The sequence below is a fragment of the Notolepis coatsorum genome (genome assembly GCF_963971535.1).
Source record: "Notolepis coatsorum genome assembly, chromosome: 11".
NCBI lineage: Eukaryota > Metazoa > Chordata > Actinopteri > Aulopiformes > Paralepididae > Notolepis > Notolepis coatsorum.
In genome coordinates, this window is record NC_140175.1 from 50,213,994 (window position 1) to 50,352,675 (window position 138,682).

Below are 138,682 nucleotides of genomic sequence, written 5' to 3' on the forward strand. Positions count from 1 at the left end.
GATGACTGAATAAACTACTACTACTACTACTACTACTACTACTACTACTACTACTACTACTACTACTACTACTACTACTACTACTACTACTACTACTACTACTACTACCAGTGTCTAGAATTGATAGATTTACCAGACACACTCCTTCCTTCTCTATTAAAGGCTAATTACATGATGATTAATCTAATAATTAAAGGTGCTAAAGATAACATTAAACTACTACATGTCACATTAGAGCATCAGCATGTCATTTATCCAATCAGATGCATTCAACGTGGGGAAATGGGAAGTAGGGAAGGGTTACAGTGGGTGACAATATTGTCACAAGGAAAGATGAAATTACATACCTAGGTTCCATCCTAGAGGCAAATCTTTCCTGTGACAAAATGGCATCCAATGTCATCAAAAAAGTCAACCAACTAACTAGATTCTTGTACCGGATCTCCTCTCTGGTAAACAAGAATACCCTGAAGACGCAGGAGCACTCATTCAAGGGTACTACGACTATGCTTGCACCTCATGGTACCAAAGCACCTCAAAGGCGCTAAAAACAAGATTACAAACATCACAAAACAAACTGGTCAGACTACTACTTGACCTTACTCCTAGAACCCACCTCACCCCTGCCCACTTTGACTACCTAGGATGGCTTAGAGTAGACGACAGAGTACTACAGAGCAACTTGCAATGGGCCTGGTCTACAAGATACACTACACGACTAAGGTACCCATGTACATGTACATGTACTTGTTCACCCTCTACACGGCAGACTTCAATTACAACTCTGAGTCTTGCCACGTCCAAAAATATTCGGACGACACAGCGATTGTGGCGTGTGTGAGGAAGGGACAGGAGGGAGAGTACAGGGACCAGGTGGGAGCCTTCAGCGACTGGAGCGAACGGAACGGCCTTCTTCTGAACGCAAAAAAGACCAAGGAGATGGTACTGGACTTCCGCAGGTCGAAACCACCTCTGCAACCAGTCAGCATACGGGGAAACAACATTGAGACGGTGCAATCATACAAATATTTAGGAGTGCACCTAGATGATAAGCTGGCCTGGGCTGCTAATGCGGAAGCACTTTACAAGAAAGGACAGAGCAGGCTGTTCTTCCTTAGGAGGCTCAGGTCTTTTAATGTGTGTGGGGAAATGTTGTACATGTTTTATCAGGCAGTGGTGTCAAGTGTGCTCCTCTACGCCGCTGTCTGTTGGGGTGGTAATACCACGGCCAGGGATACCAGACGGCTGGATAAGCTGGTCAAGAAGGCTGGCTCAGTGGTAGGGAGGAGACTGGACCCACTGGGGACCGTGGTGGAGAGCCGCACTCAGAGCAAGCTGCTGGCCATCATGGGCAATATCAACCACCCTCTCCACCACACCCTGGTGGGGCAGAGCAGCAGTCGCAGCGGACGGCTCATCTCCCTGCACTCACGGACTGAGCGGCACAGGAGGTCCTTTGTCCCCACAGCCATCAGACTGTACAACAGCGTATTATAGTTACACCTGTTTTTACACCTGTTTTTACACCTGTTTTTACATCTGTTTTTACACCTGTTTTTATACACCTGCTTTTATCTAATCACGCTCCTATTTTAATTTTAATTTTAATATTGATGGGTATGATTTGATGTATCTATCTACATGTCAAAATACTTCCCAAAGGTCAGTGAATACCACGACCACAACACCAGAGGGAGCTCCACAAATCATGTTAAACCCAGATTCGGCTCAAACAAGGGACTAAACACGTTTCGCAATTATGCCACATCAATGTGGAACGCACTACCCAAAGCTGTAAAGGAATGTGAATCACTACCCACTTTCAAAACCACTCTCAAAGAGCACCTACGGGAGACTGCAATTCGAAACTGGCCCCTGTAAATGTCCTAACCCAACCCCCTCCAATGTACAGTAAATGTCCTAACCCAATAATACACGAGACCCTCTTCTTGGAACCAAGTATGGTTTTCGTCAATTTCCAATGTACAGTTTTGCCCCCCCGCAATCTGTTAATAAAGTTTTCAATCAATCAATCAATCAATCAATCAATCAATTACATGCCTGCAACATGCATACAATAACATTCATTTTGGACCAATTATTTTTTATGAAAAGCAATCATTTTATTCCGTACCTTTCTGTGGATCTATTATTTAATTGTATTGTACTGGTCCAGACAAGAGTGAGAAACTAGAGAACTGTTTAACAGGCTGCTGTTGTCTGGAGAAATAATTCAGAGCAAGCAAGTGGGCGTGTTGGTGACGTTTCTGTCATGCGACTGGCGCGAAACCGGAAGAATACAAACATTCCGACGGCGAAGAAGAAGACATGTATTTTTTTACATGAAAACTTCAACGAAGATGAAGAACTGGAGACACAATGAGATTCGGGAACTTCTGTCGTTAAGGGCCGACGCCGAAATTGCCAGACAAATCCACGGGACGGCAAGCGATTCGCTTGTTTACGACCAAATTACGAGCCTGCTACGTGACCGTGGTGTGATCCGAGCAAAGGCGCAGGTTGTCAACAAACTAAAGGCACTCAAAAAGCAGTACTTTGAGGTCGTTGACCGCAATTGCCGGAGTGGTAACGACCGCAAAACATGGCCCCATTTTATTTTGTGCAAAACTATATGGGGGAGTGACTCTGCGAACCCTGTGGCTTTGGTCGAGAGCACGGAGACGCCATCTAGGCCTACCTCGAGTTGCCCCGAGACGCCACACAGCGACGTTAAGACTCCAGTCCACGAAACTGATGTGGCGATCAACGCTTCCGTTTTAAGTACAGGTAAGATTATATTTGAAATTTGTATTGCTCATGTTTTATTCTGTTGCATGATACAGAGCACTACAGAAAGAAACATAACCTTCGTACTGTCGTTACTAACGTTCTGTCTATACTACTATTTACTATACTACGACCTACTATGCTAACATGTTTATACTCTGAGTGTACCATTCAAATTCGACACTGCTAGACAAACAATACTATGTATAACTAATATTAAAACGTACCCGTGGCTGCCTGAGTTGTACCCTTCCTGCTGACTTGTTGCTTACAATTTGTAAGACATGTGTGCAGGTGTTGTGCCGAATTCGGACTCCCTGCCAGAATCCCACTCCCCTCGGGTGAGCGCGCATACACTCTACCAGCCTGATTGATTGATTTAAAACGTTATTAACATATTGCAGAATGGGTACAGTACAGCTCAATACATACAATTGTTAAGGGGATGCAGACCAGAGAAAGACTTTCGTCTAGTTTACATCAGGGTCCCCCATTTTCAATTCATCATAACAATGCCTACCCAGCATATAATACGTTCTTTGTTAGAACTCAACTCGTTATTATTGGTGCATAGAATGAAGAAATACGGCAACGTTTTGACTATATTTAAAAGACTTTGACATTGTAAAACGAAATAAGTGTGGAGTTTCGAAGCTGTAAGCAGAATACAAGTCACAGGAACACCCCCTTCCTACTGTATAAGAAAGAATTAAAAACGCATTGCAAGGAGAACAGCGGTTATTTGTTGAGTTTATGTGTATACAAAACCCTTGCAATAAATGTGTCTTAAATGAATGAAAAGTATACATGGCACCTGCATGCTGCTCTGGATACAGGTAGCAGCTAGCCCCTTTCATGACTGCGGTTTGCAAGCCTGGGGCTTTTGTGACCGCAGTCACTTGTTTATGGGACGTGACCACTTTAGAAAATACCAACCAAGCGTGAATGCGTGGATGACGTTGTGTCAAAAATATATCAGATATGAATTTCAAAGATACCCAGCGTATGGGTTTAACACAGCTTTACGGTGGGGTCTGGTTTGATTGAATTGATTGAAAACTTTATTAACAGATTGCAGAATGGGTACAGTATACAGTACAGCTCAATACATACAATTGTTAAGGGGATGAGAGACTTTCGTCTTGTTTACATCAGGGTCCCCCATTTTCAATTCATCGTAACATATATGACATTGACATACATGACATACAGATAGACCGTACTGCTACATCTATATATTTATGACATACCATATTTGTAAATACAGTACTGTTTGTGATACAAAGAGAGCCCAGAAAAAAAAAAGTATATACATTTGCCGTAGAAACTGTACATTGGATTGGGTAGGTGGGGGGGGGGGGGGGACGCACTGTACAACTATACAAACAAAACTGTACATTGGAATATTGACAAGACCATACTTGGTAATTTACTGTACATTGGAGGGGGTTGTGTTAGGACATTTACAGGGGCCAGTTTCGAATTGCAGTCTCCCGTAGGTGTTTTTTTGAGTGTTTTTGAAAGTGGGTAGTGATTCACATTCCTTTACAGCTTTGGGTAGGGCGTTCCACATTGATGTGGCATAATTGCGAAATGTGTTTACCGTACTTTTCGGACTATAAGCCGCTGCTTTTCCCCCCATTTTTCGACCCTGCGGCTTATATAACGGTGCGGCTTATATGTGACTCGACGTGACCAAACCCGAAAATGTAAAAATCAAAATATAGCTTTTTTGACTGCATTGAAATGTTATTTATCTGTTCCCTTATTTGCTAAACTTAATACAACTTGTAAATTAGTTAATTCTTGTTATTTGTCCGACAGTATTGTGTCCCAATGCTAATTACATATGGTAATTAAACATTAAAACACCTGCGGCTTATAGTCCAGTGCGGCTTATATTATGTACACATCATTCAATTTAGCTGCTGCGACTTATAGTCAGGTGCGGCTTATAGTGCGAAAAGTACGGTAGTCCCTTGTTTGAGCCGAATCTGGGTTTAACATGATTTGTGGAGCTCCCTCTGGTGTTGTGATCGTGGTATTCACTGACCTTTGGGAAGTATTTTGACATGTACATGGGTACCTTGGTCGTGTAGTGTATCTTGTAGACCAGGCCCATTGCAAGTTGCTGTACTCTGTCGTCTACTCAAAGCCATCCTAAGTTTTCAAAGTGGGCAGGGGTGAGGTGGGTTCTAGGAGTAAGGTCAAGCAGTAGTCTGACCAGTTTGTTTTGAGATGTTTGTAATTTTGTTTTTAGCGCCTTTGAGGTGCTTTGGTACCATGAGGTGCAAGCATAGTCGTAGTACCCTTGAATGAGTGCTCCTGCCAGAGTCTTCAGGGTATTCTTGTTTACCAGTGAGGAGATCCGGTACAAGAATCGAGTTCGTTGGTTGACTTTTTTTATTACATTGGATGCCATTTTGTCACAGGAAAGATTTGCCTCTAGGATGGAACCCAGGTAGGTAATATCTTCTTTCCTCGTGACAATATTGTCACCCACTGTAACTGAGAAGCCGTCGGTCTTGCTGTGGTGCTGTGGTGTTCCACAAGGAAGCATACTAGGACCGCTACTATTCCTAATTTATGCAAATGACATGTCGTCAGCTTGTGACTGCAACTTGTTCCTGTTTGCGGACGACTCAGCCCTGCTGGTCTCTGACAAAAACAAGTTACAGGTTGAAAAAGCCCTCAGCTCGGAACTAGGCAAAATCTGCATATGGCTCGCCGACAACAAACTATCATTACACATGGGCAAAACAGAGTCCATTCTCTTCGGTTCAAATAACAAACTCAGCAAGACCGACGGCTTCTCGGTTACAGTGGGTGACAATATTATCACAAGGAAAGATGAAATTACCTACCTGGGTTCCATCCTAGAGGCTAATCTTTCCTGTGACAAAATGGCATCCAATGTAATAAAAAAAAGTCAACCAACGAACGCGATTCTTGTACCGGATCTCCTCTCTGGTAAACAAGAATACCCTGAAGACTCTAGCAGGAGCACTCATTCAAGGGTACTACGACTATGCTTGCACCTCATGGTACCAAAGCACCTCAAAGGCACTAAAAAACAAATTACAAACATCTCAAAACAAGCTAGTCAGACTACTGCTTGACCTGACTCCTAGAACCCACCTCACCCCTGCCCACTTTGACAACCTAGGATGGCTTAGAGTAGACGACAGAGTACAGCAACTTGCAATGGGCCTGGTCTACAAGATACACTACGCGACCAAGGTACCCATGTACATGTCAAAATACTTCCCAAAGGTCAGTGAATACCACGATCACAACACCAGAGGGAGCTCCACAAATCATGTAAAACCCAGATTCGGCTCAAACAAGGGACTAAACACATTTCGCAATTATGCCACATCAATGTGGAACGCCCTACCTAAAGCTGTAAAGGAATGTGAATCACTACCCAGTACCCACTTTCAAAAACACTCTCAAAAAACACCTACGTGAGACTGCAATTTGAAACTGGCCCCTACAAATGTCCTAACCTAGTTGTACAGTAAATGACCAAGTAAGGCTTTGTCAGTATTCCAATGTACAGTGTAAAATGTGTGTCCCCTACCCAACCCCCCCCCCCCACCTCCAATGTACAGCCCTCACTAGGCCTGCCACGATAACACATTTTGCTGGGCGATTAATTGCCCCCGAAAATATCGCGATAAGCGATATTATTGCGACCGGTTAGAGAATTTTTTTTGAGAAATTTATTTCCCAAAACTTTTATTTTGAAGCCCACCGCTCCGTCTTTTCCGGTTTTAGACTTTTATTTTGAAGCCCACCGACCGGACCGGAAGTATTGTTGTGATTATCCTAAGCAGAACATATGAGCCGACAACTTGTCTCGTCCGGTTGTTTTTGAGCTAATAACAAATGTTGAGATTGTTGGTGAACAACTAACTTTAGGTTAGTTTTAACGTTAGCTACTAACGTTAGATGCAGCTACTACAGGCAATCAACGATGAGGAGGAAGCGTCAAAGCAGTATATAATAGAATAGCTGTGGTGCGTAAGCACTGCAGCACGACTCGAAACTACCGGAGTGTTATAATAAATTAATTCATGTTTAACTTGTCCCCGTGTCCAGTCCTTTGACTAGCCCCACCCGTTCATTGTAAACAATGATGCATGTAATTGTATTAACGTTATTCTGTGTTGTACTTGTAGCTATGCTATACGTTGTATTTCGTTTGTTAGTTATTTAGCTAATGTTGTTAGCATGGAATGAGAATCAACGCTCTATCTTTCATCTTTATTTAGCAGTCCAGTTTCTCCGGGCAGTAGCGAGTAACTACTTGGGTCTAAAAATAGCTAACGTTACACTACAAATAATGCTACTTGGTTAAAAGGAGCAACACTATTGAGAAATGTAGTTAAGCTGTGGCGTTGCCCCACGGAGCTCCCGTGCTGTACTCTAGTAACGTCAGCGGCCCGCCTCCCAACACGGACAGTGACTGACAAGCGGCACTGGTTCCGCCTCATTAAAACAAACGCGCAAATAGCAATTAATCGCGCCCGTCAAAATCATTGCATTCATTTTAATTATCGCAGCAATTAATCGATTTATTGCTTATCGCGGCAGGCCTAGCTCTCACCCACCCACCCAACCCCACCCCACCCACCCAACCTCCTCCAATGTACAGTTTCTATGCCAAATGTATATACACTCTTTTTCTGGACACTTTTGTATCACAAACAGTACTGTATTTGCAAATCTGATATGTCATAAATGTATAGATGTAGCAGTACTGTCTATCTGTATGTCATGTATGTCATATATGTTATGATGAATTGAAAATGGGGGACCCTGATGTAAACAAGACGAAAGTCTTTCTCTGGTCTGCATCCCCTTAACAATTGTATGTACTGAGCTGTACTGTACTGTACCCATTCTGCAATCTGTTAATAAACTTTTCAATCAATCAATCAATCTGAGTTTGTTATTTGAACCGAAGAGAATGGACTCTGTTTTGCCCATGTGTAATTAGGGCTGGGCGATAAAACGATAACGATAACTATCGCGATAAATTATTTCCTCAAAATAAACATGAAACGTGGTCGCAAAGTTTCGATATATCGATTTTCCAAGCTTGGATATGAGCACGCACTAACAACCAATCGGTGAAGGAGATGGCCGAGAGCGAAGGAGACCAGGAAGGAGACCCAGAGGTAGCACTCACTCAACAACAAGGCTTGCTAGGCTAACTAGCTTGCACGGCGATGTTTTATATATTTACGTGCCGAGTATGTGTGCGGCGTGAATTCTGAGGCCACGTTCATAGTAGTGTGTGGTATACAGTGGACGTCGTTTCAATATATTGTGGCGGAAGAGAGTATTTTAGTATCATATTGAGCACATTGTCATGGAATACACCGCTTAGGAACAACAGGCTGGCTAGGCTAACTAGCTTGCACGGCGATGTTTTATATATTTACGTGCAGAGTATGTGTGCGGCGTGAATTCTGAGGCCACGTTCATAGTAGTGTGTGGTATACAGTGGACGTCGTTTCAATATATTGTGGCGGAAGAGAGTATTTTAGTGTCATATTTATTACATTGCCATGAGATATTCCGCTCGTTGGCTAACTTCTAACGTGCGCGGACTGATGCTGACATCAACTCGACTCGAGACATTCGCAGCAGCATAATAAGACAACAGGCTGGCTAGGCTAACTAGCTTGCACGGCGATGTTTTATATATTTACGTGCAGAGTATGTGTGCGGCGTGAATTCTGAGGCCACGTTCATAGTAGTGTGTGGTATACAGTGGACGTTGTTTCAATATATTGTGGCGGAAGAGAGTATTTTAGTGTCATATTTATTACATTGCCATGAGATATTCCGCTTGTCGGCTAACTTCTAACGTGCGCGGACTGATGACGACATCAACTCGACTCGAGACATTCGCAGCAGCATAATAAGTTAATTAAACTTGACATACATTATATCGACGATAATTATCGATATTGAATTATATGAAAATAATTTTATAATTTTATCGCGATAACGTTTTTGGTCATATCGCCCAGCCCTATGTGTAATGATAGTTTGTTATCAGCGAGCCATATGCAGATTTTGCCTAGTTCCGAGCTGAGGGTTTTTTCAACCTGTAACTTGTTCTTGTCAGAGACCAGCAGGGCTGAGTCGTCCGCAAACAGGAACAAGTTGCAGTCACAAGCTGACGACATGTCATTTGCATAAATTAGGAACAGTAGCGGACCTAGTATGCTTCCTTGTGGAACACCACAGCTTACTGTGAGGGGGGGGGGGATAGGGTACCGTTTACCTCCACCATCTGCTCTCTCCCCTCCAGGTAGGATTGCATCCAGCTCACTGATTGACAAGCTAAAACCAATTGCTTTTAGCTTGTCAATCAGAATGGTGTGATTGACAGTGTCGAAGGCCTTTTGTAGGTCCAGCATGACCATGCCGCAGTATTTGCCCGCGTCCACCTCTTGTTTGATGTGGTCGTTTAAATAGAGAAGACATGTGTCAGTGGAGTGGGATGTTCTGAAGCCAGATTGGAATTCGTAGATTAGATTTTTTTCCGCAAGGTATTTTTCGACCTGTTCGTATACAATTTTTTCCATGACTTTCGAGATGGAGGTAAGGATAGAAACAGCTTGGAAGCTTGGAGTTGCTAATAAACAGTTTAAAACATTGTTAGGAAAAAAAAGTGGTACTCACAACGAACTCTGGCAAGATGGCGTCTTCTTCTTCTGCAACTTTTTTTGCGCAGTGATTTCTGGACGCACCAGGCATGCGACAAAAAAAGTTGCAGAAGAAGAAGACGCCATCTTGCCAGAGTTCGTTGTGACTTGTGAGTACCACTTTTTTTTCCTAACAATGTTTTAAACTGTTTATTAGCAACTCCGAGCTTCCAGACCCCACCGTAAAGCTGTGTTAAACCCATATTGTACCCTGGGTATCTTTGAAATTCATATCTGATATATTTTTGACACAACGTCATCCACGCATTCACGCTTGGTTGGTATTTTCTAAAGTGGTCGCGTCCCATAAACAAATTACTGCGGTCACAAAAGCCCCAGGCTTGCAAACCGCAGTCACGAAAGGGGCTAGGTAGCAGCATATTATCGTGTGGGTGTTCCTATGACTTGTATTCTGCTTACAGCTTCGAAACTCCACTTATTTCGTTTTACAATGTCAAAGCCTTTTAAATATAATAAAAACATTCCCGTATTTCTCTCTGCTTTATCGTTTTATGACAGACATCTGATGAGTGTATGCGCCCGCCGCCAATAATAACGAGTTGAGTTCTAACGTATTACATGCTTGGTAGTAGCCCCTTACGTGACTGCCAGCGAGCCTGGGTCTCTACGGCAGTCACTCTCACCTATACTGCGACCATTTGCAACTTATGGTACCGAGCGTGATCACATGGAGCGTGCTGGGTCAAAAATATATCATATATGAATTTCAAAGATACCCAGTGTACAATATGGGTTTAACACAGCTTTACAGTGGGGTCTGGATTGGAAGCTCGGAGTTGCTAATAAACAGTTTAAAATATTGTTACTCGACGAGTGGTACTTACAGACCGAACGTCCATTTCCGCCGTTGGTGTCACAGCGCATGCGCACCAGGCAGCCTAATAGCGGCAGAAGAAGAAGACGCCATCTTGGCAAAGTACGTTATGCGAGTACCACTCGTCGAGTAACAATATTTTAAACTGTTTATTAGCAACTCTGAGCTTCCAGACCCCACTGTAAAGCTGTGTTAAACCCATATTGTACGCTGGGTATCTTTGAAATTCATATATGATATATTTTTGACCCAGCGCGCTCCATGTGATCACGCTCGGTACCATAAGTCGCAAATGGTCGCAGTATAGGTGAGAGTGACTGCCGTAGAGACCCAGGCTCGCTGGCAGTCACGTAAGGGGCTAGCTGGGTAGGCTGATAGAGTAAATGAGTGTCCAAGCGAGGGGGAGTCGGATTCTGGCAGGGAGTCCGAATTCGGCACAACACCTGTTCCTTAGAACCAATTAATCTCAATCCACAGTCACTTAATAGTTAATACACATGTGCCACTCAGAATCATTCAATCAAGTAAACTATTCATAGGTGTTGTTTCTCATTAAGGCTTACCTAATACCTATTATAAGGCTACTAAATGAGATCTCTTTTCTTTTGGACAAAAATGGAAACCGTTTTAGTGACACTAAAGGACAGTCAAGGAGCGATCACATTAACAGCTACCAAAGACACAGTGGAAAGACTAAAACATGGTGAGTAAACAAGTAAAGTGTAAATCAAATGTCATGTAACAATTATTACTGTAGGAATGGACTTTGTTATTTGATACATCTGCTTTTTCAGATAGAACGTTTGTGGCTCACATACTGAAGCAAGCCAGAGGTGTGGGAAAGCAAGGTAATCTCTTATCATTTTAAAGGCAAATAAATGACTCATTCAGATGTTTATATTAATAACACTTGTACTGTGTTTCTCCATTCATGTAATAATTTGCAGCTACAACCCCACCGGCACTCACCCAGTGCCCTCCAGTAGCCAGGCCACCTTCAGGCAACACTCGGGGCCCTCCAGTGGCCAGGCCACCTTCAGCAAACACCCAGTGCTCTCCCCCAAACATCCACATTCCATGGCTCAAACCCGCATCTCCACAAAAGCAGTTAGGTCTGTACAAACAAGGTACATTAACTAAAATTACAACTAGGGATGTTCGATATTGGCTTTTTTACCGATATTGTCCAACTCTTAATTTCCGATACCGATATCAACCGATACCGATATATGCAGGGTCCCCCCCCCCCCCCCCCAAACGGAATAATTTCAGGTAATTAACATTACATATCTCTTGTCGTGGAATTAACACAACATTATGCATACTTTTGACTATAAATAAAATCAGAATTTGTTCTTACTTGCTTGCCTGGGTAAATAAAGGGTAAATAAATGTAAAAAAGATAATTGAAAACCGATACGATATTTTCCGATATCACATTTTAATGCCAATATCGGACATCCCTAATTACAACCTAAATAAAGCAAAAGAAATGTTGTTGTGTCAATAACACTTGTGTCTTTACAGACTTCACACACAACACCATCATGCTGCTCCTGGAACTGACCAAGACCCACCAACACCTCTACTACCTCAATAAAAGGGCCTTCTACAGGAAACTGGAGGAAGAGTTCCGAAACCATGGCTACCACTTTTCTAATGAGAAACTGCGCAAGAAACTGGGTAACATGCTTATCACCTATAAGAGGGCTAAAGACCGGAGTCAGACGACAGGAGAGGGGACCAGAACATGGGAATATTATGTGGTAAGTGCAGTTTGTTAATGCATTTCCAGTTGTAGCTTATTTTCCAGTTGGAGCTTCTTTTTCTTAACTGTGCTCTTCCACAGATAATGGATGACCTATTTGGACCCTGTGGGGTCTGGAAGGCACCACCAGGCACCATTGTGTCAACCCCTTTATTCCCCAAGAAGGAAAGTTCGAGTGCCACATCCTCTGGGCAACTCCCCAGCTTCCCTGAGGAGACGCCTGGTCCTGGTGCTCCAGAGGTCCCTGAGGAGCAGCCTGGTTGCACCACGACCCTGCCCAGCACGGTCGACACAGCATCGATGCATCGGAGAGGACGCATCAGTCGTCCGTCTTTTGATGAGAGTTACGAGGTTCATGCGGAGAGACGGACTGCTGCGTTGGAGGCCATGGTGCGGCCAGAACAGGACAGACGGAGAAGACTAAAGGAGAGAAGGAGAAGAGCATTTGAAACACAGCTTTTAACTAGTCTCAACCAAAACACTAACCAGCTTTTAACTAGTCTCAGCCAAAACACTAACCAGCTTTTAACCGGTTTCAACCAAATCGCTAACCAACTCCAAGAGATCAGTAGCCAGCAGAAAACAATAATAACACTCTTGTCATCACAGTCACCAGATAAATAACATTTAATTCATGCCACTTTTGAGTATTTATTTAAAAAACAAATTGGTTGTCACGGTTCCTGCCTGGCTGTGCTCTCTCTCTCTCTCGTCCTTCCCCCACAGCCTGCCTGGCGTGTCACCCTGAACTCTGGCTTTCAAACAAGGACCTGCTTCGACTCTAGCCTGCCTGACTATTCTCTGTGCTCTACTCCTGGAACGTATGATGACCTGCACCCGTCTTGACCCCTGCCTGGCTGACTTAGGGGTGGGAATCACCAGAGGCCTCACAATACGATACTATCACGATACTTGAGTCACGATACGATAGTATTGCGATGCTAAATATATTGCGATATGCTGAGTATTGCGATATTAACACTTTGAGTGCCACGGGTCCGGTGCCCCGGAACCCCGTTGCGTGCCACCACCCACTTCAATGACTGAGCTCTCATATTTGCGAACGCATAAACTATATCTTAAATTATGGCTATGTGTCTAATATGGCCGTCGCTTATCAATGACTTGTTTGCAGTCAACATTGTCGAAACGGATTGTTTTTTAATCCGTTCATTTCCGTTTATACCGTTTCTTGAAAGTTTCAGAAATGTTCAGAAGATTCTGTGATAGTCGCCCTTTACTGGAATACACAAAACACGTTGTCATTTTTCGGCCTATTTATGAATCGTTTTCAAATAAACGCTAGATTATCGATAGTATATGTGTACTTATGCACGCTATAGAAGCGGGGTGAAAAATCTATCTTATTTCCTGATCACACACACATACACACATATGGCACACGCTGATATATAGGTGAAAATAGCTCGGATTATCCCAAGACTGGTAAAATAGATTCCTTACCTCAGATCAGATGTTCTCCAAAAAGATTATTCCAATTCCTGATCGCCATTCCAAATATCGATCGTGTTTATTGATCCAACGCTGGGTACTGGAAACACACATTGTCCGCTGTTCTGGTGGTGGGCGATTACTTGGATTGTCTCCGGTTACTTGTCTGACAAGTAAAATGTGGAAGCAGGACCTTTTTTTTTCTCCATGCGTTTCATTCAATCCAATCCAAAGGGGTCCGGAGACGATAGGGGGCGGTATTTTCCCTGTTCGAGTTCAGACAGATCCCCACTGGTAACGTGAGGCTAGATTGATGAAAAATGAATGGAAATCGATAATTTTAAAAATAACGATCAAAAACTAGATCTCTCGTCTCTCTGGCACTCAACGGTTGGCATGAACTAACGAGAAATCTCGTCGTTGGCGCTCAAACTGTTAATATTGCGATATATTGCGATTTATTACCTTTTTTTCTTTTTATCCACTTTTTCAATTTTTCTCCCATCCCAATTCCACTGTGCCAATTCTTCCCTCACCTGTCTTGAATGTTGCTCGCATATGCCCCCCACTGGCCGGTTGTAGGGAGGATAGAAGTGTCCCCTCCGATACACAAGGAGGCAGCCTTACATCTTTTCACCTGCCAGCGTGGACTCTCATTGGCGAGGTGTAACGTGTGGGAGGCTCACACTACCCCCGCCATTTCCTGTCTCTGCTGTGCAGGCGTCCCCAACCGACATGTAGGAGTCGCTGTCCACAATGTCCAGATTACCACCCATCGACTTCCACCCGCTAACTCTGCCAATTGAGTTAGTATGACGTAGGGCTGGGCGATATGGCAAAAAAATCATATCGCGATATGATATCATATCGCGATATGATATCATATCACTCGATATCGATAATTATCGAAATAGTTATAAGTTAAAAAAAAAAAAAAAAATTTATTTGCAGCAATTCTTTGTCGTTGCCGCCATCTTTAGTGTTACATCCCGTCACACTCCAGTTCTCAGGCTGCAGCTGGTTTAAAAGCGAAAGTAAACCGGCTTCTCTGCTGGCTGTGGCTCCAGGGGAGTTGAACAGTTCTGGCTCTACTAGTTTATTTTCTATCTTTTGGCGCTTTTTTGGTGGACAAACCACTGCACATATGCACCGTGACTCGTGACTGGAGTCTAGCTCTGCTAGCACACATAGCCTACTGTGTACAGACTGTTTCAAACTGTATTTTAAATTAGAAAGCAAACAAAATAAATGGACAAGAGAAAAAGAAATCTCAATTTGGTCAGTATTGTCATTTGGACAAGCAAAGCCATTACTTTAAGTTGCAGGCAAGAAAGACAAGTCTGTCCACTGTCTCTGGTTTTAAAACTGCCCTGTTGCAGGTCACACATTTTTTTTTTCTGCTTTTTTCTTTCGATATCGATTATTAAAATATATCACGATATTTATCGTTATCGCCCAGCCCTAACGGCTGGCCCAAGCCAGAGGCAACGCCAACAGCCGGAGTCGAACCCAGTGTCTCTTGCATTGGTGACGAGCGCAATGTCCGCTGCGCCACCCAGCCGCCCTCGTTTATTACCTTTTTTCAACTGCAAAGTAAACTTTCAACATGTTTTATCTAATAAAATAAAGTTCAGTTTGTTCATCTCACTTCAATCATTTTTATTGCAGAACATGGTATTTTCTCAAGCAGACGGATGTACACACTGTAATCTGTGTTGCATGTACCTGACAAACTGAACTGTTTGTAGTCATATTCCAACTTAACTGAATGCACATGTGTGTGTGTGGACTACTGTACTATTACAGGTATTGAAATAAACAATTTAAATATTAAATATCGATACTTGGCATCCCTGTATCGATACAGTATCGCCACGCAAAGTATCGCGATACTACCACGTATCGATTTTTTCCCCTACCGACTATCCTGTACCCGCTGACCCCTGCCTGTCCGACACTCTCGCCCCCGGACTGACTGTAAGAGCGCTTCCCCCGTGTATCGACCCCTGCCTGGACACTTGACCATTCTATATTAAATATACCCATATTGGGTTTGAACAAGACCTGTCTGCATATTGGGTTCAGTACACAGTGATAGTTGTAGTATCTGTGTCGAAGCATTTTTTATTTCCTTCTAGCCAGGGAATTCTAAAACAAAATGTTGTCCCACAACATATGGCAGTGGTTGGTTGGCCACAGGAGTCTTGATGATGAAATGCACTGTTCAAAGTCAATGCATGTAAATGTAATCCATGTCTGGTGACATACTCAATATCTGCATCACATCACCCTGTGGGATATGGCCCACCAGCTCACAAAAAAAATCAAGTGTAGAAGTCAATCAATCAATCAATTTCTTTAATGACCACCCAGCCAGGCTGGTGGAATTTGGTTTCAGTGCATAGCATAGCAGTTCCAACATAAAACATAGAACATATAACATCACTTACAGCGTACATAAAAGAAAACACAATTACATAGATACAGTTCAGAGTTGTCCATGTCCATGTCAGCAGAGGTAAGTAAGTAAGTAGAAAGCTTGATTGTGATTGCACAATACAGCACGAGATTGGTTCGTGCAGCACCTAAAATAACGATACCTACATACCCACTCTACCACACAACACATCCATGATGTACCTATAGACATACTAGGGGTGTAACAGTACACAAAAACCACGGTACGTTATGTACCTCGGTTTTGAAGTCAAGGTTGTTGTTCCACTCAGGGGTGATGTAGTGTGCAGTAACTAATTGTACTTGTAGGGCTGTCAACGAATATTCTATATTGAAATTAATAATCGACTTGTAAAAAAAAAAAAAAATTATAATAATTATTATATTAGATTGTGAAAAAAACAGCCCCCGGTGGGCGGACGTTAGTGGTTAACATACCGTTGTATTCGTTCGGTACACTACACAGCCGTTCGGTACGGCACACACTGAAACTTGTTCGGTATGGATACGTGTACCTTTACACCCCTAATACATACATTTGTTGTACCCATACTCACTGACACACCATGACCACCCATTCATGTACCCACTCATATCCCCTGCTACATATGCACTTATTCACAGGAACATTAAAAAGGTTTAAAAAAGCATTGCAAAATCAGTAGAAAAAAATATTGCACATTAACAAATACCATTATTGCTCATGTCCCAACATCCGTCATATTGCACATACAAGTATATATTATAGTGAGGTAGATGTAGAGGCAATAGGGGGGGGGGGGTGATTGTTCAGTGATGGCTCTCGGGAAGAAGCTGTTCTGAATCCTGTGTGTGGCATTGGCAGAGAGGTGATGTTTCCAAACTGAAACAAATGATATCCCTATGGTGATTTGCACCTATGTTCTGGTGTACTGCTGGTGGCTCATCATCGGCTTCTACCTGATCTTCATCCTCTTCAGCTTGGTCAGTGGGCTCTATGCATATGTTGTGAAGGATGCAACAGGCAGAGACTGCTGTGCTGATGTTCCTGGTTTCCTTCATATGCAAACATCTAAGCCTCCTGAACTTGCTTTTGAGGATGCCGAAGGAATGTTTTATCGCCACATGAGCAGCATTCAACCGTTTGTTGAAGTGCCTTTGCCTTGCAGTTAAATGCCCGTTGTCCCTGTAGGGCTTCATAAGCTGGGGCATTAGTGGGTACGCAGAGTCCCCAATGATGTGCATTCCATCAGGCACCAGGGACTGGGGATCTGCTTCTAGCAGCCGGCCAACCTCTGACACCCGAAATGATCGTGCATCACGCCAGCTACCAGGGTCGCCCACACAGACATGACAGAACCGCCGCTGGCTGTCACAGTACCCAGTTAGTATTACTGAATAGAACTGCTTTCTATTCAGGTACGCCACTGGGTTCTCACAGTGTGGTCTCACAATGGGAATGTGGCATCCATCGACAGCACATACTGTGTTCGGGAATCCTGCTGCCCTAAATCCTACCTCTGAGGAATGCAGGGCTTGCCCTGTGGGCCAGGAAATGTGGTGTGACAGGTGTGCATTTACTAGTGCACAGAATTCGTGCAGATGTTTGGACACAGTGGATTTGGTGGTGTTAAACCTGTCTGCAACACCCCTGTAGGACTCTTGGTTTGAAAGAGTCCACAGACAGGCAAGGACACTGTGAGTAAGTGGCAACTTGGTGTGCAGTTTGTTGTTGTAAACGGGGCCAAGAGCCGTCATCAGCTCCTGAATGGTTGAGAAAAGAGCAAAGGGGAGTGAATGGTGTAACAGCATTGGCTTTAATACTGTAATAGCATACATAGAATGTCTGCTGATTGTATACATACCTCCACGTGCCCACGGGAGAGTCTAAAGTGACTTTTAAAGTCTGAAGGGCTATAGTTTGGGACCACTTCTTCCACAAATTGTTTGATCTTGGGAACCGATCTAGAACAGAAGGCAGACACATAGCAACTTCGGCATAATGATTACTTTAAGGACAACTATCTAGTGTAGGCTAATACAAATGACAACAATGTAATGGACTTGCATTGGCGACATTTTAAGTAGCCTGGACCTTGTTGAAAATGTATTTACAAGTATGGCATGCACCATTTGATTGATCTGTAAAGTGCATCATTTAGGAAATGTGTCGTGATTATACTGTGTAAATACACCACTATCTTGTCGATAGGGCAAACAAAATAATATGAGGGGGGCAAATGTGTAGGAGCTGACTATATTTATTAATTTGATAGAGTAAGAGCAAGATTGCCCCCCATTTCGCAAGAGGGGTGATTGATTACATGATGTAGAATCGACCTATTACTAGAAATGCTTTGTACAACCACAACACTAGATTGAACGCTTTTTTTTTTTATTGCAAAATCACTGAAATAACACTTGAACCGCTACAGTGCTACAGCGAATTACCTCCACGGACGACGTCCGTCTTCAGTTTCTTCACGCAACATTTGTCGGACTTCGATTGCATCCAATTCGTCGGCAACGAAGAACGCAAACGCGATATCTTCTGCCATTACGAGACCAGCAGAATAGTCCACAGTCCATGAAGTGGCCACCTCGTTTGTTTTCGAGGCGAGCTGTGTGATTTTTTTTCGTAGCCGCAGTTTGAGAAGACGCTCTCTGATTGGCTAGCCCGCATACAGTGAAGACCCTCTCTGATTGGTTTAGCTCCGAAGGGCTCTTCCGCCTTGTACATCCATAGAATACTAGATAGCTTGCCCGCGCTGCCGGCCAATGGAGAGCGACGTCACTGAACCGCCGCCATCTTGCTCCAGTTAGCCTTGAGTGAGAGTGAGTGAGCTGCACAGACAAAAATACTCATAACTTGCTGAAATATTGACGGATTTACAAACGGTTTGGTTTATTACAAGCATTATTAACGTGGCTATGATTCAAGCGGTTTGTAAAAAAAAAAAACATCTTTAATTATTTTTTTTATAAGTATGCAGTATCATAACTACATCTTTGATGTCTATAGCAAACCAACCCGTTTGTAAATCCGTCAATATTTCAGCGAGTTATGAGTATTTTTGTCTGTGCAGCTCACTCACTCTCACTCAAGGCTAACTGGAGCAAGATGGCGGCGGTTCAGTGACGCTGGTGACTCCGCCTTAAGCTATCTAGTGTTCTATATATATCTGCTTCGAACTGGTTATGCTTTGGCCAATTGGCCCTCTTCTTTCGAAGTGGGTTATGCTTAGTTAGAGTTTATCTTTAGAGCAGGGCGATGGACCACCAGCCCTGATTCCAAACTCTAAGCATAACCTACTTCGAAAGAGGGCCAAAGCATAACCACTTCTTCTTCTTCTTCTTCTTTAGAATTTCCGGCAGTGTAGACTCATCGTGGCGTATTACTGCCCTCCGCAGTTCTTTTGATTGAGCTCTTCTTCTTCTTCTTCCTCTTCTTTCTTCTTTTGAATTTCCCGCAGTGTAGATGCAACATGGCGTATTACTGCCCTCCTCAGTTCTTATACTACGCTAGTAGTATGGTTTCCATATTATGGTCTCTGGTAAATCAACTTTTTATTGTTTACACTCTTCTTCTTCTTCTCATCTTCAAAACACATTACTATCGTCTCTGTCTCCTTCTTCTCTGCTCCTCTTGTCTGTCTCCTTCTTCTCTGCTCTTGTCATACAATATTGTCAACACCCAAAAAAAAAAATCACCCCCTCAGGCTCCGAAGCAGACCCAAACACGGAACAAAAAACACCCGACAGCCCACAAGTGTGGCCTCCACCCACAGCCGACCGCTCCAAAACAGCACCCAACCAGAACAAAGCAAAAACCAATGAACAAGAAAACATCTACAAAATGCAAACAAATGCACATCAAACGCCGAACAAAAACCACTCGGAGCACACCCGCCACCAGGCATGAGAAACAACAAGAAGCGACAGAGAGCCCCGGTGGGGAGATCAGGGGCCCCCCCGCCACCTCCCACCGCCCCCCATGTTCGGCCACATGCCCTCCGGCGACAAATGTGCCGTGAACAGCCTCCACCCAACATCCACCACACGCCCATTCACATTCCACAAACACCGCGACACCCATCCATCTCCACCCCATTCCAGCTGAACACCACTCCAAAGCAATCAACTGCAAGCAAAAGCCACACCCGGCAAGCCACCAAATGTCCACATCCACTTCAGAGCCAGAGAAAACCTGAGTCCCGATCTTGATCCACCTCCACCTCTCCAATCACAATCACGCTCTCAACATGGCGTATTACTGCCCTCCGCAGTTCTTATGCTTCGCCCACACTTGAGAAAGTTTACACTCTTCTTCTTCTTCTCATCTTCAAAACACATTACTATTGTCTCTGTCTCCTTCTTCTCTGCTCCTCTTGTCTGTCTCCTTCTTCTCTGCTCCTCTTGTCATACATCACAATACAAACATCATCTCCTCTCTTGAAGGGCCCCCCCAAGAGGGGGAACCCTCCATCTCCGTTCGAAGCAGAAAATATATACAAGGCGGACATTTCTATCCCAGAGCCCTTCGGAGCTAAACCAATCAGAGAGGGTCTTCGCTGTACGCGGGCTAGCCAATCAGAGAGCGTCTTCTCAAACTGCGGCTCGCCTCAAAAACAAGCGAGAGTGGACGATTGCAGCCGGGGGAGGAGTCAGGAAGTCGAACACTTCGTCTTCAGTTAACGAAAGCCTGCTCGCTTAGTCTCGCTTGATTGATTGATTGATTGGTTGAAAATGGTAACAGATTGCAGAATGGGTACAATACAGTACAGCTCAATACACAATTGTTAAGGGGATGCAGACCAGAGAAAAACTTTCGTCTTGTTTACATCAGGGTCCCCCATTTTCAATTCATACAGATAGACAGTAGGCCTACTGCTACATCTATACCATTAAAATTATGACATACCAGATTTACAACTACAGTACTGTTTGTGATACAAAAAGAGTATATACATTTGACATAGAAACTGTACATTGGAGGAGGTTGGGGAGGGGGGGGGGTTGGGTGGGGTGCGGGAAACTACGACTGTACAAGCAAAACTGTACATTGAAATATCGACGAAACCTTACTTGGACCCAAGAAGAGGGTCTCGTGTATGTACATTGGAGAGGGTTGGGTTAGGACATTTTACAGTTAAGTGGCCAGTTTTGAATTGCAGTCTCCCGTAGGTGCTCTTTGAGAGTGGTTTTGAAAGTGGGTAGTGATTCACATTGCTTTACAGCTTTGGGTAGGGCGTTCCACATTGATGTGGCATAATTGCGAAACGTGTTTAGTCCCTTGTTTGAGCCGAATCTGGGTTTAACATGATTTGTGGAGCTCCCTCTGGTGTTGTGGTATTCACTGACCTTTGGGAATTATTTTGACATGTACATGGGTACCTTAGTCGTGTAGTGTATCTTGTAGACCAGGCCCATTGCAAGTTGCTGTACTCTGTCGTCTACTCTAAGCCATCCTAGGTAGTCAAAGTGGGCAGGGGTGAGGTGGGTTCTAGGAGTAAGGTCAAGTAGTAGTCTGACCAGTTTGTTTTGTGATGTTTGTAATCTTGTTTTTAGTGCCTTTGAGGTGCTTTGGTACCATGAGGTGCAAGCATAGTATATATATACCCTTGAATGAGTGCTCCTGCCAGAGCTACTCCGCATGGCATCGTGTTCACGTTCCCACACATACACACGCACGCGCACACACACACACACACACACACACTGCTGAATAATTCAGTTTGCATATATACTCTATATTGAGGCAAAACAGAATTACATATATTGAGGCAAAACAGAATTATATATACAGTATATATTGAGGCAAAACAGAATTATTCGGCAGACGTTTTATCATGTAAGATGTGTGCAATGAGATATAGCCGATAATAATTTCGGCTAATTATAATTTCGAGAGTGCACTGATAATGTTTGACCAGCTAATTATCCTTTGGATTTTATGTGGGGGGTATAATGAGAACAGGTAGAAATACTATAACACTCACTCATTCACACAAATTGATGTGAATCAAGTCTTCATTTATTATTCTATTATTATTATTATCATCTGGAGTCTCAAATCGCTGTAGTGCGCGTCTGTGTAGGATAAAGTTGCTGCTGCATCGTTAATGAACTATAAATTTATATGGAATTCGTTAATCTATTCTATCTATTTCAATATATCACGCGATTGGGTTAACTGTGAGCCAGAAGGCTTAGTGAAGTACTGTACATACGAGCGGTAATGCTCAGATTGCTCATTGAGTCATGACTATAAATGCAAAACGTAATTGACAGTTCATGAAGTTTATCTTGGAATAATGATGGATAAGATAACATTATTTGAAGAAGCTCTTGGTACTGATAGACGGGACCCTGATGTAAACAAGACCAATGTATTTTTCTGGTCTGCATCCCCTTAACACTTGTTTGTATTGAGCCGTACTCTGTATTGTACCCATTCTGCAATCTGTTAATAACGGTTTCAATCAAACGTCTCATAACTTCCTTGTGGGTGGTGACAATTTTTCTGAGCCAATGGGCGCTTTGCACAGACGATAGCAAGTCGTTTCCCATCATGCATTTGCGTCGAGCAGTCACTGGTGAGGTACTGTGGCGCCTAGCTCTGAAGACTGCACGTGGCTCGCTCCCGTGAGATTTCCGCGGCTCGCCTAGTCAGATTTCCAGAGCAAGTCGAACCGTCATGCAACACGCTTGGCATGGCGATAATAAAAACTGCGCAGACCTGCGCAGGCCTCGCCAATTTCGAACAAGCCTACTGCCTTCCACCTGACCTGCGAAAGGACCCAGGTGCAGCGACGTGGGAAGGGGGGGTGCTGAGGGTGCTGCAGCACCCCAACCTGTTGGCAGGGAGTTGTAACTGCAACGGCAAAATGTTAACACATCAATAAAAAACGTTTCTTTTTTGAGTTAGGATTTTACTGTAAGCAAAAACATGGTTGTTTTTAAAATGGTTGAAATCCACCCCTGTTTTTTTTTTAAATGATATTTTCTGTGTATCTGATTCTGACCTGACGCACAAATGCAGCGCACAGTCACACACACACATCGCATGACGTGGATTGGGCGCGAAGGATCACGGTTGAGGTTGAACACAACAGTAATGGGTAACTTACTACTTGCGTCTAAAACATTTCTAAAAAAAGATTATGATTTCTTTAACACTATGGTCGCCAAAAACGCCTTACCACGTCATTCCTCGCCATGCTCATTCTGCCAAAGACGCCGTACCACGTCTTTGATATCAATATTTCAAAAATCTGTGATCGCAATCATATTTCTCCCCCGGAGACATGAGATCTACTGTTGATCCCCTCTCAACTCTCCAACGGTTCAAGAGCGCCATCTGGTGGCCGATCGGCGGATCGCCCAGACAGGAAACAGGAAATGGAAGCTGGTGCTCATTCCAATTCGGTCCGATCACTCGCTAATAGTCCCAGGACTCGAGCTAGACGCAATGGATAGCAATCCGTTACCAATAACTCGATAAACAACATGATTTGGACGTATATACTATTATACAACCTGGAGATGGATTGCATATTTCTACATCCCATAATAGGAATATTTCTGCTCCGAGGAGACTGGGGTAAGATTCAGCGTTATTTTTTAACGTGTTCGATATAAACTGCTCTGATGATCATATCACCCACACTAGATGAATCATCTAACGTTGGCCACGGAATTATAAACGACCCCCCCCCCCATCCGGTCGACATCAGATGATAAGTAGTAACTTCTAGAAGCACGTCCATTTGAAATGTTTTATCTCGCGCCGATTGCTATCAAACTGTATACAATCATCAATATAATGCATTTAGGGCTATAAATAACGTTCTGGAGAAAGCTGCAGAAAACGATAAAAACATACTTATACTTTAGACCGTATTTTAGTATGAATATGTGAATGAAAAAGTATAACGTTGCTACACCCTGAACAATAGATACTTGATGTTGAATGGGCCATAGTAATGTCAATTTAGCAATACAATTTAAAAAGTTATAGCCCTGCAAAGAAGGGGAACTTCTCCATAGACCAATAGAGCTGGCGTGGGATGGTTTATTAAGAATATAAGCCTGGCGACCAAAGTGTTAATGACCCCAAACAAAGCAAAATGGATATACGGTATTTTTCCAAGGCATATAAACAAAGTAATTTAGAAGCTGCACCGGGCTGCCCCTGGGCATAACTACGGCAGGGGCGTCATTTTGGTATGGCACTCGCCATACCTTGGCAAATATAAATGTAAAAAAAAAAAAATTTTTGATTTAGAATTCGAATGTCAACATTATGAACGAAGCTTCGAACTATTCGGTACAGCCCTATAGCATGTTTTGATATTGTCAATTATCTCACTTTTACTAGGTGACTTTTACTGTTACTAACTGAAATATGCCCAAAAAAAAGGAAAATGGACATGGGGAATTTTTTTAATCAAAGGGCAGCAGAGACGAGTGATACAGGGACACAGGTAAGGTCTGGCTTAGTGATTATAATAGTGCAGTTCAGCATTCAGTAACCCATACTTTTTGTGAATGTGTTTTTGATACTACATTCTGTTGAACACACACCTCAAAACCGTACCTAAGGAAAATTGGCTCAATTGCAAGAAAAGTAATAGACAGTTATGATATTACATTCTGCATAATTCGTATGCAAAATATTGTGGTTCCCTGCTTTAGTCTGTTGACACATTTCTATACTAAAAATGCTTGTGTAGTCCTGTGTCATACCTAAATGTCATATAACTGAATTGTATAGAAACAACCCACCAAAAGTGACTATTGCACAACTGATTTGACAAAAAGAAATCCACCTTCAAGCCCCCCCCCCTCCTCGCCATACCTTGCCTTTTACTGAAATGACGCCACTGAACTACGGATCACCTGAGGCTGTATGTTGCTTTATCTTGCCATACAAGGGCTTGCTCTAAGTCTAAGAGGACATGATGAGAGTCAGAGTTCATCAAATCGTGGAAACTTTTTAGAGCTACTGTATGTACAATGAGGCACATCACATCCAAAACTGGCTAAGAACAACAATGCGCCAGGAGAGTCTGCTTCACATTGAAAGTGATCTCACACGGCTGGATTCGCCTGTTCGAATCCAGCTCACAGCTCCGGGGTTGTCACCAGCTTGGCTGGCCATTCACACTAATACAATTGGCAGTATTAGAGGGTGGGAGAAGCTGGCGGGGTGGGTCCGGGTCGTTGTAAACAGCGACTCCTACAGTTCGTTTGGGGCGCCTGCTAAGCGCGGATAGGATCTAAGTGGGATAGTGTGATCCTTCCTCACGCTACGCCCTCAGTGAGAATCCGCGCTGCCAGGTGAAAAGAAGTGGTTGATTGGCTGGACGTGTGTCGGAGGAAGCACGTGGTAGCCTCCATGCACTCTCCCAGACCGACTGTGGGGGGTAAGTGCGCAGCGACCAGGAAGGGGATTGGGAATTGGCATAACGACTAACATTGGGATGGGAGAAAATCGGAGGAAAAAGGAGGGGGAAAAAGATAAAAAAAATAAAAAAAAGTGATCTCACAGACAAAGTTAAAGCAGAAAAGTTCATTGATGCCAAGAGGAAACGTCGCATTTTGCTGCATTTGCGCGCTGCGTGCGATATTGACTCCCCTCCGCCTATGACGTTATTATGACTTATCTCCGCACCCCCAACTCTGACTGACTTCCCGCGTCCCTGCCCAGGTGTGATTTTGAGTTATTTTACAATTAGAAGCGCGTGGTCACGAAAACGCAGAGCTGAACAAATGATTCATGGTCTAAAAACTCGACTATTTTGTGGCTTTCAAGTTATGCTTTATTTGTCACACACATAAGGTACATACATTACAGTGAAATGTTTGGTTCTGTATGACCCCCCTGATTGATTGATTGAAAATTTTATTAACAGATTGCAGATTGCACCAGTTTCGAATTGCGGCCTCCCGTAGGTGCTCTTTTAAAGATTGCATTTTGTTTTTTACTGTATGAAGCACAAACAATGTATAAAATCCAATGCTTTGGACTGTCCGTTATGAGTTTTTGGAAACCATTGGAATAGATTGAGTGCCTCCAGGCGGGTCTCTCCAGTTTTTTGATTGAATCGGTTTCTGACTTTGTCTACAGTTCCTGTCGCACATAGTACAGCTGTGTACAGTTCCTGTAGCACAGAGTCGGGTTCACATGGCTAGCTTTGTGACTACTGTTCAACTTCTCGTTGCTATTGTTAGCGTCGTCATGTCGTTCTCCGCCAAAGAAGAGGAGGAGGGAAGATACAACAACGGAAAGGCTCTCAAGTTTCTTTATTAGTTGTCATAAAAAAATACAGAATACTTTTCTATGAAATGCTTTTTTATGTTATGGGAGTGTGCTAGATAAAAAGTATAAAATAGAAAGTCAAAAGTACGTAAGCAAAAAGTGTTCAGTCAATATACATATGTACAATATACAATACAGAGTAAAAAAGAGTAACAGTGAGTTACAGTACAATACAGTATACAGTACAATGCAGAAATGGGATGAGGTACATCTTAGGTAAGGTGCAATGAGGTATGAATTGTAGTGCAAATCTCTTTACCAATAAATATAAAGTGGGTGCTACAGTGAGTGTTTATTTAAAGTGAGTGTGCGTGTGGATGTGTGTGCTGTGAGTGTAGTTGATGGTTTGTTACATAGTGTTATTGTCGTTGAGCATCCTGATGGCCTGCGTGAGGATAGAAGCTCCTTTTGAGTATCTCTGTACTGGCCATGCGATTCCGGTATCGCTTGCCTGACCGCAGCAGTTCAAAGAGGCAGTTGTTTGGGTGACTAGAGTCTTTGATTATTCTCTTAGCCTTTCCCCTGCAACACTTGTTGTAAATGTCCTGGAGAGTGGGAAGCCCACCTCCAATTGTGCGTTTGGCTGAACGGGCCACTCTCTGTAGTCTGCTACGGTCTTGTGCGTTGCTATTCCCAAACCATGCAAATTGTGCATGAGTAGAAGTTTTTTTTTTTTTTTTTTTACTTACATTTTTATTTTCAGTTTTGAAACAACTGAGACAATACACTTCAACATACAAAACTATAAAGACATAATATCAAAAATAAATAAAAAACAAATAGACAAAAATGAGAAGAAAAAAGGGTGACATGGGTCCTTCGGTCCATTCTATCTTTACAATGTTTATTTACATTTCCATTTATTTTCTTGTTTCCTTTTCATTCTTCTGTGATGTCGTTTCTTTTTCTTCCTATATTCCTCCCACTTTTCCCATTTTGACTCAAATTTCTCCTCTTGCAGCCTCAGCATATGCGTGATTCTCTCCATTTACTGTATCCCCTCTATTATCTCTGTCCATTGTTCCTTCGTCTGTGCTTCTACCCTGTACCACAGTTTAGTCAATGCTTTCTTGGCTGCTACTAATAGTATCTTAATCAAATATTTGTCTTCTCCCTGAAGTTCCCTAGGTATAGCACTAGACCTGTCTGGGGTATTTCATATCCTACTATTTCATTTATTATCTCTCCTATCTCTTCCCAATAGTTTCTTATTTTCTGACATTCCCAGAATATGTGTGTGTGGTTCGCTACTTCTTGCCCACATTTTCTCCAACATGGCTTTTGTGTTGGCATGTAATTGCCCTGTATTTCTGGTGTTATAAAGAATCTAATTATGTTTTTCCACCCAAACTCCATCCATATCCTTGGATATGCCATTCCTCCTTTCTCCTTTGGTAGTTGTAGAGTCACATATCTGATCCTTGGTCTTTCCCCCCCCAAATGAATCATGATATCTGTCTATCCCATTCCCTGAATTGTTTTTGTGGTATTAATATAGGTAAAGACTGAAATGGGTATAATAACCTTGGTAATATGTTCATCTTAATGATTTCGATCCTTGAGCTGAAATCTAGGGGCATTACTGTCCATCTTTCTAGGTCTCTTGATTTTCTGATTAATCTGTGTATAGTTTGCCTCGTATAACCCCTCCACCCCTCTTGTAATGTTCACCCCTAAGTACTTGATCCTGTCCATGTCCCATTTAATTTTGTATTTTTCTTTGATCTCTATCGTTGGAGTGTAGTTCAGTGCTAAAGTATGTGTCTTCGTCACGTTGAGTCTATACCCTGAGTAATATCCCTATTCTGTCAGTAAATCCATCAGTGTCGGAAAGCTTGTGTCTGGTTGTCTCATATATACTATCACGTCGTCTGCGAACAGTCCCAATTTATGTTCTGTTCCCCTTATCTCCACCCCTTCGATGTCTTTGGTCTGTCTAATTAGTTGAGCCAGTGGTTCGATTAATACATCGAAGAGCGTCGGCGAAAGACAACAACCCTGTCTGGTAGCTCTCTCTAGTTTAATCCTGTCCATCAGACTGCCATTTATCTTAATCCTTGCTGTCGGTTCTCTATATAATGCCCTAATTGTTTTCATAGCTTTTTTGTCTAATCCAAATTTCTCCAATACTTTATATAGAAATAGCCAGCTTACACTGTCTAATGCTTTTTCTGCATCTAGGCTAAATAATACTGCACTTCCTCCTTCCTTTTGTATCTCCTCTACTATCTACACCGTAGTGTTGTCAAAAATATTGAAGTATCGATACATATCGATACTGAATATTTAAAACGGCTTCGATACTCATTTCCCGAAATACCGATACTTTCTGCAGTATATGTACCAGCTGGCGAGTGTTCTACAGCAAGTTGTTGACGCGCTGTTCCGCCTGCTCCGAGTCCAGCCCTCCCCCTCACAGAGCAGTCTTCAGTTTGTATTTGTAAACAAGAGCTTTTAGCTGAAAATTATGGCAAATGCAGAGCCTCCGCAACTTGTGCTTGTGGATAAAGAAAACAGCAGAAGTGCTGTTTGGAGGTACTTCGGGTTTGAAGTAAACAACGAAGGACAAGCTAAAGCTTCCCCAATGCTATTTGCAAGCGGTGTTAGAGCAGTGCCAGCGCGGATCTCCATAAAGAAATGAAAGAGGTTCGTGACAGCTGCTCTTTCAACGTCACTGTGACTGAAGCATTAAACCATTAACTCTAGTTTAATACATGATACGTTGTCTACTGATGGCGCATAATATCAACAGCTGATTCGTTGTAACGTTACAGCTACCAGCTAACGTTAGCTACTGCTAGCAGTTAGCTCCCTTAGCTTAGCTGGCCACCGTTATAATTACTGCATGGAAACGGAGTAACGTTAACGTGTAAACGTTATGTCGAGGTCATACAATACTACAGTCGACATAAGGTTAACGTTACCCCGTTTCCATCAAGTGTTTAAATAGCAGCAATCTTGTTGAAAATGTAACGTTACTAAAATGCTCCGAGCATAGCCTCTCTCTCTGTCTCTCTCTCTATCTACCGCTACCTCTCTCTCTCTCTCTCTATCTACCGCTACCTCTCTCTCTCTCTCTCTCTCTCTCTCTCTCTCTCTCTCTCTCTCTCTCTCTCTCTCTCTCTCTCTCTCTCTCTCTCTCTCTCTCTCTCTCTCTCTCTCTCTCTCTCTCACTATCTTTAAATAAAAATCGAAACTGTTACTAACTGTTCAGTTTGTGAGCTACATGCAACACAGATTAGTGTTTACATCTGTCTGCTTGAGAAAATACCATGTTCTGCATTTGCAATAAAAATGATTGAAGTGAGATGAACAGTTATTTTTAAATGTGTGATCTAAAGATAAACAAAGGGTTTTAAAAGTGTTATATTTATCTTCTCTTATAGTACCAGACTCGAAGCTGAGGAGAATCAACCAGCAACAAAATCTAAATTTGTTTATATAAAAAAAAAAATATATATATATATATATATATATATTTTTTTTTTTGGGTATCGAAATGGTATCGAAGTATCGTTACTTTTCAAGGTATCGTATCGAAGTCGAAATCCCAGTATCGTGACAACACTACTGCACCGTCTTCCTTATGTTATCCTGTGTCTGTCTTCCTTTAATGAATCCTGTCTGGTCTTCTATAATTAAGCATTACATCACGCGCAGGAGTGGTTTGTGACCAATAAACCATGCCTAGGGGTGGTCGTTAGGCCCGAGGCGCAGCCGAGGGTCGTTAGACCCCCCTAGGCATGGTTTATTGGTCACAAATCACGACTACAAGTGGTGTAAAGCTTTTATACAACTGCCAGATTCATCCAACCTTATTTCTATACAATAAACACACATTAATCGAAGATTTATTGAAAAAACCATCCGCCAGAAAAAGTAGTTCCCACAACTACAAAAAAGACAAGTTGCCTCCATGTGGAAGCAGCTTGAAGTGCATCCAACCAAACTAACACATCCAACTGTGTATTATTGGAATGATTGAGAGAAGTTGCCTCATGTGGAAGCAGCTTGAAGTGCATCCAACCAACTAACGCATCCAACTGTGTATTATTGGAATGATTGATTGAACATTTTATTACCAGATGCAGAATGGGTACAATACAGTACGGCTCAATACACACAATTGTTAAGGGAATGCAGACCTACTTTCCATAGAACTTCATTCTTAGATGCTTCTATATAAAGTAGGTAAAACAAATTAAAACGTTTTCTTTGCCCTATAGGAAAAAAACGTTTTCTTCGCCCTATTTTTTTTTAATTTCTTTTAGCCTAAACTTAACCAGTTGGAAACCAGGGGTACAGTAATAAAATTAGCAATCAACCAATCAATCAATTCAATAGACCATGCTCACTTAAAACAGCGCTGCTTCTCTCTCAGTCTGACTCCCCCGCTGTTGCAGACAGGAGTGTGTGTGTGTGCGTGTGTGTGTGTGTGTGTGTCACAGTGTGTGTGTGTGTGTATGTGTGTGTGTGTATGTGTGTGTGTGTGTGTTTGTGGGTACGCCAGCGTCGGACAGTGTGAGAGTGAACGCTGCAGTCAGTGGGAAGGAAGTAGAAATTTAAATCAATCAATTAATCAATCAATCAATCCGCGATTTTTCTTTTGTTCTAGATTGACTCAAGACCCATCAATTACATCATCCAACATTGTTTAAAGGACTAACACATTCCCCTTGACAGAATCGCTTCATATTTAGTCGTTATGGTGCTATCAACATATCCATTTGTTGTCCGCGATCTTGTTTTCTCCCGGAGTGAGCCGGGGAGTGATATGTGATTCGGTTGTGGGCGGGTCCTGAGCCCAGGACCGTGGATTGTTGCCAATAAAGACGTGTAAATGGCCAATCAGAATCGAGAAATTTGCATGCCGTTGTATAATATGTCATAAATGTCTAAAATCTTTTGGATATTATTGATGTATACATCTTGTAATGTACATTAAGTATGGACACTGGTCTGAAACGGCTACATAGTTCTTTTGGAATTGTAGTAATTATGGCTTCTTTCCATGAAGGTGGCATTGTGCCTTTCATCGTGTGTCTGAATGCTGCTTCTAATATGGGGCTCAGTTCTTGTCTAAAAGTTTTGTAGAATTCAGAGGGGAATCCGTCGCTACCTGGTGACTTACTGTTCTTTGCTTTACTGATCGCATTCCCCACTTCCTGTTCTGTAATCTCTGCGTTTAATATTTCGTTCTGTTCCTTCCCTATCGATGGTAGATCTAATTTTTCAAAAAATTTCTCTATCTCCTCTTCTCCTGCCGCTATCTGTTGTGTGTATAGTTTCTTATAGTATTCTTCAAATGTCTTCTCTATTTCAGCTGGTTCTCTTAGTATTTTGTTTGTGTTCCTGTCCCTTATTGTGTTCAGTTTTTGTTGTGTCCTGATTCGTCTAGCTAAAAGTCTGGTCGCTCTCGGTCCTCCTTCATAGTATGTCTGCTTCATGTATCTAGCTTTCTTCTCTATTTCTGTCGGCAGTTCTTTCTTTATCTTTCCTCTAACTTCCTTTACCTCTCTAAGTGTCTTTTGGTTCTTTGAGCTTTGGTGTTCTTTCTCTAATTATTTCAGTTTCTTTATCAAGTTCTGGTATGTCTCTATTCTGGCCTTCTTGAGTAATGCCGTCTTTGCTATCAATTTTCCACGTATTACTACCTTTAGTGCATCCCATAAAATGTTTGGGTCTACCTCTCCATTATCATTTTCTTCTCTGTATCTAATTATGTCTCCTTTTACTTCTTTAACCAAACCTTTGTTATTTAATAGTCCTACGCTCAGTCTCCAAACTGTATTTCTCCGCCTACTTTTAAGATTCACTGTCAGATATATTGCGCTATGGTCTGATATGTTCGTTACCCCTATCCTGCAGTCTTCTACCCTGTATCTGTCCCCTGTTGTCATGAGAAAATAGTCTATCCTTGAATATGTTGTGTGTGGATGCGAATAATGTGTGTATTCTCTGTCTAGTGTGTGCATTTCTCTCCATATATCCATGATTCCTAATTCTGCCATTTGTATATTCATATTGTTAAATGCAAGTAATAATATGATTGAATATAACTGCACTTTAACTGTTCCACAAGAGGGCGCTATATGCGTAAGGAGACGCAGCTATAGCAGCTGACGTCAGGTAGCAGGTATAAGAGGGAATGTTCCCTCCCCCTCTGTCGCTCTCACTCTAGCTCTCAAGGAGAGCAGGTCTCGTGGTGGAAATGTACATATGAAATAAACCACGGCAGTTAGGGCTAAAGAGGACCTCGTTGTCATGACCAGTTATTTTGCTCCCCAGGTGACTCTGTCAACCGGTTATGGGCCCAGATCACGGAAGAGCAAAAATAACGATAGCTAGTTAGCTGAAAAAGTTTAGGCTAGTTTAGCAGCGGGAGAACCGTGTGACGCTAAAGCTAAGCTACCGGGCAGCTAAGCTAAGCTACCATCAAAAGATGGCGACAAGAGGCAGGAGCAAGTGGCCCACGTTTAACGGAAGGGCAGAAGAATACGAGCTCTGGGAAGAGCGGATGTTGTGCTGTATGCACGAGTGAGGCTGAAAAAGACAATCTTGACGGGCCTCACAGGAGAAAAAACGGAGGCCGCGCAAGCCCTGGATACAAAGCTGAATGCTGACGCATACTGCGAGCTAGCACCACTCCTAGACAACACGAGCTTGGGGCTGATATTCCGGGACACAAAGGACAAAGGCAGAGAGAGTCTAAAAGTGTTAAGAGAACACTACATCGGCAGAGGTAGGCCCCGGATTGTATCCCTGTATATAACTTTGACCGCGCTGAAGAAAGCTAACAGAGACTGTGACTGAATACATCATCAGGGCGGAACAGATCATCACAGTGCTCAAGAGTGCAGGAGAAGCACAGAGCGATGGACTAATGATGGCGATGGTTATCAGGGGACTACCGGAGATGTATAAACCATTCACACTGTTGGTGACACACAGTTCAGCGGACATGGGGGAGTTCAAGGCCAAGCTGCGGAACTTCGAGGCCTCAGAAGACCCAGACCCGGTCGCCGAAGAGGCGGGAGAAAGGGTAATGAAGGCCCGGGCAGCGCCAAAGAAAAAGGCCGGACCCCTGACGGAGATGGCGTGTTGGCGATGTGGAGAAAAGGGTCACCGAAAAGATAAGTGCATAAAAACCGTTTGGTGTAGTTTCTGTGGAACTTCGGGACACACGGACAGAGTGTGTAGAAAGAAGCGCGAACAGAGCGCTCGGTACGCGCACGTGCAAGATGGTGGCTGTGTGCAAGATGGCTGCAGCGGTGGACGTGAGGCAAGTCGAGACAACGCCCGGAGAGCAGCGGGAAGAGAGGATTTCACCTTCGGGGTGCAGACAGCATACGTCACCCAGTCAACGCAGCAGCAGCAGGTCCAAAGGAAGGGACTGATCGTGGACACAGGTGCGTCGTCCCACATTATCAACGAAAGGAACCTATTCAAGAACTTTGACGGCACCTTCGAGCCGGAGAGACACAGCATGGAGCTGGCAGACGGGAAGCGCACATTCGGGTTGGCGCAGGGGAGAGGAGACGCACAGGTATGCCTCATAGACAGTGAGGGGCGCCGGTGTTCAGTGACGTTGAAGAACGCCCTCTACATACCCTCGTTCCCACAAGAACTATTCTCTGTAAAATCTGCTACTGCAAACTGTGCCAAAGTGTTCTTCAATGAAGGTAAAGATGTTCTTGTAGAAGAGCCTGACGGTACGAGGTTTAACATTGAGGTGTACAAGAGAATGCCTACTGTCACCGCAGCTTCAGTATATCCTCGTAATTACAATGACCCATGATCTCATGCCATGTCTGAATATCATGACTGACATTACACATATCATTTTCGTTACATTCTGTTTGTAGATAATACATGCACATTAACGGTGAAAAGCATAGACCTAACAAAGAATGTGATGTGTGTATAAAGGGAAAGTTCACTCAAACAAGGAACAGAGGTCCCACGGAAAAGGTAAAGACACCACTTGAGCTAGTTAACACAGATCTAGCCGGTCCAGTAAATAATGAGTCCATAGGTGGTTTTAAATATGTGCAGTCTTTCACAGATGTGTGTACAGGGGCAGTGTTTGTTTACTTTCTCAGAGCAAAGAGTGACACACTCCAGGCCACAGAAAAATTCCTTGCAGATGTAGCTCCGTATGGCAGCATAAAATGCTTAAGGTCCGATAACGGAACAGAGTTCACAAATAGAGAGTTCCAATCACTGCTGAGAAGGAACAAGATCAGACACGAGACGTCCTGTCCTTACTCCCCGCACCAGAACGGGATAGCAGAGAGGGAAGGACGCACTCTTTTTGAAATGGCTAGGTGTAAGCTAATATATGGTAACTTATCTAAGTCTATGGCATTATGCGGTACAAGAAGCCGCTTACACCAGAAATCTGTGTTTTAACAAGCACACAGGCACTGACAGGAAAAAGGTGTGATCTAGCCAGGATGCATAAGTTTGGGTCAGTGTGTTATGCTTACCAACAGGACAGAGGAAAGCTTGAGTCCAGGTGTGAAAAAGGACTTTTTGTAGGGCATGACAAGGGCAGCCCCGCTTTTCTAGTCTATTATCCCGGTAAAGGGAAAGTGCAAAAGCACAGGTTAGTAAAGTTTGTCACAAAGACAACATGTGAGAACGAGACACAGACACAGGAGCCAGAGCTGGACTCCAGAGTAGGGTGTGAGGAAAGAGAGACACCACAGCCTACTGAGCACAGACATGCAGACAGACGGTCAACAACCCCCAGAGGATGATGACGGGAAGCACCCTAGGGTGACGTCACGTCAGGGGCGTAACTCCCACGGTGGACATTGGAATGTGTCCCCCGCATTTTTTCAGAATGCAGTTATGTCCCCCCCCCTTCTGACTACCTGTCCTATTATTATGCAAAGAGGAGTAGATGGGGGTCGCATTCTTGCCCTTATCTAGAGCTAAACCAGCAGCAGTGACGACACCAGCAGTGTGTGTGTGTGTGTGCAGTGAGTGGTGCGTTCCTGAAATCAACTGGGATTGCACTCGCTATTTGCATATCAATAGCGCCGGTCGTCAGGTGTGTTAAATACGACCGGCGCTATTGATATGCAAATAGCGAGTACTTATCTGGGCTTGCACTTAGTGCACCCCCGTCCCATGAAGAACGCATGCCTACAGTGTGTGTGTGACATAGAAGAAGAAAATTATACTTAAAAGAATAATGTTTACCGATTACTCATCAGATATTCTAGACTCCAAACGTTTCATGATCGCAAATTGTTTTAATTGTTCTTCATTCTGTTCCCCCCGTTTTGTTGATAGATTATATGAAGACCAGAAGTCAAATGTATTCTGATGCCGGCAATGTTCATTCCACTAAAAGATAAAATAGGTTTTCTTGGTGTGAGAAACTCTTTTAACTGGATTGGAGATAAACATCACATTTCATTTTCTGCAGATGAAGTGGCAATTAGAAATGCTTGAAAGTGCTCTTTAGTTCACAGATGAGTTGGACCCTGTTTTTTTGGCACGTTCCTCTGGTTATTGCAGTGATCTCATGTTGAAAGAAGAATTTCAGCATGAGTTCATTTACTGCAGTGTTGTGTTTTGGGGGAATCAGGAGTAAGGATTTTGATTTGCTTCTTTAGAATTCTATGCTGTAGCTTTGTCACAACAATCCCACATTTGATTCACATGCTGTACACTTTAACAAGTTTGCTTGACTCCCATTTCTAAGAGCAATTTGCCATAGCAAAGACCATTACGTTACAAACTGCAGTATAACTCTGGTTAAAAAGATAAAAACCCAAAATATTTACATGAGGGGAAGACTATGAATAATTTGACCAATAATAAACATAACTTCTATTGATTGATTGATTGATTGAAAAGTTTATTAACAGATTGCAGAATGGGTACAGTACAGTACAGCTCAATACATACTGTAACTGAGGGGTACAATTCCCTGACTGTATTACTAGATATGATACTTACTACCACTACCTTTGTACTTAATATTCGGCCACCCAGTACACGGCATAAATATATTATCATAAACACTCTCACGTAGATGAAACGGATCCAACACAAATGTACGAAGTCGAAACAGGTCTTTATTTCTACACAGCGATGGTGTGTAGAACAAGCACTTAATCACTTAATTACATTTATGAATTGAAATAGTATGCACTTTTATGGCAAAGAGTATTCGTCGGTATATCAATAGAGAATGTCCAATCTCTGAAGGCGCAGGTGGTAAATATACGACCTGGAATAGTTAAGGAATAACAGCAATGATACTTTAATGATTATATACTAGATACACTAGAGGGGGTTAATCCGGTCGCTTGTAAGCCGACAGGAGTAGGAGGGGGGGGGGGGTAGAATCCGGCTGCCTCGTCCGGCCAAGGGTATCCCAGGTGAACCCACTGTAGTGCCGTTCAATGCGCCGGCGATCCTTGGACCACAGATGAAAGCAGGTGGACTCTTTGTGGGCCGGCTCTCTCCGGTCCACGGGGGAGAGACGTGAATCGACCTCGTCTTGCAGAGCGTCTCCTCACCTTGCGTCCTCTCCAGGGGGGGGGGTTCCAACACACGGCAGTGTCGGGGGTCTTTATCCATGGAATAATCAAAGTATACAAAGCATAATCCGTGCCTGGGAAGGCGGGCTGTCGTCGGTGGAATAATCCGGTATACAGGTCCACTCGCTCGTCGGCTCTGGGGCTCCTCGGGTGCAGCTTCACATGGGGTAAACCACCCTGGGTAAGCAGCCAGTTCTCTGCCCGAAACGATGGGGTACTGACTACGGTAGTATTCTCACCGCACGAAGCACTATATATTAACAGACTATTATTAGCTTAATAGACTACGTCCAACTCGACGATATAGTGCCAAATATGACTATTCAAATATTAATATACACGATGTCTCAATACCGATGGTAGGCGAACTTGGCCTTACTCCCACACGTGGCGTCGCAGGGAGGCTTTACGTCTGTGACTCTATTGGAGGGTAAGAAACTGGACTGAAAAGAAAGTCCTACTTTAGTAGCGCATTATATATACGCACTATGAACAAATAGTCCCATTAGTGGTGCGGTAGCCAGATTCCTACGCGGAACTAGGACTTGTTCGTACATGTGGAGCGGTACGTTTGAACTGGGTCTGAGGGGTATGGCAGCCTGGCACCAAGGTCTCGACCAATAGTAGAATGGAGACTATTATGGGATGTTCAGTAGGCTAGAATGGATATTCAATGCATATTGTACAAGGAATATACAAGGGATATCAGGGAATATTAGAGAATATACAAATACAATTAAATATATATATATAAATAAATATATATATTCGGTTTAATCTGGCCCTTCACAACACATACAATTGTTAAGAGGATGCAGACCTGAGAAAGACTTTCGTCTTGTTTCCATCAGGGTCCCCCATTTTCAATTCATCATATGACACACATGACATACAGATAGACAGTACTGCTACATCTATACATTTATGACATACCATAGCTTTTGTTGTTGTTTGATTGATTGATTGAAAACTTTATTAACAGATTGCAGAATGGGTACAATACAGTACAGCTCAATACACACAATTGTTAAGGGGATGCAGACCAGAGAAAGACTTTCGTCTTGTTTACATCAGGGTCCCCCATTTTCAATTCATCAGGATTTGTTGTTGTCATATTCAATGGAAGTATTGTAACATCCTTGTATTGTAAATACATTTCACAATGGGAGCCATCAGAGATGAAAGGCGTTCCTACTGGTTTAGAGGAGGATAATTGTTTTTTGGTTGTTTGAACCCTGGAGATCTCTGAATGCAATGGAAATTCTGTATGTATGAGCTCAGTGTGTCGTTTACATGGAGAAATGGCGCCACCGCCTGGGAAAATGCGGTATTGCACCCCTGGTATTAAAAAAAAATCAAGATAGAGGGGGGGGGGGGGGGGGGGGGGGCCTAACCCCCCCCAGCGACGTCACTCGCCACGCCCACAAATCTGTCCCCGGCACACCTGGAGAGAGAGTTACGCCACTGCGTCACGTGCCTCATGCAGTGGGAGATATCCCTCCCGGGAACATAATCCCCCAAAGTATCTGAAAGACTATGCCCAGAGAGAAAGTGACGAGGATGACAGTACACTTACCAGCATAGATTACTGACCTTTAAAGAGGCCATGATATCCCCTGAGTCAGGAAAATGGGAGAGAGCAATGGATGAGGAGATGAGGTCCCTAGAGGACAATCATACCTTTACTCTAACAAGTTACCAGAGGGTAGACAGACAGTGGGAGGCAAATGGGTGTACTCAATCAAGGAGGGTATTGAAGGGCACGACAAGTACAAGGCCAGGTTTGTAGCTAAAGGCTACAGTCAGAGGGAAGGAATAGACTACGGTGAGACATTCTCCCCTACAGCCAATCTGACCAATGTACGGGTAGTGATGCAGAAGGCAGCTGAAGACAACTTGATTTTACACCAGATGGATGTGAAGACAGCCTACCTGCACGCACCCATTGATAGAGATATATATATGGAACAACCTGAAGGTTACGAGAAGAAAGGAGAGAAGCTAGTGTGTAAGCTAGAAAAATCAATTTACGGCCTGAAACAGTCTGGGCGAAATTGGAACGAGATGCTTCATACACGTCTAATTGAAGATCACTTCATACAGAACCCAGTAGACCCCTGTGTTTACACAAAGGAGTCAAAAGAGTCAGGAAAAGTGATAATTGTGTTTTGGGTGGATGATTTAATCATCGCAGCAGACAACACTAGAAACCTAGAGCAGGTGAAAGGTATGCTCTCCACCAGATTCAAAATGAAAGACCTAGGTAGGTTAAAACATTTTCTAGGCATGGACTTCGAACAGTCTGCCAGTTGTGTAAAAAATATCCCAGAAGAGATATGTGGAAAAGATCCTGAATAGTTTTGACATGCAAGAATGTAGAACTAGGGAAACACCATGTGATCAAAAGCTAGACTACCAAGAGGATGCTCAGAAATTGACAGATGTAAAAATGTACAGAGAAGCTGTAGGTAGCCTCATTTATTTGACAACATGTAATCGCCCTGACCTATGTTTTGTAGTGAGTAAATTATCACACCATTTTGCTGATCCCACAGAAGAGCACTGGATTACAGCAAAACATGTTTTTCGTTATCTCAAAGGCACAGCAGATAAACAGCTTTGTTTCAGAAAGAGCAGCAAAGGCTTAGGGCTTCAAGCCTATAGTGATGCAGATTGGGTGGCACAGACAGGAGGAGTACCACAGGGTATTGTGAGTATGGGTACAGACAGCTCACTGGTTTCATGGAAAACAAATAAACAGCCCACAGTGGCACTATCAACTTGTGAAGCCGAATATATGGCTCTAGCTTTGACAATACAGGAATGTATTTATCTAGAACAACTGCTCGAAGTAATGGATACCTATGTATATAAGAAAACTGTTGTTTATGAAGACAACCTGGGAACCATTGCACTTGCTAGAAACCCTGTGTGCCGACAGAGGTGTAAACATGTGGATATAAAATATCACTTCATTAGATCTGTCATCAGAGAAGAAAGGATGACACTTGTTTACTGTCCTACAGACGACATGGTTGCAGACGCTATGACCAAGCCTGTCTCATAATTGAAAAGATTTGCAGGGGTCATGTTTGGTGTGTAAAATATTGCCTGTTATGTAATATTGACTGCCATGTTCTTTTGATGTTTTGAACTGTATTTTTCTTGGAAAAGTTGTACAGTATACACGTCATTCATAAGTGGGAGTGTTAAATGTAAGTAATAATATGATTGAATATAACTGCACTTTAACTGTTCCACAAGAGGGCGCTATAGGCGTAAGGAGACGCAGCTATAGCATCTGACGTCAGGTAGCAGGTATAAGAGAGAATGTTCCCTCCCCCTCTGTCTCTCTCACTCTAGCTCTCAATGAGAGCAGGTCTCGTGGTGGAAATGTACATATGAAATAAACCACGCCAGTTAAGGCTAAAGAGGACCTCGTTGTCATGACCAGTTATTTTGCTCCCCAGGTGACTCTGTCAACACATATATTTGCTAATGTTTGTCCTCCATTTCTTTGTGCTTGTCGTGTCTATGTCATAGTTCAGTACTACATTAAAATCACCTGTACAGATTAGGACCCCTTCCCCTTCCATCGCTATGATATCAAAGATTGTTTCAAATAGATATTTCCCACTTTCTGGTGGAGCATACACATTCACTAGTGTTACCATTTGACCTTCCATTTTCCCCTTGGCCATTACATACCTCCCCTCTTCATCCCTTATTTCCCTGATCATTTCAAACTTCACTGTGTTCGTAATTAGTATAGCTACTCCTCTTCTAAGGTTCTGTTTAAAAGAACTATAAAACAAATTCTCATACCCGAATCTCTTCAGCTTTTCATGTTCTTGTGATATTAGATGTGTTTCTTGTAAAAAGATAACCTGCACCTCTTCTTTCTTAAGTTTCGTCATCACCTTACTCCTTTTGATCGGATTATTCATACCATTAACATTCAACAACATCATTTTGATACCCTTAACTCATATTTCTTTTCCAAATGTTCTCCCGTTCTACCCATGTCACATAAAATAATATTTGTGGTTGTAGCCTCTGCTATCCCTGTCTGATTTACATACATATAACCATAATAAACATTAATATCAACATTAACACTTGGTACTTCCATGGTAGTCGTATCCCTCTTTCCCCCACTGGCGGGTGGGGAGTAGTGGCTCTCCTAGTGAGAGGGCTCCCCCTAGTGGCTAAAAGATGCACACTATACATGTCCAACTTGTTCTGTGTGCGACCTCCGAGCTCCCGGTCAAAAGCTCTACATTAGTCACTTTCATGTTCCCGTCTATTTGTATTATGTGTCACGTGTAATCCTGTGGTTCTTTCATGTCTGTCTCAATATATCTCTTGAATCTCCATGTCCTTTTTTTTTATAACTTTTGGTATAATTATCTCGTATGTACTTTACCATCTTCTCATTGCATAAGTCATTTTCATGTTTACATTTACTTGTATTGTGTGTGTCACATGTATACCAGTCTAATGTGTATTGTACTTATCCTTCCTTGGATCACCGTGTCCCCTCTCGTCTCCTCTCTGCTCCCCTTCCCCGTGTCTTTTCGTCGTTCTTCTCAGTTGATCCGCTTTGAATCGGTTCAGATCTCCTTCACCTTCCCCTCCTCTCCTCGTCCTCGTCCCTCGACCCTGGTCCATCTTCTCGCCTTCTCCAACCTCTGCATCAGCGTCGGTCTCTCTTCTTCTCCTCCCGGCACCTTCCATCCTCTCCTGTTCATGTCCCTCGTCGCTTCCCGCACGTCGTTGTACACCTTTATGCCTTCTTTCCAATGGACCTTCAGCGTGGTCATTGGTGATTGAAATCTGATTCCTTTCTCTTTCAGAGTCTTTTTTATCTGAACATAGCTCCAACGTTTTTACAGCCACCTCTGTTGAATAGTCATGGTCGAAGGTTATCCTCTGCCCCTCCACCTCCATCTTCGTCTGCCAGGCTGCTCTGAGAATGTTTTCTTTGACTTCGAATTTCAAGAAATTAACTATAACTGCTCTCGTGGTCTGTTTATCTGTGGCTTCGGCGCTAGGGTCCTGTGTGCCCTTTGAATCTCTATCTCGTCGAGGTCTGACATTTCCAATTCTCCTCGGATTAGGTTGTCTACATATTTGGTCATCGAGTCTCCTTCTATCTCTTCTCTCAGTCCCCATATTCGTATATTATTTCTCCTTGACCTCCCCTCCGTTTGCTTTTCTCTCAACATGTTTTGTTGTTCGAGCGTCGCCATTATAATTCCTTGTATTTCTGTATTCCATTCCTCCGTTTCAGCTGTCCTGTCTTCTAACATCCTTATGTCTTTCTCTTGTTCCTGTAGTTTTCCATCAATTGTCTCGAGTCTCTTATTTATTTCTTCTCTGAGCTCGTCCTGACCCTTATTTAATTCTTCCCTGAGTCTGTCGATATTGTTCTGGATATTCTGCGTGTTAGCTTGGATGCTAGTCTGTATGCTAGCTTGTAGCTCCACTACCCAAGTGGGTACCTCTGCTCTGTCGCCCTGCGTCATGCTAGCTTGAATTACCTCCTGCGTCACCTCCTTGTGTCAATAACTTTCCTCCGTGTTTGTACTTCTTCTGGGGTCGCCTTTCTTTCGCTTTTTCTCGTGTTCATCCTTCCTTTTCTCTTATATCCTTGAATTGTCACTTTTTATTTTGTTTTAGATATTTTAACTTCCTTTTTCGTTGTTCTTTGACCGGGAGCTCTTTACAATGGCCGCCTACCCAAACAGCTCAAACCGGATGTCCGAGTAGAAGTTCTTAAGGATCTTCTGACTCACTTTGAACTTCCTTGGGCGCCTAAGGAAGTAGAGGCGTTGCCGTGCCTTTTTCACTACACTGTCAATGTGTGTGGTCCATGTAAGTCCTTGCATATGTGGACTCCAACCACTGCACTTTCACAGTCTTATTGTTGTCTCACTGTTCTGTCCCGTCTTGCACTTCACTTATAATTATTTATTTACTGTTGTATTGTTCTTAATTTGTGAAAAAAGCATGCACTGTAATGTCAAATCACGTTCCATTTTGTACCTGTATAAAATGGCAAATAAAGTAATCTGAATCTGAATCCGAGGTACTTAAAGTTATTCACTCTCTCAACCGGTGCCCCGTCGATGCTGAGGGGGCTGTAGTCCCTGGCCCCGTCCTCCTAAAGTCCACAATCATCTCTTTTGTTTTGCTGACGTTCAGGGAGAGGCCGTTCTCCTGACACCACCGTGCCAGATCCTCTACCTCATAGGTGTCAAACTCATGGCCCGCGGGCCAAATGTGGCCTGCCACGTCATTTGATGTGGCCCCCCAAGAGCTCTGGTAAATTTTTTTTTTTTTTTTTTTAAACATTAATCTTGGGTTAAAAAATTGCGGCGTTAAAATAATTGTGGGTTAATGCGTTAATAAAGCTTTAACTTTGACAGCCTTAGTTATTACACATTCTTACACATACATGTATGTTGAACATCTGAGGTATTGATGAAGTAACAAAGGAAAAAAGCCAAAAGCACTTACTCCTCAGACATTATTTGACAATTTTACAGCCCAAAATACAAAAAAGATCCAGGCGGAATAGGTAACAAAGGGTTGAAGAAATATTGTCTGAACTGTCCGATGCAAACTGGCTGTGTGACATAACCGAGCATCTCGCTCAATTGAATAAGAAGCTGTAGGGACGCAAACAAGTCCCACCCAAAACTTGACCAATATAGTTGTGAACTGAGACAACCCTTATTTTGTTATTTTTGAGTACAGTTACAGTTGTGTGTTCATGCAGACACATAATAGCAATTTCATTACGAATTGAAAATGGTGGACCCTGATGTAAACAAGTCGAAAGTCTTTCTCTGGTCTGCATCCCCTTAACAATTGTGTGTATTGAGCTGTACTGTACTGTACCCATTCTGCAATCTGTTAATTAAAGTTAATTAATTAAACTATCTTCCATTAGTTGGATGTATGGCTTCTGCAAGGTTGTGTGCAGCCATTTGTTTTTGTAACATCTGCTACATCTGTCCCACGTGTTCTTTGCAGCTCAGTTGTTAGTTCTGCCCCTCTTGACTGTGACAAAAAGGTTTTGAACAAACTTAATGTCATAGCTTGTATTTGATGATCTTCTTCTTTGTTATTTACTTGAATGGTTTGATCATTGATTAATTGAGTAATATGGGGTTCTGATAAACTAAAATTATTTGTTAAAATAACATAAGCTAACATATATTTTTACATCTATGCAAATGCATATGCAATATGTATAACTTGAATAAGTAATAAATACAGAAACAACATGTTTAACAATATGTAAATGAGTAGCTACATTTATTTTACATTACATTAACATTTATACGGTCTTTGGCCCTTTGAGGGCAACCATAATGCTGATGTGGCCCTCTGTGAAAATGAGTTTGACACCCCTGCTCTACCTGTTCCAGGTAGGCCCTCTCGTCGTTTGCAGAGATCAGGCCCACCACTACTGTGTCGTCAGCAAACTTGATGATTGTGTTGTTGTTCCGCTGTGCCACAGTCATGTGTGTACAGTGAGTAGAGGAGGGGACTCAGAAGTCAGAACACAGCCCTGGGGGGCCCCTGTGTTGAGGGTGATGGATGAGGAGGTGCAGTTGCCTGCAGGGATGAGGGACCTGTTCAGTGAGATGGACAAGGATTTCAAAGAGCGAGAGCCCATTCGGCTGTGTGAGCAGCGGGAGTACGAGGAGCGGCTGCGGAGAGATGCGTGAGAGGAGAGGGCGCAGGAAATGGCCGTTCTTCAGGACATGACTTCTCTACTCAGAGAAATGGCTCGACAGACGCTTGCCGGACAGCCTCAAATACCTACTCGGCACACACCTCCTACTGCTCATCAGTAATGAGTAAAGGAAAACAGTTACAGGATATAAATAATTTACTCAAAAGTAGGACACATTTCTAGTGAACTATGGCCACGACACCTTGATGCATTCAAAAAAAAAAGTACTACTTGTTTTAGGTGAAGCAAACTAAAACCAATGCGGAAAAGAAATCGATTTAATTTTTTATACATAGGCCTATATACTGTATCAGTACAATACTTAATTTGAAGCAATAAATAATGTTACTAAACTACCTTACTGTCTGTAATGTGGCAGAACAATACAAATTATTTAAACCCTAGCCCTCTTTCTTACTTACCAATGATGATGTTGATTGGTAGAGTCCTTCCTCAGCACAATCCATGGTGTTCCTCATACTAGCCCCGACTAGTTAGTTGGACACAAACCAACACAAAGTCAATGTTCAAGTTTTAAGTTTTGTTTGATTTGTCACATATAAGGTACATGTACATTATAGTGAAATGCTTGGTTCTGTATGAGCCTCCTGACAGTGTGCTTCATTCAGTAAAATATGACAACACTATACAAAATATACAATATAAAAAAACTAAAATGTACAAAATGCTAAAATTAGGTATTGCAAATCTTTTTAGGAATAAATAGATAAAATATGGTGTAGTGTTAAAAGGTGAATGTTTAAAGTGAGTTGTATGCAATGAATGTAGAATGGATGGGGGTTAGTGTTGCATACTGTGGAGTCTACATTGAGCATCCTGATGGCCTGGGGATACAAGCTCCTTTTGAGTCTCTCTGTACTGGCCATGAGACTCCGGTAGCCTGACTCTTGCCTGACCGCAGCAGTGCAAAGAGGCAGTTGTTTGGGTAACTAGTCTTTTTTTTTTTGATCCACTTTTTCTCCCATTTTCTATGTTTTTCTCCCATCCCAATTTCGTTTGGTTATCATCCAATTCAACCCTCCCCTGTCACGAACGCTGTTTCTTGCCTCCCACAAGCCGGCTGCAATGTGGACTAAGTCATACATAGCACAAGTCCCCTCCGGTACTTGAGGTAACAGCAGTCGCATCTTTTCACCTGCGCAGCTCGATCTCTCAGTGGCGAGGAGTAACGCGTGGGAGGCTCACGCTGCCCCCGACACTTCCTGATTCTACTGCGCAGGCGCACCAACCGACCTGTAGGAGTCGCTGTCCACAACGCCCGATCCCCACCCATCAGTTTCCCACCCCCTAATACGGCCAATGTGTATTAGTATGAACGACCAGCTAAACTGAAAGCAATGTGGAGCAGCGAGCCCAGCGTCTCCGCATTTGTGGCGAGCGCCTTGCCCACTACACCATGTAGCCGCCCGGGTAACTAGTCTTATTATGACTATTCTCTTAGCCTTGGCCCTGCAACGCTTGGTGTAAACGTCCTGGAGAGTGGGAAGCCCAACTCCATGGTGCGTTCAGCTGATCGAGACACTCTCTGCAGTCTGCTGCGGTCGTGTGCAGTTCTTTTCCCAAACCAGGAGGTGATGATACCAGTCAGGATGTTCTCTATTGTGCATGAGTAGAAGTTCTTTAAGATCTTCTGACTCCCTTTGAACTTCCTTAGACGCCTAAGGAAGTAGAGGCGCTGCTGTGCCTTCTTCACTACATTGTATGTGTGGTCCATGTCAAGTCCTCTGATATCAAATCAAATCTATTTGTATAGCCCGAAATCACATGGAATTGCCTCCATGGGCTTTACAGGTCAAGAAAAAACTAAAAATATGTCTGTGAATACCGGGGCCAGTTGGTCAGCACAGACTTTTAGGATGCATCCGGGGATGTCGTCCGGTCCTGCTGCTTTCCTGGTATTCACTTTCTTGAAGGGCCTCCTCACATCGTGCTGTTATCCTGAACACAGAGTCTCCGTCGGCAGTGGCTCTACTTTCTCTTGTAGTGTGGCCTGTAGGCTATTGTTGGAACTTATAGCCTCAAAGCATGCATATAAGTATTGAGGTAATTTGCCAAGGAGACATCAGTGTTCACCTTGGGGGGGACAAGTTCCTGTCTGTACAAGCTGACCAAATGTCACTAAAATCTACTTTGTGTGCACTGTGGAGTACATTTCAGTGAGCTTCAATCAGCTTGTACAGACAGGAACTTGTTCGCATTGACTTTGCTTTGGCTTGTGGCTAACTATCAGATTACCAATCGACATCATTAGTAAGTAAGATATGTGGCTTGGGGTAAAACATTTTTTTTTTTTTAAGTTTTATCTATCTCTTTATGCCACTGGGCTACTAATATGTTGATCATTTATTTCTAAAACACAACATTGGTGCAATCTGATCATTTGACATTCATTCTCCATAAAACATTTGACCACACAGCTCATAAAAACGTGATTTTAGTTACATGTCAAAACTATTTTGATTAGATTCAAATGTATTGTCATTATACAGCACAAGTAAGTACAGTACAAAAAAGAAAACCGAATCCAACCAGAGTGCAAATGTAACGGTAAAGTGCAATAGCGATATACAATGTACAGGTGATTAAACTGGAGTGTATAAATGAGTACTACTGAGTAATAGTGTTAATCAGATGTATGTATGTACAGGTACAGTGTACATGTATATATATCGTATATATATATATGTAAAAAGGATTATATGCAGGTATATTCAGATGGATATGGATAAATATACAGTATATATATATAGCATTATTGTACTCCCTTTGCTGTCGCAGCCCCTGAACTGTGGAACAGCATCCCCCACCTCCATTAGGCTTGCCCCCTCGACAGATGCCTTCAAGTCTAGACTCAAAACCCACTTCTACTTATTAGCGTTTCCCGATGTACGCTGACTCATGCCCTGTTTGCCTATGTGTTTGCTTGTGTGTCCTCCCGTAAAACTAAGATGTGATTGTAGATGTATCTACCCTCTGTACAGCACTTTGGTTGACATGTGTCATGTTTAAATGTGCTCTATAAATAAATCTGATTGATTGATTGTACATGCTATCATACAAAGTTATACGGGTTATATGCAAGTAAAAAAGGATATAAAAAGGATTATATGCAGGTATATTAAGACAGATGTGGATAAATATATATACGCTAAATATATATACTGTATATACAGCATTATTGTACATGATATACAGAGTTATATGGGTAGACTATAGTTTATAAGCTGATTAAACATAAATGGTTAATAATTTAAAATGGCATATCAAATTTAATACACTATACTCGCTACTGAATGTGTATTTATGTTGCAAATGTGTTTTTTCAAATTTCGCCAAGCCTAAATGTGCCATAGCTTTCTATTTTGTTCGAACCCCCTCTTATCAATGAAGACCACGACTAGCTCCAGGATCCATTCAGCTCTCTCTCTCTCCACAGCATCAGCTGCTAGTTTGGCCGCCAAAGCCCGAGATCAACTAGCAGAATTATTGACAAATGGACCGCCGAACCATTTGCTGTGCCAGCACACAAATACAAGTCAAGTCAAGTCAAGAGTTTTAATTGTCACGGCATACAAGTATACAATGAAATGCGGGTGGTCTTGCCCGCGACGATGTGCAATACAGTGGTACAACATATAATAGAATCCAATAAAAAAAAAACATTGTGCAATAAACAGGTAACAGGTAACATGGTGTGACATCTCGGTATCTGTACATAGTATTTACAGAGCATATAGGACATGCTAGGTAGCTTTAGTAGTGCAATACACTGTTCCTGGTGTTATACTAATTTAAAGTGGCCTTTCCTCTAGTCTTGGCCATGTGTGTGCGGCGTGAGTGTGTGCTCGCTCGTGTTAAAGTGGCTGCTAGTGTGTGAGCGTGCACAGCGTGCGTGTCGTGTGTGTGCTTGTGTGTGGATAGTTCAGTGTTCTGTGGCACTCAATGTTCATTGTTCAAGGCTCTGATGGCCTGGGGGAAGAAGCTGAGCCTAAGCCTCTCCGTCCTAGTAGCTGGGGTTCGCAGGCGTCTGCCTGACCTCAGCAGCTGGAACAGGCTGTTATTGGGGTGGTGGGGGTCTTTCATTATTCTGCAGGCTCTGGATTTGCACCTCTTGTTGTATAGAACCTGCAGGGGAGGTAGCGCAATACCCGTGGTACGCTCGGCTGAGCGCACCACTCTCTGTAGGGCCTTCTTGTCCTGTGCCGTGCTGTTTCCATACCAGGCAGTGATGTTTCCGGTCAAGATGCTCTCTACAGCTCCTGAGTAGAAGGACTGGAGTATCTTCCCCGATACTCTGAACTTCCTTAACTGTCTCAGGTGGTAGAGGCGCTGCTTCACTTTCTTTACTACTGTGTCTATGTGTGTTGACCTGAACAGAGTCTGGACAGGTTTTGCCTTCTGGAGATGATTATCCCTCACTCTCAAAGAGTTAGGTCAATGTATATGTCAAGAGAGCGAGAGGGAGATATTGATTGAAAGTATGTCATTACAAGTCTTGTTTCACAATATCTCTGTTTGTTCTCATAAGCAGGTGCAAGTTATTGTTTTTAAATATTGTCATAGCCTATCCCTGTGTTTTTACCTCTGCTAAATGAGAATTAAATATTTATAATAGTTGATCTAGAAATAATTTTCATTGAAATTGTGTTTTTATGGTTTCATTCTTTGCTCATAAGGACCAGGAGTGGAATTTTATTCAGAAAATAGTTTGACTCATTTATGTTTTAAATATGCTAGAAACAAAATTATGGTGTATTTCTTTCTTTGAGGAGTTAGGGTGCAATGGGGGAAAATATTTTCAGGGGTGCCTTGGTCAAAAAAAGGTTTGAGAACCACTGCTCTAGGCTACACAGTAGATATCCATCATTTAAATGAGTGGTCACTGAAGGCCAATAGGCCTGCTATAGCCACGACTACAGCTGGCAGTAGAGGGTAGCAGAGGGCTGTTATGGTTTCAATCTGGTAGCTAGGTAGGCTAGTAGTATATAGCCAAAGTCTCAATAACGAGAAGTCGTTTCACTCCACCGACATCTTGATAATGAGGACTAACAAGACCTGGCCCCTATCTCTTTGAATGGGGAATCAAAAGGATTTTGAAAGCTGTCGTGCATATCATAGTTTTCCTTTCATATTTTAAGTACTGACAAATTACTGATGACACAGAATAGTTCATTTCCACTTAGACAGCTTCTATGCATGCACCATCCAGTGGTTTCTGCCACAGTCCTTAGTTACCATGGCAATCACTAACTGCTGATTCCCAGCCTTTTGGCAGAAATTGTGATTAATCTTAAACTTTTTTAATCATCCCATGAAAGCACAAATGTGTTTTCCTCCATTTTACCCCTTTGCACCTAGTTTTAATATGTGCCCAAATGTTCCTTCTTATTGTTGTATAAAAAATCCATTGTTTTCTCTTCCTCGAAATCACACCTCTGAGTGACATTATGTCTGCACACATGGCTTAGAATTATTGTTTCAGACAAAAAAATCCGATGTTTCAAAAGTATACATTTTATTGAAATAAAATAAAGTAAATGTGTTTCCATAATTAATAAATTATATTCCATTAAAAAAATGCTCGGAACATAAATTCATTGTATTTTTGGTTATTTACCAACCACTTTTCAGTACTGTTTGGTCTCACCACCAAGAGTGACTTGAAACTTCCTCTCTTAAAGGTGTATGACATAACTTAAGTACCATTTAATCAATATAGAAACAAATAATATGGAAAATAATTAAATATTAAACTTAAATAATCGAATACATTTATAGAACCATGCAAATTAGATTTTGGCTACTTTTTGTATACTGTGTGACTGTTTTTGTAATGCCTATTTCTTATTTAAAAAAATATATGAGGGCCGACAGGTATTCACCGCCTACTCAACACATGAAAATTCCTCCACACTGGAAAGCCGTAAATCAACTTGCCGGCTCTTTCCACAGCAAAACGGTAGGCAAGGCACCAATCTATGTTGTTTAGTCTATCTGTTCAGTACTGCTCAGCACGGTTTCAAGATGCAGTTCTGAGAGAATTGTTGAGTAGATACACAAATGTTCTAGAATGTCCTATATAGGTTTAAGAGGGGAGGTCGCTTATAAGCCCTTGGGTTTTTTGACCTTTCCTGCACATTTTAACTGTTCTTCTATTTACTTATTTTATCCCAGAATGTATGTTTGTAAGTGCGAATAACAATAAACAAATAAACATCACAAATGTTCTAGAATGTTTGGTTATGACATCAACACAAATGTTATAGATGTTTGATTATGACATCATACTGTGAATGTTCTAGAATGTTTGATTATGACATACTGTGACATCACAAATGTTCTAGAATGTTCTATTATGACAAATAAGATGGTTCAATGACTTATCTAAATCCAATCAATATTCCTAATGTCGTTTCAATGTAAGGTTATATAAAAAATAAACATATAAACATGCATATAATACAATAACCTAAATATATAGCTTTGGCTCCTACAAAATATATAATAGTTTCATTGGTGCTGCCATCTTTGGTGTTATGGGCTGGCTTATGGGTTTGCTCAGTGGTCCGTCTCATTCTGAAACTGTCTCTGGTACAGCAACGTCTATACCAAAGGTAACCGTATTTCTGGCAGACGTTTCTGGTCATGTGACATGTGCGCCCAATAGCGTGACGAGTTGTGTCTTTGCCCAATTCCACGTCAAACAGCCTGCAAACTACCTGGCGTTCTATCGCCATGCTCTAAGTCTTAGACAAACTCTAACCTTAACCAACTTCGAAAGAGTGCCTAAGCTTAACCGTCGAAAGAACTTGCCTAACCTTAACCAACTTCGAAGATTGCCTAAGCTTAATCAGTGTAGAAACTGGCGTCGGCCAATCAGAGAGCGTCTGCCAGAAATGCGGTACAGCAGTCTACTTTGCTGACAGCAGAGATTGGAGAGTCAGCTGACAGCTGTGTGATGCTAGCAGCTTAGCCTGTACTACCTACATACTCGTTAGTTATTCAGCGTAATTGAAGTAACGTTAGCTGCTTTGCTTTCTTTTGGGATTGTAACTACTGAAAATACTGGATTTTTTTTTCATTATGATGAATGCGAACATTTTGGCAATGGTGAAAGTAGCTAGTCAGATAGCCTAACGTTACTAGCATTAGCTAGCAGGCAAAGCCGATGTTCTGTCTGTCAGGCAGGTTGCTACAGAGTACAGAAATACATTTTTTAATGGATATTGGTTGCTAAAGTTGACCAGTGGACGTCGTCTCAGGCGTGTTAATGGATGTGTTTTTAACGAGAGTAAAAAGCTTTATTAGTTGACCCAGTGTCTGGGAGGTTTTGAGATTTTGCTGCAAGCTATATTAATGTGAGCTAACGTATTGAAATGGCTAAAATCGAGCCAGGGAATGGGCTCCATCCAGCAGAGTCCAGCCGGAGTCTCGGGGCCAACCTCACAGATGAAGGGGAAGACAACTCCGCCGGGTCGGACCGTGAAATGAACGGCTACGGGGAGCCAGAGGAGATCCAGACAGACAAGTATGGCTTCATAGGAGGAGCCCAGCAACACTCTGGAGACAAGTAAGTCGATTTTCATTGAACACACAAACTGTCAATGTGGCAGGGATTGATGGATGGGCTGAATTAATCTAGTGTTGTTACATAGACCTGTTTGTGACTTGTTTTGCACAAACTACAACCTCTCTCTCTGATTGATTGTGCGGCACGGTGGTGTAGTGGTCAAACACTGTCGCCTCACAGCAAGAAGGTCCAGGGTTCGATTCCCGCTTGGGACCAGGTTTCCATGATGCCAGTTACCCAGGTGGGGTATTTCCCAGGCCTTTCTGTGTGGAGTTTGCATGTTCTCCCCGTGCTCGCAAGGGTTCCCCCCCCCCATAAGATAAACCCAATGGAAAAACATGCACAACAACAAGATCGCTAATGCTGTGGCGTCCTTGACGAAGACGGACAGGAGCACTTGGATTGGTCCCCTGGCGCGGCTCACGTTGCGCCTGTCTGCTCCCGGCTGCCCTTGGGGGGAAGGACGATGGGATGGGTTATGCCGACTTCACGTTACGTGGGAAGAAGCGGAAGAACCAGCTTCCGACTGGGAAAAACCATTCACGTCAGCCTCCTAGTGGTAATTCCTACTAGGACATATGGGATTTTTTTTATAGACCCCGATATCTCCCACTTCACGTCACGAATTGCGGAAGTATGGATGTGGGCGTTTCATCGAGTCAACGCGTGAAGGCTTCCTAGTTGTAGCAACGATATGTCCTCTGGTTCTTCCGCTTCTTCCCACGTAACGTGAACGCGGCATTAATCGCAGAGACTAACCGCATTCATGCATCTGCATGCGTGCCGATTGATGACCTCTGAGCAGGTCCTAAATTATAATTATTATGATTGATTGATTGAAAACTTTATTAACAGGGGTGGGTGGGGGACACTGTACAAGCAAAACTGTACATTGGAATATTGACAACCATACTTGGTCATTTACTGTACATTGGAGGGGGTTGGGTTAGGACATTTACAGGGGCCAGTTTCGAATTGCAGTCTCCCGTAGGTGTTCTTTGAGAGTGGTTTTGAAAGTGGGTAGTGATTCACATTCCTTTACAGCTTTGGGTAGGGCGTTCCACATTGATGTGGCATAATTGCGAAACGTCCCTTGTTTGAGCCAAATCTCTCTCTCTCTCCTCTCCTCTCTCTTTCTCACACACACACACGCACGCACGCACGCACGCACACGCACACACACAATGTCCATATACTGACTGGACTGGATGAGCAGGAAGGCCGGTTATCGGCTCCAGTCATCAGTAGATTGGCAGCAGTGGCTGTTTTCCTTTGAATGCTGGGATGAATTGCCTGTCTTATTTACACAAGTACTTTTTACTTTACTTTACACTGTACATCCCTAGCGAGGTCTAAGTTGTAGAACCTGGCAGCTGAGCAGGACGGCATCATTGGCCTGGTTTAAAATCTATCCGTTTGTATCATCCCTCATCATTTTATTATTTATTATGGGAGGCTGTTTCTTTTTATTGCCTATGTACATTCTATTCTCTTCAACCACTGTGCTGTTTACAATGACGCAGGTTCCCCCGCGTAGGATAGTAAAGTTTTCTTATCTTAAACCTAGTTTGCTCAGGGTTGTCAGTTGTCTCAGGTTTTAAAGATTGTAGGATACAGGTAGACTTGAGGTTGTTGCTGATCTCACACACTGGGCAGCACTCTCAACAACAGGCAACACAGCGATTCAGGGTTGAAATCTATTCACATTTCCTGACATCAAGACGTCCCTTTGTGACTAAAACAAGCATAATCAAATTCATTTTATTTTTTGTTATATTACAAATTTTAAACCATTAAGGGAATAGCTGTGATGCAGGCTATTTTCTTTCCTTAAGCTGAGCTATTCAATTACCAAGCATATCTTGCCTACATTGGACTGGTTTTACTAACTTTAATATACCTGATATGTGGACTGTGCAGCTGTATTATCTAGGAAAAGTAAAATATTTGATCCGGACTTGGTATTGGCAGATATATTAAATGACCTGAATCGGGATCAGGTGCAAAAAAAAACGGATTGGGACATCCATATAGTCATTATTGTGAGAGGTGAATCGGCCTGTACACCTGCATAAAGCCTTGACTTTCCTGGTTGTCTGTGATGAAGGAGGGGTTTGTTTAGACAACAGTCAGGTGGGGCATTGTTAGTGACCCCAGTCCCAAGTCTTTTCACACACGCATTTGTAAACTACACAAAGGCTACACGTTAAAGGAAAAATCCACCCACGAGATACTTTTACAGTCGACAATTGTTAATGTTCAACACGTTCCGGATTGAAAGTTGTAATGTACCATTTTGGTTTTCTCACTTTCTCTCATCCTGCCGAGTGAGTCCACCTCAGAGAGGGATCCTACATCAGTTAGTGAATAACTACATTTCCCAGAATTAGTACTTTTGGCAAGCCCAAAATAACTAAATAAATAAAGTGATTTGTAGCTAATAGCTGACTAACCACAGGGGCGGAGAATGCTTCCTGCAGTACCTATCATATTCTCTTGACACCAGTTTGCCTGCCCTGTTGGCAGAGTGTGTTTTACCACTAGATGAAAATGTAACCATTATGCTACATTTTGTATAATTTATTTTCTATACTAGACATGAGGACAGTTTAAAAGCGATATTCGACTATTAAAAATGACGTAGATATTTGACTATAGCTGATGGGTTTGTTTGTGTCAACTAGGGCTGTCTTAAATACTTCGAAGCTTCGTTCGATGGCACGAGCTTCGAACATAAAAAAGAATTATTATTATTTTTTTTTGCCTCAAATCTTGCGCCTCCATTCCAATGAAACGAAAGTAAGCGGCGCCTCGACTCCACCTCTCTACAACAAGCACATGGAGATTATCTGTGTTGAAAACAACAAGGACATGTGCAGCAGACATGTCGACGAAGAAGTCATCAGACGTGTGGTTACACTTTAAAATATGCAAAGACAATGCCCAAAAAGCTGAGTGCCAGATATGCCAGAAGAAAATGGCATATCACAACTCTACAACAACTTTGTCAAATCGCCTAAAAAACGTAAGTATCGTTGTACACGACGGCGACGCCACACAAAACATTAATAAGGCTATGCCTATGCCTATGCTGCTATGACTAATGTGTTACCAAGTTGGCTAATTTAATTGTAATCATCTGCTTTTGTAGGTGCATTGTCTGATATAATTATAAATTATAAATGAAATATAATATAATTGTTTGCTTGATAGACGAAGGTTGCAACATAATTATGTAATGTCATGTTGTTGGCTGTGAGAGCAGCCCCACTGCACCCAGGCAGCGCAGCCGAGTGAAACCTTGTTGGCTGCGTCACAGTCACGAAAGGGGCTACTTAATTAATCCAATCCACTTTATTTATAGAGCACATTTAGAAACAACAAAGTTTACCAAAGTGCTGTACAAGTCCCACAACATAAGATAAAAAAATATATATATATATATCTTTTTAATATATTTTTTTCTCGAAGCTTCGAATTAAAATCGAAGCTCGGCCCCGAAGCTTCGATTGCCAAAAAAAGCTTCGAAGGTCAGCCCTAGTGTCAACTGCACTGATTCAGCCACTGATTTAGAATTTTCTTTTCTTATATGTTCAATAAATTGAACAAATTGGATTTTGCTTCCTTATTTATTTGACTATTAATAGAAGCCCTTCATTAGGAGTGCACTGCACACCATATTTATCTATTTGGGTAGTTTGGTAACCAATTAACCAAATCTTTTTCTAATATTGATACACCTTCAGATTGCCATCCCTATTCTATACACCAAGCTTATAAATCTTCATCCACCAGCAGCTGTGATGTTTTCATAAAGCCAGGGAAACCACTGTGTCCAGACCCCAGAGATGTTTTCTAATATTATTATTTATTATGTATCTCTGGTTCAGGCCTCTAGTGAGATATCCCAGATATCCCGACCCCTACCCACTACAGGCTCAAACTATTCTGGTGTCACTCTTAAGTTTCACTGGATGCGTAAATTAGGCAGTGGTCTTTGTCTGTTGTGTCCTCTGGTCGCAGCCCATCCTAGTATTGCGTAATGGGTCTGTTTCGGGCCTGTGGGTAGATTAGTAGTGTGTAGGAGTCTGTAGAGACTGAAGTAGGGGAAAGTTCTCTCCTAGTTTCCTGTTTTCCCTCATGTCCACCGGCCACGGCCAGTGATGCTCCGGCTGGGCTGAGGATGGACTTCCTGTACGGAGGAGGAAGTGACGTAAGCCAGCCAGGCCCCGCCCCCCGTGACAAGCCTCTCTCATCATGAATACCAGGAAGTGAGGAGAATTGTGCTCTATTCAGGCTCCCCTCTGTCTGCCTGTCTAACTATCTGCCTTTCTGTCTAACTGTATCCGTCTATCTCTTTTGTATTATTGTATATTTAATTATTTATATGCGTCCACATGTTTATATGCTGGTAATACTATCATTAGTTCCTGCTAATGTAGTTTTTTTTTATCCACTTTTTCTCCCATTTTCTATTTTTCTCTCATCCCAATTTTCATATCGTCCAATTCAACCCTCCCCTGTCTTCGAACGTTGTTTCTTGCCTCCCACAAGCCGGCTGCAATGTGGACTAAGTCATACATAGCACGAGTCCCCTCCGATACTCGAGGTAACAGCCATCGCATCTTTTCACCTGCGCGGCTCGATCTTTCAGCGTCGGGGGTCTGGACTTTGGAGGGGCCCCGCCCCCGTCGCTTCTTGATTCTACTGCACAGGCGCACCAACCGACCTGTAGGAGTCGCTGTCCACAACGCCCGATCCCCGTAATACGGCCAATGTGTATTACTGTGGACGACCAGCTAAACTGAAAGCAATGTGGAGAGTGGGGCTCGAACAGGAGGCATCCTGTTCGAGCCTAGTCTCCAGCATTCGTCGCGAGCGCCTTGCCCACTGCGCCACGTAGCCGCCCTAGTTCCTGCTAATGTAGTTAATCTCCTAGTTAAGGTCGTATTCAAGAACGCACCATGAAAATGGATGCAACAAAGCCTGTCAAGCCGCACCACTAAACAGGAGAATGGAGGTAACGCAGCCTGTCGAGCCCCACCACTAAACAGGAGAATGGAGGTAACACAGCCTGTCGAGCCCCACCTCTAAACAGAGAATGGAGGTAACACAGCTCGGCTATAACATGTTCAGGTTTCTCATAGTCGGAATATGATCTTATCCCCTTTGTAAAATAAAAATAATTCAGGATAAGCATACAATATATATTATATATATTAGGCTTGGGCGGTATCACTTTTTTCATACCGTTATACCTTGATTATATAATACCGCTGTGTACGGTATTGAACGGTATGGGGGGGGGGGGGGGGGGGTCAACCCGTGGCAACCCGTGTTACCAAGTAAACAAGTCGCGGAGATGGCCAGTTAGCCCGCAGCATCCGAGTGCTACTATCATTAGCTCTCAGAATTGAGCCACTAGCCAGAAGCCCGCAGCATCCTAGTAATACTAACGTTAACTCTCAGAATGGTAGCCAGGAGCCCCGCAACACCCTAGTACTAGTAACGCTAGTATTGTGTATTCAAAAACACACCGGACTGCGACGTAACGTTTTACAGTTTATTTGCTTGTTCCACCAGTCCACAACAACACACACTCGTTACCACAACGTTTTACGGTATTTTCACAGCACTGTCGCAACATTACCGTAAAAGCGTGACCACCGTTGTGATACACATACACAACAGTTAGCTCTCAGAACAGCCAGTTAGCCCGCAGCAACGGTAAGCGTGTCTCGACTCTCCCTCCTGTGTACTCCTCCTGTGTATAGAGAACCAGCTCTGCGGCTCGCTGCCTCGCTCTACTAGTGACTCGAGGACTGGTCTCGCCCTCTGCTGGCGCGTGTGTGCAGTGCACTACAACCAACCACTGTTAAAACAACGTTTCACTGTAATATAAACTGAAATGGATCTGTGATTTTGACGGTATTGATTTTCAATACCGTCGGTATCTCTAAATACCCCGGTATAACTTAATACCGTCATACCGCCCATGCCTAATATATATATACAACAAGCAATATAGCAGTGAGAGGGGCACCATGACAGGCAGGTTGGGGATGTTACTGGGCTGAGAAACAGTTGCAGGAATCAGTAAGAATGTTCATAAGAGTGCTTGAATTAGGGCTGCACGATTTTGGGAAATAATCGAATTGCGATTTTTCTGACAGATATTGCGATTGCGATTATATGTGCACATTATTATGTGCGATTATAATAAAAAAATATTTAAGCAGCCCCACAGATGCGGCTTGCATCTGGCCTACGCGGTGGGTCTGTTCGGGACACCGAGCCTGAAAATGTTTATTTTTACCTGCATGGGAATCGATACTGGTACCCAACGGTACCTTTTTTTTCTGTACTTTACTCTCCCTCTCTGAAGTCTAAACTTCACAACACGCAATCTAAAACCCCTTACCTCCCTCTCCCAAATTGACTACAACAATAACAACAACTTGCAAAGGAGATCTTGTATCTCAATGGGACTTGCTGGTTAAATAAAAAATATAATAATAATAATAATAATAATAATAATAATAATAATAATAATAATAATAATAATAATAAAAAATTCTATGTTTTTAGCGATTTGCTAATTGCATCATTTCAAATCACGATTTCGATTTAAAATCGATTAATCGTTCAGCCCTAGCTTGAATGCTGATTTAGGCATAAAGGTGACTAGTATGAGTGTTTTCTGTAGGTTGTTCCAGTCACTGGCAGCAGCAGCCCTGAATGAAGTTTGACCAAGTACAGTGTATGTTTTAGGGCTGACCTTCGAAGCTTTTTTGGCAATCGAAGCTTCGGGGCCGAGCTTCGATTTTAATTCGAAGCTTTGAGAAAAAAAAATAAAAAACTATTATATATATATTTTTTTTTCGTGTTTTATTTTTTAATAATTTTTTAAACATAACATACAATTAGATATACAAGCATTAATTAACAGTACACATCCAATGAAATCACGATTTAAAAAAATTTAGCATACGAGATATACACCTAATACTTGCTATCTAATACCCTACATACATATGCTCTCGCTCACTCCCCCCCCCCCGGACCCCCACTTGGATAATCCATCCATTATCATTCACTCCTAACCAGGCACTACTATTCATATGCTAGCTTTTATTCTCTCCACCACTTCTAACCACATTGCAATTTTGGTTTCACTGACACCTAGAGTTCTTGCTGTAGATATTTCTAGATAAATCACGTCGAGATATGTAAGAACCCAAACCTTCCGACACATTTTTTCCGGTTGAAACCATCTTGATGCTATCAGCTTTTTAGCCGCTGTGATACCAGATATATATATTTTTTTATCATTTCTTTTTATAATTTTATTTTTATTTTTTTATCTTATGTTGTGGGACTTGTACAGCACTTTGGTAAACGTTGTTGTTTTTAAATGTGCTCTATAAATAAAGTGGATTGGATTAATGAATTAAGTAGCCCCTTTCGTGACTGTGACGCAGCCAACAAGGTTTCACTCGGCTGTGTGATTTAATTCAAGGTGGATCGCTGTTGTCGTTTGAACAACTTCAGATTTCATGGGAACTACCAATCCCCCAAATCAAGAATGTTTAAGATGAATGAAGTAAGATTTTGATTATTTGAAATATGGCCTGTGTCGACTAAACTATGCACAGAATTATGTCAGTCTACAAGGTCCGGATTCTACATGGTCATACTGGACCTACAATACTGCGGCATGGTCATGCTGGACCTACAAAAGGCCTTCGACACTGTCAATCACTCCATTCTAATGGACAAGCTAAAGGCAATTGGTTTTGATAGCTTATCAGTGAGCTGGATGCAATCCTACCTGGAGGGGAGAGAACAGATGGTAGAGGTAAACGGTACTCTATCCCCCCCCCCCCTCACAGTGAGCTGTGGTGTTCCACAAGGAAGCATACTAGGACCGTTACTCTTCCTAATTTATGCAAATGACATGTCGTCAGCCTGTGACTGCAACTTGTTCCTGTTTGCGGACGACTCAGCCCTGCTGGTCTCTGACAAGAACAAGTTACAGGTTGAAAAAACCCTCAGCTCAGAACTAGGCAAAATCTGCATATGGCTCGCTGATAACAAACTATCATTACACATGGGCAAAACAGAGTCCATTCTCTTCGGTTCAAATAACAAACTCAGCAAGACCGACGGCTTCTCAGTTACAGTGGGTGACAATATTGTCACAAGGAAAGACGAAATTACCTACCTGGGTTCCATCCTAGAGGCAAATCTTTCCTGTGACAAAATGGCATCCAATGTAATAAAAAAAGTCAACCAACGAACTAGATTCTTGTACCGGATCTCCTCACTGGTAAACAAGAATACCCTGAAGACTCTAGCAGGAGCACTCATTCAAGGGTACTACGACTATGCTTGCACCTCATGGTACCAAAGCACCTCAAAGGCGCTAAAAACAAAATTACAAACATCTCAAAACAAACTGGTCAGACTACTGCTTGACCTTACTCCTAGAACCCACCTCACCCCTGCCCACTTTGACAACCTAGGATGGCTTAGAGTAGACGACAGAGTACAGCAACTTGCAATGGGCCTGGTCTACAAGATACACTACACGACCAAGGTACCCATGTACATGACAAAATACTTCCCAAAGGTCAGTGAATACCACGATCACAACACCAGAGGGAGCTCCACAAATCATGTTAAACCCAGATTCGGCTCAAACAAGGGACTAAACACGTTTCGCAATTATGCCACATCAATGTGGAACGCCCTACCCAAAGCTGTAAAGGAATGTGAATCACTACCCACTTTCAAAAACACTCTCAAAAAACACCTAAGGGAGACTGCAACTCGAAACTGGCCCCTGTAAATGTCCGAACACAACCCCCTCCAATGTACAGTAAATTACCAAGTATGGTCTTGTCAATAATCCAATGTACAGTGTTGTTTGTACAGTTGTACAGTGTCCCCCACCCACCCCTCCTACCCACCCCCCCCCCCCCCCACTCCTACCCAACCCCCCCCCCCCCACTCCTACCCAACCCCCCCCCCACCCACCCAACCACCTCCAATGTACAGTCCCCACCCACCCCTCCTACCCCCCCCCCCCCCCCCCCACCCACCTCCAATGTACAGTCCCCCCCCACCCTACCCAATCCAATGTACAGTTTCAACGCCTAATGTATATACTCTTTTCTTTCTGGACTCTTTGTATCACAAACGGTACTGTAATTGCAAATCTGGTATGTCATAAATGTATAGATGTAGCAGTACTGTCTATCTGTATGTCATGTATGTCATATATGTTACGATGAATTGAAAATGGGGGACCCTGATGTAAACAAGACGAAAGTCTTTCTCTGGTCTGCATCCCCTTAACAATTGTATGTATTGAGCTGTACTGTACTGTACCCATTCTGCAATCTGTTAATAAAGTTTTCATTCATTCATTCATTCAGGTTGAAAAAACCCTCAGCACGGAACTAGGCAAAATCTGCATATGGCTCGCTGATAACAAACTATCATTACACATGGGCAAAACAGAGTCCATTCTCTTCGGTTCAAATAACAAACTCAGCAAGACCGACGGCTTCTCAGTTACAGTGGGTGACAATATTGTCACAAGGAAAGACGAAATTACCTACCTGGGTTCCATCCTAGAGGCAAATCTTTCCTGTGACAAAATGGCATCCAATGTAATAAAAAAAGTCAACCAACGAACTAGATTCTTGTACCGGATCTCCTCTCTGGTAAACAAGAATACCCTGAAGACTCTGGCAGGAGCACTCATTCAAGGGTACTATGACTATGCGTGCACCTCATGGTACCAAAGCACCTCAAAGGCGCTTAAAACAAAATTACAAACATCACAAAACAAACTGGTCAGACTACTACTTGACCTGAACCCCAGAACCCACCTCACCCCTGCCCACTTTGACAACCTAGGATGGCTTAGAGTAGACGACAGAGTACAGCAACTTGCAATGGGCCTGGTCTTCAAGATACACTATACGACCGGGGTGCCCATGTACATGTCAAAATACTTCCCAAAGGTCAGTGAATACCACAACCACTACACCAGAGGAAGCTCAACAAATCATGTTAAACCCAGATTCGGCTCAAACAAGGGACTAAACACGTTTCGCAATTATGCCACAACAATGTGGAACGCCCTACCCAAAGCTGTAAAGGAATGTGAATCCCTGCCCACATTCAAAACCGCTCTTAAAGAGCACCTACGGGAGGCTGCAATTCGAAACTGGCCACCGTAAATGCCCAAAACCCCCACCACCTCCTAATAGACAGTCTCCTCCCCACCGCATGTATATATTCCCTCCCCGCCGTATGTATATTTCCCTCCCACCCACCCCCTCCTAATGTACAGTCCCCTCCCCATCATATGTATATACTCTGTCAGGATCTAGGGGTAACAGTACTGTATATTTGAATACCGCTTATGTCACAAATGTATCAGTACTAAATACCTATATGTTTCTATGCCATAAATGTCATGTATGTTGTGTATGTCATAAATGTCTATATGAAATGAAAATGGGGGACCCTGATGGAAACAAGACAAACGTCTTTCTCAGGTCTGCATCCCCTTAACAATTGTATGTATTGAGCCGTACTGTATTGTACCCATTCTGCAATCTGTTAAATAAAGTTTTCATTCATTCATTCATGGTCCGGCAATGTAGACCTTGTAGACTCCACTACAGACCAATTATCAGTGAATGTTCATGCATTTTTAAGAAGGGCTACTTCCACAAAAAAACAAAGAACTCACCAAAATATCTCAGTAGCACCTTATCTAAATGTTCTATTTCATATAATATATGAAATAGAACATATAATATGTAGAAATGTAGAACAAAATAGGAAATAAAATGTAGAAATGCATGCAATAAATAAATATGAATCTCCATATTATGGAGATTCATATTTATTTATTGCATGCATTTCTACATTTTATTTCCTATTTTGTTTATTCATCCCAGTATCTTTCTTTCTTATGTGTGGAATTCTACAAGGCATGTAGGTGTATATGTATTTGAGGATGATATCCCTCAAACAGGCAATAGTGATGATATAATTTGGGAAGTGCTGAGCTGGGTTACTTTCCTCCAGTGTATTTGTCCCCCGGCCCCACCCAATGGCCACGCACGCACGCACACACGCACGCACGCACACACACACACATGTTCGAAGCTTGTGCCATCGAACGAAGCTTCGAAGTATTTAAGACAGCCCTAGTATGTTTTTGGAATCTTTAGGAGAATGTGTTGAGCAGAACGAGTGTTGTATGTGGCAGATGTAATTTGCAACGGGTGACGGGTGACAACCCAAGGAGGGTTTTGTAAATGAGCATGAACATGAACTGAAGATCTGCAACCAGGCTCTGACAGAAAACATCAAGCCCGATGTATGGTCCCTCTCCAACATCATCCCGGTGCCCAAGTCTGGAGATCTGTCTAAGCCAGACAATTATCGTGGCATTAGCCTGACCTGTCATATAAAAAATGTACAACGGTATGATACTCAACCGACTTCGGGACGCCATTGACCTTCACCTGAGGGACAACCAAAATGGCTTTAGGCAGGGAAGGTCCACCGTAGCCCAGATCTTGGCCTTAACTCATTCAGCGCCAGGGATTAGTCGGGTCCTTGTGGCTAACGTGCCACATTTCCATAACATATTTTCACTGTGCGTCACTATGTTTGGAGAGCTATATCTATATTCTATATTATAGCTATTGAGTCAATACTATAGTCATTTGACAGTGACTTTCTTCCGTCGAACATGCAAAGCGATAAGCTTTTCATGCATACATTCGCGCGTTATCCCATGGTGAATATAAGGTCGCTTTCACATATAGTTTTGGTGGACTCGGTGCGGTTCTGGGGGTGAAGTTGCAACATTGTTGCATTCTTCATTTGGTTCGCCTGCGTTCACATAGAAATCTGTGAGGCGCACCGAACCTTCTGAACAATGTCACGCGGTCGAAAAGGGCGCTTGTCTATTGGACAGTGGAAATGTGTGTGTGGCTGTGAGCCCGTGTGTGCACGCGCGCGCGCGTGTGTGTGTGTGTCTGACAGTGTGTGGACTGCGAGTCCCAGCGGAGGCGAGTTTTGACATGGCATTGATCCATTGTTCTATTGAAGCACATTACCACCATCCTCTCAATAATAATCACTTCCTATATTTGGTTCGCGTTTGGTCCGATGAAGCCGAACCGAGACCGACGTTTTCAGGCGGACCAGAGTTCGCCTGTTTGGTCCGCGAACCGAGTTCGACACGCATTCACACAAACCCGAAAAACCGGACTATCGAATTCTGGTCCGAAAGTCCGGACCAAACAGCCCCTGTGTGAAAGCGACCTAAGTATAGTTTAGGAGTGATCCGGGATAATTCATGAAACGCTGAGTTATAGGGTGCTACGTGTATTCTACTATAAGCATTGGCGTTTCTTGCCTGGACACGCTACTATTTATATTATATATTGAAATTCTTTATTAGGAATAACCCCTTGAGATGAACCATCTCGTTTTCAAGGAGGTCCCACTGGGATTACAAAATAATCATACATTTATGACAAGATATTTTACAGACCGTTCAGACAACATCAATCAGACAAACGAAAAAAAAAAAAAAACTAAACAAAACAAACAAAGAAAACACAATAGTAACAACTACAATAACTACAACAGTACACATAACACATTATTTATCATTGCGTCAATTAACTGTGATAATGATGAATGGTCAAAACATGATTAGTCAAAACATGAACAGGTAATCTCAAAGTGAGAGGAAAGAGCAGTTTTAAATAAGTGAAAAGATGTTATTGAACGGATATGAACAGGTAAGATTGTTCCAGTCAGAAGGAGCCTTAATAAGAGTTTACCCAAATCAAAAGCCCTGGGTAGATAAATCCATCCGTGAGGCTCTGAAAGCGCGCACCTCAGCCTACAACGCCGGGCTTGTGACAGGCAACATGAATGAACACAAGGCGGCGAGATAGAACGTCAGGAGAGCAGTAATGGAGGCAAAACAGGCTGACTCTAGCGGTATGTGGCAGGGCTTCAGAATGATGACAGATTACAAAGGCACCTCCCTCAAACTGAACAGTGACATCTCCTTAGCAAATGATCTCAATACCTTCTATGCGAGGTTTGAGGCTGTGAATAACAACACCAGCCTACAAACCACTGCAATGGAGGGGGGGGGGGGTGGGGGGTCTGCTGATGGAGACTCAGTGTTCAGAATAACAACATGAGGTGAGGAGGACCTTTATGAAAGTGAATATCAGGAAGGCAGCAGGACCGGACGGCATCCCCGGCCGCGTCCTAAAAGTCTGTGCCGACCAACTGGCCCCGGTATTCACTAACATATTTAACCTGTCCTTAGAACAGGCTGTCATCCCCACCTGTCTGAAGAAGTCCACCATCATCCCTGTACTCAAAAAATCTACGCCCGCTTGCCTCAACGACTACCGCCCTGTAGCTCTCACCTCCATAGCCATTAAGTGCTTTGAGAAGCTAGTGAAGGGCTATATCTGTTCCTCCCTCCCCATCAACCTGGACCCCCTGCAATTTTCATATCGCCCCAACAGGTCCACGGAGGACGCCATAGCCCATGTGCTGCACACAGCAGCATCACACCTGGATAAGAGGCAGGGGAACTATGTGAGAATGCTGTTTATCAACTACAGCTCAGCATTCAATACCATAGTCTCCTCCAAACTCATAGCCAAGCTCAGGGACCTGGGCTTGAACTATGACCTCTGCCAGTGGGTCTTGGACTTCCTGACGGATAGACCCCAGGTGGTAAGAGCAGGCAACTGCACCTCCTCATCCATCACGCTCAACATAGGGGCCCCCCAGGGCTGTGTTCTGAGTCCCCTCCTCTACTCCCTGTACACACATGACTGTGTGGCACAGCGGAACAACAACACAATCATCAAATTTGCTGATGACACAGTAGTGGTGGGCCTGATCTCTGCCAACGACGAGAGGGCCTACCTGGAAGAGGTAGAGAATCTGTCGCAGTGGTGTCAGGAGAACTGCCTCTCCCTGAACGTCAGCAAAACAAAAGAGATGATTGTGGACTTCAGGAGGTCGGGGGTCAGGGACTACAGCCCCCTCAGCATCGACGGGGCACCGGTTGAGAGAGTGAACAGTTTCAAGTACCTCGGAGTCCACATATCCGAGGACTTGACATGGACCACACACATTGACAGTGTTGTGAAGAAGGCACGGCAACGCCTCTACTTCCTCAGGCGCCTAAGGAAGTTCCAAGTCAGTCAGAAGATCCTTAAGAACTTCTACTCATGCACAATAGAGAGCATCCTGACTGGCAATATCACCTCCTGGTTTGGGAATAGCACTGCACAAGACCGTAGCAGACTACAGAGCGTGGCACGTTCAGCCGAACGCACAATTGGAGGGGGGCTTCCCACTCTCCAGAACATTTACAACAAGCGGTGCATGGTATTGGGTAAGGCTAAGAGAATTATCAAAGACTCCAGCCACCCAAACAACTGCCTCTTTGAACTGCTGTGGTCAGGCAAGCGATACCGGAGTCTCATGGCAAGCACAGAAAGACTCAGAAGAAGCTTCTATCCCCAGGCCATCAGGATGCTCAACGAACAATAACACTATGTAACAACCATCAAATGCACTCACAGCACACACATCCACACGCACACACTCACTTTAAACAAACCACTCACTGCAGCACCCACTTTACACACTTTAGAGCACCTAAACACACTATATTTATTGGTAAAGAATTTGCACTACAACCCATACCTCATTACACCTTACTGTAAATTGTACCTCATCCCATTTCTGCTTTGCACTATATAGTATATTGTATATTAGTATATTGTATGGTAACTCAGTTACTTCTACTCTGCATTGAACATTGTACATATGTACATACTGAACACTTGTGTCCACGTACGTGACTTCTATTTTTACTTGCTATACTTATTTTATTTTATACTTATCTATTTTTGTCTAGCACAGTCTCTGGAGCGTAATAGAAAGAAGCATTTTGTATAAGTATTCTGTACTTCTGTATGACGACTAATAAAGAAACTTGAGAAACTTGAAACTTAAACTTAAATGATTTTTTGCCAACTGATGTAGACACAGTTGGAACTTCAAAATAAACCTGGGAGCAATGTCGTAGTCGATGTATGGAAGTGTAAGGTTCCAAATACTGTTTAAGATACTGTGGGTACTGAAATGAATACATTTGAAAATAAATTTAATAAAATTAAATAAAATTCCAAATCAAATGTATATAATATAGGTATTATGTTTCATCATGAATGCATGAAATGGGGGGGGGGTCGCAGGGCTCGAGACTAACGATGTCCCGTTGTCAAGTCAAGTCAGTTTTATTTGTATAGCACATTTCCAGGCAGCGGCAGCTGACACCAAAGTGCTTCACAAGCAAGTTGATAAAAACAAATTAGTGTGAGGCAAGGTATAAGATTAAAAGAAAGAAAAAAAACATAGCAAAGCAATGAAAGCAACAAAAACAAACAGTATGGTGCAAGATATAGGATTAAAAACATAATAAAGCAATGAAAGTAATAAAAACTGGTAGGACACAGTAAAACAAAGAGGATAGAAGGGCCAGGGGTCTAGTGGTGGTTAAGTAGGGGGGAAGGCCAAGGAGAACAGGTAGGTTTTCAAGAGTGATTTAAAAGCCTGTACGGTCTGGGCAGTCCGTACGCTGAGGGGGAGGCTGTTCCACAGTCTAGGCGCTGCGGTGGAGAAAGCTCTGTCTCCCCTAGTTTTGAGCCTGGTTCTGGGTACCACCAATAGCATCTGGTCAGCTGATCTGAGGGATCGGTGAGGGGTGTGGCGGTGCAGGAGCTCGGACAGATAGGAGGGAGCCGTGCCATTTAATGATTTAAAAACATTTAGTGCTAATTTAAAATCGATCCTGAAGCTAATAGGCAGCCAGTGGAGCGAGGCCAAAACTGGGCTGATGTGTTCGTATTTTCTTGTTTTGGTGAGGAGGCGCGCGGCTGCGTTCTGCACCAGTTGTAGGCGGCGGAGGAGGGACTTGTCAATGCCCGTGTACAGAGCATTGCAGTCAGGGAGCGAAATTAGACCCCGCCGCCCGCCATTGGCGGGCAGTTTTTACCTTTGGCGCCTCCCACTGAGGGGGGGGAGCGCCGTGCGGCGGGCAGCGCTGGCACCTTATAATCATGTAAAAAAATAAAAATCTGCTGTGTGTTTTGGTTTTGCGACAGTCGCAGTTTTTGGCAACCCCGTCTCTCACGTTGCGTCATCTCGTTTGCTTGTTTACCCATGTGACATCAGCTGCACGCTGTTCTTCTGCACTGTAGGGAGCTCAGCTAACGTTACGCCCACCTAGCTAACGCGAAATGTGATAACGTTAAATAACGTTACTCACTGATACAGTATGTGGAACCATATTAAAGGAGTAAGCCGGCCGGTAAAAGCACAACCCACCGCGGAAGAAGTGGCAGCGAGAGCGGGACCGTCTAATAAAAGAAAGTTTAGAGACTAGTGGACATTTGGAGATACCGTTACTGGTGCCTCAAGAGACTGGCTCCAGTATGATGCTGGGGCTGGAGTGATGACTTGTTCGGTGTGCCGCAAGTATGCAAAAAACAAAAACAGAAACAACACTTTTGTTATTGGGACCACATCTATGAAGCTAGAAGCAATTCGTGACCATGAACAGAGCCAGTGTCACATTGGCTCCATGTCTGCGTCGCAGATTGCATCGAAGCCTCTCCTTTCAAGACCCTCTGTGGCCAGGCTAACAGCCATGTCAGAACAGACCAGCACAAAAATGAAGATTATGTTTCGGACTGTACATGCCATTGGAAAGAATGCAAGACCCTTTACAGACTTCGAGTGGATGTGCAAGTAAGTGAACATGTTTATTCTCTTAAATTATTAGTATCACTAGTATCATGACTACTATGAAACCTGTTAATGAAGCACAAATGCATGTAGAGTATTCTTTTTGTAATAACGTGAGACTCACAACTGTGAACTGATCTGGTCATTTATTTCAATAAAATAACTCATTATACAGTATACTGTTATTATGTACTGAAATGTTTGAGAAGTTCCAGGCAGCTATATATTAGATAACCTTATTCATTGTATTGAATTAATTTATTTGTTTGTTGGATTTTTGCAGTTTGGATGAAAAGAAAGGCATTGCTGTGGGCTCAACATATAGGAATGAGAAGCAGGCCAGAGAGTTCATGCACCATGTTACAGAGGCTGAGAGAAACCTAGCCAGAGAGAATTTAAAAAACATAAAATTTCTCTCCATCTTGTCAGACGGCTCCACAGACAGTTCTGTGAAAGAGGAGGAATTAGTGTATGTCAGATACTGTCACAACGGCAAGATTGAGACAACATTTGTTGGCATCAAGTCAGTGGAGAAGGCAGACGCGGCACACATAACCAATGCCATCACTGTCATCATGGATGGAGTGTGTGAGGAGTGGGGGAGCAAGTTGGTTGCTCTGGCAACAGATGGAGCGGCTGTGATGACCGGAGCCAAGAACGGTGTGGTCAGCCGGCTGAAGGGGGACAAGGCCTACATCATCGGGATCCACTGTATGGCACACCGCCTTGAACTGGCCTTTGCCGATTCCATCCGCTCCAATGTGATGTTCCAGAAAGTAGAAGACCTCATCAGTGGGCTCTACACCTTCTACCACACCAGTCCACTGAACAGGGCCAACCTGCTAAACAGCTTCCAGGCTCTTGGGCACACAGCACTGGTCCCCACCAGAATTGGCGGGACCCGATGGGTAGGACACCTACTGCGTGCCCTGGACCATTTCCTGCGTGGTTACCAGGGGCTTGTCCAGCACTTGGAACAGGTATAGTGGCTCTAGATTTCTATGCTAAGTAGTACTCCAAAAGTTAACATATGTAATGTAGTAGTAGTAGTTTATTTAGTCATCTCACACAATGCAATATACACCATCATTTAACAATATTTGATTTTACAGTGACTGAAAAGGTACAGACTGAAGCATAATGCTTATATATGCCAGCCTGTCCTATATTCACCCAACTCCTCGTCCAATCAACAGTCATCTCCCGCCTCGACTACTGCAACGCACTGCTAGCTGGCCTCCCGGCCACTGCCACCAAGCCTCTTCAACTCATTCAAAATGCAGCGGCCCGCCTGATCTCAAACCTACCGAAGTCAGCCCATGTCACCCCACTTCTTAGGGACCTGCACTGGCTCCCCATTGCTGCACGTATCCGCTTCAAGGCCCTCGACCTAGCATACCGTGCGGCAAAGGGAACTGCTCCCGCCTACCTCCGGTCAATGGTCTCTAACTACACACCCTCACATTTACATTTACATTTACATTTAGTCATTTAGCTGACGCTTTTATCCAAAGCGACTTACAAGTTCTGTGCGACAAGACAGCAAGAAGGGTATAACTCTATCAGCTGAGTAACAATGTTCATCAAAGTGTTGCGTGTTACAGTGTAGGTTAGTTTATTAGGACAAGTGCATGACATTAAGGTTAGTCAGGGTTAGATTTTTTTTTTTTTTTTTATCATTTCAGATAATGGTTGAAGAAGTGAGTCTTTAGTCGACGGCGAAAGATTGGACGGGATTCGGCTGTCCTAACTGGGATGGGTAGTTCATTCCACCATTGTGGGGCAAGGACTGAGAATAGGCGGCTTCTCTTTGATGACCCTCCGGGAGCTTGGATAGGAGTAGATCTGAGGCGGCCAGAAGACGCAGAGCGTAGGGGTCTTGAGGGTGTGTAGTTAGAGACCATTGACCGGAGGTAGGCGGGAGCGGTTCCCTTTGCCGCACGGTATGCTAGGTCGAGGGCCTTGAAGCGGATACGTGCAGCAATGGGGAGCCAGTGCAGGTCCCTAAGAAGTGGGGTGACATGGGCTGACTTCGGTAGGTTTGAGATCAGGCGGGCCGCTGCATTTTGAATGAGTTGAAGAGGCTTGGTGGCAGTGGCCGGGAGGCCAGCTAGCAGTGCGTTGCAGTAGTCGAGGCGGGAGATGACTGTTGATTGGACGAGGAGTTGGGTGGCTTCTTTTGTCAGGAAGGGGCGTATCCTTCTGACGTTGCTCAGGAGGAATCTGCAGGTTCTGGTTGTCGCTGCGATGTGAGCAGAGAAGTTCAACTGGTCGTCGAGGACAACACCAAGGTTCTTGGCGGTCGGCGACGCGGTCACAGCTGCATTCTCGACTGTGATGGAGAGGTCGGTCAGGGGGGAGGATTTGGCCGGCAGGTGGAGCAATTCTGTTTTGCTTAGGTTCAGTTTGAGGTGGTTGGTCGTCATCCAGGCGGAGATGTCGGACAGACAGGCCGAGATCCGCTCAGAGACGTGGATATCTGAGGGAGGGAAGGAGAGGAAGAGTTGAGTATCATCGGCATAACAATGGAACCCCAACGCTCTGCGTCTTCTGGCCGCCTCAGATCTACTCCTATCCAAGCTCCCGGAGGGTCATCAAAGAGAAGCCGCCTATTCTCAGTCCTTGCCCCACAATGGTGGAATGAACTACCCATCCCAGTTAGGACAGCCGAATCCCGTCCAATCTTTCGCCGTCGACTAAAGACTCACTTCTTCAACCATTATCTGAAATGATAAAAAAAAAAAAAAAAAAAAAAAAAATCTAACCCCGACTAACCTTAATGTCATGCACTTGTCCTAATAAACTAACCTACACTGTAACACGCAACACTTTGATGAACATTGTTACTCAGCTGATAGAGTTATACCCTTCTTGCTGTCTTGTCGCACAGAACTTGTAAGTCGCTTTGGATAAAAGCGTCAGCTAAATGACTAAATGTAAATGTAAATGTATATTCTTAACAAAAATTAATACTCAAACAGTATTCTAAAATAAATATAAATAAAGTAAATAACAACAAACATGCTTAGAATTAGTAACATGTTTCAATGTTTTATGCATTGATCAAATCTGCCCCCCCCCCCCCCCCCCCCACAGCAATTAATTGTTTATTTGTTTGTCTTTGTTCTTAATGTATTTCAGATTCAATCTCCTGATGCCCAAAATGTTAGAGGTGCCCAGCAGGCCAAGGCCAGAGGCTACTACAGTATTGCCAGGGATGCTGCTGTTGTCCGCTTCTGTGGCTTCCTGCATGACACACTCACACACCTGAGCAACCTGTCTGCCTGTCTGCAGAGGTCCACTGTCACCATAGCGGAGGCACACGGCTCCTTGTGCTCAACACAGGCAGTACTTAAGAAGTACAAAACCAGGTATGTTTATTTAAGCTGCAAAAGAAATGTGTACCTTAAGATAATTAAGAGAAATGATTGTGTGAGTGAAAGGTGAATTCAGAAATGTAAATAGTAGATAGTAAAATTAGTATTTTATCTTCAGACAAGGGCCCATGATGAAAGCCACAATGGCCAACAGCTATGAGGGAATTCCACTGACCAGAAGTGACAGCAAGTGGAGCAAGACCATCGTCACCTCACAGGAGAAAATGCTTGACAAGCTACAGGAGAGTCTGACCAACAGGTTCCAGGACATCAGTGACGGGTTGCTGTGTGCCACCAAGGTGGTCAGCTTCACCAACTGGCCAGAGTCAGCAGACGTAGCAGCAGGTAGGTTGCTTTCTTTATGTTTAATACAGGGCAGTGCAGTCAGCCTGGTTCATGATCATATTATTATAGTTTGAATATTTGAGAATTAAAACTATGCTTTCTGTAATATTTATACAATTCTAGATTTTGGAGAAACTGAAATCGAAACACTGGTGGACCACTTCAAGCCAGTCCTGGAGACCTCTGGAATTTTTGCAGAAAGGATCCCTGACCAGTGGACTGTCCTGAAGGCACTGCTGTATCAGGAGGCCCAGTCCCTGCAGAATATGTCCTGGCTCAGGGTCAACAGGAGCCATCTATATTCCTGCCCTGATTTGCTGGCATTGGTCGACCTGGTCCTGTCCTTCCCTGCATCCACAGCTGAATGTGAGAGAGGTTTCAGTATAATGAAACAGGTAAAAACAGACTGGCGGTCCAACCTAAAGTCTGACACACTGTCAGATCTCCTGATGGTCCAGCTGTCCTCTCCAGAGATCAGTGAGTATGACCCCACAAAAGCTGTTAATCTGTGGCACCAGGACTGCGTCAGGAGTAGGAGACCGGACTTTATGGCCGGACGTGACCAGGCAAAGAGGGTGGAGATTGTGGACTCTGATTAGGACATGATTGAGAAATGAGGTGGTTTAAGTTTTATTTATTTTTTATTTATTTTACACATTTTATTATGTTTTTTTTTTTTTTTATAACGACCAGGACCCACCCCTAACACTGCCAATTGTGTTAGTATGAACGACCAGCCAGGCTGGTAGCAATGCCGAGAGCTGGGCTCGAACCCAGCATCTCCTGCACTAGTGGCGAGCACTTTGCCCACTGTGCCACTTTATTATGTATAAATAATGTTCTGTTATGTTTGAGAACCCAGCATCTCCTGCACTAGTGGCGAGCACCTTGCCCACTGTGCCACTTTATTATGTATAAATAATGTTCTGTTATGTTTGAGAACCCAGCATCTCCTGCACTAGTGGCGAGCACCTTGCCCACTGTGCCACTTTATTATGTATAAATAATGTTCTGTTATGTTTGAGAACCCAGCATCTCCTGCACTAGTGGCGAGCACCTTGCCCATTGTGCCACTTTATTATGTATAAATAATGTTCTGTTATGTTTGAGAACCCAGCATCTCCTGCACTAGTGGCGAGCACCTTGCCCACTGTGCCACTTTATTATGTATAATGTTCTGTTATGTTTGAGAACCCAGCATCTCCTGCACTAGTGGCGAGCACCTTGCCCACTGCGCCACTTTATTATGTTCCGTTATGTTTGATGTTAACATTAGGTTACAATTTAAGTTTAAGATTGACATCTTGTATTGATTAAGTAATCAATCAATATATTAAAATAATTTGCTTCAAATTTTACTCTGGCCTCTTATTTAAGTGTATTCTTCAACATAATACCTTATCTACTTGAAATGTACTGATTTTTTTTTTATATGTGACACAAAAATGCGTTTTTTTTGGCGGGTAAGAAATATGCTTGGCGGGTAGATTTTTACCATCTACCAGCCACTGGCCGGTGAGTCAAAAAGTTAATTTCGCTCCCTGATTGCAGTAGTCGAGGCGGGTGGTGACAAAGGCATGTATCACCGTCTCTAGGTTACTTTGGGAGAGGTATTTTCTTGTCAAAGGTATGCCTTTGTTGTCCCGGGGACGATCAAATGTTGATTTGGGACTAACAGAAATCTTTGCTGGGACGCAAACGGGACGGAGAGGATTTATTTTTTCACAGGAAATGTCAATTGGCCGACTGTCAGTGCGCGCATATATTGCTGTCAAATGGTGAATGTCTCGTGCTGACTAAATTGACAGAGTTCACTGAAGTCTAAACGTAGCGTGATTTGCCAAATCCAATGACTATTTCCGCCTCCCAATGCAGCCATACGCTAATCCAGCATCAAGCTCCTACCCACCTCATCAGCCAGTTGCGTTGCAGCAGCGTCGCACCCCAAATGAATCTTGCATCAAAAAAGAAAAACGTGTTAACAGGTGAGGGAAATCTCTCTTACCTAGGCTTTCTCCACTGGTATTTAACCCTGGTTGACACAGTGAATGACAGCTGGTAATGACAGTCGCACGGCACGAGACCACTGTACAAGAACCGCGAAAAGATCAGAATGTTATAAAAATAAAAATAAACGCGCTATACTGTGGCATCCTCTCACTGAAGAGATCACCGCAAACATGCTGCGCTATTTGAAGAGGATAAACACAGACCCAAAATGACCAACAGGGAACTGCATCCAGCAATACTACCCCTGAGTCTAAGGTAAGGACACATTTAAATCACAGAAATGTAATGTTAGTCTATTGGAACTGTATACAGTTATCGACGCGTTCTAGTTATAGCTGCTTATTGCTAGCTAACGTTACTGATTAACGTATCAGACTGCCACTGATTAATCCATAGTTCACTATTTTATTCTTATTTTTAATATTATTATATTGTTATTCCTATTTTAGTCCTATTGACCTAAATGTTTATTGTTGTTCAATGTGAGCGATACATAGTCTGCTCTGCAGTGCCGAATTTCCCTCTGGATTATTAAAGGATTTCTATTCGATTCTATACTAACACGTAATGTTACTACCATTGCGAGTTAATTGGCATAACGTTACATTTATCGAAACGAACGCGGAGAAATAGACGACAGGCTATAGGCAAACTTCACTTCAGCTACACAATGAATCCATATTCAGTGAGGAGGGCCCGCTGGAATTTAGCAGCAGTTATCAATATCGACCAGGAGGACAGCGCGATCTAAGGGACATGTTTCATTACTAGTCAAGTGTCATTACTTTAGTTATCAAAGGTGGAATCTCTGGACGCAATGACATTATATAGTTTAAAGCTAAACTACGTTTTTCTTTCTTGTTAGAAGAGGGATAACTTATTCAGTTAGATTTGATTTGATCTTTATTTATCTAACATTTTCAACCATAAACACACATTTGTAATAACAAAAAAAACAAACGAAATAAAATACAAATACATTTAAATATGTCAAGTCAAGTCAAGAGTTTTATTTGTCACGGCATACGAGTATACAATGAAATGCGGGTGGTCTTGCCTGCAACGATGTGCAATACAGTGGGTACAACATATAATAGAATCCAATACAAAAAATTTGTGCAATAACAGGTAACAGGTAACATGGTGTGACATCAAAATCGGTATCTGTACATAGTTATTTACAGAGCATATAGGACATGCTAGGTAGCTTTGGTAGTGCAATACACTGTTACTGTTGCTAATACTGATTTAAAGTGGCCTTTCCTTTTGGCAATACGTGTGAGTGTGTGCCCGCTCATGTTGAAGTGTTAAAGTGGCTGCTAGTGTGTGAGCGTGCACAGCGTGCGTGTCGTGTGTGTGCTCATGTGTGCTTATGTGTGGATAGTTCAGTGTTCTGTGGTACTCAATGTTCATTGTTCAGGACTCTGATGGCCTGGGGGAAGAAGCTAAGCCTCTCTGTCCTAGTAGCTGGGGTTCTCAGGCGTCTGGCTGACCTCAGCAGCTGAAACAGGCTGTTATTGGGGTGGTGGGGGTCTTTCATTATTCTGCAGGCTCTGGATTTGCACCTCTTGTTGTATAGAACCTGCAGGGGAGGTAGTGCAATACCCGTGGTATATATTTTCCTATGGAAGGAATAATCAACATGGCTCCAATTGGTTTACTATAACAGCACCGTGACCAAATATCCCTATACTAGCACCTTGTTAAACACTTTTTTTTATATATATATATATATATATATATATATATATATATATATATATATATATATATATATATATATTTATTTTTAATTATTCTTGTGAAATCTTTCCACCTGGGAGCCTTTTGACTAAATCAATTTATTCTCCCCTTCTCTGAATGGTGTTTCTTATGGCAATAACAACTATAGACGACACAACCAAAGTAAAGAAACGACATTTGATTTTTGGGACGGTTACATTCACTTTGGGACGGTTAAAATTGTATTTCGGGACGGTTCTCGGACGGTGGTGAAAAAAGTTAGTCTGGAGCCCTGGGGGGTCGTTCTTTTATGCTTTGATGGCCATTGGCCACTACAGAAGCTGATCAGCTGGATGGATATGAAAACATTATTGGATCAAGCTGAAATTGATGTCAGATAGTCCTTACCTGTGGTCGGGGGTATTCCAAAAAGAATATTCCAATTGTCTGATCGCTATTTCCAGTATTGGTGTCCATCTGGTCCTGGACATAATTTGGCACAACTTATGGATCGAGTGTGCCAGATGTGTTTTGAAGTGAAGCATCGGATGAAGCGACTTACTCGGCTCTGTCTAAATATAACGCCCGGAGACATTCGAGTGTAACACTGGTTTGAAAGGGTGGGCGACACTGCCATCTGGCAGGATGCAGCCGGTATTGCACTTTGGCGATCTCAAAATCCTTTCCTATGGCAACACCGAGGTCAGTGGATGAATAATGAATACAAATATCGAATAAAAGAAAAAACGACAAACCCGAGATATCTCGGGTCTGGAGTCCAATGCATGGTGAGTTAACGCGACTTATCTCGGGGTTGGCGCCGAATGTGTTTCAAGTTTCAAGTTTCTTTAATAGTTGTCGTACAGAATACTTTTATACAAAATGCTTCTTACTGTTACGCTCCAGAGACTGTGCAAGACAAGATAAGTATGAAATAAAATAACATAGTATAGCATGTAAATTAGAAGTAAAAAATGTGGTCAGTGTTCAGTATAGACATATGTACAATGTTCGATGCATAATAGACGTAACTGAGTTACCATAACAATATACTATGCAGTGTACTAATATACAATACTATATAGTGCAAAGCAGAAATGGGATGAGGTACAATTTACAGTAGGTGTACGAGTTGTAGTGCAAATCCTTTATCAATAAATATAAAGTGTGTTTGTGTGATCTAAAGTGTGGAGAGTGGGTGCTGCAGTGTGTTGTTTGTTTAAGTGAGTGTGTGCGTGTGGGTGTGTGTGCTATGTGCAATTGATGGTTGTTGCATAGTGTTTATTGTTCGTTGACCAGCCTGATGGCCTGGGGATAGAAGCTTCTTCTGAGTCTTTCTGTGCTCGCCTTAAGACTCCGGTATCGCTTGCCTGACCGCAGCAGTTCAAAGAGGCAGTTGTTCGGGTGGCTGGAGTCCTTGATGATTCTCTTCGCCTTCCCCCTGCACCGCTTGTTGTAAATGTTCTGGAGGGTGGGAAGCCCCCCTCCAATTGTGCGTTCGGCTGAACGTGTCACTCTTTGTAGTCTGCTACGGTCTTGTGCAGTGCTATTCCCAAACCAGGAGGTGATGTTGCCAGTCAGGATGCTCTCTATTGTACATGAGTAGAAGTTCCTAAGGATCTTCTGACTGACTTGGAACTTCCTTAGGCGCCTGAGGAAGTAGAGGCGTTGTCGTGCCTTCTTCACAACACTGTCAATGTGTGTGGTCCATGTCAAGTCCTCGGATATGTGGGCTGTGTTAAGGAGGATTATCGACGAGGTGAAGAACAACAACCTGTCAGCGGTCCTATGTTTTATTGATTTCAAGAAGGCATTTGACTCAATACACAGATGCAATATGATAAGAATTAGGAATGCACTGAATGGGAAATTATTGGCCGAAACCGATACCGAAAATAGGAAACAGTTGGCCGAAAACCGAATGCCGAAAGGCCGAAAATGATTAATATAAATATATAATGTATTTTTTTTATTTATTTTTTTTAGCTACCTGATTATGGCAAAAGCCATGATTATGGCTAAACTTAACTTAAATAATATTAATAATTACTATTATGGGCCCATAAAACATTTATTCTGAACTTTTGAATGCATACATTAATTCCAGACTGACTGCTGAAAGATTGTACAATTTAAACTTTCTCTTTGCATACAACAAAATGTGCATTAAAGTCAAGTGCATTTTCTTTTCTCTGTAGGATAACTACAACAAAGTGCATTCAGAACAAAGCCAAGGTGCTTTAAAACTGCATAAAGATCTGCATAAAGACACACGAGACGGATAATAGCTTATAGCAGACTTAATGATGTTACTGTAGTGGCTACTGTCATAATTCATGGGATTATGGAAGGACTGTTGTATTTACTACATCTCCCGTGACTCTTAGCGGGGGATGACGTAGTTTACGAGAGACGAGTGAAAGAGGACCGGAAGCGTTGTTAGCTAGCTTAACGCTAACGTTAGTTTAAAAGGTTTTAACCGCGACGGGCATATAGTAATGGCGAGGATATAAAGCATGTTAAAGACGCATTTATTGGATGCGTTGCTTGCAGAGTTTACATAGAAACAGCGCGACTCCCAAGAGGAGTTAGTTATGACGGAACGCTGCAGAACGCAGGAAGAGCTGCCAAGCTGCTCACGTTATACGCAGTGGTGCAGTCGTAATATGGGAACTGGTTACACGCCACGTGCACGCGCGCTCCCGCGCACGCGCATACATGTTCCCTCAGGCCATGGTTAGACTAGTGTATTCCTGGTGTTTTTTTATACGTTTTTGACGACGTTTGATGTCCCTATTACACAGAAATGCGTTTTTTGGCGTTTTTTTGTGGATACGGCTGAAACGCAAAATTGTGTTTGCGTTTGGAGATACGCAAAAAAAACGAATCGACAACAGCGTGTAGTCAGCACGGAGCCGTTGTTGCGAAAACGCCCATGCGCAGTAAGGCTGAGCCCGAACGTTCGAACGTTCGTTCGTTACGCTGACATTCGGACTTTAATTAATAGGTTTGAACGTTCGGTGAAAAAAAAATAAAGGATGCGCACGGGGTTGAGGTGATGTGAATGCGAGGCGCTCGGCTCAACCAGTATGGTCTGCCGGGCTGCAGCGGGATACTATTTCTCAACCAGAGCTCTATTTTGATTGACAGGCGATTCTGCCAATTACGTCACACCGCTTGCACCCGCCTCTGCTGTTACCACCAATCGGCAAGCCTCAACAGACTTACCGTAGCTACCGGGGAGCCGTAGTTAGCTCCCCGCCGAGGAAGTAATCGGTAACAAGGTTTCCGTAGGTGAACCTGCAGAAGGATCATTAATGAATACCATCCTTTTTCGGCCACGGAGCGCGAGCTTCATGGCGGGAGGTGGTTGCGTTGGAAACAACAGCAGGCACACGCCTCGGCTCCTCAACAGACCCGTCCACCGTCTACCTCGGAACGGTGGTAGGGCGGATGGGCGGCAGGCGTGTTGGGAGCCCGGCCGTTCCGAGGTAGACGGTGGACGGGTCTGTTGAGCCGAGGCGTGCGCCTCTCCTCCCGGCTCCCCTCCCCGTCGACCAAGAGTGAATACCTGTTATTGAACGTGTAACACTAACTATATGACGTTAATGCCACAAAACTAATGCATTTGTTTATCTAGCCCCTTACGTGACTGCAAGGGCTATTGTTTATCATACTTTGATTCAGTAGCTTGTTTATTTTCTTCTGAGTGCTTTGTTTAATTACATGTTTACATGAACAGCCACCACTGTAAACAACATGTTTTTCACCAATAGACTATGCAATGCCGCCCTCCGTAGGATCTATAATAATACAATAAAAAAAAATTATTATTAAAAAAATGAAAAAAGAAAATGTATTAAAAAAAAATGTATTAAAAAATTTAAAAAATCGAACATTCGTTCGATAAACCCTGGCGAATGTTCGAACCCTAAAAACAGGGTTCGGGCTCAGCCTTAATGCGCAGTAGATACCATCTGCGTGCCCTTCCGGTGACAACAGTGTGTGTGTTTGGGACATAGCTCCGTGTCCCAAATAGCTTCAGCTACCATGTGTTGTCAAGTTATTGTTATAAGGACCCCAGTCCAAGCTACAACAGTCTGCATTCCCTTAACAATTGTTTGTATTGAGCCGTATTGTATTGTACCCATATGCAATATGTTAAATAAAGTTTACATCCATTCATTCTGCTAGCATTACCGATTTCATGAGCAGCTGGCTAACGTGAGCTATCAGGATTCAGACCCTGTTAGCTCAGAGCTCCTCTTTCAACTTAACAAGCATTAAACAAAATGGCCCAGTCATCTATTCACCTTTGTTTAATACACAGTGTTGTCTCTAATGTTATCTAACTACTGATAGCTCGCGATATCATCAGTTTTGGTGCTGGCTAAGTAGCGTGAGCTAACGTTAGCTTCTAGCCACAATGCTATATTGTTATAATGGCATACTCCATTGACGTTAGCATGCAGCTAACAATGCTACCGATCGTTTTTTAGACTAAACTATCCGCTCTTGGTGGTCACTTGTGTTGATGTTAGTTTTGTTTCATCAACAAATGACAGGCAGAACACACAGTGAATGTATCTGTTTTGTTTATTGCACTTTTATTAGGCTTTGCTGAAAAAGAATTGCTGCATTGAGTAAATAGGCAAGATGGTGGCGCGGCATAGGCGCCTGCCTTATTGACATTTTCTTTGCTGGAGCTTCCAGGAAGTGTATTGGCACATTCGTTCTGATTGGTTGAAATTGCCTTCATGTTTGCCACCTACTGCCACCTACTGCTTTGGCAGTGTACTACATCAGTGTGCTCGGGTGACAAAAACTAAAAAAAAACGAAAGTGTGACTCGAGGCGCACGACGTCGCGGCGATACGCATATGACGACGATACGAAAATTATACGAAAGGTGTAACCGACGCCTCAGTTGCGCACAGAACAGATGATTATTATGCATAACAATGGAGATCAAGCAGCCCCCCACCTTCTCGTAGGTTCCTATTATTATGCAAAGTCTAGGTGAGAAGTGCCGGCCGCCGGCCGGGTAGCTTTCTACAACGGCCGGGTACTTATCATTGCGCGCACTTCTGCCCTGAGTGACCTACTAATAACACGCTGTGTAACCGCGTGTGTGCACGACTGCACCCCTGGTTATACGTTGCGCAAAGTCTGTAGCCGCGTTTTGATTACGTCATCACAACACTTTAGGTTACGAACGTTACGTAACCCTGTTCTTTGACATTCTGTGATATATTTTCGGTGCTAAAACCCTTTCGGCCGAAAATGACTTTTTAACCATTTTCGGCCGATATTTTTCGGTGGCAGAATATTCGGTGCATCCCTAATAAGAATCCTTAAGGCCTACGGGGTCCGTCCCAACCTACTCCGGGCCATAGAGGCAATGTACACGGGCACAAGAGCCAAGGTGGTAACCCCGGATGGCAACAATGAGGAGTTTGCCATCCAAACTGGGGTACTACACACAGGGACACTCTTGCCCCCTTTCTCTTCATAGTCATACTAGATTACGCACATAGGAAAGCCATCAACGGGCGGGACTGGGAGCAGGAGCTTGGCTTCACAGTTGCACCCAGGAAGTCCAGAAGAAACTCTGCTGTAGTCCTGACAGACCTGGACTACGCGAATGACATCTGCTTGATGTCTGACTGCGTGGAACAGGCACAGGAGCTCCTGAGAGGAGTGGAGGCGGAATGTGCCAGGGTTGGCCTTAGGCTCGATGCGGAAAAAGACTGAGGTATTACCTACTACTACTCCGTGAGGTAATCACCTATAACATCCCCCTGGACCATCCGCCTCTCAAGACAGCTGGAGGTGGTGCTCTCCCACTGGTCAGTGACTTTAAATACCTGGGTTCATGGGTAAACACATCAGAACAGGACTTCAAAGGGCGGTTAGGTGGCCGAGCGGAGATTGCGTTCGTCACCAACCCCGGAGCTGTGAGCTCGATTCGCCTGTTCGAATCCAGCTCACAGCTCCGGGGTTGTCACCAGCTTGGCTGGCCGTCTGCACTAATACAATTGGCTGTATTAGAGGGTGGGAGAAGCTGGCGGGGTGGGTCCGGGTCGTTGTAAACAGCGACTCCTACAGTTCGGTCGGGGCGCCTGCTAAGCGCGGATAGGACTTGAGGGGGATAGTGTGGTCCTCCCACACGCTACGCCCTCTCGATGAGAATCCGCGCTGCCAGGTGAAAAGAAGCGGTGATTGGCTGGACGTGTGTCGGAGGAAGCACGTGGTAGCCTCCACTCTCCCAGATGATCTGACTGTGGGGGGTAAGTGCGCAGCGACCAGGAAGGGACTGGGAATTGGCATACGACTAACATTGGGATGGGAGAAAATCGGAGGAAAATGGAGGGGGAAAAAAGATCAATAAAAAAAAAAAAAAAGAACAGGACTTCAAGGTGAGGAAAGCGCTGGCAGGGAGGGCCCTGAATGGCATGGCTAGTGTGTGGAACTCCAATCTCCCCCGACACATCAAGCTGAACTTCTTCCATGCGACTGTGGAGTCGGTCCTCCTATATGGCTGTGAAAGCTGGACCCTGAAGCCCACCCTGCAGACGTCTCTGGATGGGTGCTACACCAGAATGCTGCGTGCAGTGCTAAACATCGACCACAGCAAGCATGTTACCAACAAGCAGCTGTATGGGGGGCTGAGTGAGAAAGTGGCGGCCAGGAGGATGAAACTTGCCGGGCCATTGCCACAGACATAGAGAGCTTCCAGCTAGCAGGATGGTGCTGTGGGATCCATCACACGGGCGTCGATCACGAGGACGTCCCACGCCGACATATGTGGACGTGCTTAGGAGAGATGCAGGAGTGGAGAATTATGTGGAGCTTGCCGTATGTATGGACGACCGAGAAGACTGGAGACTCCATTGTCAAACTCGTCTGAGGACGACCAAAAAATTATGAACCAGTGCATATTGCGACGGGTATGCAGGGATGGCCAGTTAACGGAGGAGTAAAGGGTGCAGTGGTGAGTTTTGAAAGGGGCACTGGTGGCAAACAGAGTGGTAGAGGACATCAAGTGTGTGGAGAGAGGTCTTACATGCAGGTCTATAAAGAGCTATATATACTGTCACGTGTCACCATAATCAAACATGGGGAGTATTGTCATTTAAATCGGAGTGAGTTTAGCAGAGGAAGTGAAGGTGGAGCACATTTTGTACAAGAAGCCGAGTTTGGATTTGACCTTAGACTAATCTGGTGATGTGGTGAGAGAAAGACAGAGTGCTGTCTAGCCAGATCCCCAAGTATTTATACTCGGTGTATATCAGGGTTCGAAATTAACGGGGGCTTGGGGCATAATGCCCTTGAAAATGGACAACATGCCCTCGAAAATCAGTTAAGGGGGGCACAAAATGCCCCAGACCGTTTACTAATTATATATATATATTTATCCGGTAATGGAGCGTCTGTGTATCACGCGTACGGCGTAGATGACGCACAAATAAAAAAAAAATCATTTGGCGGAGCCAGGTGCTAGTCAGTTTGTGTACAAATGGCAAGCACAATCTAAATCAATCTTCATTACGACTTTAAAAACATAGCCATTAACATTACATAGGCATACACACATCTTGCCATAGCGTTAGCAGTTTGTACAATACAACGCACGTTTTAACTATGGTAGCACTAGCCCCAGCTAATACAGTCAATGAAATGTTATCGTAGCTACAAGCTAGCATAGGAGGGAATGAGAGTCTGAGAGGCGGGGTGTTTAAAGACAATGATATGTGTTTATTCAACATCCAAGAAGGCTAACATACAACTGTGTTTTACTAACTCCAACCGGGACTATTGCCGCTTTCGTGCTGCTTGTTGATGTTATGATCTCCTCCTAACGTTACCGGAGCTGAAGGTGCCACACGCTAAAATGTCCGTGGGGACCCGGCGCCAACCCATAGATGGTTCCAACTCAACGAATTATGTAATCCACCACAGTTGCACTCAATATTTAAATAATGTTAGTCTAAATAAATGTAGAGATACATAATAATTTCAAGCAGAAAACTAATCTTTCCATTAAGACCTGACAATCAGGGAATTTAAACATGGTTGACATTGTTTTTTTGTGTTTATATTATAGAAAGGAAAGTCTAGTGCTGGCTGAGCATATTGTTTGTTTGCACTAAGTTAATACTTTGACAAATGTAGCCTATATTTTTCAGTCAGTTCGGTCTTTGTGTGCCAAACATTATTTAAGGCTGTAAACACTGTAACACTGTAAACCTTTTTTTATATATAAATTTTTATGATAAACGGTAGGTGTGTATATATATATACACCTACCGTTTATCATAAAAATTCAGTGCCCCCGAAATACAAAAAAAGCCCCCGAAAATCAATTAAGGGGGGCAAAAAAAGCCCTTGAAAAAAAATGTTAATTTCTAACCCTGGTGTATATGTAGGTCTATTCCATCTGTAATCTGACAGTCTGCTCTAATCCATATGATCTGGTGGCAATGAGTGCATGTTCTTTGTGTTTGTTCTGGCAGGTCTAACTTGGGCCTACTATCTGTGTTGTAGAGTAACCCATGGTGACTGGTATGAACTCTGTTCAGCACATACTCCACCGGCTACATTGATCCCTTATGCCTGGCTGGCTATGTCTGTTTTTAATAGTTTTTCCATGAGGAGTATCTATTTTATCAGACGGGGCTCATTATGAGTCCGTCGCCCAACAGATTTGTATCTGTTTTGACGGACAGAAAAGTTCAGAGAGGATGAACCTTGGGGCGGCTGGGTAGCGCAGCGGACTAAGCGCCTGCCTACCACCGCAGAGACACTGGTATCGAATCCAGCTGTCAGCGGTACCTCCGGCTTGGTCGGTCGTCCATACTAACCAATTGGCAGTGTTAGCGGGTGGGAAGCCGGCGGGGTGTGTATCCTGGTTGTTGTAAACAGCGACTCCTACAGGTCGGTCGGGGCGCCTGCTCAGCGAGGGAGGGAACTGGGGGAAGTAGTGTGAGCCTCCCACGCGTTACGCTCCCCCAGTGAGAGTCCTCGCTGTCAGGTGAAAAGAAGCGGCTAGGGCTGCACGATTAATCGATTTTTAATCGAAATCGCGATTTGGAATGATGCAATTATCAAATCGAAAACTAGATTTTTTTAAACTTTCAATTTTTTTTGTTTAACCAGGAAGTCCCATTGAGATACAAGATTGGTTTGGGAGAGGGAGGTAAGGGGTTTTAGATGTGTTGTGAAGTTTAGACTTCAGAGAGGGAGAGTAAAGTACAGAAAAAATTATCAGTATCGATTCCCAGGTAAAAAGAAACATTTTCAGGCTCGGTGTCCCGAAAAGACCCACCGCGTAGGCCAGATGCAAGCCGCATTTTACAATAAACTTCTGTGGGGCTGCTTAAAAAAATTATTATAATCGCAAATGTAATCGCAATCACTATCTGTCCGAAAAATCGCAATTAGATTATTTTCCAAAATCGTGCAGCCCTAAGCGGCTGGCTGACTCCGCATGTATTGGAGGGGACATGTGATAGTATCCATCAACCCTCCCTAGACCGGCAAGTGGGGGGCAAATGCGCGCAACGACCAGGAAGGGGAGGGGGGAATTGGCATAACGACTAAATTGGGATGGGAGAAAAATACAGAAAAATGAGGAGAAAAAGTAGATAAAAAAAAAGAGAGGATGAACCTTTGGAGCAAAGCTTTTATTGCTGCAAACTGACTATTACAGCAGGCCCTCAAACCATGAACCCTCAGTTTACCAGCACAATGGGACCAAAATAGAATCACAGTGTAGAACTGCAGTGGATAGAATGTTCCATATCTGTCATTTTAATCTCAGTCGGTTCACTTTTGATAGATATAGGCTGCTGGCCTTTTTCAGTTAAACATCATAACCTGTGTCGATTGAAATGCATTTAATTATTTTCCACGTGAGCCTGTACACCAAAACTTTTTAAAATCAACATTGATTTAATTTCTCTCTATTTCAATGCACTGTATGAAATTGCACATCAGTAATTTCATTTAGTCATTTCACATCAGCCATCGAGAATTGCATCTCATTCTTGAGCTTGGACGCTGCCGTCGGACACGATGCAGGCAGTGGAGCAGCTTTTGTTGGTATCTTAGATTGATTGATTGAAAACTTTAACAGATTGCAGAATGGGTACAGTACAGTACAGCTCAATACAAACAACTGCTAAGAGGATGCAGACCATAAAAAGACTTTCGTCTTGTTTACATAAGGGTCCTCCATTTTCAATTCATCAAGACATTTATGACATACAAGAAGACATACAAATAACGGTAGAGAACAGCAACATCATAAAAAAATTGAAATCTGAAGGAGAAGAAACATTAGAGTACACTAGAGGGGGTTGGGTGGGGGGGGATTTTGACATTTACAGGGGCCAGTTTCTAATTGCAGGTGCTCTTTGAGAGCGGTTTTGAAGGAGGGTAGGGATTCACATTCCATCTTAAGTAGCATTTCCTCGATGGCTGATGATGATTCCTGACGGCATGGGCTGGACTTAAATTAGCACTTTTTCAACGGTTCAACCTGAGAAGAACACAGTTGTGCGGAGGACATGTGATAATTGGACATGTATCTCACCAACGAGTTCTGTGTCTTGTGAGCTCAGCCGCATCGGCACCCTGAGAAATTCCTCCAGGCAACATTACAGAGAGGAGAGCAGACCTCTAGCGAACTGCAGACACTATTTCCTCAACTATTTTCAACTTTTGTTTGGCCTGACTCAAGGAAAGAAGGAAGAAATGGTTGAGGAAATACTGTGCAGTTTGCTAGAGGTCTGCTCTCCTCTCTGTGACGTCACCCGAAGGTGGTGATTTACATGTCCAATTATCACATGTCCTCACGACGGAACGACAGGAATACGGTTGAAAATCGACAAAGTGCCCTTTTAACCACTACAGCATCTCTCTCATAACATCCTCAGTATATACAGGTGCAGCTCAATAAATTAGAATATCGTGGAAAAGTCTATATATTTAGCTGTATTGATGCAGTCATTTGTGCAAAAAGAGCCCCAACCAAGTACTGAGTGAACATACATGAACATACTTTTCAGAAGGCCGACATTTCTATATACAAAAGAAAAATACATCTATTTAAAAAAAATTATTGGTGATACAGAATTTTGGGCTTTCATGAGCTGTAAGACATAATCATCAAAATTAAAACAAATAAAGGCTTGAAATATTTCACTTTGTGTGTAATGAATCTATAATCTACTAGAGTTTCGCTTTTTGAATTGAATTACTGAAATAAAATAACTTTTCCACGATATTCTAATTGATCGAGCTGCACCTGTATATTATGTTGACCGTGTGTGTTTGTGCGTCTGTGTTCACAGGGCGGAGGACATTCCTATGGAGGTGTTGAGACAACGGGAGGCCAAATGGTTGGACATGCTAAACAACTGGGACAAGTGGATGGCTAAGAGACACAAGAAGGTCTGGACTGGACTCGATTTGGGGATGGGGGGGGGCTTTGATTGATTGATTGATTTTTTATTTTGACGATATATAAATAAACATGTGACAGAAGCACAGTCTCGAATACTACCAAGGACACAAAAAACACAAAAAAGCTCAGAGCTGGGTGGCGCAGCGGACATTGCGCTCGTCACCAACGCAAAGACACCGGGTTCGAATCCGGCTGTCGGCGTTGCCTCCGGCTTGGGCCGGCCGCCATACTAACTCAATTGGCAGAGTTAGCGGGTGGGAAGTCGAAGGGTGGTAGTCCGGTCGTTGTGAACAGCGACTCCTACAGGTCGGTTGGGGCGCCTGCACAGCAAAGTCAGGAAAATGGCGGGGGCAGTGTGAGCCTCCTACACGTTACTCCTCGCCAAATGAGAGTCCACGCTGGCAGGTGAAAAGATGTGACCGGCTGCCTCCACATGTATCGGGAGGGGACATGTGATGCAAGGCTTCTATCCTCCCTACAACCGGCCAGTGGGGGGCATATGTGAGCAACGATCAGGACAGGGGAGGGAGAATTGGCACGAGAGGTCAATTGGGATGGGAGAAAAATCACAGAAAAAAGCAGAAAAAAAAAAGCTCAGAGCTTATTTCAATTGTGGTCCTTGTAGGGGGGTAGGGGAACGAAGTGTTCAGACATGCATCATACAGACATCAGAAAGACACATGACATCACAACACATCACATAGACATAACATAGACACATAAAAACATGTAAAAGTGGTGTGATATCATCATGTTTCAAGTTTCAAGTTTCTTTAATAGTTGTCATACAGAAGTACAGAATACTTTTATACAAAATGCTTCTTACTGTTACGCTCCAGAGACTGTGCTAGACAAGATAAGTATGAAATAAAATAGTATAGCATGTAAAAATAGAAGTCACAGTGTTTAGTATAGACATATGTACAATGTTCGATGCAGAATAGAAGTAACTGAGTTACCATACAATATACTATGCAATGTACTAATATACAATACTATATAGTGCAAAGCAGAAATGGGATGAGGTACAATTTAGGTACAATTTACAGTAAGGTGTACGAGTTGTAGTGCAAATCCTTTACCAATAAATATAAATGTGTTTAGGTGTTCTAAAGTGTGGAGAGTGGGTGCTGCAGTGTGTTGTTTGTTTAAAGTGACTGTGTGCATGTGGATGTGTGTGCTGTGTGCATTTGATGGTTGTTGCATAGTGTTTATTGTTCGTTGAGCAGCCTGATGGCCTGGGGATAGAAGCTTCTTCTGAGTCTTTCTGTGCTCGCCATGAGACTCCGGTATCGCTTGCCTGACCGCAGCAGTTGTTTGGGTGGCTGGAGTCCTTGATGATTCTCTTAGCCTTACCCCTGCACCGCTTGTTGTAAATGTTCTGGAGGGTGGGAAGCCCCCCTCCAATTGTGCGTTCGGCTGAACGTGTCACTCTCTGTAGTCTGCTTCGGTCTTGTGCAGTGCTATTGCCAAACCAGGAGGTGATATTGCCAGTCAGGATGCTCTCTATTGTACATGAGTAGAAGTTCTTAAAGGGGAACTATTTTACTATTTCTTTCACTATTTGGGCACTTTTACACAATTCCTGTGAGTCTATGGAACACCTCTGTAATATATATATTTTTTTTATTCATTGTTTTGTATTTCTAATCAAGTCCTCAAAAACAGCATTTTTCTACCTCAAGATCTCGAGCCGTTTTGAGCCGTGTGGAGAGAGAGGCTGTGTGGGCTCCTGGTCAGGGTCCAGCCACTGTGTGGAGCTCATCTTCTATCTCAACATTAACATGCAGCGGTGTCTCTCTGACATCACAAATCGCGCACATTTTCAAATGACTCAGTTCAGTGAGGGTGAATATTGTGAGAGGAGAATTGGAAGAATGTGCCAATATGAGAATTTTGAGACATAGATCATATTAATATAAGTTCACATAGCTAGGAAACAATGCTAAACACTCAAAAAGGCCATTTATAAGATAGTTCCCCTTTAAGGATCTTCTGACTGACTTGGAACTTCCTTAGGCGCCTGAGGAAGTAGAGGCGTTGTCGTGCCTTCTTCACAACACTGTCAATGTGTGTGGTCCATGTCAAGTCCTCGGATATGTGGGCTCCGAGGTACTTAAAACTGCTCACTCTCTCAACCGGTGCCCCGTCGATGCTGAGGGGGCTGTAGTCCCTGACCCCCGACCTCCTAAAGTCCACAATCATCTCCTTTGTTTTGCTGACGTTCAGGGAGAGGCAGTTCTCCTGGCACCATCCCGCCAGGACCTTGACCTCTTCCAGGTAGGCCCTCTCGTCGTTTGCAGAGATCAGGCCCACCACTACTGTCGTCAGCAAATTTGATGATTGTGTTGTTACTCCGCTGAGCCACACAGTCATGTGTGTGTACAGGGAGTAGAGGAGGGGACTCAGAACACAGCCCTGGGGGGCCCCTATTTTGAGGGTGATGGATGAGGAAGTGCAGTTGCCTGCTCTCACCACCTGGGGTCTGCCCGTCAGGAAGTCCAAGACCCACTGGCAGAGGTCATAGTTCAAGCCCAGGTCCCTGTTCATGTTAACCTATACCGTTGCACAGGTAAGATGTGACATCACATGTGTGTAATTTGCATGCATTAGCATAGCATTGGTAGCATCAGAATCCCTGAGTAAGATGTCTCTTCTGCTTGGACCCATAGAAGACCAGCTGACTGGGTTCTTTTAAAGCTACAGTCCAGACTAGCTTCTACACTTTAGACCAGGGGTAGGCAACCTTAGGCACGCGTGCCTGCATAGGCACGCGGGGGCATTTGCATAGGCACAGGGGGCAGCAGTAAAAAAATAAATAAAAAATTATATATATTTTTTTTTTGCTTTGAAATATTATAGTGAAATATTTTGCACTGTTGTCGCATTTATTTTGTTGAAATCCTCCCACAGGTTCTTTTTACTACCACATATTTAATTGAGACCCTTTATTTGTTTATTATTTCAATTTAGCTGGAAATACATTGCTACATCATTCAGTGACATTTGCAGAGCCTTATAACAAAAACATTATTACGGTCACCATTGTGACCAGTGGGATTAATCAACTAATTTTATTATTTATTTTTCTATTTCATTGAACATTGCACATGTTAAAAGCCATATTTTTTACTCAAAATGTGAGTATTACCAAGTCAACTTGTGTTCTTAAAACAATGACAATAAACATAGTTTTATTAGGTTGAAATAATGTGGTTGTGTACTTATTTTTCTGGATTATTATGGATTGAAGACTGAAAACCTTAATGCACAGTAACTGAACTCAGTATTTTTAAGTTCTGGTAACTTATTATTATATATTTTTTACAGTGTAGTCTTGCGATCAATCAAAACTTATTTACACGATATACCTCACATTCACCCTCCATTCACATCCTGGTGTTCTCCATTAGGCCTGTAGGTGGAGCTATGACAGCCCACGTACAGTACACACCGATGGTGTGTGATGTGTCCAAAAATGAATGGGCAAATGTGAGTGAAATGATCACACTGTATGCAGCTGTTTGTCTGCATTGCATCCCCCCCCCCCAACTCAGATTTAGGGTTGATACAACCATCATAATAATATTGTTAATAATAACAATAACGATAATGATGTAATAATGTAAAAATTATCATTAAAAATACCTGATTATGAGAAAAAATATTTACGATGCATGGAATATTGTTGAGGCACACTAGTTACAACTATATTTCAAACAGGCACTCCATGTCAAAAAGGTTGCTGACCCCTGCTTTAGACTGTATTCACTTGTGTTCCTGATAGGGCTGCAACGATTAGTCGACATAATCGACGATGTCGATTATAAAAAATCGTCGACGAGAAATTGTTGCGTCGATTAGTCATTTATAAAAAAAAAAAAAAATCTTTTTTTTTTTTTTTTTTTTTTTTTTTTGTGCACTACCTATCTTTGTGAGAGTGGCTTCTCAGGGTTCCAGACAACATCATAACATGATGATCCCATAGCAAATTTTGGACATTGAAAACATTGTTCCCCTGCAGGAGATGATGATCAGACTAGACACACAATACATTACACACGTACTCCTCTCACTCACACACAGCGATCAGAGTAAGACACACACATACACACTCCTCTCACTCACACACAGCGATCAGAGTAAGACACACACACATACACACTCCTCTCACTCACACACAGCGATCAGAGTAAGACACACACACATTCACACTCCTCTCTCTCACACACAGCGATCAGAGTAAGACACACACACATTCACACTCCTCTCACTCACACACAGCGATCAGAGTAAGACACACACACATACACAAATTACACAGTACACACCTCTCTCACTCACACAGCGATCAGAGTAAGACACACACACAAATTACACAGTACACACGGACTCCTCTCACACACAGCAAACAAAAGTTATTTAAAGTACACTTCCACTTTAATTTGTATTATTTAATTTATTTATCTTGTTATGAGTGATTGCTGTATTGTTCTTCAAATACATTTTCATTTAAAGTGGCTTAAAGATCCAAATTCAAATGTTTCATGAGTCATTATTTTAATTTGCTATGGGATCATCATGTTATGATGTTGTTGTTTGGTCCTGACAAGAGTCTCAAAGTCTGGGGTGATGGTAGACAAGCAACTCTGAGGTCATGCTCAATGTCCAATCTGTTCCTCTGCTCTGTCTTCAGCTGGACCAGAGCTGAGAAGCCACTTTCACAAAGATAGGTAATAAAAAAAATTAAAAAAAAAAACGTTTTTTTTTTTTTTTTTTTTTGGTTTGTTGTTGTTTACATTGGTTTTCGATTAGTCGACTAATCGAAAAAATAATCGGCAGATTAGTCGACTACCAAATTAGTCATTAGTTGCAGCCCTAGTTCCTGAAGAGTTTGACTTGTAGATGGAAAATAAGCTTGTTTGTCCATTCTGAGTCCATCACAAGTCATTCTGAGTCCATCACAAGTCAAAACAAAACGGCTAAATGAACAAGGCCATCTACCATTGACCACCAGAGGTGTACCCTCTTACTCGCATATTGTACACAATTTGTAAGTCGCTTTGGATAAAAGCGTCAGCTAAATGATTACATGTAAAATATAGGCCAGGGCCCTGTTCCTCGTACCTGGATAATTTTCAGGATAACTTGACATAAGTCAGACTTTCCAGTGCTTTTCGGTCCCCCGAAGCACGTTTGTCTAAATCACTATGGCAACAGATCAAAAAGTTTGAACTTGCTCCAGCGCAGAGTTTAGTTCAGTTAGCTTGATAAACTGGTCACGCCCTCGCAAAAAAATGCCATCGCCCTTCCTCACAGATCCCATTATACCATTCTGAATTATGTTTTTGTGCTTCGTTTTTCTAGAGGGGGCTTTTGAAATGTAAAATAATAGACCTAAAATGCTGATAATAAATCATATTCAGCCTATGGATTCACTTTGTCATAAATAATGCACGTCATACTATACGGTGCTCGCGAGTCGCGACACACACTATGTGGTTATTTTAATAACTGAGCATTGCAAATGTGAATCCCGCAGGATATTTTTAATGAATGAAACCTATCGGTCGTTTGGCTCTGATTCGTTCATATTTTCCGCTGTGGATGTATTTGCTTAACGGAGCGCCCGGATTGTGTTTCATTCAAGCATAAATTGAAGTGTCTTTATGCGTGGATTGTGGATGTGAATTACGATGAATCTTAATCTGTGGATTGTTGAATTGTATCACTGTCACTCACACGTTATTGTCATATTGTAACTGGGATTCAAATGTCTGAGGAGATGCGCTGTTTGACGGATTTGATGACGTGGACGTGACTTGAGAAAAGTGAATGAGCAATTGCAAGCCTTTGAGGTTTTTTGATGAATTAATTTGAGAAAATGCATTTATCTGTTCAAGCACTGTTATCTGATGGGACTTAAAATTTGCCTATAGATATGCATTTAACTTGTCGGCGAGGCTATTGAGCCGTACTGTATTGTACCCATTCTGCAATCTGTTAATAAAGTTTTCAATCAATGCCGTTAGTAAATCAGGATTTCTGTGATCGACACCTGCTGTCTTTTCAGGTGAGGCGGCCGTGCGCAATTATCCTCAGTATCAAGTCTGGTTAGAATTAACGAGAGTGAATCAGTGTTCGAGGAACAGGGAAAGCCTGATTTCAAACATTGGGTTAATTGAATCTGGCTAATGGGACTTTTGATCGACTTAGTTGAACCAGGTACGGGGAATAGGGCCCTGGTGTGCTCCAGTGGTTACAAACATTACAAAGGTAAGCACTCATTTTACAGCCTCAAATATCATGTAAAACTTGTGTATAGCTGTCGTATGCTGTCAGCTGTCGCATACAACATGGAAACAAAGCCAGGAGTGGGGTAATCATATTTCAACACAAGGCGTCATACTGCAGTCACAGCGTGTACCTTCTTTTTATAAACAAAGAAATGTTAGGTAACGTTGGGTGTGTTGGTTTTGTTGTTACCCAGGTGAAGTTGCGATGTCAGAAGGGCATTCCTCCGTCACTGCGGGGCCGAGCCTGGCTCTACCTGTCTGGAGGGAAGGTCAAGAGAGAACAGAACCAGGGCAAGTTTGAGGTTAGTTAAATATCACTGTAAAATAATGCTGTAAGTATTGCTATTAAATAATATCACTGTAAATATCACCCATCACTGTAAATATCACTCTTAAGATCACTGTAAATATATCACTCTTAAGATCACTGTAAATATCACTCTTAAAGAATCTGTAATATGCTGTCAAACAGTGACCTCTAGGCAAAAACCCCACTTGGCATAAATACCACTGTAAAATGTAACTGTTGATATCACTATAGACCTGTCTCTGTCCTGGTGGGCTGGAGCAGACTGTGACTGTGGCCTGTGTGTGTTGCAGGAACTGGACAGGCAGGCTGGAGACCCTAAGTGGGTGGATGTGATAGAGAGAGACCTCCACAGGCAGTTCCCCTTCCATGAGATGTTTGTGGCCAGAGGAGGTCATGGGTAAGCAGCCACAACCAGTCTGAACACAACAACCAGTGGCTCGTGAGGTAGAGCAGTCGCCTGGTAATCCGGAGGTTCCCGGTTCGATTCCCGGGAAGCGCGTCGAAGTGTCCTTGAGCAAGACACTTAACCCCTAACACTTAACCGATGAGCAGGTTGGCACCTTGCATGGTTGCCTCCGCCGTCGGTGTGTGAGTGAATGGGTAAAATGTGAGGAACAAATTGGAAAGCACTTTGGGTAAAAGCGCTATACCCAAGCACATATTGTTCCATAGCATACCCCTTCAGTTGATCATGACAAATCCTCTCATACCTTGACGATTAAAAAGCCTCCATAATTTAGTAAATAGTATTCCCATGGCATGGTGCAGGGATGTAGCCAGCTAGCGTTGATGCTATCCAATGCTAACAACATTAGCTAAATAGCTTACCAACTGAGGTAAACGTTAAATACAGACAACGTTTGCTACAATATTACAGTGGTATCCTGAGGTAACATTAAATACAGACAACGTTTGCTAGTCGAAAGGACTGGACACACACACGGACAAGTTATACATCAATAAATTAATTGATTACAACACAGGTAGTTTGAGCTGCCTCCGACCGCACCACGGGGCTATTATATTATATACGGCTTTGTACTCTCTCTCTCTCCTTCCGATTAAAATCCACAGCTCTTCCTCCTCCTCATCACCGGCTGCCTGTGAAGCTGCACTGGCGCCGCGGTGTGTGTGTGTCTCTCTCCGTTGAAAACTATAGCGTCGGCTCAAAACAAAAGCACAGAACCGGACACACAAGTTATCGAAAACAATGATCGACAACACTTCCGGCCGGTTTTCAAAATAAAAGGGCGAAAAACAGGAAAGACATTTATTTTGTAAATTTGTGGTACGCTTATTATCTTGAGACGTTTTCATTTTTACGGAAACCTTAAACCGAAACGAAAACGAAAACGACCTAAATCGTCTTAGGCGGCGGTTACACCTTTCGTTTCATTTTCATTTCATTTTCGTTTCATTGTCATAAGAGTTTCGCCGCGACGCGGCAGCCTCGAGTCACACTTTCGTTTTTGTCACCTGGGCACAGTGATGTAGTACACTGCCAAAGCAGTAGGTGGCAGTAGGTGGCGAACATGAAGGCAATTTCAACCAATCATAACTTGAATGTGCCAATACACTTCCTGGAAGCTCCAGCAAAGAAAATGTCAACAAGGCAGGCGCCTATGCCGCGCCACCATCTTGCCTATTTACTCAATGCACCAATTCTTTTTCAGCAAAGCCTAATAAAAGTGCAATAAACAAAACGGATACATTCACTGTGTTCTGCCTGTCATTTGTTGATGAAACAAAACTAACATCAACACAAGTGACCACCAAGAGCGGATAGTTTAGTCTAAAAAAAGATCGGTAGCATTGTTAGCTGCATGCTAACGTCAATGGAATTTGCCATTATAACAGTATAGCATTGTGGCTAGAAGCTAACGTTAGCTCACGCTACTTAGCCAGCACCAAACTGATGATATCGGGAGCTATCAGTAGTTAGATAACATTAGAGACAACGCTGTGTGTATTAAACAAAGGTGAATAGATGACTGGGCCATTTTGTTTAATGCTTGTTAAGTTGAAAGAAGAGCTTTGAGCTAACAGGGTTTGATAGCTAACACTAGCTCATGTTATCCAGTGGCAGTGCCAATCGGTAATGCTAGCAGAATGAATGGATGTAAACTTTATTTAACATATTGCATATGGGTACAATACAATATGGCTCAATACAAACAATTGTTAAGGGAATGCAGACTGTTGTAGCTTGGACTGGGGTCCTTATAACAATAACTTGACAACACATAGTAGCTGCAGCTATTTGGTTTGGGACAGCTCTGCTGTCACCGGAAGGGCACGCAGATGGTATCTACTGCGCATGGGCGTTTTCGCAACAACGGCTCCGTGCTGACTACACGGCTGTTGTCGGCGCGTTTTTTAGGGGTTCTCCAAGACGCAAACACAATTTAGCGTTTCAGCCGTATCCACCAAAAAACGCCAAAAAACGCATTTCTGTGTAATAGGGACATCAAACGTATTCAAAAACGTATAAAAACGAGCTACAAAAACACTAGTCTAACCATGGCCTTAGTCTGGACATGGCCTGAGTTATGTCAGTCCCTCCAGGATTTATGTCAGTCCCTCCAGGATTTTACAATCACAAGAATGAAAGCAAATTCAACCAAACCAACCAATATTTAGTGCCAATGTTCATTTTCTTTTTTCATGGATTCACAATTTTCACAATTTCCCACTATTTGTATAATTTGTATATAAATTTGTATACTATTTGTATAAAACTGAAAATGTTGCAAATTGCATTGCAATTTCTTTGAAAGGCTGCAGCAAAATCAAGCATTTTTTGTCGCAATTATCACACACAAAAAGTCTGGTATGTGTTGTGTATTTTCTCTGTTATGTTTATGACTTAGTAGTATGTGTTGTGTGTTATGTAGGCAGCAGGACTTGTTCCGGGTTTTGAAGGCCTACACTCTGCACCGGCCTGAGGAAGGATACTGCCAGGCCCAGGCTCCCATCGCTGCTGTGCTACTCATGCACATGCCTGCAGAGGTACATGCACACACACACACACACACATACACATTAGTGTCGGTGAGAGGCTTGTGTGTGCAAGAGATGTCTAGTAGATGAAACAAGGACACACAGTGTCATACATGTGAAGCATTCTCAGGTTGAACTGGTCTCACAGAACGTGCCATGCCTGTGAGCCGCCACTAGAGGCAAAGGAATCTACTTGTGGTGGGTCTGTCTGATATTGTGGTGGGTCTGTCTGATATTGTGGTGAGTCTGTCTGATATTATGGTGGGTCTGTCTGATATTGTGGTGGGTCTGTCTGATATTGTGGTCAGTCTGTCTGATATTGTGGTCAGTCTGTCTGATATTGTGGTGGGTCTGCCTCATATTGTGGTGGGTCTGACTGTCTGATATTCTGGTGGGTCTGTCTGATATTGTGGTGGGTCTGCCTCATATTGTGGTGGGCCACCATGTCACTTTATGTGACATCTTATCTATGCAGCAATGGTCCACTTTGACTCCACTTGACCTCAAAGTCATATTTCCATTTATTTTCTTAGGATGCTTTCTGGGGTCTGGTCCAGATCTGTGAGAAATACCTTCCTGGATACTACAGCACAGGGCTGGTAAGACTGCACACGTACACACACACACACAAATTTGTATTCATGTTTTTTTAAAGAGCCACTTCACACCGTGTTAAATTCCTGGCAGCGGTGCCTCCGGCTTGCTCAGTTGTCCTTACGAACACAATTGGCAGTGTTTACGGGTGGGAAGTGTTGTAATACAGTACTTTTACCTTACCACTAGATGGCACTATCAGTCAATACCACCCTCTGCTTGTAGACAGATATTTAGTACTTCCTGTCATGCTGTATGTTGTGTCTCAGTATGGTGTATGGTGCAACAAGGAATAAAGCTCTGGAAATATACAACAGGTTATGGGCCCAGAACATCGCTAAGAAGCTACACAGAGTTTTGTGTGAGATGAACAGTGTTGTGGGATTTCACAATGGATGACAAGCTGTTTATTGACCGGCTGAGCGGACCAGAGAACTGGGCAACATGGAAGTTTCAGATGGAGCACTTGCTGAAAGCTAAAGGACTATGGGGTATGCTAATTGAGACGGATACATTAGCTGCAGATGCTAATGCTCAAGCACGGGCTGAGTTTGATAAACGGAGAGAGAAGGCATTCTCTATGTTAGTGCTGAATGTAAGTACACCCCAGTTGTACCTGATAACAAGCTGCCAGACTCCCAAAGAGGCGTGGACCACGCTGAAAGGCCATTTTGAGAGAGATACTTTGGCAAATAAACTGTTTCTGAAGAAAAAGTATTTTCGATGTGAAATGAAGGAAGGAGATGGTTTAACTGAACATTTAAAACGGATGAAGGAGCTGACTGACCAGCTATCAGCAATAGGAGCTGTAATTGAAGAGGAAGACCAAATTGTAACACTTTTGGGTAGTTTGCCACCATGTTATGCTACAATTGTCACTGCACTAGAAACAAAGATTGACAGTCTGACACTGCAGTTTGTTCAGCAATCATTAACAAATGAAGAGCAAAAGCAAGTGAATGCTAATGTTAACTCAAGTAGTGCTACATCAGATGGTGCATCAGCCATGTCTTCACGTTTTCGAGGAAATGTGCAGAATAACTCCAGTGGTGGTCAGTCAATGGGAGTAGAAAGAGCAAGCACATGGAGGTGCTACGGGTGCGGAAAAGAAGGACATATTAAACGTGACTGTCCAAGCTTGAAATACAAAACTAAGAAGAAAACCCACAAGGCCAAAAACATGATGTATTACGATGATGAAGATTCATCTGAAAGTGCCTTTGTCGCCAGAGAGGCAACCCCGACTGACAGACCACAACATGCTGAGTGGTTAATTGATTCTGGAGCATCAAAGCACATGACATGTGATAAAAAGGTTCTTCAAGAATACCAGCAATTCTCAAAAGCACAGTCTGTGAGACTCGGTGACGGCAGGGTGGTTGAAGCCCTAGGACTTGGACATGTCAACATGAAAATGACTTTTAAATCAAGTGATGTAAAAAAAGTCACAATGTATGACGTGCTGTATGTTCCAAAGCTATCTGGGAATCTATTCTCAGTGGGAGCTGCTACCAAGAAAGGAAATACAGTGCAGTTCAGGAAGTCTCGCTGCTACATACGTGGGAAAGATAGAACTCTTCATGGAATGGGAACACAAAGAGCTGATGGGCTCTATCAGCTGGATGTTGAAGGAAGTTCATCTGTCTGTCATAGTGCATCAGTAGCAGCCAGCCTGTGGCACCAGCGCCTTGGTCACACCACCAAGCTGAAGGAACTAAAGTATCTGGTGAATGGAGTGGACTTCTCTGCAGAGAAAGAGGTTCTCTTCTGTGAAGGATGTGTGGAAGGCAAGCTGGCTAAAAAGCCATACAAGTCGATTGGAGAAATCCGTTCCAAACGCAAGATGCAGCTGATTCACAGTGATGTCTGTGGTCCCATGCAGACTGAATCTGTAAGTGGAGCAAAATATTTTGTGACTTTCATTGATGATTACTCTAGATGCTGCAAGGTATACTTTCTGAAACAGAAGAATGAGGTGTTACACAAATTCAAGGAATTTGAGAAAACATTCTCAAATGAGTGTGGGCAGAGTGTCATGAGGCTGAGAACAGACAATGGTGGTGAGTACACATCAAAGGAGTTTCAAGAATATTTGAAAGCTCAAGGCATCCACCATGAAATGACTGTACCTCACTCACCACAGCAAAATGGTGTTGCAGAAAGAAAAAATAGGACATTAGTTGAAGCAGCTAGAAGCATGCTGTCACATGCTAAGTTGCCGAAGATGCACTGGGCAGAGGCTGTAGCCACCGCAGCTTACATACAGAACAGGCTGCCCACATCTGTCCTGAAGCAAGAGACTCCCTATGAGAGATGGTATGGAAAGAAACCTGACATGAGTCACATGAAGGTGTTTGGCTGTGTTGCTTATGCACATATCCCAGATTCAGAGAGAAGGAAACTGGACAAAAAGGCTGTGAAGCTTCGTTTTGTGGGATATGCAAACAATGCCAAGGGTTATCGCCTGTATGATGAAGAGAAAAGGAGAATTCTAATCTGTCGAGATGTCATCTTTGATGAATCAAACTTCAACTGTAAACAGGAGGTAAAGGGCGAGATGACGATTAAAACAGGTGAGAGTGAAACACGTGAAGTGAAGAACGAAATAATCATTAAAACAGAGTGTGAAACACAAGATGATGAGGTCGATAGCACTGTCAGAACAAGCGGCAGAATCAGAAATGCTCCAAGGAGATATGGATATGATGACTTTGCTGATACAGTGACTGTTGATCATCATGCCAATATGTGTCGTGTGACAGAGCCAATCACACTGAAAGAAGCAATGGTGAGTCCTAATGCAAAGGAATGGCAGGAGGCGGCTGATTTGGAATATGAGTCGCTGCTGGAAAATGAGACATGGGACTTAGTGGATTTACCAAGAGAAAGGAAGACAGTAGGATCAAGATGGGTGTTCAAAGTCAAGCATCACAGTGATGGACGAGTGGAGAGATACAAATGCAGACTTGTCGCCAAGGGCTACTCACAGTTGTATGGTGCTGACTATGATGAAACGTTTTCACCTGTGGTACGATTCAGCTCTATTCGTACATTACTGTCCTTTGCTATTCAAAACAATCTACAGGTGCACCAGATGGACGTCGTAACTGCATTCCTTAATGGACACCTGGAAGAGGAAATCTACATGGAGCAACCAGAGGGCTACATCAAACCAGGGGAGGAACACCTGGTATGCAAACTGAATAAATCGATCTATGGACTGAAGCAGTCTCCCCGCTGCTGGAGCAAGGCTTTCACACAGTTCATGATGGAAATTGGATTCAAACAGAGCACATCAGACCCCTGTGTGTTTGTGAGATCAAGACAACAGCTTGAAATACTCGCAGTTTATGTTGATGATCTCATTCTGATAACGGAGTCGACTGAGAGCATGAACGAGCTGAAAATGGCTCTCAAGGAGCGCTACAAGATGAAAGACATGGGTGAGCTCTCCTATATCCTGGGCGTCTCAGTGATCCGAAATAAGAACAGTGTATTTCTTCATCAAAAGCAGTACATTGAAACCATTCTTCAGAAATATGGAATGGATGATGCAAATCCTGTAGCAACTCCTGCTGATGGCAATGTCAAATTGAGGAAAAGTGATGGTGTCAGTAAGCCAGTGCACCAACATACCTATCAGTCAATGGTAGGAAGTCTGCTGTATGCTGCAATGGCCACACGACCAGACATAGCTCAGGCAGTGAGTGCTGTGTCAAAGTTCAATGCAAATCCAGATGCTTCACATCTGACTGCTGTGAAGAGGATACTTCGATACTTGAAAGGGACAGTGAACCTTGCTCTCAAGTATGAGCAGTCAGACTCTGGAGCTTTGATTGGATTCTCAGATGCTGACTGGGCTGGTGATCAGGATGACCGCCGCTCAACAACAGGCAACATCTTTCTACTGTGTGGAGGAGCTGTGAGCTGGCTTAGCAAGAAACAGGCAACAGTTGCACTTTCAACAGCAGAAGCTGAGTACATCGCACTCAGTCAAGCTGCTCAAGAAGGTGTCTGGCTGAGACGACTACTGAGCGATCTCGGAGTGGAGGCTACGTCCACAGTGATCCTGGAAGACAACCAAGGAGCCATCGCAATCGCGAAGAATCCCGTGAACCACTCCAGGACAAAACACATAGACATTCGCTACCACTACATCCGTGAATGTGTGCAGAATGGGCAAATAGAACTGCAATATTGTCCAACAAATGACATGAAAGCAGACATCTTTACCAAGCCACTGACTAAACAGAAGTTTGAGTACCTTAGGGGAGAGATTGGACTTTTTCCTATTTAAATAGAGTGGTTATTTGTGCTTGACAGGTGAACGCCGAACGCTGCCTGGTCAAAGCAAGTCTGAAAAATGTGAAAAAGAGTTCCAGTAAAAGCATTGTAAAAAGAGAAAGTATTTTTTGTTGTTGTTGTTTAAAGATATTTTTTTCTTGATGTTTCTTTTTTATGAATGAGAGCATGGCTCTGTAATATTATTTAAAGGCACTTAATGCCATTGTAAAATTGAGTGGGAGTGTTGTAATATTATTTAAAGGGACTTGAATGCCATTGTAAAAGTAAGTGGGAGTGTTGTAATACAGTACTTTTACCTTACCACTAGATGGCACTATCAGTCAATACCACCCTCTGCTTGTAGACAGATATTTAGTACTTCCTGTCATGCTGTATGTTGTGTCTCAGTATGGTGTATGGTGCAACAAGGAATAAAGCTCTGGAAATATACAACAGGAAGTTAGTGGGGTATGAGTCCTGGTCATCGGGGGGGAAATAGCATGAACCTCTGCACGTTACGCTCTCCCAGTGAAATTCCTCACGGTCAGTTGAAAAGAAGCGGCTGGCGAGAATGTATTGGAGGAGGCATGTGGTCCCAGACCGACAGTAGGGCAGCACAATGACCAGGAGGGAATTGGCATAATGATTCACCACTTCACCAATATTTAACCTGAATCCTATCGTTCTGCTGTGGAGGTCATGTGATAACCTGCACATAATCCTATTACATATCTGTAGATACTATATCTATAACGTACATATCCCTACCCACTTACTAGTTATGCTGCTGGCCAGTATGACTACTAACCATACTGTCTTTAGTTTATACCTGTATCACTGTACTTATATTACAACTCTGTACATACATTTGATTAGCACTACACTCGGTAGTACTAATTTATATATCTATACCCAGTGAAACGGAGGGCTAGGGCCTCCACGGGTTGCGTTTGATAGAGCTGGCGGACACTATGGCGTGGTAACTCCGATTAAAGAATCACACAGAGGCGTGCTGCAGTTATTGGTTGTATTTGGGAACAGAAAGGTGTGTGTGGTTGTCTACAAGGGAATACAATACAGTATACATTAGTAAACGCAAAGGAATACAATACAGTATACATTAGTAAACACAGTAGTGGCGCACATAAACATAATGTCATAAACATGTGGTCTATAGCTGCAATAATATTCATTAGCAATACAGTGCAACCAGGGGAGGAAATTAGGCCACTTTACTCGCCAAATGCGAGTATTTTTTACGTTTGGCGAGTGATTCATGAAGACCACTCGCCAGTCTGGCGAGTATACAAAAAAAAAAAACATTCTGCAATCACTGCACTGGCAAACGGTGCGCGTCTTCTGAGTGCTCGCTTTAGTTGACAGTGCCACGAGAGCACTGCACAAGACCACCCGCGGACATATAATGTTTAATAAAAGTTTGCGCAGTACTGGCCAACCCGCGGACATATAATGATAAAAGTCCTGCGTTACTAGGCTAGCCATCAGGAGCACTCTCAAACGGATAACGTTAAACACAGCAGAAGATGGAAAACAGACAGACTGACCAACGGGGAACTGCATCCAACCCTAGTACAACCCTCGAGTATAAGTTACTAAGGACACATTTAAATCACAGAGGTGTAATGTTAGTCTACTGGAAATGTATACAGTGGTTAGCTTCTAGTTTTAGCGATAGCTGCTTGCTAGCTAACGTTAGCCCCGTGTGCTCAAAGCAGCCAGCTAGGTGTATCTGTTATGACTATAATGTTTCCAAAAAAGCACCGGACTACGACGTAAGGTTAGACATTTTATTTCATGCTCAAAAGCCCCTGGCTTGCACATCGCAGTCACGAAAGGGGCTAGCTAAGCTCAACCAGTGCACTGTGTACAACAGCACACCAACCCAACTGACGTTATCACAACACTTGACGGTACTGTCGTAAGACCACCGTGCTGTCTTAAAGGCACAGTGTGCCTACCCAGATGCATACACAACATTGACGAGGCTTGACAACCGAGGTTCAAAGTTAACTTGATTGATTGAAAACTTTATTAACAGATTGCAGAATGGGTACAATACAGTACGGCATTTTCAATTCATCATAACATATGACATACAGATAGACTACTGCTACATCTATATATTTCACATCTATCTATACACTTCACAACATACTTCGGTTTTTTTCTTTCACTGCCCAACCCAGTCCAACCCAGCATCTTTCACTGCCCAGTTCAGCCCAACCCAGTCCAGAATAGATACCTCTTTCATGTTAATATGTTTTATGCTAATATTGTGAAGAGTAGAGATTAATGTTTTATGCTAATACATATTTTAAAGAGTAGAGACACGGTGTGATTATTTTACTATGATTGAAAATCTATTTAGACGAAGACATACAAAGAAGTAATTATCACAATTAGCGATTTTTTTTGTCTGGTAAAAAATCAGTTTGGCTGGTAAAAAAAATCAGATACTCGCCAGTTGGCTGGTAAGCCAAAAAGTTAGTTTCCTCCCCTGAGTGCAACTAGTAACCAAGACATTCACTTAACCGGAGTTATTATATATAACCTACATAGCCTATGCAGGGGGATTACTCATGCAGTGCATGTAAACAATATATATATAGGCGGACTGTAAACCAGGTGTAAAGATACATTCTATTCACTAGAGGTAGTGAGTGAGTTATATAGCCTAGGCTAGCTCACGTGCGGCTAAGCTAACCACGCAGCATATCACTAGCAGGCAGCATAGGCTGGCTAACCTGCGGCTAAGCTAACGGCGCAGCCTCTCAAGAACAGAGAGAAACAGCGTCGACAGGAATAGATCAATGTGAACATACTGTAAGGGTAGAGTAAGCTGAAGGAATGAATTAGGCAGGACTAAACATAGGTACCGTACTCACGTGTCATTTACGCACACGTTCCTCAAAGGGACAGATCTTAATACTGCCGCAGTTTGATGCAATGGTGCCATCAAACAGCAGCACAGAGAACAGCTTGCGCACACGTTCGAAAGGAGAAACTCTTAAAGGGCCAGTAACGTTATCAGAAAACTAGAGTGCAACACTAGCTGGGCACATCACGCTGAATGATTACACTGGCATAAATCAATTACCCTTTCCTGTCAACAACAACATATTAAAGAGCTATTACAGAACAAAGTAGTCTTATTAGCAGGGCTTTCCTACACAGCCGCACCCAAAAGTCTACTTAGACCTTTTGAACTAAACAGGAAAGTCTCAGGGGTCCTCTGTATCCGGGAGACTCTGGAGCTGCACCGACCGGGACACAGGGCGCAGGTATGTTCTGTCCTTCACCTGGACAGCTGCGGTGCGGATGCGCCCATCAGTTCCAGGGTACGTCTGAGTGACCTTCCCAACAGGCCAGAGTGCCCGAGGAAGCTGTGGGTCAACGATGAGGGCCACCTGGCCGAGTGACAGTTTCTTGCTGTCCTTCCTCCACTTCTGCCTCTCCGGCGCCCTATCTTGGTGTGAAATGGCCCAAAAACAGTCTACTCTGGTGGAATAGAATGGGGGCTTGTAGAGACGTAGGCGACAGGGCGGAAGGGCGGCCATTTTAGGCATGTCAGGCTTTGCTCGCCGCAGATGACGTTCTCGGCAGGTGTGCTGATGCTTGCGGATTGCTCCTCTTCCACGTAGGACCCAGAATCGGGATCGAAGATCAGCGAATACCCTCTCAGGCCCGGGGTGGAGAAGAGTTTGATCATAATCTTGGACGATTGGGTGAATGTCATCCATCTCCAAGTTCTCGGCCCTGTGCAGCCTACCGCCTACTCTGAGGAGACATGTAGCCTTGTCATACTCAGGAGATAGAGAGCCCAAACGACTGTCTGGGGGAAGAGGTCGGTCAGACTTGAGGGCCTTGATCTCCTCTGGGAATGAGTCCAGCTGGGCTCGTTTAAGGAGGACCTTCTCAGTGTTGAGGAAGTCGGCTGCTTCATAAGGCTGATCGGTGGTCTGGGCATCAGCCGCACCGTGAAGGGACCTGACTGTTGCTTGGACGAGATCTTTCCGTGAAGAGAGGTCTTCAACGGCAGGGAGCGGAGGACTGGGAGAAGTCCTAGGTTGAGTTAGTCGAGTACTGGGTTGAGTACTGGGTTGAGTACTAGGTTGAGTACTAGGCTGGGTGCTAGGTTGAGTACTAGGTTGAGTACTAGGCTGAGTACTAGGTTGAGTGCTAGGTTGAGTACTAGGCTGAGTACTAGGTTGAGTACTAGGCTGGGTGCTAGGTTGAGTACTAGGCTGGGTACTAGGTTGAGTACTAGGTTGAGTACTAGGTTGAGTACTAGGTTGAGTACTAGGCTGAGTACTAGGCTGAGTGCTGGGTTGAGTGCTGGGTTGAGTACTATGTTGAGTACTAGGTTGAGTACTAGGTTGAGTACTAGGTTGAGTACTAGGTTGAGTACTAGGTTGAGTACTAGGTTGAGTACTAGGTTGAGTACTAGGTTGAGTACTAGGTTGAGTACTAGGCTGAGTACTAGGTTGAGTGCTAGGTTGGGTGCTAGGTTGAGTACTAGGCTGAGTACTAGGCTGAGTACTAGGTTGGGTACTAGGTTGAGTACTAGGTTGAGTACTAGGTTGAGTACTAGGCTGAGTACTAGGCTGAGTACTAGGCTGAGTACTAGGCTGAGTACTAGGTTGAGTACTAGGTTGGGTGCTAGGTTGAGTACTAGGCTGAGTACTAGGTTGGGTACTAGGTTGAGTACTAGGTTGAGTACTAGGTTGAGTACTAGGCTGAGTACTAGGTTGAGTACTAGGCTGAGTACTAGGTTGAGTACTAGGCTGAGTACTAGGTTGAGTACTAGGTTGGGTACTGAGTTGAGTACTAGGTTGGGTACTGAGTTGAGTACTAGGTTGGGTACTGAGTTGAGTACTGAGTTGAGTACTGGGTTGAGTACTAGGTTGGGTACTGAGTTGAGTACTAGGTTGGGTACTGAGTTGAGTACTAGGTTGGGTACTGAGTTGGGTACTGAGTTGAGTACTAGGTTGGGTACTGAGTTGAGTACTGGGTTGGGTACTGAGTTGAGTACTGGGTTGGGTACTGAGTTGAGTACTAGGTTGGGTACTGAGTTGAGTACTAGGTTGGGTACTGAGTTGAGTACTAGGTTGGGTACTGAGTTGAGTACTGGGTTGAGTACTGAGTTGAGTACTGGGTTGAGTACTAGGGATGGTCGCACCATAGGTAGGACTCTGGGTACTGTGTGTAGCTACAGGAGCCCCGTGTGAGATTGTAGGTTGCTCAATTGAACCAGGCATGTTGGGAGCTGGGTACCATGACACAGGGGGAGCAGCAGAGCGAGGCGTCGCCTGTGCTGGATGGTGTATCACTGGAGTGATGGCGGCTGGATTAGCCGGCGGGGGATGCATATTCTGTGGTATGGTAGGAAGGGCTAGAGGCACAGGTGCCACTACGTGGTGCTGTTGTCCAGGTGGTGGATAGGTCGGCTCAGATGCTGCTGCACGTACAAGAGCCCTCATCTCTGACTCTTGAAGAAGTGAGGTGACCAGTTTGGCTACTTGAAGTTCCTTCTTCTTAAGCCGCCTCTGCCTGTCCAGGCGTTTAGCGATAGCTTCCTGTGCATCTTGTGCTTCCTGCTGTAGGCGTTGTAAGCGTTGACGCTCCAGGTTGGCGTCGTAGTCTTCTTTTACCTGGCGCTGTAGCTCCTCAAGCTCCAGGGAGTGGATGTGCTCCTGGAGGATAGCTTCCTGGACTGGTGAGAGAGCATGTTGTCGGTGTACACTCCCAGATGAACGATGGGAGCCAACACCTGACCTTATGGTGGGTCTAGGAATTGACAGATGTGAGGACCTACTACCTTCATACGGAGCCCTTGCTTCACTCGCCGGGTATGAACGATGGGAGCCGACACCTGACCTTATGGTGGGTCTAGGAATTGACTGATCCGAGTACTGACTGATCCGAGTACTGACTGATCCGAGTACTGACTGATCCGAGTACTGACTGATCCAAGTACTGACTGATCCGAGTACTGACTGATCTGAGTACTGAGTTGAGGTTCATATCCCACTTCGAGGTCACGTAGGTGGCTTGGTAGGTGGCGCTCTCTCTGCGGGTGAACGGTGGTCTCTGTGGTGTCCTGGTCTGCCATAGCGTCTTGAAGGAGCTCTCTCCGGCTCGAAGGACCATGAAACGGAGGGCTAGGGCCTCCACGGGTTGCGTTTGATAGAGCTGGCGGACACTATGGCGTTGTAACTCCGATTAAAGAATCACACAGAGGCGTGCTGCAGTTATTGGTTGTATTTGGGAACAGAAAGGTGTGTGTGGTTGTCTACAAGGGAATACAATACAGTATACAAGGGAATACAATACAGTATACATTAGTAAACACAAAGGAATACAATACAGTATACATTAGTAAACACAGTAGTGGCGCACATAAACATAATGTCATAAACATGTGGTCTATAGCTGCAATAATATTCATTAGCAATACAGTGCAACTAGTAACCAAGACATTCACTTAACCGGAGTTATTATATATAACCTACATAGCCTATGCAGGGGGATTACTCATGCAGTGCATGTAAACAATATATATAGGCGGACTGTAAACCAGGTGTAAAGATACATTCTATTCACTAGAGGTAGTGAGTGAGTTATATAGCCTAGGCTAGCTCACGTGCGGCTAAGCTAACCACGCAGCATATCACTAGCAGGCAGCATAGGCTGGCTAACCTGCGGCTAAGCTAACGGCGCAGCCTCTCAAGAACAGAGAGAAACAGCATCGACAGGAATAGATCAATGTGAACATACTGTAAGGGTAGAGTAAGCTGAAGGAATGAATTAGGCAGGACTAAACATAGGTACAGTACTCACGTGTCATTTACGCACACGTTCCTCAAAGGGACAGATCTTAATACTGCCGCAGCCGCACCATCAAACAGCAGCACAGAGAACAGCTTGCGCACACGTTCGAAAGGAGAAACTCTTAAAGGGCCAGTAACGTTATCAGAAAACTAGAGTGCAACACTAGCTGGGCACATCACGCTGAATGATTACACTGGCATAAATCAATTACCCTTTCCTGTCAACAACAACATATTAAAGAGCTATTACAGAACAAAGTAGTCTTATTAGCAGGGCTTTCCTACACCCTGTTTAATCACCTGTACATTGTATATTACTATTGCACTTTACTGTTACATTTTCACTCTGGTTGGATGCCAAACCTTTTTTTGCTGTACTGTACTTGTGCTCTATAACGACAATACATTGAATCTAATATAATCTAATCTAATAATCAGACATAACATTTGCCAACGTGTTCTGTGTCTCGAGAGCTCCGCTGCACGGCCTCCCCACCCTGAAACTCCACCAGACGGATCACCCAGAGGACAGCAGACCTCTATTGGACTGCAGAAGCTATTTCCTCAACTGTAGTAGAAGCCCAACTCAAGGAAAGTTGAGGAAATAGCATCAGCAGCTAGATGTCTGCTGTCCTCCAGGTGACGTCAACCAGCAGGGTTTCTCAGGGGAGCGATGCAGCCTGGCTGTCGAGACACAACATGTAGGAACCTTTTATTATGTATGATTATCACATGTCATCTTCACTGCAGAACCACAGGATCCAGGTTCAACTTTGGTGAAATGCCACTTTAAATGAATGCTTGTACACACATGCCCACAATAACACGGTTGGACTATAAGGTTATACCATGCGTGTCTGGGGTGAACTTGCTGTCTGGGGTGAAGGAGGACGTTGTGGGGTTCAAAGGTCAAGGCCAGAGAGTAGAATGTTCTGTAAAGTCAGATTATACATTCAGTGTGTTAATCATTGTGTGTTTCACATGGCTTCGCCTGCTTACCGTCACAACTCTTTATTTTACTATGTTTCTCCAACCCGTTGTCTGGAAGAAGTTGGTGAACAAATCTGCTATATGAAAGAAGGAATTTCACCTAAAATCTATGTACCGGTATATTTCTTGTTATTTTACACTAACTTACTGAGTTTAAACTGACTTTATACCAACTGACTGACCGAATGAATTTACACTTTCTAATTTTAGCAAAAACATTTTTCAATCTCTACCATGCAGTTATGAAATACATGCAGACCATTGACAGTTGAGATAGATTTTCACTTTAAGCTGTGCAGTATGTGGTGTGCATTCAGTCTGATAATATCTGTAACTGGTTTATATGGCTGGTGTAGTGTTTCCAAGCGTGTGTGTTCCTCTACCATAATTGTTTAATGAAATGGCGCTTTTCCACTGCATGGTACCTACTCTACTCTACTCGGTATTTTCGGTTTTCCATTACCAAAGTACCTGGTACCAGGTACTTTTTCGGTACTTTTTGGGTACTATTTTAGTCCCTGCTCTGTCGTGGTTCCAAGCGCGAGCCAATCGGGTAGAACTGGTACTAGAAAAGTCACGTGAAACACTGCAGACCACTGATTGGTCAGAAGAGAGACGCGTCACTCGTTGGAGAGTGAACGAAAACAGAAAGCCGCCATCTTTAATGTCTCGCATAGGATTTCATTATGGTTGCAGCAGGCACAAGTTCAATAAACAAACGATAGTCACTGTGTATTCTGCCTCATTTATTGATTAAACAAAACCGACATCAACACAATTTGCCACCGAGCGGAGAGTTTAGTCTCGCAAAAAGATCGCTGACTTGTTAAGGTTAAGGTTATGTTAATGTTGTGCTAGCGTTTTAGCATGGCTATCGTACATAGCGTGATCAATATAACTCGCTATTGATTGTTTGTATGAGTAACGTTAATGCTAGTAGAATAGACACAACGTGAGGTAATCACCATCCATTTTAAACCGGTTATTACCTAATGCTAACGTTAGCAAATAGACGCGACTGGTAACGTTACAGCTTGTTAGCCTAATGCTAACGTTAACGTTAGCATAGACAGCCTAGCTAACGTTAACGCTTGTAGAATAGACACAATGAGAGGTAACGTTAGCGTTAGCAGAATAGACACAACGAGAGTCTCGTTAATGTTGTTATTGATTGATTGATTGAAAACTGTGTTTTACTCTGGCTTGCGCCTACTAGTTCACGGACATAGCTATGCTGGAGCTCTCACAGAGCTATGGAGCTCTCAGCTGTACACCAGCAGCCCCGCCTCCCCACACGGAGACAAACTGAGTACTTTATTTTAGTACCTGCAGTGGAAAAGGAACAAAGTACCAGGTACCTAAAGCGAGTAGAGTAGAGTAGGTACCATGCAGTGGAAAAGCGCCATTAATGAGCATGAGAGGGTGACTTTTATGAGGACTAGTAATAAAATCCCAATCAAATTAAACGGGTAAAGAGAAAAAAAAATTCTCTCTCTCCATTCCTCCCTCTTATTCTCTATCTCTGTTTCAATCTGTCCTTCCAACCCTGCCTTCTTCCCTCTCTATCTCTGTTTTTCTGTCTCTGTCTCCCTCTCTCTTTTATATCAACCCTTCTTTCTCCTAACTTCACTCTCTCCCTCTCACTTACCTTTCTCTGTTCTGTCCCATGCTGCGCTGTAGGAGGCGATCCAGTTGGACGGGGAGATCCTGTACGCTCTGCTGCGCAGGGTGTCTCCTGTAGCCCACGCTCACCTGAAGAAACACAAGTTGGAGCCCATCCTCTACATGACTGAGTGGTTCATGTGCGCTTTCTCCAGAACACTGCCCTGGGCCTCAGTGCTGAGAGTCTGGGACATGTTCTTCTGTGAGGGTGAGGACGACCTGTCTGTCCAGCGCTAACTCCTGCCTGTCCAGCGCTAACTCCTGTCTGTCTACCGCTAACTAACTCCTGTCTGTCCAGTGCTAACTAACTCCTGTCTGTCCACCGCTAACTAACTCCTGTCTGTCCAGTGCTAACTAACTCCTGTCTGTCCAGTGCTAACTAACTCCTGTCTGTCCAGCGCTAACTAACTCCTGTCTGTCCACCGCTAACTAACTTCTGTCTGTCCAGCGCTAACTAACTCCTGTCTGTCCAGTGCTAACTAACTCCTGTCTGTCCAGCGCTAACTAACTCCTGTCTGTCCACCGCTAACTAACTCCTGTCTGTCCAGTGCTAACTAACTTCTGTCTGTCCAGCGCTAACTAACTTTCAAAAACACTCTCAAAAAACACCTACGGGAGACTGCAATTCGAAACTGACCCCCTCCAATGTACAGTAAATTACCAAGTATGGTCTTGTCAATATTCCAATGTACAGTTTTGCTTGTACAGTGTCCCCCAGCCACCCCTCCTACCCAACCTCCCCCCCCCCCACTCCTACCCAACCTCCCCACCCCCCCACCCACCCAACCACCTCCAATGTACAGTACCCCCCACCTACCCAACCTCCTCCAATGTACAGTTTCTACGTCAAATATATATACTTTTTCTCTGGACTCTTTTCGTATCACAAACAGTACTGTATTTGCAAATCGGGTATGTCATAAATGCATAGATGTAGCAGTACTGTCTATCTGTATGTCATATATGTCATATATGTTACAATGAATTGAAAATGGGGGACCCTGATGTAAACAAGACGAAAGTCTTTCTCTGGTCTGCATCCCCTTAACAATTGTGTGTATTGAGCTGTACTGTACTGTACCCATTCTGCAATCTGTTAATAAAGTTTTCAATCAATCAATCAATCTGTCCAACTCCTGTCTGTCCAGCGCTAACTAACTCCTGTCTGTCCAGCGCTAACTAAATACTGTCTGTCCAGCACTAACTACTGTCTGTCCAGCACTAACTCCAGTATGTGTTTTCGAAAAGGAATCTTTTAGCACATATTGATAAATAGATGAGAACTATGTGCAGACAAAAGTGGTAAAATGGAGGGAAACCTTTATTTATACTTGTGAGGCACTGAGGTTTCCCTCATTTACAGTGACGATAAGAAGGAATGTGGACAAACAAAGGAATCAACAGGTACAGCATGATGGACAGTGGTTAGAAATCATGGGATTTCAGTCTCCGATTCAGCCTCGGCAGTGAAAAGCTGGTATCAGTGCAGCTACCAGAGAAGTGAGTTAAATGGGTTGTTTTCACTTCAACAACTCTGTTGTAGGGTAAATCTGTTCCAAACCTACTTCCAAGTAGAACAACTAACAATATATAAAGTTCATATTTTAAAATGATAACATCAATCTGTTGTCGTGTGTACAATTAGTTCTTGACATATACGACCATTTCCACTGCATGTTGTTTCAGTTTGTCAACTTGATATGACGTTAGCACAGCGCTGTACATCGCTAGCTAGCCAAAATGGCCAACGCTCGTTAGCTCGCAAGCTAGTTAGCTAATATTTGCTTCTCTTATCAAGACGGTTCATATGTGTTCCTAAATACCGTCGGAACTGATTGTACACACAACGACAGATTGACATTACAATTTTAAAATCTAATTAAACAGAGTTCTGCAGACAGGCTTTGTGACGTGACATAAGGTCAAAGGTCGGTGTTCCTCCATCTGATGGATTCTGTTTTCAGGAGTGAAGATTGTGTTCCGGGTGGGTCTGGTGCTGCTGAAATGCATGCTGGGATCTCAGGAGAAGCTGAAGCGCTGCCAGGGGCTGTATGAAACCATGGAGCGGCTCAGAGCAATAGAACCTCGCTACGTGCAGGAAGGATTCCTAGTAGGAGAGGTAGGACCACACATTATCTCTCTCTCTCTTTCACACACGCACATTCTCTCTCTCTCTCTCTCTCTCTCTCTCTCTCTCTCTCTCTCTCTCTCTCTCTCTTGTACGCACATCTCCCACAGATTTCATATGCTTGGCCTTTGCCATGTCTGTACAGTTGAATGAATGATTGGCTGCATTTCTACAGTGTGATTCTGGTACCAGCACTAATGCACTTCCCAATAGAGTGAATGCAGATATGTGTCAGTATGATTGGCCCCAATGGGAATTTAACCCCTAACCCTGGCAGTGTTGGTGCCGTGCTCAGAGCCCATTGAGCTACCCAGAGGAGACGCAAACAAGTACTTTCACCTCCACAGAGAAATTAAGCTGGAATGTGTTGAAGCTTGGCAACAGTAGCTCAGATGTGTGTGTGTCTCTCTCTCGGTGTACCCTATCTCTTTCTTTCTCCCCTCGTCTCTTTCTTACCTCTCTTTCTCCCCCTCTTTCTCCCCCACTACAACTATCTCTCCCTGTCTACCCCCCTCTCTTTCTCTATCCCTCTCCCTCATTCTCTCTCTCTCTATCAGATCATTGAGCTTCCGGTGTCTGAGAGAGACATAGAGAAGGAGCACCTGGCTCAGCTGAAACGTTGGAAGGAGATGCGAGGCGAACTGCACTGCAAGTCTCCTCCCAGGATGCACGGCGCCAAGGCCATCATGGCCGCTGAGCCCCCCAGTCGACAGGACCTGCGGCAGAGACCTACCATCGTAGTGGAGTCGCCCCTGGCAAGCAAGAGTCACGGCCAGGCCAGAGAGGAGAGCAAGGACCTGAAAAACACCAAAAAGGAAGAAAAGGAGAGAGTGACACCTCCCCTGCCAGAAGCAGCCAATCCCTACCTTTCTCCTACTGACCCTTCCTCCCAGCTCAAAGACACACCCCTCAAAGGTTCCATTGAGAGCTTGAGCAGCACAGAGCATGACACCTACCTGTAGCTGTCTGATCAGTTTACACTTCAGTCATTCCCTCTAGTGTGGACTAAGATGGAGTGGTTGTAGAAGAGGTGGTATAACATACTGCTGAGGAGGGTTTTATAGAGGAGGTGGTATAACATACTGCTGAGGAGTGTTTATAGAGGAGGTGGTATACTGCTGAGGAGTGTTTATAGAGGAGGTGGTATACTGCTGAGGAGGGTTTATAGAGGAGGTGGTATACTGTTGAGGAGGGATTATAGAGGAGGTGGTATATGGTTTAGGATTTCTTTATAGAGGAAGTGGTATACCGCTTAGGAGTGATTATATAGGAGGTGGTACAGTATACTTCTTAGGAGTGTTTATAAAAGAGGTATAACATACTGCTTTTACAGGTATCTTCTCTATGGCCTGGCTGTAAACATCAACCAGATTTATTTGACTGTACAATCTAAAATCTCACAGTTGTCCCTGATTTTAAACAGTTGCACATATTAATGTAGTGACAGTCGGGTATTAGGGGTTGAACATGGCTGTTTTTAATTGGCTGGTTTCATGTCCTAGTTTGAACAAGCACAACAGAAATGAACGCAGTTGCTTTTGGAGGTTTTGATGTTGCATAGTAAAAGGATTGTATCTTATCTGAACCTGTGTAGAGGCTACAGCCAGATATCCTTCCTGGACATTAAGAGGTGGGATCATCACACTTGTAAGTGTTGGGCAGAGAGGCCAGTTCACACACCAATCCATCCAGGCAATACTAACTATTCACCAGTTAGACTTGCACTACCCACATGCCATAAAGCCCAATGATTGTCTCTTATCTCCTCATATTTCTCTTGTTGGATAAATACTCCTGTTCCTCCACTACATGCAGTCCTCACAGCTCCACTGTTATTACCAACACCTGAGACAACCACAACCATCCATGTAGAACACACTCCATGATGATGGTGCTCTGTCTGGGAGTGGAGTCCTACATTAATGTAGCAGTACATTGGCACCATGGCTGTTGTTAGGCTGTTGTTTAGTACATGTAGAAGAGGTTTTGGCTACAGGGATGATGTAGTATTTATCTTCATATAACGGGACATGTAGGAGAATACACTTCCTTACTGACAGCGGTTAGTCTGTTGATATTTATAAAGATGTCTTTACTTCATTGTCAATGTACACAAGGCAGTTCTTTGCTCCCACTTACACATGCTGTGACCTGGGCTGGGAGAGGACAGTGATAGAAACACTAGTCATGGGATAAATTCAGGAGCACTTTAGCTTTGACTTTGTCTTCCTAATTGACTCCATGCGAGTCTCTACACAACCAGCACAGATGTATCCTCAACCAAGGTTGATCCGTTTTGCACGTCTAACTGAGTGTATGTAGAGTGAACAGAGGGGGTTTAACACACCTGTTTTGCACGTCTAATGGGTGTGTAGAGCTGAACACGGGGTTTAACACACCTGTTTTGCACTTTTAACCAAGTGTGTGTGTCTAGAGCTGAACACTGGGTTGGGGGTTATCTGTAGACCAGAGGCTCCTCTGTGGAGTTTACATTCACCCTAACACCTTATCCGGACTAGGACCTTAACTGTTGTATTAGCAGGTATCTGGAATACTGTATGTATTGTAGACACATTCATTTTTACTAATTAAGGATGGGGTGTTTAAAAAAAAATATATATATATATATAATTGACACACCACTCCTGTTCATTTCTAATGTTAATTTCGCTCTTTCACCATTATTTCCTGCTTGTTACTGATGACATCACCCCTCCTTCTGCTCTATAGACACTGTACTACAAACACTCTCATTGTTGGCCCTTTCCATGTCGACTCATATCCGGTCCAATCAAAATATAAACAGAAATGTCCGTTTAATGATGCATGGCACGTAGATTACCTCCCTCTTATTTGTTAAGAGGTTGTATGAAACAACCTTATCATGCCAAAAGTTTTTCAATGTTTGCATTTTTTAAGGAAATCTTCCTGAATTGTTTGAATTGAATGTGAATGTGAGCCCTGAACCTGGTGTGCTGCGGCCACGGCTTTGTGCTCACTGCTGTTGGCCACTGGGGGCGCTCTGAGAGCTGCAATCGGCTACCTGTCACCAGCAGGTCAGCCCTGGAGTCGGCCGAAGCCAAAACTGACACTATTCTTGTGACGTGTTATGCCATACAAACGACACAGTGCCACACCTCATTGGCCACGGTTGTCATTTAATGATAATCATCAGCTATTTGAATGCAATCACCTCTTGTTTGTGACCACAATGTCTGCAGTGGAGTTACTGCAATGAATGTACTTCAGACCGGCACTTTGGCTTTTTTTGCACCCGCGCCTACTTTTGGTGGAAAACACAGACGCCATTCCTATTTATCACTATTGTATTTGGCCTGTATGACAATGATCTACAGAATGCGTACATTGTTTGAAACATTTGTTTTGTTAGTGCATCAAGTTATGTGTTACTTTCCAGCACTGGCCGCCAAATTGCACGTTCACGTTAAAAAATTACACCTGATCCATTTCCAGGCTCCTTCAGTCTTCCCCTGTTTTCCTCTTCAATCTTCCCCTGTTTTCCTCTTCAGTCTTCCCCTGTTTTACTCTTCAGTATTCCCCTGTTTTCCACTTCAGTCTTCCTCAGTCTTCCTCTTCAGTCTTCTACTTTCCACTCCAGTCTTCCCCTTCAGTCTTCCCCTTCAGTCTTCCCCTTCAGTCTTCCTCAGTCTTCCCCTTCAGTCTTCCACTTTCCCCTTCAGTCTTCCACTTCAGTCTTCCACTTCAGTCTTCCCCTTCAGTCTTCCCCAGTCTTCCCCTTCAGTCTTCCCCTTCAGTCTTCCTCAGTCTTCCCCTTCAGTCTTCCTCAGTCTTCCCCTTCAGTCTTCCACTTTCCACTCCAGTCTTCCCCTTCAGTCTTCCCCTTCATCTTCCACTTCTGTCTTCCCCTTCAGTCTTCCTCAGTCTTCCCCTTCAGTCTTCCACTTTCCACTCCAGTCTTCCCCCTCATCTTCCACTTCAGTCTTCCCCCTCAGTCTTCCTCAGTCTTCCCCTTCATCTTCCACTTCTGTCTTCCCCTTCAGTCTTCCCCTTCGTCTTCCCCCTCAGTCTTCCCCCTCAGTCTTCCCCTTCATCTTCCACTTCTGTCTTCCACTTCAGTCTTCCTCTTCAGTCTTCCCCCTCAGTTTTCCCCCTCAGTCTTCCCCCTCAGTCTTCCCCTTCAGTCTTCCCCTTCAGTCTTCCCCTGTGGTATTTCCCCTTCAGCTGCAGAATATTACCCAACCGTGGCATTTAATCACTCTCTGAGTGACTTAAAACCAAGAGGTCATCACTCTTTCTGGGACTTGAGTCTTCAGCATGATTCACATCTTTCACATCGGTTTGTTTTGTCCTAAAGTTGTAGTTTGTGAGCAAAGCCGCCTAAACCCTGTTTACTCCCCAAGTTGTTTCCCCCCAAAAAGAGGCATGGTGATCACAAATCAGAGCAGATGATGTAATGCCGGTCTGAGGTATTCTATATTTGACTCTCAAATGAAGGAGAGGGAGTGCGCACGGAAACTCCCGTCACCAAACCAAAGATTATCTGGTTCTATTGTTTTGTTAGTTTTAAATATGTTTCAAATGTTTGTTGGATTCTATTTGGGAGATGACTGATTGTGTGTCTATTTTATGTAGCTGATTCACTGTCTGTGAAATAATTTCAAAATGGTCATGATACTACAGTGCATTGCTATTCAGTCAATAATTTCTTCACAGACTGGATATGAGAAGAAAGAATATATTGTAAAAGATTTGCAAGTTTTGTAAATCCAGTCTCTGAATAGATAGTATATTGAACCGTTATGTTATGAATGAAACTTGGGAGAGCGGCACCAGCAGGAACACTAAGACTTTACAGAGATATGAAGTATTTAGTTTATTTAGTATTGGACTGAAAAGTGAAGTAGCAGTTTGATTTGATATGCAATCAATGTCTAGCCTAATTGCATGTCCTCATCAGATAATATGCTTTTACATCATTTAATCAGCAAACCATATGAGAAGCAACACAACATTTTCTTCTATTCAATTTTCTTACCATCAGGAAGTAATTTAGTTGATGTTCACATAATATTCTTCTTGATGGTCATGCCAACACGTCAAAAATCATTCTAACTTCGAAAAATCAATTATCACAAATCTAGGAAAACCTTTTTTCCATCACTATTTTGATGGTTAGGTTAATAAACAAACTTTCTAGGTGAAGATAAGTGACAATCGTATCGCACATTGTGAAGAGAAGTTTGTTGGCATTTCTTTTGTTTGTAAGAAAAGCACTTTTGACTTTAGCCAATTCCTTTGAAGTAACCGATGCTGCAACAATGATGCTTGTATATTTGCATTTAGTACAATTGATATGTTTTTCATGTATTTAGCAGACGTTCGCTGTGTGTATATAGTGTATACTGGGATATCAGTCACACTGTTAAACTGCTACTGTTGGATGAAAACTATCGTCAAGTCATTTTCAGTAATATGATTTCTCATTGTCCAACTGACGATAATGTAGTGTTTTGGGAACAGCTGAATGTAAAGTTATTGTTGTAGTTTTGGTTATAATATTCACTCGATAGCGGACCAAGTAAACTTTAAAATTCAAGTAAGTAAAAGTTGTTACTGTGGACACATTAGTACGCAGGTTTGGGAATTAAGAATATAAATTATTTTGCCAATTTCAAATCTTAAAGTAAACACAGATATAGAAAGTTTGGAGAAAAGTCTGGAAATTCAACACCCCTCTATTAATTGTATTTCCCTGTAGTCAAAAGTATAAAACGTTGACTCAATAAATCTGCAAAGTCAGAAGATATCGTTTGATATCTGCTAAAATTTGTCATTTAAAAAAAATAAACCAGTCAGCTTAGTTTAGAATCCAGTCAGTGCAGTAGCTTCCCATGTAGCCAGTAGATGGCACTGTTGTGCTTTGACGCAGGACTTTAATTGAGCTCTTTAGAGTTGAATAAATTTCTAAAGTAAACTTTGAATTCTATTTTATTTGTTAGTGAGAGATCATTCATCCTCAGCTGTTTGTTCATAGGTTGGTGAGAAACCCTCATGCAAAATGTTTTTAACGCGAGTTGAAAAATGTATTGCCTCAGGTCCATTTGTGTATATGTGTTCATTCGATCGATTTGGTCTGAAAGCTTCTACTGCATACAATCTACCAAACAAGCCAAAACATATTTTCAAACATCTTCAACTCCACCCACAACGCTAAGCTTCTTCTCAGCTATTGTTGGCAGTGCAATTCATTGATGACACGGGATGCTATGTTCTTTTATGTTGGGAACGTATGTAAACCAAAAGAAAAACAACTTGGAAAATACATTTTTGGAAAATAAGTTGAGAACAATGCTGACTTTGGGACTTCACTCGTCCAGATACTGTATGTTGAATTTGTCAAATCGTATTTGCAAATAATCCTTAGTTTGTTTGAACCTGTTTGGAATACCAGATGGGTGGGTTTACCACAGAATGTTTAGGATATTTGAAAGTATACTTTGTTGTGATTTATGACTCAACCCATCTGTAACACCAAGAATGTTAAAACGAACACGATTCTCTCCAGCTACTGTTTGAGCCAGCGCTGGGTAGACAGCGGTTTGTTAATCAAACCAGACGGTGCTGCTTGTATCTAAATACTGTTTTTCTATCAAATCACATTTACAGGAATAAAAGTTTGATACTCTTGCACATTGAAGATTTGTCCTCATTCCTCCTTTATTCCTGTGTCCGGCACTTGTGTGCAAACGGTTACCTAATTTTCAACCTTGTTCACATTAGGTTTAGGTCACAGAACACACGAACAGATTTTTGTTGTTTGACACTATTTTGTTTAGAGTTCTATAACGGTGAAGAGAGTGACACCTCAGAATAGTCATTATACAGTATATTCTCTCATTTGGCTAACATCAAGTGAGGGATCCACAAGGAGCCACGGGGGCCCTGGACCTCACACTGAACCAAGTGCCAAGCTGTACATGTTTGATTGATTGAAAACTTTAATTAACATATTGCAGAATGGGTACAGTACAGTACGGCTCAATACACATAATAGTTAAGGGGATGCAGACCAGAGAAAGACTTCCGTCTTGTTTACATCAGGGTCCCCCATTTTCAATTCATCATAACATTTATGACATACGTCATACAGATATAAAAATCTAATCTAATCATGACATTTATGACATACAGATATACAGTACTGTTACATTTGTGACATACAAGATATGCAAATATACAGTACTGTTAAACAGAGATCCTAACCGTAAATGTATACATACGGGGGGAGGGAACTGTACATTAGGAGGGGGTGGGAGGGGGTTTCGGACATTTACGGGGCCCAGTTTCAAATGGCAGCCTCCCGTAGGTGCTCTTTGAGAGCGGTTTTGAAGGTGGGTAGGGATTCACATTTTTTTTACGGCTGTGGGTAGGGCGTTCCACATTGATGTTTTTTTTTTTATTTTACCTTTATTTTACCAGGTAGTCACTTGAGATCAAAGATCTCTTTTTCGAGCAAGACCTGGCCAAAATGGCAGCAAAAACAAAAAACAAACATACAAAATTACATAAAAGGCAAAGTGGGGCAAGGGGATACATTTGAGCTGCAGCAAATCAGATTGAATGGGATTGGGGGAGATTGGAGGGTAGGGTAAAAAGGTAGAAAGAGGATGGAAGGTGAGGCCCTGCAGGAGGTTGCTGGGGAGAGAAGGTCAGGTTAAAAACATAAAATATAACAGCACATTATGCAGTGAAGCAGCGACATTCTCCCATCTCATTCTTTAAAATGCCCTTAATTTGAACTTTAAAATCAGATATGGTAGTGAGGGCCTGCAGTTTCAAAGTTTTTTGAAGTCCATTCCAGGCAGAAGGAGCAGAGAACATGAAGGCCCTTTTCCCAAACTCTGTGCGGGTTCTGGGTACTGAGGCATATAAATAGTCCTGGGATCGTAAGCTGTAAAATGGGTTTGATGTGATGGTGAGGTATGAACCGAGGTAAAAAGGGAGCTGACCAATAATTGCTTTATAAATGAAGGTGTACCAATGAAGCAGTCTACGGGCAGTCAAGGACGGCCAGTTAACTTTAGCATACAGAGTGCAATGATGGGTAAGTGATCTATATCCAGAAATAAATCTTAATACACCATGGTAAGCAGTGTCCAACATGTGTAGTGAGGTTGAACAGGCATTCATGTATAAAACATCACCATAATCTAATACTGGTAAAAAAGTGGCAGCAACTAGTTGCTTCTTTGCATTAAAAGAAAAGCACGATTTGTTTCTGAAAAAGAAACCCAACCTCACTTTTAGCCTCTTGACCAGGCTTTCAACGTGTGGTTTAAAAGACAAGCTGTCATCAAGTAAAAAGCCAAGGTATTTAAAAGTCGACACAATCTGAATAGGAATGCCTTGCGATGTGTGTATAGAGGCAAGACAAGGCATTTTTGTTTTGGATTTAGTAAAAATCATCATTTTTGTTTTTTCCGGATTTAAAACAAGCTTTAGTTGCTGAAGTTGGGATTCTATTTCTTTAAACGTATTTTGCAAACTTTCCAGAGCTTTTGTCAACGTATTAGCACAACAGTAAATGACAGTGTCATCAGCATAAAAATGAAAGTTTGCATTTGGAACATTTTTGCCTAGATTATTGATATAGATTGTAAATAACAATGGTCCTAGAACAGAACCTTGTGGCACCCCCTTGTGGACAGATAAAACATCAGAATAAAAACCATCAGCCTGAACACATTGAGTCCTGTCAGCAAGATAATTACAGAACCAGCCAACAGCAGAGTCAGACAGTCCTACATTAATTAGCCTATGCTTCATTATATTATGGTCCACTGTATCAAATGCCTTTGAAAAATCAATAAAAAGGGAAGCACAATGTTGTTTCCTATCTAAAGCCCCAATTATGTCGTTTACTACCTTTGTAGCTAGACGGTGCTGCTTGTATCTAAATACTGTTTTTCTATCAAATCACATTTACAGGAATAAAAGTTTGATACTCTTGCACATTGAAGATTTGTCCTCATTCCTCCTTTATTCCTGTGTCCGGCACTTGTGTGCAAACGGTTACCTAATTTTCAACCTTGTTCACATTAGGTTTAGGTCACAGAACACACTTGAACAGATTTTTGTTGTTTGACACTATTTTGTTTAGAGTTCTATAACGGTGAAGAGAGTGACACCTCAGAATAGTCATTATACAGTATATTCTCTCATTTGGCTAACATCAAGTGAGGGATCCACAAGGAGCCACGGGGGCCCTGGACCTCACACTGAACCAAGTGCCAAGCTGTACATGTTTGATTGATTGAAAACTTTAATTAACATATTGCAGAATGGGTACAGTACAGTACGGCTCAATACACATAATAGTTAAGGGGATGCAGACCAGAGAAAGACTTCCGTCTTGTTTACATCAGGGTCCCCCATTTTCAATTCATCATAACATTTATGACATACGTCATACAGATATAAAAATCTAATCTAATCATGACATTTATGACATACAGATATACAGTACTGTTACATTTGTGACATACAAGATATGCAAATATACAGTACTGTTAAACAGAGATCCTAACCGTAAATGTATACATACGGGGGGAGGGAACTGTACATTAGGAGGGGGTGGGAGGGGGTTTCGGACATTTACGGGGCCCAGTTTCAAATGGCAGCCTCCCGTAGGTGCTCTTTGAGAGCGGTTTTGAAGGTGGGTAGGGATTCACATTTTTTTTACGGCTGTGGGTAGGGCGTTCCACATTGATGTTGTATGTTATATGTAGTCTAACATGTCTAGTTAATCTGTACAGTGTGTTATATGGTTAATCTGTACAGTGTGTTATATAGTTAATATGTACAGTGTGTTATAAAGTTAATATGTACAGATTGTTAGATGTAGTTCATATGTACAGTGTGTTATATAGTTATATGTACAGTGTGTTATATAGTTAATATGTACAGTGTGTTAGATGTAGTTCATATGTACAGTGTGTTAGATGTAGTTCATATGTACAGTGTGTTAGATGTAGTTCATATGTACAGTGTGTTATATAGTTAATATGTATAATCTGTAGTGTGTTAGATGTAGTTAATATATACAGTTTGTTAGATGTAGTTCATATGTAAAGTGTGTTATATAGTTAGTATACAGTGTGTTATACAGTTAATATGTACAATATGTTAGATATAGTTCATTTGTGCATTATATTATATAGTTCATATGTACATTATGTTAGATATAGTTAATATATACAGTGTGTGATATAGTTATGTACAATATGGTAGATATAGTTCATATGTACAGTATGTTAGATATAGTTAATATACATTATGGTAGATATAGTTAGTATATACAGTATGGTATAGTTAGTAGATACTAATTTCCTCTGTTCATTAGAAAGCTATCCGGGTGCAAGCTAGTCTAACTTAGCTCAAATTAATCAAAGCGGATATGGACCACTAGCCTAGCTTAATTAATGAATTATTAGTTAATATGAACAAGTATATAGTTAATATGTACAGTGTGTTAGATTATACAATTGTACATCTCTGCTGAACCAAATTATACTACAGCTATTAACTCCATGTCTGTCTCTTAGCAATAAACAAATAATTATAATAACTTTATTTGTATAGCACTTTTCATACAGAGGTTGCAGTTCAAAGTGCTTCACAACAGTAAAAAATACAGGCATAAGCGAGCATAAAAAGATAGACAGGAAGAATCACAGTGTTTCACATTAGGATCTAGCATCCCAATAGGCTCTCCGCTTACAGTTTTCAGTAACACAAATAGTAAAAATAGTTTAAAATGATTCAGTTTAAAAATAGTCAAAAAATTATAAAATAGAACGGACATAAAAAATACAGGCATGAGCGAGCATAGCAAGGTATGGCAAATCACAGTGTTTCACATTAGGATCTAGCATCCTAATATGCTCTCTATTCAGTAATACAAATAATCACAGTGTTTCACATTTGGATCTAGCAAATAATAAAAATAGTTTAAAATGATTCAGTTTAAAAATAGTCATCAGTAAAAAGTAAAAAGTGCAATAACCGACACATGAATTTGATAGGCAGGGTAAGAATAGTGCAGGTAAATACAAGTTGTGTCAGGATATCCCTGATGTTTCCTCTTGCCACTAGGTGGTAGCAGATATCTATCAGTGAAATGCCTGAGCAAAGAGATAGGTTTTAAGCTGTCTTTTAAAGATGTCTAGCGAGTTGGCTTCCCTGATGTTTTGGGGTAGTTTGTTCCATAGTTTTGGGGCATAGTTGATCCTCTTTTGACTGCTTCTGGGAGCCTCTAGTAGTCCAGCAGCTGATGATCGCAGTGTTCTTGCTGGTGTGTAATTTATTAGAGTGTTGGCGATGTAGCTAGGTCCCTGTCCATTTAGAGCTTTGTATGTAAGGAGAAGGACCTTAAAGTCAATTCTAAATGTTACAGGAAGCCAGTGTAAAGCAGCTAAGACTGGACTAATGTGCTCTCTCCTTTTGGTTCTAGTTAGCAGTCGGGCTGCAGAGTTTTGGATTAGCTGAAGCCTCTCTGTGGTTTTCTTAGGGAGACCTGTGAAAAGTGCATTACAGTAGTCTAACCGGCTAGATATGAATGCATGAATTAGCTTCTCAGCATCGTTCTGATTAATAAATGGTCGTACTTTTGCTATATTTCTGAGATGGAAGAACAATGTTTTCGTCACTTTGCTAATATGAGAATTGAAGTTCAGTTCTGAATCTATGATAACCCCAAGACTAGTGACCTCAGATTTGATCCAAGGGGTTAGTCCCCCCAGGTTCTTTATTAATGTTTCTTTTTTAGTTTTGGAGCCGATAATTAGAATTTCAGTTTTGTTCTCGTTTAGTTTCAGGAAGTTCTTACTCATCCATTTATTTATTGCCAGTAAGCAGTCTGTAATGGAGCTAATCGCTGTATCATTTGGTTCAGCAGATATGTACAGTTGTGTATCATCCGCATAGCTATGGAAATCTACATTATGTTCTCTGATGATATCACCCAGCGGTAACATGTAAAGGGAGAAGAGTAAAGGACCTAAGCAACTCCCTTGTGCAACTCCATAGTTGTTGTCGTATATATCAGACATGTGATCTCCTAGTTTAACATAGAATTTCCTCCCTCTGATGTATGTTTTAAACCAGCCCAGCACATGTTCTGAGAAACCGACATGGTTTTCAAGACGATCGATTAGAATATCGTGATCGATTGTATCAAATGCTGCACTGAGATCTAACAGGATAAGGATGGAGATCTTATTCTCATCAGAGTTTAGTCTGAGGTCACTGATTATTTTGGTGAGGGCAGTTTCAGTGCTATGATATTTTCTGAATCCTGACTGAAATTCTTCTAAGATGTTGTTTTCTTCAAGAAAGGAATTTATTTGAACTGAAACTATCTTTTCAAGTACTTTACTAATGAATGGTAGGTTGGATATTGGACGATAATTTGCCATTTCATTACTATCCAAGTTAGGTTTTTTTAGTAATGGCTTTACAACTGCTGTTTTAAAGACATCCGGGAAAATACCAGTCCTAAGGGAAGTGTTTATGATATCTAGCACAGGGCTTGAAACACTATTAAATACCCGTTTGAAGAAAGCTGTAGGTATAGGGTCAATGTCTGAGGTGGAGGAGTTACATTCTGAGACAGTTTTGCAGAGTACATCTAATGTGATGCATGTGAAACTTCTCATGGTTACATTGCGCGGTTTGCCGCAATCAGCTTTATTTCCATCATGAGTAATGCTGGCCCTGATCAAGGTTATTTTGTTGTTAAAGAATAGTGCAAGTTCTTCACACTTAACCGTTGATGACTGAGGAGGTGTAGGGGCAGTGTTGAGTAGTACATTAATAGTGGAAAAGAGGATTCTGGAGTTTCCAGCATTTTCTGTAATGATTTTAGAGAAGTAATCTTTCCTTGCTAAGCGGATGGTTTTATTATAAGCAGTTAAAGCATCTTTGTATATATCACAGCATATGGTGGTTTTTGTTTTTCTCCATTTTCGCTCCGCTGCACGACATTTCCTTTTTTCTTTGTTGACCGTATTATAGTTTAACCAGGGCGAGGCTCTAGTTTTCTTCTTTTTCGTTTTTAATGGGGCGACAGAATTTAATATAGATGACATTGCATCATTGAGATTTTCTACCATTTCATTTAGAGAGCTGTCATGATTGTGTGGTTTATGTAGTCTGATAAGATCAATGAACTTTGATTCAGCTTTGTCGTTTAGGAGCCTCTTTAACTATGATTTCTTTTTTTGTTTTAGTAAGGGTTATTTGAGTATCAAAAAATATACAGTGATGGTCGGAGAGAGGTAATTCAGTTATTGAGATATTTGTTATGCTTAGCCCAGTTGTTGTTATAACTAAGTCTAGTGTATTCCCAAGCCAGTGAGTTGCATTTGTTATATGCTGTATTAGGTCAAAGCTATCCAGTAGATTTTTTAGTTCTATAGTTTTGGAGTCTGTTTTCTTATTAAAATGGATGTTCAAGTCTCCATTTAGGAGTTCCTGTATAAATATTGGTGAGTGTCTAGGCGGGCGGTATATTGTGACAATAATAGTTGATTCTGTTTTTAGTTCAATGGCAAGATATTCCATTGACATGAACTCGCCTAGTTCTGTGATTCTAAACAAGAGTTTTGAGGAGAAGATTGCTGCAACTCCTCCGCCCCTTTTATTTTTTCTGGGTATTTGAAAAAAGTTATAGTCTGGTGGACAAGCCTCTATCATTATTGATGTAGCTGTGTCATTATTTAGCCATGTCTCTACTAGGCAGATGCAATCTAAGTTATTTTCTTTAATCAGATCATTTACTAAGAATGTTTTATTATTCAGTGATCTGACATTTAGGAAAGCTAATTTTATTTGTTGGACTTCTTTAGAGGAGGTCTGCTTTGGCTTGACCTTGATGGCCCTGAGGTTAATAGCAGGTAAACGCATTGATGGCGTATATTTTTCACCATGCCATTGGCTGGTTATGATTACCGGTATGTTTTGAGAGATGGCATGGCAATTGTGCTATACTGCACCGTACTGACTGTACTGTGCTTTCGGGGACATTTGATCAGACGAGATGGCCTTGTGTGATATGGGGGGGGGAGGGGGACGCCTTGTGCTGCTGCTGCACTTCGTGGTGAGATTGTGTCCTTCATGACTATCTCTCGTGCTGGTATGAGTTTAATATTCTTGGAGGCCATTAAGGCATGACGCATGTTTGCTGATAGGAGCTTTGAACCTAAGCGATTTGGGAAGAAGCCATTTCTTGGATGTGACCAACAACTTCTTAAAATTAAAGGAGGACAAAACTATGGGGCAATTTACTCCTTGGATTAAACCTGAATTTACAAGTATTTGTGTTATCATAGACTCGGATCTAAGCTTTAAGTCCCACATCAACAAGGTGACAAAAACATAACTCTTCCACTTTAGAAACATAGCTAAAGTACGACCATTTATAAATCAAATCAAAAATCTAAAACAGATCCATGCATTTATTTCAAGCCGACTTGACTACTGTAATGCACTCTTGACTGGCCTCCCGAAAAACCCCCACAAAGACTCCAACTCATTCAAAACTCTGCAGAGGAGAGAGCTCCAGTGTTCGCTTCTCTGCACTGGCTTCCGGTAACATTTAGAATAGATTTTAAGGCCCTCTTCCTTATACAAAGCACTAAATAGAACAGGACCAAGCTACATTGCCAATTCTCTTGTAATACAATATGTGCCCCCAATAACACTATGATCATCTACTACTGGTTTATTGAAGGTTCCCAGCAACAGCCAAAAGAAAATTGGGGTGCAGCCGTTGCTAACTACGCACCAAAGCTATGGAACTCCTTAGACATTAGGGGGTTAGCTCAGAAAATATTTTCAAAAATAAGCTAAAAACATATCTCTTCACCAGTCTTTTAATATATTCTGCCACTTAGACTCATTACATCCACACTGTGATTATTGTATTGTAAATGAGAACTATTTTATTGCACTGCTTTTATTCAGTCTTATTTTATGCTAATCTTCGTCTATTTTTTCTGCATTTTATGTGTGCACTTTATGTCTATTTTCACTGCTGGAAAATCGAAAGGGGTTAGTATCCTAAAAGGATCGGCGTTATCTAACCCCAATGTTTTGGGTTTTATGCTGAAATAGATAGGTTTATTCCACACCAGGCTTGGGTGTGAAGAAGCGGATAATCTAGTCCACAGGTGTAATGATATTCTGTTAATTCATTAACCATACGTATTATTATTACCTACATTGCTTTTACCCTTTTCTTACTCTGCATTCATTTTATTCTGTCTATTTTATTAAAAAAAATCTGTGTCTATTTCATGTCCATTTATGTCTATTTTACTGCTGTGAAGCACTGTGGGCTGCAATTCTTGTATGAAAGGTGCTAGTGTTATACAAATAAAGTGTATTATTATGTACAGTGTGTTGGATATAGTTAAACATGTATGTGGTTCTTCTGTTTGTACTTTCTCTGACAGAATTTGAAACATTGTGAAGATTGGAAAAAGCGAAAACTCTCATGTCATAAACACAAGCTGTTACCTAAATAAGCGTTAAAAGTGAAACAACACAATGATTGGAGAGGATGAATGTCAGGCTGAACTAAATGAGTCAGGCAGAATACACCCAGTGTAACCAATGAACACCACACACGCACGCACACACACACACACACACACAAACACACACAAACAATACACCCAGTGTAACCATTCAACACTACGCGCACACACACACCATCACATTACTACCCTCAAGCCTCCCCTCCCTCCTTCCACACACACACACACACACACACACACACACACACACACACACACACACACACACACACACACACACCATCACATTACTATCCATACCCCCCTCACCCTCCTCCCTCAGACACACGCCATCACATTACCACCCATACCCCCCCTCCTCCTCTTCCTCCTCCCTCACACACACGCCATCACATTACCACCCACACCCGCCCTCAGCCTTCTTCCGACACCTGTTGCCCTTAGTCTTTCAGCTCTGGGAGGAATTTACATCTCAAAGACGGCAAATTCCCACCAGCTCCCCTCCTCCCTGTGCTGGTTGGCCTCCATTTCCCTTCAGACTGAATGGACTCACGGCTGCTCTGCTCTGGGGGGAAAGGCAGCGAGCCAACAACAGGACAGCCAGGGCCTCCTCTGAATCATGATGGCCCAGGCTACCTCACGCTCATCACACTATGTTACTTTAGTAATAATAATAATTACTTGCATTTATATAGCGCTTTTCTAGACACTCAAAGCGCTTTACAATGTAGGGTGGAAATTGCCTCCTTTACCACCACTGGTAGCACCCAACCTTGGGCTACGCAGGCTCAATGGCTGCCATACACTGGCACCCGGCACACAATGGCTGAACGGCTCAGGAGACAAGGGTTGATATCAGCCACTTAAGGGGAAGGGATGATTAGGTGGCCTTGATGTCAGAGACCTGATTGGGAATTTGGCCAGGAACGTCGGGGAGCCCCCTACTCTTTACGATAGGCGTCCTGGGTTCTTTAACGACCGAATTCAGTCAGTACAAGATTAGCTGTAAATTACCTTCATTTATATAGTGCTTTTATCCAAAGCGCTTTAGGACTTATGCCTCACATTCACCTATTCACTCACGCATTCACACACCGATGATGATGGAGGCAACCATGCGAAGTGCCAACCTGCTCATGGGTAGCAGGTTAAATGTCTTGCTCAAGGACACTTCGACACGATTCCAGGAGGAGCCGGAATTGAACTGGGAACCTTCTAATTACCGGACAACTGCTCTACCTCCTGCGTCACCCCTGTTTCTCTGTTATATTTATTCAAATTATTAATCCTTCACTGCACTGTCTTTGTCCTGTGTCTGAATGAATGAATGAATGAAAACTTTATTTAACAGATTGCAGAATGGGTACAATACAGTACGGCTCAATACATACAATTGTTAAGGGGATGCAGACCTGAGAAAGACGTTTGTCTTGTTTCCATCAGGGTCCCCCATTTTCAATTCAATTCATTCTGTTGTTGCTGTTTGTTATGTGAAAAAAAGATCTATGTAAAAATGCATATACTGTAATTGCCGAAACAATTACCAATGTGTTTACACATATGGCTCATTAAAGGAATCTGAATCTGAATCTGATCTCTATCTACAGAACCTAATCTAATCATTAAAAAGAGAATAATACATCAATAGAGCTTTTAGAAAGGTGCAGAATTAAAGTATTGATTAATGAATGTATCATTTAAAGAAAATGTGCGGGTCCAAAATTAATGTTGTTTACATGTTGTGTGCATCTATCTGCTCCCTACTTCTCCATGTCGAATGCATCTGATTGGATAAATTACATGCTGGTGCTCTAGTGCAGTATCTAGTGGCTGAATGTTATCTCTATAGCACCTTTAAACTCTGTTACGCTGACTTTGACATGCATTTTATGCATTTGTCACATATTCTAAGTGGCCATTAGAACCAGTTAAATCCGTCTACCAAAAATGCATGCATGTTGGTTTCCTGCCAGTGCCCTTGACCAAGGAAGGTACTGGCATTACAACTGGAGTTGGTCCCCAGGCACCGCACTGTGTGGCTGCCCACTGCTCCTATAGTTAGGATGGGTCAAATGCAGAGGATGAATTTCCCCAAGGGGATTAATAAAGGTACAACTCAACTCAATGCGTAGCAAGTATCTACATGATGAGGTCTATTGTGTCTTACACATCATCACTATTATTCTCACTATACATGCTGCCACTTGGGGACATCATTACAAAACACAATATGTTTCCATAGCTATGCAGATGACACACAATTGAAATGTTAAATGTTAATCCTACAGTTATTAACTCCATTTCTGCCTCTTAGAAATAAACAAATGGATGACCAACAACTTCCTACATTTAAATGAGGACAAAACTACTACTAGTCGGCCCTATAACCAAAAGAGAAATGCTGCTGAGCAATATTGGGCAATTTACTCCTCGGATTAAACTTTTAGTTACAAGTCTTGGTGTTATCATAGACTCAGACCTAATCAGACCTCAACAAGGTGACAAAAACATCATTCTTCCACCTTAAAACATAGCTTAATACAAGCATTTATAAATCAAAAGGCAGCTGAAAAACCGATCCATCATCCATGCCTTTATCTCAAGCCAACTTGACTACTGTAATGCACTCCTTACTGGCCTCCTGAAGAAAAACCCAGAAAGACTCCAACTCATTAAAAACTCTGCAGCTATAGGCTACTAACTAGAACCAAGAGAAGAGACCACATCAGTCCAGTGCTAGCTACCTTGCACTGGTTTCTGGTAACATTTATAATAGATTTTAAAGTCCTCCTCCTTGTATACAAAGCTACATTGCCAATTCTCTTGTCAACTATGTGCCCCCAAGAACATTACGATCATCTACTACTGGTTTATTGAACGTTCCCAACCACAGCCAAAAGAAAATCGGGGATGCAGCCTTTGCCAACTATGCACCAAAGCTATGGAACACCCTACCTATGGACATTAGGAGGCTAGATCACTAAATACTTTCAAAAAGTGAGCTAAAAACTCTTCACCTAAGCCTTTGAATGCACCTTGCCACTTACTCATTATACACTGTAATTATTGTACTTTATTACATGGCGTTTTCACAATCGCAGAAATGCTTGCTTGTGATTGGTCAATAGCGCGCGTCAGAGGTCCGTTATCACACGATAACGGACCTCTGCTAAGCAATAATGACCGCTGTGCGCAGCTGTTCGCAATCAAGCCCACTATAACACTACTGTATCAGTGCTGCTCAGCATATGCACAGCTGCACTCAGTCATCAGTGCAATCAGACCACAGACCTGCCGACTGCCGATAATAATAATCACTTTATTTGGGCTGACAGAGCCACAGAACAACTGCGTTTGCATTTAATCTCGTCTTGTCGATGGTGTACAATGAATTAGGTATATTTGTTAGTAAGTTAGCCATGTAATAAGCGGGATAATGTATAGCTATACTCGATCATTGTCGCAAAATAATTGACCTTCACTGACGTTTAAAACACCTCGGCACTGCGCCTCGGTATTTTAAACTCCGTGTCGGTCAATTATTTTGCGACAATGACCTCGTAGTTATACATTATTCCTTACATAAATTAGAGCTATTTTATTGCACTGCACTATTGCACTGTTATGCAAATTCTTATATGGAAGGTGCTATACAAATACAGTTTATTATTATTATTAATAATAATAATAATAATAATAATAATAATAATAATAATAATAATAATAATAATAATAATAATAATAATAATAATAATAATAATAATAATAATAATAATAATAATAATAATAATAATAATAATAATAATAATAATAATAATAATAATAATATTATTATTATTATTTGCCATTATTAAAAGACTGAGTTGTTTTTCAATCAAAATATTTTCTAATATCTTAAATACATTTTTGTCTTTTCAACTGAGTATTTACCCTAATTATTTCTCTCCAGTACCATTTGGGTTTGATATTATCTCTGAAACGTTCCTCTTCTGTTAGCCCCTGCTGTGTTAAGAGGTGACTGAGCAGAGAGATAGTCTTTTAGTGATTTCATGCTGTCCCGTACTTCCTCTGGGCTGTAAGCAGAGCTGCTTCGGGGCTCTGGTGGGTCGGCCAGGGGCTGAGATGAAGGGAAGGTTTAGATTTATGAGCCCCAGGGGAGAGAGGGTGAGATGGTCTGCCACCAGAGACACAGCGAGGCTCATACTGTCGGATCAGAGAGTGGATGCAGCTCACAGACAGATAGATATGACACAACCTGGCCTATTCTGTCTTGTCACATTCCTGAGTCGCCCTCAGATTTCGATTCCAGAGTCTGGTTGTCTGGTGACGTCCTGCGTTTGTCATCTTGCCTCATCTACATTACTTTACTTTATTATCTCCTAATAACAGGAAACTATGGGACTCATCTGCAAGCAACATAATAACGTGTTTTTGTGGAATCAGATGCACGTTTCTCTCTAGAACTTGTGGTTTCAATTATCGAGAGTATCCTCATGAATTCTATTTCTATGGTTTCAATGACCAGTAGCATTTGTTACATAAAAAATGCAATGTTCAGTTCCCCAAATCCTGTCTCACATGTGAAATGGTACACCTGAAAGGATTACATACAGTAAACAAAAGGCCCTACAGAAAGACAACACATGGAATCTGAGTTTCTTTTTTATTTTATTTACAGACCTCTTAGTAATAGAAGGACTGACAGATTTAACCCTTAAGCCTTAACTCTTAAGGGGAGGGGGGGGGGGGGGGCAGGTGCCACATGGCATACACCATTGGAAAGCTGGAACCCTATGGAATCATTAAAGCAGCATATCATATACAATAAACATTGTGCTTTGAATCTTGCCTATTCAAACTATGAAAATGTGTGTGTGTAGGGGCTTAGGACATTACACCTACACACCTTATGATACTGGTCTCAAAGAATAGAATAGCCTGTGTGTGTGTGTGTGTGTGTGTGTGTGTGTGTGTGTGTGTGTGTGTGTGTGTGTGTGTGTGTGTGTGTGTGTGTGTGTGTGTGTGTGTGTGTGTGTGTGTGTGTGTGTGTGTGTGTGTGTGTGTGTGTGTGTGTGTGTGTGTGTGTGTGTGTGTGTGTGTGTGTGTGTGTGTGCGTGCGTGCGTGCGTGCGTGCGTGCGTGCGTGCGTGCGTGCGTGCGTGCGTGCGTGCGTGCGTGCGTGCGTGCGTGCGTGCGTGCGTGCGTGCGTGCGTGCGTGCGTGCGTGCGTGCGTGTCCTTGTCTATGTCTGTGTATGTCTTAACGCAATTCTACTGCACCCATCTATAGGAGTCTGGCTTTAATAGGCTACTAATCTGGAGAGAACTGACCCAGACATAACCCCATAACCCCACACGCACACACACACACTCACACACACACACACACACACACACACACACACACACACACACACACACACACACACACACACACACACACACACACACACACACACACACACACACACACACACACACACACACACACTCACGCACGCACACACACACATCTACACACACACACACACACACACACACACACACACACACACACACACACACACACACACACACACATTGCAGCCCCAGACAAACTGATACAAGCTGAATTATCTCTAATAAAGGTTTTAGGTTTTATTAAGGAAAACACATTTTAATCAACATTTCATTTGTGTGTGTGTGTGTGTGTGTGTGTGTGTGTGTGTGTGTGTGTGTGTGTGTGTGTGTGTGTGTGTGTGTGTGTGTGTGCACGTGTTTGAGTGAGTGTTTGTATGTTTGTGTGTGTGTTTGTGTGGAGTTGGGGTGATGATCTTATATAACTGTCCATATGTTTGAGGTGTCTGGGAGATTACAGTTTTTTTCAGTGAGCTGTAAAGCTTGTCTAAAGCCCCTCCCCCATCCCTTCAACATGACCCCACCCCATAACACCCCACCCCCTTAACATGGCCCAACATGTGTGTTCTGTGTAGATGTCTGAAAGTCCTCTAATAGCTGCTGAAACTTCCAATAGGGTCCAGCTGCAGACCCGGAGATGCCTCTCACAGGCCAAGCCTCTGGCAGCCTCAGACCTCTGGCAACTGGAAAAGTGTAAAGTACCGATTTTAGGTCAATTTAAAGGAAATCGTCGGTATGTTACACTCCAGTGACTCACCCGTCTCCCATCCACTGTAGAACATTTGCTTTAGAAAAAAAATTCAATGTTATTGCCATAAAACAGAACGTAGTTAGTTTCTCTACCTTTCTGTGAACGGCGTTGCAATCTGATGAAAAATGGCGGAGAAATGTACATTATTAAAAATTAACTGTACTTACAGTAGATTTCATTCACGGTTTGTGAATCACGCCTGGTAATACTAAATCCAGATTGAACACTGCCATTGGAAAGGGGAGATTTGGCCCGATCCATAGATGTGCGACTTGGCTATAATAATGTAATTTATAGGCCTGATATTCTATATTCTATAATCATATTTCAAATTGCATGTGTCCGGATCGCAGAATTCAGTACTGTATCTACAAAACCTTCTGTTTAATCATCTTCCCTTTATTCATTTGCTTAGATTTTTTGTACGGCAGAATTCAGTACTGTATCTACAAAACCTTCTGTTTAATCATCTTCCCTTTATTAATTTGCTTAGATTCTTTGTACACGTGATCTCAAGAAGGTGCTGAATGAGCTCAGTGGCTGGTCAATTTTAGCATGGTGTTATTCACCGTCATAGATGAAAAAAGAAAAGAAAGAAAAAGAAAATTGATATTCTCCTTGAAATATCAAGCATGTTGGCCATGCTTAAGCCAATGCACTTGTAAGAGTACAAACATGCCTTTTCTTTCCTAATAATATAATAATAATAATAATAATAATAATAATAATAATAATAATAATAATAATAATAATAATAATAATAATAATAATAATAATAATAATAATAATAATAATAATAATAATAATAATAATAATAATAATAATAATAATAATAATAATAATAATAATAATAATAATAATAATAATAATAATATATTTTTTTAAGCAGGCAGAACAGTTGCTACCTAAAATACATTACGACACAGGACTCTGGCCAGCCAGGGGCTTCTCCCGGCACGTTATAGGCTTGGCCCGTGAGAGGCGTCTCCACGTCTGCAGCTGGACCCTACTCGAACCTTCTGTGCTTCCAGGAAGCTGTTTGACAGTAGGAGGGTTCAGAGGTCAAACAGATGCATTTACATTTTGTCATTTAGCTGACGCTTTTATCCAACTGACGTTTTGTACAACAAGACAGCGGAAGGGTACAACTCTATCAGCTGAGTAACAATGTTCATCAGATGCTCTGTCATTGGCCACTGGACAGGAAGTGACTGTTACTGTTCAGAGCCCATGTAGCAGTAATAACATGTATGGATCACTGTACAGTAATAACATGCAGGGATCACTGTACAGTAATAAAATGTAGGGATCACTGTAGCAGTAATAACATGTAGGGGTCACTGTAGCAGTAATGACATGTAGGGGTCACTGTAGCAGTAATGACATGTAGGGGTCACTGTAGCAGTAATGACATGTAGGGGTCACTGTAGCAGTAATAACATGTAGGGATCACTGTAGCAGTAATAACATGTAGGGATCACTGTAGCAGTAATAACATGTAGGGGTCACTGTAGCAGTAATAACATGTAGGGATCACTGTAGCAGTAATGACATGTAGGCAGGGGCGTCGTTTTGGTATGGCAGGGTATGGCACTCGCCATACCTTGGCAAATTAAAAAAAATATATATATATATATTTTTTCTTTATATAATTACAATTTTTTATGTTGATTTAGAATTCGAATGTCAACATTATGAACGAAGCTTTGAACTATTCGGTACAGCCCTAGCATGTTTTGATATAGTAAATTATCTCACTTTTACTAGGTGACTTTTACTGTGAAAATTAAAGGAAAATGGACATACAGACGTTTTTTAATCAAAGGGCAGCAGAGACAAGTGATACAGGGACACAGGTAATGTCTTACAATGGCTTAGTGATTATAACAGTGCAGTTCAGCATTCAGTAACCCATACTTTTTGTGAATGTGTTTTTGATACAACATTCTGTTGAACACACACCCCAAAACCGTACCTACGGAAAATTGGCTCAATTGCAAGAAAAATAATAGACAGTTATGATATTACATTCTGCATAATTTGTATGCAAAATATTGTGGTTCCCTGCTTTAGTCTGTTGACACATTTCTATACTAAAAATGCTTGTGTAGTCCTACTAGTCCTGTGTCATACCTAAATGTCATAAGTGAATTGTATAGAAACAACTCACCAAAAGTGACTATTGCACAACTGATTTGACCAAAAAAATCCACCAAGGGGGGAAACCCCTTGTAGCAGTAATGACATGTAGGGATCTGTAGCAGTAATGACATGTAGAGATCTGTAGCAGTATGACCATGTAGGGGTCACTGTAGCAGTAATAACATTTAGAGGTCACTGTAGCAGTAATGACATGTAGGGGTCACTGTAGCAGTAATGGTAAATAAAAATGGTAAATGGTGCATTTATATAGCTTATAGAGCTTTACAATTTGTTCCTCATATTTTACCCATTCACTCACATTTATTCACACAATCACTCACATATGGCGGAAGCAACTATGCAAGGTGCCAGCCTGCTCATCGGGAGCAGTTAGGGGTTAAGTGGCTTGCTCAAGGACACTTCGACACACTGCCCGGGAGGAGTGGGAATCGAACTGGGAACCTCTGGATTACCAGACGACTGCTCTACCTCCCGAGCCACTGTCGCTCCACATGTAATAACATGTAGTGGTCACTGTAACATTATTAACATGCAAGGATCACTGCAGGTGTGTTACATGTGATGCTGTGAATCTCTTTGGACCTCAGGGTCGGCCTTCCATTTCCCCATTTGATATGAAA

The 138,682-nt window shown here is 42.7% G+C and overlaps 3 protein-coding genes across 3 annotated transcripts; 2 read left to right on the forward strand and 1 right to left on the reverse strand.

Moving 5' to 3' along the window:
• Window positions 1–3,084: 3,084 nt before the first annotated feature.
• LOC311236961 (uncharacterized protein) lies at window positions 3,085–12,962 on the forward strand. The gene is made up of 6 exons (XM_084324768.1): window positions 3,085–3,128; window positions 10,982–11,053; window positions 11,145–11,198; window positions 11,298–11,477; window positions 11,878–12,116; window positions 12,200–12,962. The coding sequence occupies exons 5-6, from the start codon at window positions 11,898–11,900 to the stop codon at window positions 12,740–12,742; spliced, it is 762 nt and encodes a 253-aa protein (XP_084180894.1). The 5' UTR covers window positions 3,085–3,128; window positions 10,982–11,053; window positions 11,145–11,198; window positions 11,298–11,477; window positions 11,878–11,897; the 3' UTR covers window positions 12,743–12,962.
• Window positions 12,963–15,975: 3,013 nt separating this feature from the next.
• LOC311236957 (uncharacterized protein) lies at window positions 15,976–18,591 on the reverse strand. Its single transcript, XM_084324764.1, has 3 exons — window positions 18,458–18,591; window positions 17,872–17,971; window positions 15,976–17,770 (listed from the first exon to the last, which is right to left on the reverse strand). The coding sequence occupies exons 1-3, from the start codon at window positions 18,562–18,564 to the stop codon at window positions 16,817–16,819; spliced, it is 1,161 nt and encodes a 386-aa protein (XP_084180890.1). The 5' UTR covers window positions 18,565–18,591; the 3' UTR covers window positions 15,976–16,816.
• A 33,108-nt stretch (window positions 18,592–51,699) lies between these two features.
• Window positions 51,700–120,846, forward strand: LOC311237432 (TBC1 domain family member 10A-like). The gene is made up of 9 exons (XM_084325313.1): window positions 51,700–52,233; window positions 87,946–88,045; window positions 94,549–94,656; window positions 94,955–95,061; window positions 97,559–97,673; window positions 98,198–98,263; window positions 112,064–112,253; window positions 114,010–114,164; window positions 114,731–120,846. Exons 1-9 carry the CDS (start codon window positions 52,040–52,042, stop codon window positions 115,133–115,135), a joined length of 1,440 nt encoding a protein of 479 aa, XP_084181439.1. The 5' UTR covers window positions 51,700–52,039; the 3' UTR covers window positions 115,136–120,846.
• The last annotated feature ends 17,836 nt before the right edge of the window (window positions 120,847–138,682 follow it).

Coding starts and splice junctions, on each gene's coding strand:
- LOC311236961 (XM_084324768.1), top strand. CDS start 11,898: ATGCTGCTCCTGGAACTGACCAAGACCCACCAACACCTCTACTACCTC. Junction 12,117..12,199: donor GAACATGGGAATATTATGTG/GTAAGTGCAGTT, acceptor GCTCTTCCACAG/ATAATGGATGACCTATTTGG.
- LOC311236957 (XM_084324764.1), bottom strand. CDS start 18,564: ATGGCAGAAGATATCGCGTTTGCGTTCTTCGTTGCCGACGAATTGGAT. Junction 17,972..18,457: donor GACGGACGTCGTCCGTGGAG/GTAATTCGCTGT, acceptor CTTCTGTTCTAG/ATCGGTTCCCAAGATCAAAC. Junction 17,771..17,871: donor TCTCCCGTGGGCACGTGGAG/GTATGTATACAA, acceptor TCAACCATTCAG/GAGCTGATGACGGCTCTTGG.
- LOC311237432 (XM_084325313.1), top strand. CDS start 52,040: ATGGCTAAAATCGAGCCAGGGAATGGGCTCCATCCAGCAGAGTCCAGC. Junction 88,046..94,548: donor TGGCTAAGAGACACAAGAAG/GTCTGGACTGGA, acceptor GTTGTTACCCAG/GTGAAGTTGCGATGTCAGAA. Junction 97,674..98,197: donor TCATGCACATGCCTGCAGAG/GTACATGCACAC, acceptor TTATTTTCTTAG/GATGCTTTCTGGGGTCTGGT.